The sequence below is a fragment of the Rhipicephalus microplus genome, chromosome X (genome assembly GCF_043290135.1).
Source record: "Rhipicephalus microplus isolate Deutch F79 chromosome X, USDA_Rmic, whole genome shotgun sequence".
In the NCBI taxonomy this organism is placed as follows: domain Eukaryota; kingdom Metazoa; phylum Arthropoda; class Arachnida; order Ixodida; family Ixodidae; genus Rhipicephalus; species Rhipicephalus microplus.
In genome coordinates this window covers 149,606,275-149,728,170 of record NC_134710.1, presented here as the reverse complement: position 1 = coordinate 149,728,170, position 121,896 = coordinate 149,606,275, and the positions used below count along the sequence as shown (strand labels likewise).

At 44.1% G+C, this 121,896-nt stretch overlaps 2 protein-coding genes across 2 annotated transcripts in view; one reads left to right on the top strand and one right to left on the bottom strand.

Annotated features, from left to right (window-relative positions):
* Positions 1 to 1,962: 1,962 nt before the first annotated feature.
* On the top strand, positions 1,963 to 89,950 carry LOC119177023 (large neutral amino acids transporter small subunit 2). Its single transcript, XM_037428373.2, has 10 exons — positions 1,963 to 2,512; positions 57,075 to 57,200; positions 60,656 to 60,752; positions 63,593 to 63,637; positions 64,268 to 64,391; positions 75,642 to 75,745; positions 82,166 to 82,262; positions 86,052 to 86,201; positions 88,253 to 88,430; positions 89,826 to 89,950. Exons 1-10 carry the CDS (start codon positions 2,083 to 2,085, stop codon positions 89,906 to 89,908), a joined length of 1,434 nt encoding a protein of 477 aa, XP_037284270.1. The 5' UTR covers positions 1,963 to 2,082; the 3' UTR covers positions 89,909 to 89,950.
* Positions 89,951 to 118,043: 28,093 nt separating this feature from the next.
* Positions 118,044 to 121,896, bottom strand: part of LOC119177022 (cuticle protein 10.9) — a 7,207-nt gene continuing 3,354 nt past the window's right edge. Inside the window, exon 4 of the mRNA XM_037428371.2 lies at positions 118,044 to 120,130. The gene's annotated coding sequence lies outside the window, so the exon portion shown is untranslated. The remainder of the gene's footprint in view (positions 120,131 to 121,896) is intronic.

Sequence of the window (121,896 nt, the reverse complement as noted above, 5' to 3'; positions counted from 1 at the left end):
GAACTAATGACTTTCATTGCAGACTTTAACAAAGTTCATCCATCCATTTCATTGTCACATTCGTACTCGAAGGCATCCATCTGTTTCCTGGATGTAACAGTATCCCTTTGCGGCCAAAAATTATCTACTAAAGTATACAGAAAACCCACCGACGCTCACCGATACCTTCAATTCAAAAGCAGCCATGTGAAACATTGTAAGACGAGTATACCCTACAGTCAAGCACTTCGTTTCAATAGACTGTGCTCTGAAAATTCAGACTTTGTTGAAAACTGTGATAAGCTTCGTGATGCCCTAACTGTACAACAGTACCCGCCTCAGATTATCGACAATGCGATTATGCGCGCCGATGCAATTGACCGAAGAGCGCTTCTAAAATCAAATAAAGAACCTGCGCACCGGAAACACATCAATTTAATTCTGACACATTCTCCGTCAATTCCAAATGCTAACGCGATCCTCAAAAAGCACTACAACATACTAATGCAGAGCAATCGTCTCAAAGACGTCTTCCCGGAGCCTCCACGAGCAGTTTACCGCCGATCGAGAATCCTACGAGACATTCTTACGTCATCCAAACTATCAACGCCAGCCCCAGTGGGGTGTCACCCATGCAACAAGGCACGCTGCAAGGTGTGCCCCCACATGACCACGTCGCGTATTGTTAAGAGCTCTGCGTCGAACTTCACTCTCTGGATAAAAGGCAATTTCGACTGCGACACGAGCAATGCAATCTACTTGCTCCAATGCTCGTTGTGTGACCTCCAATATATTGGTCAAACAGAGACAGCTTTCCGGTTGCGCTTTAATAATCACAGGTCACACGTCAGGTGCCTGCCTACCCTTCCCCTGTCCAAACACCTCGCTACCCCAGGCCACTCTTTCGACAACATAACTGCCACAATACTCGAATCTGGTTTCAAATCGCACTACGAAAGGGAAGTTCGTGAATCTTTTCTTATTCATAAATTTAACGCCATAGCATCTGGAATAAACAAAAACCCAGCGAGGCTTACGTTTTTACCAGCAAATCAGATAAATCAACCGCCGTAGCCCACATACACGTTTGTCCACGGCCGTGATTACGTTGCGGTGTCATTGTTGACACATTAGTTAGTTGACCAGAATGCATGCACACTCTGTTACCACATTTGTGACATCAATGGTGATATTATGCTCATGTATATTTCATTGACAACGAACGTAACTTACCATGACATTGCCTTTTTTGTTCATTCACAAATGTTGCGATATCACAAGTGTCCATCATATTATTTGTATCTATGCTTTCAAGTCACCTTGCCCTACCATATTCTGTATAGCGCGTTGCTGCTCCGCTATCAACAAAATGCTGCGCATGTCTGAATATCTTTTTGTTAACATGTATGTCAATATTGCTAAGAGTGATGATTCACAATTGGGGGCCCCCATGCTATGTCTTTAAGAAGTGCGTGTTAGTGTAATATGCACGTATGCCCTGACGAAGGCCGGTCCCCGGCCGTAACGTTGGCAATAAAGCATCGTTTTTCGTTTGCTCGTTCGCTTCTTCTGGTGACTTATAACTCGACCGGAATCCAGGAAGACTTTTAAGATATATATATTACGGCGCACGAATTCAGATAGTGTGTACACGGGTTCGAAGCTCGCCTCGTGAAGAAAACTTCTTTAAGCCAGGAATTTCTCTCACATTTTTTTCAAGTTTTGGAAACGGCAAATGTATGCGGGAATGCATCCCGTTTTATAACGCCGTATTTAGCGACGAAAAAAAAAATCAGTTCGTTAATTACTAAGGGGATTTCTCAAGAAAACATTTTGTGGCCACTGCTGCATTTGAAACACTCCCGCGTAGCTTTCCGCGCGCCCTCTTTCGGTTTTCGGAAGAGGCTGTCCACTACGGATTCCGGTTCCTATAAAGTTATATCACGCCACCAGAGGCGCCCGCGGCGACGGCGCCCGAGAAAGCGACTCGTGTCACCGAACGCGGCGTGCTGTCAGTGCGCGAGACGTTACCGCCGGGAGGGTTGCCGTGTCGACGCAGACTGAGCCGCGCACGTTGGAGCACGCTTTCTTGAACGCTCGAAAATGGCTGAGGACGAAGGACGGGTGAAGCTGAAGAAGGAGATCGGCCTCTTCAGCGGCGTCATGATCGTGGTCGGCACTATAATCGGCTCCGGTATTTTCGTCTCTCCGAAGGGAGTGTTCGAGCACGCCGGCTCCGTGGGCGCCTCGCTTGTCATATGGGTCCTGTGCGGACTCTTTTCCATGATTGGCGCCGTATGTTACGCCGAGTTGGGCACTTCCATTCCCCGATCCGGCGGCGACTACGCGTACGTGCTGGAGGCGTTCGGCCCGCTCACCGCCTTCCTGAGGCTCTGGGTGACAGTGCTGGTGGTGCAGCCGGCCACGCTCGCCGTACTCAGCCTGACATTCGCCACTTACATGGTGAAGCCCCTGTACCCGGACTGCGAACCACCGGACCTGGCTCTCAGGCTTATGGCCATCGTCTGTCTGTGTGAGTGTCGCCGTTTATCCGTTTAAAACCTGCTTCACGCGCGCGCACGCACGCCGCAGCCACGTTTGCTTGCCACGCGCTCGAGCATGCCGGTTTAGCGCGCGAAATTCGAACGGAGAAGCGTCACTCGGTTGAGGTACCAGCAGCACATGGAGTGCTGCTGGTACCGCAGGCGCGTGACATAAAGCTGCAGATAGTAGGACAGACTATCGGGCTAGTGAGTCTTGCATTATGAAAATGTTGATTTAGCTCAAATAAAAAAGGGCACGAAAAGATAAGGTAGACAAGTTTTTAATAACGCCTAACATTATCTACCGCGTATTTTTGTGTATCTCTTATTTGCGCTAAATCAACGCTGTCACTCCGTCGTGGTGTCGCATATGAGGTGAGCACGCTACGTTACAGTGGGAAGTGCTTGGCCATTGTGTCTTATTTCCATTTTTTCTCCCAATTTCGGCGGCGTTCGGGGCGCATCAATGTGCTCTGGTGTGAACAGCAGTGTAAGTATTTCTTATTTGACTGGGGCCCTTGAAACTGCTTCCGCAGTAGTTCTGCAGAATCTGCACGTATTCTTTGCGCTATGAAAGTCGACGGAGCACGACGTAACGTGGTTCCGTCGCACAAATAGCATGATCTCGTTCGAAAACAAGGCGACAAAACGACGCCGTTCATCAATCAATTCCTTGGTTGGCGTTGTGAAGTTTTTTTATGCCTTCATATTTACGTATATATGACACGTTTCTTCAATTAAACTTTCCGTTGTCAGACAGCGCTTGTGTCACGCACTTCTGTTTTTTTGTGCGCTGGTCGTGACTAGAATCGAATCCTTAGTCTGCCATCTCGTGGCGTGTAAATATTTACATCAAGGATGTGGCAGGGAGAAGGCAGGAAACTAATGCTATGGCTCCGCTCTCAAACATTTTCAAAAAAAAAAAATGAAGGCGAGCGAAATTAGTTCGCATGACCTGCTACAGCTGAAACGGGTGTACGACGCTACTGAAAGTGCGGGCTGTCGTAGACAGAGACCTTCACGTTCAACTTTTTCACTTGTACATGCGAAACGTCACCACTGTAGCGTCGCACTGTCTATCACGCGCCGCCTACCTGTATATAGAATAATTTTCTTTTATAGTTGAGGACCTAGTGATTTTCCTATAAACACACCTGAGGGAACTCTGGCGCTACTGTCTACGGAAGCTTCACTGCATGGCCAGCATGCGAATGATGGGTTGTACACGGATTCGTCTACGCTTCGTTCTTTCAGCAGTTTCAATTCACCACATTAACCTTTTTTTTTGGGCTAACCGATTCAAATCGGCTCAAGAAGTTCACAACAGTCGATTATTTTATTCGAATAGAACCAAAACCAACAATCAATGATGCTAGATGTGCGTTCTAAGCCCGGAAGCACGAAGACTATATAGGCAAATCCGCGTACTACCCATCGTTCTCATGGTGGCTGAACTATTGTAGCGCCAGAGTTACTTTCGGTTAATGTTGTAGGAAACTTTATGATTGAGGAAAGATATGTGGAGTTTATACATATCAGTACGTAAGATTGTTGACAAATAACAATAGTAAAAATTCGCTGTTGTTCATGCATTCTGTTGCTATAGCTCTAGGATGCTGCCGTGCTCAATTCGTGACCAAGTCGATTATATTTTAATGGAGGTGAAATGCAGAAATGCATTTTACCTCACTTTAGGTGCACGTTAGAAAACCCCAGACAGTGAAAACTATTCCACGCTTATACACTACGTTGTGCCTCAAGGATGTTTGGTGCTCTTAAACTTAATAATTAAATTGAAGTACGTAAATCAATGGAAGAGTGGAGTTTTTGCACGCGTTTACGGCAGTTTATGAAACCTTCCTGCTGCGTCAAAGCAGTGTTTTGATCCTCAACAAAACAGTGCTGTAACGCAAGACACGGGGCAAATATATGCAAAGTAATGGCAAAAGCGTTGCATGTAATTTTTAATCAAAAACTAAATAATTAGCCGACATCATTTCTGTGTACTTTGCTGCGAATATCTGCTCTTAAATTTCGAGTAGAATGAATGGCGTTCAAAATTACGTTGTTGTTGATGATGATGATGTTGGTGAAATTAATTCATATTTTTTTTCTACCGATTTTTGCTTTCACTGCATGTGAAGACATTATTCACAGACCAATATTATTGTCTCTTGTTTCGTTCCAACACATCTGTGTCGCGTTTAAAATCTTACCGAGTGTTGCAGCAATGATTCCAATAAATTCATGCCCATTTCGCAAACACATACGAAATAGGAATGATAGAAATGGGAGTTCGAAGAAATTGGTGCCTTACCACTTCGTATATAGGTAACAGACTGCACGTAATCGGCGGCGCACAAAAAGATTGCGAATGTCCTCCTGCTTTGTGTACGGTGCCAAAGGCTGATTTGTTGCTATAGCACGTGGTGAATAAATTGTCTCAATGTATAGTCAAGTTTGGCTATCGCAATATTGTACCAAACTGTGACGGTTATCGTCTCTTCTTTCCTCACAAGTCTCTCAAGCTTCTTGAGAATAAATCTGTCACCGCTGTGGCACACTTAAGGATTTTAGGTTTTCTTATCGCCCAGCCAAAGCGCGTTTCCATACCTTGAAAAGCGTGGTAGCAGAACTTCTGGTCGCCGTGACGTGCGAGAGCCACGGCGCGTTTACATAAACGTCACGCGTGACGTCATGGCACCGCCGAAATTTGAATGAATGGTAAAGGGTGCTGCCTGCAAGCGTCACTATTTCGCCACTGCCAGCGGTTGACGAGTGTCGCTGGAGGGGCCGAGTAACGTTCCCAGTGCCGCTTCGCGGCGCTGTTTTGCAAGCATCACTGCTGCAGTTAACAGCGAGCTGCCGCTCTACCAGTGTCCACATGCGCGACACTTCCGATGACGTCACAAGGCTTTCGCACGTGACGTCGACCGGAAGCTCATCCGTTTCTGTGCTTTTTGGGGTACGCAAGCGCGCATTGACACATCGTATATGACACGTGTTTTTTTTTTTCTTTTTCAATGGGAAATCTCGCATGTTTATGCGACTGTAGGACGATATATACGCAAATTTCGAAGAAAACACGAGGCGTATAGTTTCCGAGTCGTGGTCCCAAATCATAAGAATGCTTATAACGGCGATTTTCGATGGTGTATACACTCTTATACATGCAGGGCGCCGAGTCGCGCAGCCTCTTTTATTCTGTAAGGAGACGCCGCAGCTGGTGGGCTAATCACTCGTTCTGCCGTGCGTTAAGGCCACGGCTGGTGGCCACGTTGGCCGCGTCATTTTTGTTCACATTGTTTTGAAACGGGAGCACGCGCTTTGCAGCTGGCAGAATGCTGAAAGGGGACGCGCGACGCCGTGTCCTTTGTCGCTTCATGTGGTGAGAATAAAGGGACGATAAAGAGTGGCACCAGATGGCCGTAGCTAATTCTTGATCCCTTAAGCATTATTACTTCACGAGAGCGAAGTCTAGGGTTTGGAGAAAAATTCTCTGGCGAGGAAAGATAATGTATGTTTGAAGGAAACGTACACTTGCTTACCAAAAAGAAACACAAAAACAACAGAATCGACGTTTGGGCGCCCAATACGCGTGCCTTGTTCGCAATGAATGAGTGCATGGCGGTCCTTATTATATTATGTGTTGAACGACGCAACGCGCTTGCGTGTACCGAGATCGTTTCACGGGAGTGCTCTTCGTACTGCATGGGAAGACTGCGGACCTGAAAACGGGTCCTATGTATGTAGTCTTCAACGTATAGAAAATAATTGCCATGTGTGCATACGCGGTCAATCTTTTTTTTTTTTTCAGAACTGAATGTTAAAGAATTCGCCGAAAAAATCAACGACAAAAAAAAAAAACGTTTATTATTGATTATTGCTGGAAAAAGCATGGAGGATACACTTCACTATTTAAAATTTCTTGCCGAAATCTCAGCAACTGTATACGTTACCGTGCTGTCATGTGTTTCAGCGTATTTTCTTCAGCATACGGAGTGCTCTGGCGTATAGGTTGTCTGTGCTTTCAAAATAATGTCAAGGCGCATTTGGAATCATATGCCCCCCCCCCCCCTTTTTCTTTTCCACAAATATGCAAGTGATTATAGGTGCGTAAGAACATGCCATGCCACAACAAGCCAGCGAGAAAACCCAGGAGTTACGTAGTCAGTGCTCCCTTTTTTGTTTTGCGCATTTCTTTGTGGATTACAAGGCCGCGCCTCACTGCAAACGCCCAATCCCATCTATATGACAGCACCGGTTGCGCGACTATTTGTGACTGGTGACCAGTGAAGTGACTCAAGGCATAAAATATTCATAAAATATTCTTTGCGGATTCTGAACTAGAACGCGCATCGCTCTCGCCATTTTCTTATTTTTCATTTTTTTTCTTAAACCGAACAAGCCTATTAAGATTCAGAACTTATATATAAACCACTTATATATCAGAACTTATATATAAGACCTATATATAAACTGCATGAGCATGCATGGTGCACATACGCTTGGTCGATTATTTCGAGTAACGGACATCCCCAAAAAACTACGTTCGGCTTCAGATTGATTGATTGATTGATTGATATGTGGGGTTTAACGTCCCAAAACCACTATATGATTATGAGAGACGCCGTAGTGGTGGGCTCCGGAAATTGAGACCACCTGGGGTTCTTTAACGTGCACCCAAATCTGAGCACACGGGCCTACAACATTTCCGTCTCCATCGGAAATGCAGCCGCCGCAGCCGGGATTCGAACCCGCGCCCTGCGGGTCAGCAGCCGAGTACCTTAGCCACTAGACCACTGCGGCGGGGCGTTCGGCTTCAGAGCTCACCTGTCAACGCAAGAAATCTTACTGCAGATCAAAGAAAAAGCCATAGACAAACTGGCCGCGCACACCCAGAGAGCCATCTTCGCACTAGACGTGAAAGGGGCTTTTGCCAATGTGTCGCACGAAGCCATACTGCAGCGCCTTAATATCTATGACTGCGGAGAAAACATATAATGAATACGTTAGATTTTTTTTCTGAAACAAATGACAAAGCGGGAATGGGTGACTTGTGCCCTGAGAAGCTTGAAATACCACCGAAGAGTACGCCCCAAAGATGCGTTGTTTCTCCAACCCCTTTTAATCTGGCGATGAGCTCGTTATCAAAGGAACTCAAACAAATAGCAGGGATTCACCATGCAATATATGCTGACGACCTCACCATCAAGACTACGGGGGGATCCACAGGCCAACACCAAGACGTCCTGCAAGAAGCGGTCTGCCAAACAGAAAGATAATTGGGAGCATGTGGACTGACGTGCGTGCCAGAAAAGTCTGAACTCTTAATGCTAAGAAAGCGCCCAAGAGGACGACAACCGCCGCAGACACGAGACCCGGAAGTGAAGGTGGGAGGCATCGTAATTCCTCAGGTTTCAACGCTGTGCATTCTCGGTCTGCCGTTCATTGGCATGTCTGTGGAACAAGTCTGATCATTGGCATGAGTTCCATAGCTGATGCCTTCAATCGATCTGTCACTTTCTCGGCAGCAGTGCGCTCTATAGAAATACGGCGCGGCAGGGTTTGAGCATATCGATCGCATTTATGGAAGCCATATTTGCTAAGTCATTTTTTTTTGGTAAAACATTATGTAGAAGAGGGGGAAAAGGGGAAAGTTTCTTACAGAATGCACTACAACTTTTCGATTGGGAGCTTTCCCTCGCGATCGAGTTGTGAAGTTCAATGTTTAGAATCGAAGTAGTATACAATGAGAGCTTTGGCGCCGTCTGGACTGAGACCAAAACCCTCCCTCTGTTGTTTCCCGCGGTAGTTTTTTTTAATTTTAGTTTTGGGTGTTTATACTATATGTGTCGCTAGGTGCTTACGCATGGTTGTTATTCAGATATATGGCACATTCCACTACATAACATGTCTGAACCGTCATGTGGTGACGGTGACGATTGGAGCTGCCAAACGTCTTCTCGATGCCGGGATCGAGGATTCCATGCTCCATTCGTAACTTACGCCTTTGGTGTGTTGCGTGTTTTAATGGGCAGTGTGAACTCGTTTGAGAGCTCCGTCGTACATCGACTTTTAGGCTGCCTTAGTGACGACATGCGGCTTCCATACTTGCGCAGCAGGGAGCTGGTAACTGTGAAATGATAATGCCATTTTTGGGGCGAATATTTGGTTCGTGTCAAGGGCCTATGGCACGCAGAGTTTCAAACTGCGTTCCCGTAAACCTCCCGCACTGTCCGAGGCAGCACGATGCTGTGAAATTACTTCTCAGCATTAATCCTTCTGTGATGACCAGCCAGTCCAGCTGGACACAAATGGATTAACAGTTAGAGGTAATTCCTCGCCAAACGTCCCCGCCATTTTGGTGAGCATCTCAAATGTACTCGAAAAAGTATGAAGCTTGCACTATAGCAGCGCAATTCTGGTGGAACCATGAGCGGAGCTAGTGTTGGAGAAAGCTGAGTTTCATTAGTAATTCCAAGCTATTGCTAGAAATGTTAGGTTTTTGCTTGTGGTGGTATGAATTGCTTCCTCTACGTCTCCTCTTCCAAAAGGAGCAAGCAGCCTTTGTGCCTCTCTAGGTGGCAGTTGTCAGCCTGGTCCCTCATTTCCTTTGTATCTTTGGGTTTTCTATCTACACAAGACAAATAATAATAATAATAATAATAATAATAATAATAATAATAATAATAATAATAATAATAATAATAATAATAATAATAATAATAATAATAATAATAATAATAATAGCTGCACTATTAAAGATCGGGCTGAATTGGTAGAATATATCAGAAAGAAAAAAAATTTTGTCGGTCATGTGGGGGCATATTGAATTCCGCACAGTGTCTTCCAAGTGATGCTCGGTAGAACATTTATTCGTACCATGTCTTCTTTCAATAAGAAATCCGGTTTAAATATTGAGCAAAGGCGTCGGTTTAAGGTGTTCGAAGCTCAATAATACTATATGTATACTGCACTTTTCCGTCATACACACATCCATAAAACTTGGCGAAATGTTTCATGTTAGCATTGCTTCATATAATATAGACTACGTTCGAATATCTGAGTAATGAACACTTGCTTTTCTGAAGTTATATCAGACTACAGATGTTTTAAACTTTACAAGACAAAAATCGCAAATACGAGAAAATCATCATTTCGGTCTACATTGAGACGCAGTTAACACCATATGGTGCTCCAATTAAAATAATCAGATTTATACTTCAATCGAAAGCAAATCAATAGTTCTTATATGGTAAGATTGATCATAACACTTTGCCTTTCAAGGAAGAAAATACTTTTGAAGGTCTCCACTGACGACTATCTCCTCATTTGGTCCCGCGGCAGCTTTCGCGTGGAAGCTCCCCATTCGAACTAAGCTACGTAAACCCTGTTTACATTTCATTTCATTTATTACACCTTGAAGGCCCGACGGCATCACATGAGGCCCACGCCCCTCATACACATGTTTCGAAACAGTGCTATAAATGTAATTGGCAATGAATCAAATAAAAGAAAGACATCAAACAAATGAATCATCGGGCACACAAGGACAACTTAACAAGGTATGGTAGGCGCATATATTTATAGAATATGGCAGGTTAGTTCTTTGCGAAAATTTTCTCAAGCTGAGCAGGAAACAATGGCGTTATTGTGAGTGGGAAAAAGGAGTTATTCGTCGTCGCTGTACAACCACCTATGCGTACAATAGAACATGTGGGAGTTAATATCGAAGAGGATCGTACAGCTGGAATAAGAAGCGTATGTCTCCTGTGACTGACAAAAGAAGCAATGAAGCAGGCAAACAAGATCAATTATGCGACTTGATTTGATGGCTGGAACTGACAAAGTGCGTTTCAAAGCAGTAATACTGAAATGTGGCAAGTATTAGAATGATATAAAACGCGCTGCGTGGTTTTGTACTGCCTCCATTTCACCTGTAACATATTATATTTGTGATGGGTGCTAAATGAATGATGCGTGTACTCAACCTTCGCTCGAACATATGTTAGGTGTGTTCGCTTCTTCCGAGCCCCGCCGCGGTGATTTAGTGGCTAAGGTACTCGGCTGCTGACCCGCAGGTCGCGGGTTCAAATCCCGGCTGCGGCGGCTGCATTCCCGATGGAGGCGGAAATGTTGTAGGCCCGTGTACTCAGATTTGGGTGCACGTTAAAGAACCCCAGGTGGTCGAAATTTCCGGAGCCCTCCACTACGGCGTCTCTCATAATCATATGGTGGTTTTGGGACGTTAAACCCCACATATCAATCAATCGCTTCTTCCGATCAGTGGATGCGGATTTCAGATTGCGACGTAAGTAACCAAGTGTGCGTGATGCGTCAGAACAGATTCTTTGAATATGTGATACCCACGATAATGAAGGTGTTAAGTGCACTCCTAAGTACTTGGAAGTTCCGGCTGAGCTGATAAGGGACGAATTTGTCCGGTACGTGTGGTTTATCGTTGTCCGTTTTCACGAGAATGAGATTAGTTTACATTTGACAAGTTCAATGGCATGAACCACTATTCACACCATGTAGCAATACTGTCTAAATCATGTTGAAAAGTAATTATGTCATCCGAACTTTAAAATGAACGCAGTCTTCGGCGAAAAGGCTTAGTTTTGATTTTATGTTAGATGGAAGGTCATTGATTTAGATTAAAAATGGCAGTGGGCATAAACGTCCACCTTGAGGAACACCTGACGTTACGCTATAAGGAATCGAGAGTTGCTGTTTTTGTTAAGAAGCACAGTATCTACAAACTATTTACAAAAATAATACCCAATAAAATTAAGGTGACATGACTCTTCAATCAAGCAAATGACTAAGTGGGATTTCGTACAGGATACTTCACAATAGACCATATTCATACTATCAGTCAGGTAAGAGAAATGTGCGGAATACAACTAACCCCTCTACATAGGTTTCAAAGATTACGAGAAGGCGTCTGACCTCGTCGAGACATTAGCAGTAATGCTGGCACCGCGGAATCGGGGCCTAGACGAACCCTACATAAATATACTGGAAGGAATCTACAGTGGATCCACAGCCACCGTAGTTCTCCATAAAGAAAGCGGCAGAATCCTAATAAAGAAGGGTGTAAGACAGACAAACATGACCTCTCAAATTCTGTTCACCACGTGTTTGCAGGAAGTTTTTAGGACCCTAAATCGGGAAGAGTTAGAGATAAGAGTTAATGAAGAGTATCTTACTAACCTGCGATTCGCTGATGACGTTGACTTGATGAGTAACCGAGGACGTAAATTACAGCTCATTATTACTGAGCGGGACTTGGACAGCAGAAGAGTAGGTCTAAAAATTAATACGCACAAAACTAAAGTAATGAGCAACAGTCTCGCTAGAAAACAGCACTTTGCGATAGATGGGAAGATGCTGGAGTTCGCTAAGGAATATGTCTACTTAGGACAGGTAGTAACCGCGGAGTTGATTCATGAGAGTGAAGTAACTAGAAGGATAAGGGGGGGGGGGGGAGGGGGTAGATCACATTCGGCAAGTATTCTCAAATCATGAATGGTAATCTGCCACTATATAATGAATGGTAATCTGCCACTATATAACAGTTGCATCTTGCCGGTGCTTATCTACGGAGCAGAAACATGGAGGGTTCAGCTTAAATTGAGGACGACGCAGCAGCGATGGAAAGAAAAATGATAGGTGCAAGCTTAAGAGACAAAAATTGAGCAGAGTGGGTTAGTCAACAAAACGGGGTTAAGGATATCATAATTGAAATAAAAAAAAGAAATTGACATGGGCTGGAGACGCAGCGCTGGTCATTAAGGGTAACTGACTGGATTCCCAGAGGAGGCAAACGCACGAAGGGGAGAGAAAGTTAGGTGGGCCGATGAGAATAAAAAGTTCGCAGGTATAACGTGGCAGCAGAAAACACTAGAGTGGGTTGATTGGGCCATCATGGTTCGAAGCTTTTGCCCTGCAGTGGGCGCAGTGATGATGATGATGATGATGATGAAGCCCAGTGACCTCCAGCTTGTGCTCCTCATATTTCTTTTTTTTATGTCGGCATCCCTGCAACGTAACAATGCAAGGCGATCGACACGTTTAAAAAAAAAAAAGAAAGCACGTCGCACGTGCAGAAACCTATTGCTCTGCACCTGTGCTTCCGCTTGTCTGTTTGAAAACTGAGTGGCATTTTGTGCGACTGCATAAACAGAATTCAAAGTGAGTCGAAAAACTTTCCCATTGAATTCGCAGAAGCAGTGAAATTACCGGCATCCGTTACAGCTGTCAACCTCCCTCCATGCAGTTTAGGAGCTAAAATAAACCGGCGCAGTGTACGAAGATACGACTGGAAGCATGTTATTGGAAGCATATATGGGCAAAAAGTCATCCTGTCGTCTTTATAGAGGGTGGTATATACATTTTTAAAAGAAATCCAGAGATAATATAATATGAGATACTTCAATTTGAATTCAAGGCCTAAGTCGGGGCGATGTCAAAACCAAGCGCGGTGAGCACGTGAAAAGTTTCGCCAGGAACTTCGCGTAACTAACTTTGAAAAAAAAAAAAAAATCGTAGTCGTGTCGCAGCAGAAATTTGTGAGGAAAAGCGGCAACTCGTCTGAAGTGTACAAGCGCACCGCCAATTCTTTGGGTCCGTGTAGTGCTTATCTGTTTCTTTGTTATAATATAATGAAGCTGGAACTACTATTTCGCTTGTCTGCGAGTAGAAGTGACGCAGTGACAACCATTTTTATGCAGTAGAGTTAAAAAAAAACAAAACAAGTGGAAATGTTTTTTTTTGTGGCAGCACAGAAGAGTCAGATGAGCACGCAGTGGTACAGAAGATTTATCAGGGAGGTTAACAAGGACTGAGCCTGGTTGATCTCTATCTCATCATCATCATCATCATCATCATCATCATCATCATCATCATCATCATCATCCTGAATACACCACCTGAAGGGCAAAGGCCTCTCCCATGACCCGGGTCATGGGAGAGGCCTTACGTTTTTTGCTGCCATGTTATACCTGTAAACTTCTTAATCTCGTCGGCCCACCAAACTTTCTGTCCCCCTCTCGTGCGTTCGCCCTCTCTGAGAATCCGGTCAGTTACCCTTAATGAACAGCGTTGCGTGCACAGCCCATGCCCTTTTCTTCTTGATTTCAACATGATATACTTGACCTCTTTGTTCCCTGATATGCTCTCTTCTTGTCTCTTAAGGTTACACCTATCGTTTTCTTTTCCATCGCTCGCTGCGTCGTCCTCAATTCAAGCAGAACCCTCTTTGTAAGCCTCCAGGTTTATGCTCCGTAGGTAAGTACCGGCAAGATGCAGCTTTACCCAATACGCTACCCTATATTGAAAAAGGAACACTCATGAGCACGTTACCAATAAAAAGTAAGTGTTACAGTTACAGTTTGTACCAAAAAAGTTACTCTGTTACAGCTACCGAGTTTCAAAAAGTAATCGGTTGCTCTTTAGTTTGTGTTGGCAGCACCGTATGTGCACATATCTGTGATAGTTGAATAAGCTGTTTTGAAATCGCATGTCCTAACTGTTATGCTAAATTGTATATTGTATGTGCTTGGACTTCTTATGCTTGGAGACTTGCTCCCTACGTGCTTTGTTCGATACGTCTAAAGGATAAGCAGTAGCCAGTGCCTTATTTGTGCCTCAACATCACTTTACATCGCGTAAATAAAAAAAGAACCAAAAAGTGTAACAGGCACAGTTATGATGGCGCACTTCATAGCACGAGAACAATGAAAGAAATGGTGCAGCAGAAAAGAGCGAAGGTGGGCCTTGGGGTTCATTGCCGGGACTGGGTTTGCAGCCCTGTCTTCAATCAGTGCTCGATAGTGGCAAGGCATAGGTTTCAGCTAACCCACGAGATTATAGACGTGGAACAGAATATAAATTTGGCGATAGCCGCGTAAGCACTTCATTTCTACCACTGTCATGATTCGAGCGTGGTTACCTGACTGGGCTGTAGGACAAGCCTGTACAAGTGCTGTGAAAAAAAAAAAAAGAAACAGCGCTATTATACTTTGCCCCATTACCCCCTACGTCCTCGCTCTGTGAAATTCACCATCATGGACCCAGACCAACTATAGCCTAAGCTTCTACGTATGTTAGCTATAGTTACTGTAAAACGTAGCGCTGTCACTCTTCCGTTTCAGTATAACGTTACAGTATAAACGTTATGGTAAAGCGTTACAGTATAAAAGCAAATCGCGAACCAAGTGATAAAATTTATTAATAAAGAGACTTACCGACGATTACGATACTGCCTAATGCGAATTCTGAGCGTAGCTGTTGAGGTGTCTTTGTCTTTGCGATAAGCTGAGCACATGCGCATACATCAAGGTGACCACCACAGCCTTAGAGGTAATGAGGCTGCGGCCGCGGCTGCCGGTCACCTCACGAAGGCTTTTCCGTCTCAGAGACAGTAGCGTAGCCAGGGGGTTTCACAAAAGGCCTGTGCCTCCCCTCCCCATACTCAGAAAGATTTTTTTTTTGCTATGGCCTGCAGAGCAAATGGCTATTTTAAGAGCAGAAATATGCTCTTTTAACGTTTTCAACGAATCCTGGCAAGCTGGCGTCGTTCCGTGATATTGGAAGATTAACCGCTGGGTACCCCTTCTTAAGCCTGGCAAGTTCCTCCTAGTCATTACTTTTTACCGACCATTCGTGCTTTCAAGTTGCGTTGGAAAGGCAATGGAGCGAATGATCCTGGCCAGGCTTGAATGGTACCTTGAATACTATGGGATATATCCGAACACTAGGACTGGTCTTCGCCATCACCGATGTTCGATCGACTATGTTATCAATTTTGTCACGTATGTCCAACATCTAAAGGCGTGTAAACGATTATCTGCTGCCATGTTCCTTGATGTGAAAGGAGCATACGACAACGTTCTTCACGATGCCATCCTCGAAGCCATGGAGCCAGTGGGCCTATGGTCAACTGTATTGTTGGACACGCAGTTATTTACGAGGGTGGACATTATTTCTGAACGCTGCAAATGGTCCAAACTTCAAACACCTCACGCACATCGTAGAGTTCCGCAACGTAGCGTCTTGAGTCCTACCCTCTTCAACCTCGTTCTCATAGGTCTTGTGGAACGACTACCGACTGTGGTCAAGCTACCTATGTACGCTGACATCTGCATCTGGGCACCTGGCGTGACAAGACCTCAGGTACGCGCAAGGCTTCAGAAAGCTCCGACGTTGGTATCATCATCATCACCATCATCGTCACCATCATCATCATCATCAGCCTGACTACGTCCACTGCAGGACAAAGGCCTCTCCCATGTTCTGCCAGTTAAACCGGTCCTGTGCTTGCTGCTGCCAACTTATACCCGCAAACTTCTTAATCTCATCGGCCCACCTAACCTTCTGTCTCCCCCTAACCCGCTTCCCTTCTCTGGGAATCCAGTTAGTTACCCTTAATGACCAGCGGTTATCCTGTCTACGCGCTACATGCCCGGCCCATGTCCATTTCCTCTTCTTTATTTCAACTATGATATCCTTAACCCCCGTTTGTCCCCTAATCCACTCTGCTCTCTTCTTGTCTCTTAAGGTTACCTCTACCATTTTTCTTTCCATTGCTCGCTGCGTCGTCCTCAATTTAAGCTGAACCCTCTTTGTAAGTCTCCAGGTTTCTGCTCCGTAGCTAAGTACCGGCAAGATACAGCTGTTATATACCTTCCTCTTGAGGGATAGTGGCAATCTACCTGTCATAATTTGAGAGTGCTTGCCGAATGTGCTCCACCCCATTCTTATTCTTCTAGTTACTTCAATCTCGTGGTTAGGCTCTGCGGTTATTACCTGCCCTAAGTAGACATAGTCTTTCACAACTTCAAGTGCACTATTACCTATCTCGAAGCGCTGCTCTTTTCCGAGGTTGTTGTACATTAATTTTGTTTTCTGCAGATTCAATTTAAGACCCACCTTTCTGCTCTCCTTGTCTAACTCCGTAATCATGAGTTGCAATTCGTCCCCTGAGTTACTCAGCAATGCAATGTCATCGGCGAAGCGCAGGTTACTAAGGTACTCTCCATTAACTCTTATCCCTAACTGTTCCCATTCTAGGCTTCTGAAAACCTCCTGTAAGCACGCGGTAAATAGCATTGGGGAGATTGTGTCCCCCTGCCTTGCACCCTTCTTGATTGGTATTCTGTTGCTTTCTTTATGAAGCACTATGGTAGCAGTTGATCCCCTGTAGATTTCTTCCAGGATGTTTATATATGCTTTATCGACGCCCTGATTCCGCAGTGTCTGCATGACGGCTGATATTTCTACTGAATCAAACGCCTTCTCGTAATCTATGAAGGCTATGTATAGTGGTTGGCTATACTCTGAGCATTTCTCTATTACCTGATTGATGGTATGAATGTGGTCGATTGTTGAGTAGCCTGTTCGAAATCCTGCTTGTTCCTTTGGTTGATTGAATTCTAATGTTTTCTTTACTCTGTTAGCAATTACCTTTGTAAATAGCTTGTATACTACAGAGAGCAAGCTAATCGGCCTGTAATTCTTAAAGTCCTTGTCATCTCCTTTCTTATGTATTAAGATGATGTTAGCGTTCTTCCAAGACTCTGGTACCTTTCCCGTCAGGAGACACCTCGTAAACAGGGTGGCTAGTTGGTATCGACGTTGGTATCGGTATACCTTAATTAACAGGGTCTCAAGATCTCGCCAGCGAAGTGCGCATTGATTGCTTTTAGTCGCAAGCTAATGAGATCATACGTTATATCTACCGACGGCCAAAGGACTTACCAGCACGATGAAATAACCGTGTCTGTAAATGGTCTCGTCGCTATAAGTATACACATATCTTAATCACTCCGTAATACGCCGCGAACAGCGGACATCTACTTATTGTCCATTTCTGACTATAAAGTAACGACGACAAAAATTCTTACACAAGCCGCATGTTGCAATCGCCGGTGGTCGTTTAGCCGTACTCCTCGTAGGCGTAGCAACGCCATTGGTGCGCAGCACAACACCATCGCTGCATGAACTGTCGCGGGAAACATTCCGCAACCGAGCAGTGCTGCCCGTCATGGCAACTCCAGCGCAAGGCCGCGGTCATCATGGGCTCAACTGACGGCACTTTGACTCGCCGCCACGCCCTGGAGCAGGACCTCTGGCAGCAGCGCGACCATCGTCAAGGGACGCTCCTTCCGAGATGCGCTTGCCGGTACCGGCGGCACTACCTCGGAGACCGCCCCTCGTCCAACAACGAGTGCGCCCGTCGTCCACACGAAGACGACGACGGTTTCGCCCTCATCCACAACTCAGCCGGCCTCTGCTGTTGTCACCAAGCGTTCGACGGCGACTCAGTCACCGCGCGCTTTTTCGCAACCGCTGGTTCCTGCTGCCGTGCCCAAAAACGCGACGACGACACCGCCCGCTTCCTCGACACCGCCGGCCCCTGCCGACCTCTCGTCGGCCACCTTGATAAACACTCTAGTTGGGGCAATTCGTGCTGTAATCCCGATGCTCCCAGGGGACTCTCTGGCGTGGCCAGTTTGTGCTGCAGCCTTGGTTCTAGCGCTCTGAAATGGTGTGACCATCGGGGACAACTGAGTGAGTTTGGAGGTGACCACTCTTCTTTTTGCCCACGTTAAATCGTGCGCGTCACTGTGCCCCTGGCTTTCTCGGTGGTCTTCTCGGTCGGCTGCGTGTTGCGTGTGTGTTTTCTTGCGCGCGTACGTGGAGCGGATAGAATCAGACTTTTTTTTTCTCTCTTTTTCCCTACATATCCTCTTTTATTCCCACTACCCCATAAACGGTGCCGACCTGTTGAGGTGTCATCGAAATGATAGACAGTTACGGGCGGCACTTTTCTTTTCCTTATCGTAATCAGTGGTGGCTTCGGCGGGGCGCCTGGCTGCTTCGCTGGCTATCCCGAATAAGCGCTGCTCCTATGTTTGTGTTAGTGGACTCGTGCACCAGCACTGCGAACTCTGGTTCGGCCGACACGGTGGCCTCATAATTCATACTTTCTGACTGAAGGGATGTTGAAGATGAGGTGGATTCATAATAAAATATCGGTGCGCTTCGGTGCTACGAATTAGCCCATGTAAATTTACACGCTGTGGTGTCAATTTTTATTGTTTTTTAAGCCGAGTAAAAGTCACCCACTGGCACTACATGTGAGGTCAATATATATATATATATATATATATATATATATATATATATATATATATATATATATATATATATATATATATATATATATATATATATATATATATATATATATATATATATATATATATATATATATATATATATATATATATATATATATATGTGTGTGTGTGTGTGTGTGTGTGTTGTATGACCAAAATACTGCGTTCTTCAGTGCTGATTAAATTGGAATAAACATAAAATATACTCCATGAGTGCAGGGTCGCCATTTTTTCCCATTCGTCCAGATGGTTCAACTGTTAGTCCCACTCAAACATTCTACGAGGACCAAAATTTAAACCCAGTGGAGTAAGTGCTAGGGGGTAACGGTTGAACCCTTGCAGTTGCTTCCGCAGTTAGTCTCAAATTGGTTGAAAACTTGTGGCAGCCCATTTAGTCCCCTAAAGGACTAATGACATAACCTACTTTAGTCCGTTGCGGCTTAGATATTGGCGTGTATGCTGAGTATGCCACCTGCATTGTAGGCGAAACGTCTATACAATTTTATTAATTGGCGTGTTAAGTCGGAATAAACATTTTACCATCAGTTCGAAAGAGGTTTCAAAAAATTGTTTCGCTAAATCACGGCATTTATGGCTGTCGCGCGCTCCTGCTTTCTAAGTGCCTTGCAAACACGGTTACGCCGAAGCTTGGGACGAAAAACACTGTGATCTTGACGTCCTAATACTCAACAGGCACATCAAGAACACACATATGCCGAAAGAAAAAAACAACAATAAAAACGAGTGTAGATAGCGAGCTGTTCAGTTGCAACGTGATCGATTTACGATATAAATAAAGTACGGCCGGAAGCGGAAGACGGGAGCTTGAGATGAAAAGATTTGTAAGCAGAGGTTTTGTGCTCGAGCCGACATTTCTAGAAGTTGACTCGTTGTTGTAGGCCTGTGTGCTCAGATTTCGGTGCACGTCAAAGAACCCCAGGTGGTCGAAATTTCCGGAGCCCTCCACTACGGCGTCTCTCATAATCATATGATGGTTTCGGGACGTTAAACCCCACATATCAATCAAGAAGTTGACTCGTCTTCTTCAACGCTAGTCCTAGCCTTGAAGAAGACGAGTCCGCTTCTGGAAATGTCGGCTCGAACACACCGCCCCTGTTTTACAACGTGTATTTTACAAGCAAACTTGAAGTTGCGTTGAAGACCAACCGTCAACCTTGGCCTCGTACAAGGAAAATAATCTCAGCTTCAACTAAACTGCGCCAGCAACCTTGCTGCGGAAAGTTGAAAGGTGGAGAGGACATGATAAAAAAGAGTTTCAAAAAGTGGCGTTTTACGTCGACCTTCAAGGAGTGTTGCTGTCGGATAATTTTTTTTATAAGAATAGAAGTAACTGTACCGATATTTTCTGTCACAGTTAACGTGCGAGAAAGTAGTTGTTCTACAGTTACAAGTATCTTCAATTTAAAAGTAACTAGCTACAGTTGCGAGTTGAAAGACACTAGACAAACACCAGACTATATACTATTCCGTGATAACGACAAAATTATTGACTGGCAACTAGCAACGGCGACGAAGTTGATATAGGTAATGGAAGGAGGAAAACACTTGTGTGGTTAGAAGACAGGGCCCAAGCAACTATAGACATATATCTCGTTCTCATTGTGTGTACGTGTGTTCTCACCCTTCCATTACCTATATCAGCTACATCGCCGTGGCTTTTTATCGGTCAATGATTTTGTCGCTTGCCCTGAAGAATCGTCCAGTGGTCTTTCTGCGTAGTCTAGTGCGTGTTGGCTTGTATTATGGAAGCATTCAAACAATACCAACTGGCCTAGCTATATGCATTAGTGAATTGGCTTCTCAAAGTAGATTGAGTGTCGGCACAGTGACTTTATTGTTATAACTGTTTTTTCAAATAGACTGTAGACTATGGAGATATCCTAGAAGTCTGGGTGCGATGAAGGTCTGACTGACCTTCAGCTCACTTTGTATTCAGTGCGAGACAAAATCATATTCTCCTCTACTCTTGTGATAAACTCCTTAAACGCAGCAGCACTGTATATAGGAGGGACGCCCCGAGATATCGGACGTGGACGCAATGTCGTCACATCCTTTTACGGTGCTTGTACAGAAGCACTGACATACATACAAGGGTGGCTGGCTCCTTGGTTATCCAGGTGTATACCGCTCGGCCGGCTTAGTGAGTGCACTGATTACGGACGAGGCCTATAGCTTCTAGGTAAGGAGTTTCTTCTTAGATATCACGGCTGTCGCTGTTTTTTTTTCAAAGTTTGATAAAGGGGCTGTCCAGACCGTGGTCAAAGTCCGGCGCCCGATACCGCTTGTGGGCGAAACCCTACTTTACGACCGCTGTCCACTTCGTGATGCGTCTCCAACCTCTTTGACCCAGAGGACTGCGTGAAGTATACGCAGCAATAATAATAATAAAAAGTCGAGGAGCCTGTTGCGTTGTGTGCGTTTAACTGAATGCTCAGAGTATAATTTTTTTTTTATGTGGAGAGCCTTTCTGAGGAAGAATCGCGAGAAGGAGAATATCAACTGCTTCGCCAAACATACACTGTGACTCTTGACGGTTTATCGTGCACTACAGAGTCTTTTAGAAGTTTACGGTGATGCGCTAGTTGCACGCGCTTTGAACTTACGAGAAAAAAAAAAAGAGAAAAATTGTGAACTTTTTGTATTCTGCTAAAACGTTTTGTGAATTCATAAACTCGAAGCTATTGATCGTACAAGGAAAACCGCGTGCTTGACTTTTCTGCTCAGTATAGAAGTTTTGTGTGTTTTTTAAATACTAGTTTTTGTGAATGTGCTGTGATTGTAAGGCTCCTTTCGTCTTCGCAGGTGAACTGTACGTTTAGGCTGGAATAGCTTTCGCCGTTAAAATTACAAGCAAAAGACTAATAAACAAAAGGTTGTTAATTAAGTTTTTAAATAATGATTTCAAGGCAGTTGTGTACATGGAGAAGTTGTGGGGTGCCACTGTACACACACACACACACACACACACACACACACACAAATATATATATATATATATATATATATATATATATATATATATATATATATATATATATATATATATATATATATATATATATTATATATATATATGGTATGCTCATCTTACAAAAAAAAAAAAGAAAACGAAATTGTGGATGCCGAATTCTAAGGCCCTCAGGACTGTGTTACTTAAGTTTCACAGGAACTTCCCGTGACGAAAAAGTGACTAAACTTGAATGAAGGCGTGTCGCGGCAGTATCTTGTCGTGGAAAGTGGTAAGAGATTGCATATCCAGCTTTATACATCTGCATTTGATATTTGGTGCTTATCTGTGTATTCGCGATGTCTCAAGAAAGCCGGAAGTTAAAACCTTTTTTCTTTAACGGTAGTACATCGTACAACTCGGTGTCAACTGAATTTCACGCTCTGTATGCACTTATATGTGGCGGCACATATTGTGTCAGACACTGGGCAGACTTCTGGCTGACAACTTTTTCAAGTAACCAGCGTGAAAATAGAAAGGTCATTAAATAATTGTTTGTTAACTAATATCTTCAAGGTAACTAGCATTGGCAAAAAAGGTCCGCCTCGACGCAGAGTTCGTCTGCTAAGACAATGTCATTTTTATTAACAAATCTGTGACGCAGTGTGATACATTCTCTATAAAACTTCTTATATAATTGAGGCGTTAACAGTGAGTCGGGGCTTAGAGACAGAATGAGAAAGAAAGATTGATTGATTGATTTGTGGGGTTTAACGTCCGAAAACCACCATTTGATTATGAGAGACGCCGTAGTGGAGGGCTCCAGAAAGTTTGACCACCTGGGGTTCTTTAACGTGCACTCAAATCTGGAAAGAAAGACAGAGTTTGAAACAAAGATACATAAAGAAAAAAAAGAAGCTGATAAAGGAAGAGATAATAATAAGGAAGGGAGGAACAGAGAAAAGATGAAAAAAGGCGGAGCGAGAAAGAGATAGAAATATATAAAGAGAGATTGAAAGAAAGAAACAAGATAAAACAGAGGTCATAAAGAAAGATAAGAAATACAGCGCGAAATATAGAAAGAGAAAGAGAGCAGGGCTGCCCAGCTGTTGCTTGCAGCCTTGCGCCACTAGCGCTGGTTGCGCCAATTTTTGTGCGATAAATAATGAAACGAACTTGGGAGAGTCTTAAATTTCAGCAACTCGGGGTCACTTGACGAGAGCAGAACCGTCAGTACCTCGGCCGTACAATTTGAATATTGGCAGAAAAGGTTCTGCGAGGCGTTGCGTATAGGTAACGCTATATTTTCAGTGCAAGTAATTGGACATTGTCACTGGGAGACTAGTAATGTATGTTGTTCCGCTTTACCATAGCGTCATACGTGACGCTTCTGCCTAGGTCACGTGACCCCAAATTGTTTATATTTTAGATGCGCATACACCGTCCCGACAAATATGGGCGCTGAACACAACAGGGAGCGAAAATAAACATGAAGTGACGTCAACCTTACAGGGACGAGCAGGATCACTGCATTCGTATCTGCCTTTTATGTGCTTCCCAGCGTAGCGTCAATAGTTCAGTTAGTAAGGATTTCTTGCCCTTACTTCCTTCTAGTTTCTCACTTGAAGATTTCTGTGACGCCAAGTTCCTCATTTGTGTTTCTACGGCCTTATTTCTACAGTATTGCTTACGTTCTGAGTTAATGGATCGGATTCGCCATGTCGAATGACTGCGCCGGACTCGGCATGCAAAGACCTATGGTTTCAATAAAGTGGCACTTTGTGAATTTTCGCACGATTGGTGAAACTGTTACGCGTCGGCCCAGTCAGTGAAATTTTTTCTCCTCCTCTATAACTTTCCTTCCCTCTCTTCCTTTCCCCAGTGCAGGGTAGCCTACCGGAGATCAGCCCTAGTTAACCTCCCTGCCTTTCTCCTTACGTTCTCTCTCTCTCTCTCTCTCTCTCTCTCTCTCTCTCTCTCTCTCTCTCTCTCTCTCTCTCTCTCTCTCTCTCTCTCTCTCTCTCTCTTTCTCTCTCTCTCTCTCTCCGCACGATGAAAGGATGTTTTCCGGGTATATAACTGTTGGTAAATAAAATGAATCGACGAAAGAAATATTTCAAGCTTACAAAACCAACTGGGTCATGTCGAGGCATTTTATAGACAATGACTGCGAGCGAGACCAGCCTTCGATCTCTTCGGCCTGCCCGCGGCCTGCACTTGCTGGTATCGCCGGTCACAGCGACATTATAAAATGACTGCACTTTGTTTCTTGCATGCTGGAAGTTGGTCCTAATTCAATAAAGAGATGTTTGAAACGCACGATTTTGACAAAGCAGCGTTCAGCACCGAACCACTCTCGTGATCGAAAGCCGTGAGCGAAGGGCACTGAAACCGGTGACACCGTCTAGTGTCAGCACAGCGACTCGCTTCGCTTCTATCTGTTTGCTCATAATGTCGAGGTCGTCGAGAACTAGATGCATGTAATAGCGTGCGCAAGATAAAAGTTCAAACATTAATTGCAGCAGTAGGTGCAAACTGTATATATGCCGAGCTCGCTTTGGTTTGTAAACAGCGTTGACCGCGGCGCCCGCTTATTTAGTCTTATACCGTCCCTATCCGTGGCTCTCAGAGGAACCGTCATTGCAGCGCGCCGTTCGGACGCGCTTGTCGCTCGTGAAGGGATGCTTTTATTTCGTGCGTAACGAAAATTTGTAAGTAACGAAAAACAGCGTCGTGCAAAGTTGTTCGTTCTGCACTTGCCGGGCGCTGAACCTGGGCGTAGCCGTGCGCGCTGCTCACCCGTTTGGATGCATGCTCCGCTGCATGTGTCCTGAATCGCTGTATGCCGCGTGCCGTAACATATGGCTCCACACGTCGGATCGGTGTGAATCGTGGTGAGTCCACGATCCACGAACTGCAGTCCTGCCAGTCGATTGCGATCGTATTGACTGTCGTCTGCACCGTTTGAATGAAATTGACCTACTCGTACACGAGTGATCAATGCTGAAACATGCATGGTTATATAGAGAATTTATTGCGACTTCGAAACTTCGCTGTATTTATAGCGATGCACGCTTATATCTATCGAAAAACAATCTGACACCGCATGGTACGTTGTAACAACTGTTGCAAGAGCACTCAGTTGTTTTGAGGTCCCTCAAGGTGACGTCACAAAGCTCCTGCTGATTATAGGTGGGCACGAGGTTTGCGGTATCGCCAGTGGCACCTGCTGTGCGTTTGTGCCACCACGGATTTATTTGCTTCATATTTCATGCCGATTTTCGAACTACATTTCGAGCTCAATGCACGATAAGTGATAGAATTTAATGAATGTTTTTTTTTCTGAAACAATTCCCCTCAAAGAAAAATGGTTATTTCTGTCTGCAGTCAACGACTCAGTTATTCATATCCTCTTTCTTCCGCCACGCCGTCAAGAACGCTTTGGAAACACAGTACAAACAAGTTTTATGATTTTACAGTCACAAACGCACGCTTTATGCAATTGGCTTGCGAATTTTAAGTCTTATCTTGCAGACTTAACAAACTTCTTCATAAGCTCCACTATGAAAAAATTTGTCGGTGTTCGTTGAGGTGAAGCTCGGAGGTGAACTTCATACCGTTATGAAAATAACGGTAAGTAGTGAACTACTATTTCGGTTTGTTTTTGCGTTTCCATGAACTTCTGTTCGCGCCGTTGCTGGCGCTTCAGAGTCATTTTGAGTTACATATTAAGCCTTCGCTGTATCCTGTCGCCCACGTCGATTTGTCTTTGTCGAAGTGTAACGTACAGAGTTTTATATGTAGCACTTGAAGAGAATTATTTGATTGATTGATATGTGGGATTTAACGTCCCGAAACCACGCTATGATTATGAGAGACGCCGTAGTGGAGGGCTCCGTAAATTTAGACCACCTGGGGTTCTTTAACGTGCACTCAAATCTAAGCACACGGGCCTACAACATTTCCGCCTCCATCGGTTTGAAGAGAATGTGCGCCTCTTTTCCTAACTGCTGCACGAGCGTATATGCAAAGTCAGGCTGGTATATATGCTTGAGCAGTGTTGTCTTTATCTTTTGTGTCCGTGGGTTAGGGTGGGAGAATGTCACGAATTACTTTGGCCACCACCGCCCTGGTTCATGTATGTCTACGTCGCATCGTAACAATATTTACAATAGTCCAGAGGCCAACGTTATGGTGCCCAGGGCGTCTTCACAAGATGGTCTTTACACAAGGCCTGTTTTTTTTTCTTCCATCTATTCTGAGAGTGTAGCATTCAGTCGCCCTACGCAGTTGCTGAAATTATATTTATTCTCGCGAGGGGAGATGCCTTTTGTAGGTCAACATTCGGCTTTTACGTGTGCATAGCGTACACTTAACAGACAAGAACACCATTGTGGGTGGTTTTTACGATATCGCAGACACATTGCATAAAAGACAGCCTTGATATAGGAAAAGAAGCAGAGCGACTTGCTCTGCGCGAATAAGCAATGAGGAGAGAAGGCGTTGACAGAGAGCATCAGGAGGCACGGAGATAAAAGTCGAAGCTCCATGCAGTTGCAAGGCTGCAACATATACTATGCGAGGCTTCTCGTGGTGCGCGGCAGCGGCGGCTGGAGGAAAGCGAGGGCCCTGTTTCGACCTCTGCGTCTTGATCTCCGGAACCGGCGTTCATGGCCGCGCCCTGTAGTCGCCTTGTTGGCCGGTTCGTTTCGGCTTGGTCTCAGCCGCGACAGGCTGGGGGACACCGCGCACTTTGGCAGCCTGTGAAGGGCTTTTCGCGCCATTTGCATGACCGGGTGCCCACGCGTGCATGCAGCGCGTGAAATTTGCGTGAAGCGTCTTGCTTAGTTTACTAACAAACAACGTGGAAACGCTCGGATATCAGCTGCTTCCATTCGCTTTCAAGATTGCCCATAGCTCAAAACAGCCTGGTGACGAGGCGGTTAAAGTTCTATCTAAAATGAACCGGACTCGGTTATCGGTTTTACATCGATAGAAGTATACTTTGCCAACATTCGGGACCGCGTATGCTATTTTCGGTGCTCTTTCCCGCCGCTGCATATATAACACGCCTGTCTGAGCTTCCGCGTATTTTCTACAAGCCTTTTCCACAAGAGTTTAAAAAACAAGCAAAAGAAAATAAAACCGTAAAGATGAAGAAAAGCAAAGGGAAGCGGGAAAAAGTTTCAGAGATAAACATACTCACCAAGCATAGTGGTGCCTTTTTAAACTTGTTGACACAGTTGTCCTTATTTAGTGCGTGCTTCGCCCGTCCGTGTGCACGCGCAAGTTTTCATGGCATATCTGCGGTAACATACGCAATTAGGACATCACATTAGCAGTTGATTGACGAGCGCTTCTGAGCGCTTGTTCCGTTTGCTGTGATTGCGTCCACCAGCCCGTTCTGAGCTTTTGCTGCTTTGCTAGCTTCTTTTAATTTCCTTGTTGTGTCCTCAAAACAAGTCACATTAAAATCCATGGCACGTAGACTGGTGCACTCTGTAATTAGCAGCCTAAAGTTCCCATGTATGAAAACTTTGCTCAATTAGACACTTAATAATGTCAAAATGACCTAGAATGTATTTTGCGGGTGTTGTCTCGCAGGGACTCAGACTTGGATAATGCTTGCAGTTGCAGGTTATGAGGCGACGCCAACTTACAATCTCTGTAACTCCTGTGACACAATAATCGCCGTCTCACGTGCGCTTCTTTTGTATACACGGCAATTATTCGTCCCCTGACGTGTCGCGTGCATCTCAGGCCGCAGTATATTCTGTGCTCTTTCTAACGAGTTCTTGAAATCTTAGTATGTGGCGGAGCATGTGTGTGTTTGAGAGAAAGAGAGAGAGAGGAGGGAGGAGGATGGGAGGTCGCGTTCATTTCTGTATTTACATAAATATTTCTTTTGTGGCTCCAGATGCTTGCAGTGTTCACCGTACCTAAAGTGTACCGCATTCTCGAGCACTGTATGGTAGAGAAAATGCGCTGCCAGCTAGTCGGAACTGCGGTGCCTCTTTGTTGATGCGCTGCGGATATATATAGTTTGCTTCTGCGTCAGAAGGCCACACGAGCCGGATCGCTGATCTACTAATGCGCGGCTTCCCTATTCGTAATTAAGCGGAATGACCAAGAGGGTCATTGTGTTCCTTCGGCAGCTGTAAATATTTGAGCAACGAAGCAGTGCGTCATGCATTTTTGTTGCCCTGGCTGCTTTGGAAGTACTAGACTGCCCGATCGTATTGTCATATCTAGACGAAACAGTCGTCAACATTAATGAGGATGTAGGCGTAGTGGATGTTTGTCGCTGTTATCTGTAGTTTGGGTTATGAACCATATCGGGTCGATAGATGTAATTCCAACTAAAAAAAAAATAGCCCAGCTTGCAGTAAGTCGTGCAATGCTGGGTCACAGTAAAGCTTATGGGCACCTAGCTGGTCGGCTTCACTGTGCTTCTATCCTTTCACCCCTCTCTTTTCCATGCCTTCCTATACTATAATGTGCTCTTTTATACTATACTCGCTCTCTTCTGTCTTTTTCGTGCCTTCCTATCTTTTTTTTTCTGTTTTCTCTGTTTTTATGTCTCTATCTCTCTATGTGTAGTCGTCCTCTCGGCTTCTATCCTTCTCGCTCGTTCATCACTTTCTGTCTACTTCTCTTTCGTTCTGCATATTTCTCACTCTCTCTCTTTCTGCGTAGTCGATCTCCCCTCCTTCTTTATCTTCTCACTTTCACTTCTGTTCTCCTCACTCTCACTTCCATTTGCCACTCCCTTATTATGATATATGCTATACAAGGATGTGCTATGTTGTGCGAGCGCGTTTGAATAGCAAATGATTTCGACGCTCCCCTTCAGATCATTTGGACGCGGGTTCGAATCTAGCCGCACCAAGAATTTTAGGAGCTTGCTCGCCAATCCTCTTAAGCTCGGTGCATGCCCCTTGGTATGTACACTAGAGGCGCAGCTGTGCAATGTACCCACTACACGCCCACCGTAACTTTCATGAAGTAGGGAAGTACCCACTATGTCATGATGCCGTTCATCATGCTACTGATAAGTGAGGTGCCCACTACACATCCGTAAGGCATTATGTGCACTTTGTGTTGCGAAGAAGGCTCGTCCATAGGCGGACCCCCAAGGGAGAGCCCAGAAAGAAGAGTGGCGCGCAAGCGGCGGCAAGAGAACCTCGATCGACTCGAGACCCGTATTGACCTTGCCTTCTCCAACTTTCAGCTGCAACCGCTAATTCAAGATCCCTTCGCCACGTACTTCACCGAGCACAAGATCGTAATCTTCAAAGGAACACGCTACCCACACCTTTGTAATCAGTAATGTAAACCTTGTGTATAATAGTATCGATATGTAAACGATTACATCTTGTGTATATATAAGTGTATATAATCACCCCTGTAACAACGTGTCACGTCTTTGTATGACAGTAGAGGACTTATACAAATGATTCGCGGGTTCTCCCGATCACTTTCGAGCAAGCTCCTCCATCTTCGTTCACTTCGTGGAGAGTGCGGGATTCCACCCCCACTGCCCAAATTTCTCTCTTCATCTCTCTTTTAAATGCGGGGCATTTTTTTAGTCACACGATGTCACACTTCGTGCGCCGGCGTTGTCCACACGCCCACTGCGCATGCTCGCGCCTCTCGTATCGTGCCGCATGCTTGCGTCTCGTGCCAACTGTTTGCTCCCCCCACCGTTCTCTCTCTCGCCTCGCAAGGCCGACGCAGGAAGCGTCTGCTAGTAAAAACCGACTGCCGGAGCTGCACAACCTTTCACTGGCCACCCCGTAAATGTGGGCACTAGATCAGCGTCCCACCACTCGTTGAAGGCAATGCTTCTCCTTCATTCAATAAATAAAAATAATAAAAAAGGAAATAAAAATGAAGCATTCCCAAACCATACCCAAATTACGCAACATTCACGCGATACCCCCACCATTCTGTGGCGCATTTGGTCGAGTTCCTCTCGTGGGAAGATGCAGGTGGTATTTTTTTTCCGCTCTCTACTCATTCGCTCGCCCATCAGAGTGGTTGCATCCCCCGCCTGACAAATCGGCGCACGTGTTACGAGAGCGAAGCAGAAGAGGAAGACGATAAAGAAATGGACGAAGAGAGTGCCGGGTGATTTAATGATGATGATAAATTTATATCTACGACACGCGGTGAACATCGAGGATAACAGCTCTGCTGTAATCCTGGCATCGTGAAACGGTTAGAGCCTTATGCACTTATGTGCATAAGAGCCTTATGCACATAAGAGCCTTATGCACATAAGAGCCTTATGCACTTAAGTGCTTCTCAGGTGAAGTGCAAACGCAGAAGCTCCACTGATGCAGATGTGTTCGTCTCTGTTTGTAAATGTTACCCGATAACCCCTCCACATTTAATTATTTAGGTTATATCATGAATACCTCGCACAATCATATTTAAGGAAGTGTGCCCTTGAATTTGGAAATGTAGGATAGGATGAAAATCTTGCGTTATATCCCTGGGACTACCTTTTAAATTCCACGGACTGCAATTTTGAACATACGTGAGGTGTGCTATATTTAGGCGAATTTTTTTAGAAACATGTTTATACACTTCTCTATAATTAGACAAGGAATTACACGTTTAGATTTGCTACTTCTTATACTATGCTCGATCTTGACGTAGGACTTCAAATTAGTGGTCCAAAAAGCCGAAGAATATTTTTAATCTAGCAAGAACCTGGCGTTACCAATTTCCACGAGGTAACGAAATAAAAAAAACGGCTATTACGAAGAACGTATCGGTTTTTTGATTGATTGATTTACTGATTGATATGTGGGACTTAACGTCTCAAAACCACCATATGATTATGAGAGGCGCATATAGTGGAAGGCTCCTGAAATTGCGACCACCTTGGGTTCTTTAACGTGCACCCAAATATGGACACACGGGCTTAGAGCATTTCCCCCTCTATCAGGTTTTTGACCTCTTAAGAGTCACGGAACGAAAGTCGCCATCAAGAGTCATGGAACGCCCGAAAAGGACGTATCTGCTACCACCTCTTCGCCGTTGAGACATGGCGTGAGGGAAAGCTTCGGTCACTCCACGATCGAGATCTTAATCATGGCTTGATGCTTTTTCGATGGCGAGGCGGTAACGATGTAGTCGTAGGAGTCGTTGATAAGGAAGCATATTGGCCTAGTCGTCGTCCACCACGCTGGATCAGTGGCTGCGATGCTCGGCTGCTTACCAGAAGGTCGCGGGTTCAATTCCAGCCGCGGTGGTCGCATTTCCATGGAGACGAAATGGTAAAGGTCCCTGTATTGTGTGATGTCAGTGAACGTTAAAGAACACCAGATGGTCTAAATTTCTAGAATTTTCCACTACGGCGTCCCTCATAATCATATCATGCTCTTGAAACGTAAAAACCTGCATATTATTCATTCATCATCATCATCATCAGCCTGACTACGTCCACTGCAGGACAAAGGCCTCTCCCATGTTCCGCCAGTTAACCCGGTCCTGTGCCTGCTGCTGCCAATTTATACCCGCAAACTTCTTAATCTCATCTGCCCACCTAACCTTCTGTCTCCCCCTAACCCGCTTGCCTTCTCTGGGAATCCAGTCAGTTACCCTTAACGACCAGCGGTTATCCTGTCTACGCGCTACATGCCCGGCCCATGTCCATTTCTTCTTCTTGATTTCAGCTATGATATCCTTAACCCCCGTTTGTTCCCTAATCCACTCTGCTCTCTTCTTGTCTCTTAAGGTTACACCTACCATTTTTCTTTCCATTGCTCGCTGCGTCGTCCTCAATTTAAGCTGAACCTTCTTTGTAAGTCTCCAGGTTTCTGCTCCGTAGCTAAGTACCGGCAAGATACAGCTGTTATATACCTTCCTCTTGAGGGATAGTGGCAATCTACCTGTCATTATTTGAGTGTGCTTGCCAAATGTGCTCCACCCCATTCTTATTCTTCTAGTCACTTCAATCTCGTGGTTCGGCACCGCAGTTATTACCTGCCCTAAGTAGACATAGTCTTTTACAACTTGAAGTGCACTATTACCTATCTCGAAGCGCTGCTCTTTTCCGAGGTTGTTGTACATTAATTTTGTTTTCTGCAGATTCAATTTAAGACCCACCTTTCTGCTCTCCTTGTCTAACTCCGTAATCATGAGTTGCAATTCGTCCCCTGAGTTACTCAGCAATGCAATGTCATCGGCGAAGCGCAGGTTACTAAGGTACTCTCCATTAACTCTTATCCCTAACTGTTCCCATTCTAGGCTTCTGAAAACCTCCTGTAAGCACGCGGTAAATAGCATTGGGGAGATTGTGTCCCCCTGCCTTGCACCCTTCTTGATTGGTATTCTGTTGCTTTCTTTATGAAGCACTATGGTAGCAGTTGATCCCCTGTAGATTTCTTCCAGGATGTTTATATATGCTTTATCGACGCCCTGATTCCGCAGTGTCTGCATGACGGCTGATATTTCTACTGAATCAAACGCCTTCTCGTAATCTATGAAGGCTATGTATAGTGGTTGGCTATACTCTGAGCATTTCTCTATTACCTGATTGATGGTATGAATGTGGTCGATTGTTGAGTAGCCTGTTCGAAATCCTGCTTGTTCCTTTGGTTGATTGAATTCTAATGTTTTCTTTACTCTGTTAGCAATTACCTTTGTAAATAGCTTGTATACTACAGAGAGCAAGCTAATCGGCCTGTAATTCTTAAAGTCCTTGTCATCTCCTTTCTTATGTATTAAGATGATGTTAGCGTTCTTCCAAGACTCTGGTACTCTTCCCGTCAGGAGACACTTCGTAAACAGAGTGGCTAGTTTTTCTAACACAATCTGTCCTCCATCTTTCAGCAGATCTGATGTTACCTGATCCTCACCAGCAGCTTTGCCTCTTTGCTTGCTCTCCAAAGCTTTTCTGACTTCTTCTATCATTACTGGTGGGGTGTCATCTGGGTTACTGCTAGTTCTTATAGTATTAAGGTCGTGGTTGTCTCGGCTACTGTACAGATCTCTGTAAAACTCCTCCGCTATTTTAACTATCCTATCCATATTGGTAGTTATTTTGCCTTCTTTGTTCCTTAGTGCATACATCCGATTTTTGCCTATCCCAAGTTTCCTCTTCACTGCTTTGACACTTCCTCCGTTTTTCAGAGCTTGTTCAATTCTCTCCATGTTATACCTTCTTACATCGCATACTTTACGTCTATTAATCAACTTCGAAAGCTCTGCCAGTTCTATTTTGTCTGTTGTACTTGACACTTTCATGATTTGACGCTTCTTAATGAGATTCTTCGTTTCCTGGGAAAGCTTGCCAGTGTCCTGTCTAACTACCCTGCCTCCAACTTCCACTGCACACTCCGTAATGATACTCGTCAGATTATCATTCATTGTATCTACGCTAAGGTTGGTTTCCTCACTAAGAGCCGAGTACCTGTTCTGCAGCGACACTCTGAATTCCTGTACTTTCCCTCTCAGTGCTAGCTCATTGATTGGCTTCTTGCGTATCAGTTTCTGTCGTTCCTTTTTCAAGTCTAGGCGAATTCGAGACCGTACCATTCTATGGTCACTGCATCGTACCTTGCCAAGCACTTCCACATCCTGCACGATGCCTGGGTGTTCACTCATTATAAAGTCTATTTCGTTCTTATTTTCGCCATTAGGGCTCCTCCATGTCCACTTGCGGTTTTCTCGTTTTCGGTAGAAGGTATTTAAAATCCGTAAATTATTGCGTTCGGCGAATTCTACTAGTAGCTCTCCTCTGGCGTTTCTAGTACCGATGACATAATCTCCTACTGCCTGGTCTCCAGCCTGCTTCTTCCCTACCTTTGCATTAAAGTCTCCCATCAGTATTGTATACTGTGTTTTTACCTTACTCATTGCCGATTCCACGTCTTCATAGAAGCTTTCAACTGAAGCATCATCATGGCTGGATGTAGGCGCGTAAGCCTGTACCACCTTCATCTTGTATCTCTTATTCAGTTTAATTACGATACCTACCACCCTTTCATTAATGCTATAGTATTCTTCTATGTTGCCAGCTATGTTTCTGTGAATTAGGAAGCCCACTCCCAGTTCTCTTCTGTCAGCCAAGCCCCGATAGCAAAGGACATGCCCATTCTGTAGCACTGTATAGGCCTCATCTGTCCTCCTAACCTCACTAAGCCCTATTATATCCCATTTAACACCCTCTAGCTCCTCGAATGGTACAGGTAGACTTCCCTCACTAGATAAGGTTCTAGCGTTAAACGTTATTATTCATTATTATTGGCCTAGTCGTATACTTCAACACTCGTATCATATGCATGAGCGATCGTGTGAATATTTCGGTAAGAAACATTTTCACTTCTGAGCTTTTCTTAGCGCGCGGCTTCTTTTTTTCTTTGCTGATTTTAATAGAAGAAATAGTCAATCGCTTGATATGTTCTGTTTAAGTTAACTAGCTATCTCCTTAAGGGAATAAAAGGGAATGAGGCGTACTCGTCTCGAGCTCATTTCTTTCGGCATTCTTTCTTATGACGAAGTTTTCTTGCGACAGAGCGCACAAAGCTTTTACAGAGAAATGCAGAAAACTTTCGCGTGGTCGTGGGAATAATTCATGGCTAGCGAAGACCTCTGTGCGATGTTACCTTTGTTATGATGAATATTGCTGATAAGAGCAGATATTATAATTAAACGACCACGGAACGTCTAGTAGGCGCGTGGGTCTGTATTATACCGCTCGTTTATCACCCCGGCTTCGGCGGTGGCACCCGTCTTATCATCTGATCCCCAGAAAACAGTTTCGGAAGCACGAGACGACTCTATCGGTTCCAGGCACCTGTTGCCTTGGCAACCATTTCTCCGTCTTCTGGTCCGTTATAGAAGACGGTGGGAGCATCGTTTATATTTATTGCGCTTCCAGTCGATAAATAGGACTGTTGTTGCGGTGCTATAAAGTAAACCGGAATTTATTTTCTCGTAAAGATGCCCATATAGCAAGTGACACCATAAATTCTTAGTGATTTATTTCCTCAAACACAATGAAAGGCTCGGAACAGCTTCTGTAGGACAAAGAAAAAAAAAAGAAGCAAAAAAGGGGCATTGCATTCAATGACGCACTGAAGGACGCAATGTTTACTGGCCTATGAAATAAGCCTTCTTTTTCTTCTGGTATGCGACAAATGAGAAATATTTCGTTGTTACTCGATTGCTCATGTCGTGCCAGTTAAGCTGAGATTGCGCTCTTGAACTTTATTTATTTCCAGTTCTTGTTTGGATAAACGCGTAGTGAGTTGAATTATTGTAGCTAATTGGGCTAGTTTGAACATACTCATGTTGAACAGCGCTTGTGTCGTGTACTTCATTGTTTTTCATGCCCTCTTATTGCACTGTCTGTCATGAGATGAACTTCAAGCTGCACCTTGTATGATGCGGGGCGCTTGGGCGGAACGTTTGCTTGCAATCTTTGCAAAAAGACCGCCGATTGTGTGGTTCTTCCGCGTGATGGATGCAGTGACAATTCGTTACTGTATACCTACAACTCTTTCGAAAAGTGGCGGCGAAAAAATAGCCACCTGCCCTGCTTGAACTGATCAGGTACTATCTCATAATGTGCACACGTAACATTGCCATTCTATCGCTTCTCTCTCATTGATATTTCCCTATCAACTGAAAGCTGATTATTTACGTATATTTCAGCTTTAAATGATCCGTTTCTAACTATAATTTTACGTTTTTTTTTACCAGTATGTATCTCAAGTGACCTATCATAGACCCTCCACATCAATCACGTCATTTTAACAGCTAGTAGATCTTTAGGTTATATCCAAAGAACCCCGAAGTTTGCTCCCAGCCACTTAAAAGTATTAGCTTTCATCACAATAATACGCCCCAAACTGGAGTATGCCGCAGCAGTTTGGGACCCACTCCAGCCTTATCTCATCTAAAACCTAGAAACCATCCAAAACCGCGCTGCCAGATTCGCCTTTTCCGATTACTCATCGTTCACCAGTGTAACAGACTTAAAGAAACGTGCTGCATTCATTCCTCTTAGTCAACGCCGAAAAACAGCGCGGCTCGCATTATTCCACAAATTCTATCACGCATCTCCATTCAGCATTTACGTCACCCAACGCCCCTATTTCTCAGATCGTAGTTGCAACACTATGCAAGTACATTACCCTCCTCCCAAAACTACCACATTTGCCGAATCTTTCTTCATTCGGACAGCTAAGGAATGGAACGCTCTACCGGATGCCATTGTTAGCATTCAGGATGCAGAAGACTAAAAATTCCCTGTCAACCATCACTGAACCGTAATAATTTCCAGGTAACTTTCTAACGTGCCTATTTTTTTGTGTCATCTTTCTAGTATGGCGTGTATGTATATTTTGTGTACTTGGCAATGTTTTGTAGTGGTATCTTTTGTCACTGTGAAATGTTTTTATCAGGAGTCTACAAACAAATGTACCTGTTACCCCTTGTTTCTGCTGCTTCAGCTATGTCCTAAAATTTTTGTTTTTTTGCTCTGTTGCACATCCAACTTTGCCTTTACCCATGTCTTGTATACCCACCCCTCATGTAATGTCCCTTCCGTTAGGGACCCTTGAGAAAAATAAATAAATAAATAAATAAACTTAATGATTCCACGTCATTACTCATTTTACTGGTGTCTTGATTAAGCAGCATAATTATTCATTTCTCTACGCTCAATTTAAAGGTTACTTATATGTCACTTCATTGCCGCACGTTTAGGTCGTACGTGTTCTAAAAGCCAAAGATGCGACATAAATGTTGTGTTCAAAATTGTTTATTTTTACTATCGTGGGTGTTACTTATACGTAGTTATTTGTAGGGATGTGCCAATAGTCAGTTCTGGAACCGAATCGTATGCAATCCCTATGGTTTCGAACAGTAAGACGACCATATTTGAAACAGTACCAAAAATTCCACAACATTACACTCGACAAAAAACAATAAAATATTTGCTAGGTTTCATCAAAAAAACGTTACCGTTACTTTTAACCGATTCAAAATGCCTCAATTATGATAACTGAGGTAAGATCCTAATGGCAATGACTACAGTAGTCAGTCTTGACTACAGTAGTCAGGATCGAAAGAAGAAAAATGACGTCTATAAGTTCCAAAGTTTCGTAGTTTTGGGGTCCTCCTGTCGGTGCCGATTTTTCTAAAACAGCTATTCGACAACTATTTGAAAAATATTAGGTATTTTATATACTTACTATTCGATTCCAGCAGCGAAGCGAATAATTTTTGAGTAATTTTTGAATATTTGCACACCCCTAGTTATTTGTCTACAATTTTTTTTTCGGTTCTTTGTTCGCTCTGTGAGACAAGCCACACAAGACAAATGTGTCCCTATATGTGTACACATATGCTCTCTCCTCCCCCTCCCCCTCTGTATGTCTATACCTTTATTCCTATTCTTTTAATCCCTCCTTACCCCCATCCCCTTGTGAGCTACTGTTGAGGTGTCGCACTCTGATGCAGACAGTTACGGGGCTCACTTTTCTCTTCTTTTCTCTCTTAAGAATCACATAAGAACTAATTTTACTTACTTGAAATTGTACTCGAATATGTATGACTCGTGTGCTGTTGCATCATACTGTTTTCACACCTGTACGCCACGCTGGATCAATGGCTACGATGCTCTGATGCGGACCCGGAAGTGGCGTGTTTGATCCCGGCCGTGGCGGTCGCATTTCTCTATAGAGGCGGAGTGGTTGAGGAGGCCCGTGTGCTGTGTGATGTCAGTGCACGTTAAAGAACGCCAGATGGTCGATATTTCCGGAACCATCCACTGGGGCGTCTCTCATAATCATATCATGGTTTTCGGACGCAAAAGCTCTAGATATTAGTATTATTATTACTGTTTTCTCACCTGGTGTTTTAGTGTATGACATCGTGCCATTTTAAATGAGAAGCATTTTTTTGCGTAATGCAGTCACTTTAAGTATCTATCTATCTATCTATCTATCTATCTATCTATCTATCTATCTATCTATCTATCTATCTATCTATCTATCTATCTATCTATCTATCTATCTATCTATCTATCTATCTATCTATCTATCTATCTATCTATCTATCTATCTATCTATCTATCTATCTATCTATCTATCTATCTATCTATCTATCTATCTGTCTGTCTGTCTGTCTGTCTGTCTGTCTGTCTGTCTGTCTGTCTGTCTGTCTGTCTGTCTGTCTGTCTGTCTGTCTGTCTGTCTGTCTGTCTGTCTGTCTGTCTGTCTGTGTATATATATATATATATATATATATATATATATATATATATATATGTATATATATGTATATATATTTATTTATTTCTTGCCCACGGCAAGTTATCCTTTCACCCGTTTTTCTTTCTTCACATTTACCTTACAATTCGGTCTTATAACCTCCCCTATACTTTCATTGGCATTATTGTCTGTTACATTCCATTAGTATCGTGTCAAAACACGGAAAAACGAGCCCTTAAGTCTACACTTCTTTCCCTTATTCATTAACGAGGGTCTCGTACTGGCAGACTTGGTGCCTTAGGTTGTATACGAGAGACTATTGGTCAGCTGCCCGCTCATAATAAGTTCACGTGCTACGTGACGCCAAACAGGCTCAGAAAAAGTGTGCCACACTCGCCTGCATGGCTACACTTCTTCCCCCCCCCCCATGTATATATATATATATATATATATATATATATATATATATATATATATATATATATATATATATATATATATATAAAGTTACACTTTTTAATATTTCAATTCTGTTTTTTGTAAACGATCAAACGTGTTGTCTAAGAAGAAAAAAAAAGTTCTCCAATCTGGCGTCGTCATCAATAGAGGGAGCTGCGCAAAGCACGTAACATATATGGCGAAGCCCCTAGAGGAAGGAAACCACTACAGTGGAAGCAATCCGAACATGCGCAGAAGCAACTATGTCGTTCCTGCTTACTCCGCTATATAGGCGGCCATAAGGGACCCGGCTTTGCACCGCTCTCGCACTTCCGACGACCGTGATATTGTTCCACGGTGCGAGAAAATGTGAGGTCAGACCACCAGTCTCGAGACTATATGCTGTGCTTTGTTGTTTGAAATAAATTGCTTCACTTCAACGTTACATAGTTTCACCTATGTGCACCAGCATGCCGATAATGTGCTTGCTGTCTGGCAACATATGGATGGACAGCAATCTTTAATGATATTCCCGTATATATTAGACCGGTTGATCGTCTGACTTTTTACTCCAGCAGCCACGCTGTTTGATATATAGTGATCACATATACTTACGAATGATGCGCACAGTCACTAATACAAAGAGTCATTCATAAAGTTTTGTCAAAGCCGCGTGGCAAATGACGTTCGACCTTTAGGATATGTCACTCTGCGTCGTAACGAAAACACTCACACAGGAGGTGTTTTAAGTTTTGCCAAGTGTCATATGTGACTCCACTCACGTGGAAAGTTTGACTGATTTATTTTGTGCATATATATATATATATATATATATATATATATATATATATATATATATAATTACATGTGTCATTTTTAGGTTGAGTCGCATGATAGATGATGCTAGGGTGATACTCCTGTTTATCATTGTGTTCATGCAGAGTGAAACTGCATGCGTGACTACCGTATTGGTTTGATTTGAAAGAAACAAAAAGTTGAACCCTTTCTTGTTCTGCATCTTTCTTATTTTCAGCCCTACGTGCGCTCTCTGAAACACACAGACACACACGCATATATATATATATATATATATATATATATATATATATATATATATATATATATATATATATATATATATATATATATATATATATATATATATATATATATATATATATATATATATATATATGCGTCGGTTTGCTTTCTTCATACTTGTTGTAATTAATCATTACGCACCTTGAACAAGAACAAGTCATGGTTATGACGCTTGTTGCTTCTATCGCTTTCCTAGCGTTGACATGCAAAAATGAATGGCGTTTGATAATATTGGCGCAACGACGGATGCTATTCATTTGTGGCCACATATATAGGTAGCGTAGTAATTACTGTCGTGAAAAAGGCGAGTCTTCCTGTTGAAACGTCCGCACCAGTGGCATTTTTTGTCGAACACACCAAGCATAAAACACGCTGAGAACTTTGTTCTTGATGGAGTATCGCCCTGATGATATGATGGATTTGTCGAAAGCACGCCTTAAGGTGCCGTTCAACACAGGTTTGAAGCCCACCTATATAGCAAAATGGAGCGGCTATATCGCGAAACCGGCATCGGTGCATAGGTAAAAGCTTCACTGCACACGATATATCGCCTCTGAGGCAGTCAGGAAATTCCGTCACCGCCTCATCGTAGAGCGCTTAGGCCAGGTCATTCTGCTAAAAGAAACAGGAGGGGCGCTCAACCACATTTTGAATTACAAAACCCACCGAGTCGCGCACGCCCCGGTCCCTTGGAAACCTCAAATTTCAAAAGCGTCCACCGTATTCGAATTTACCTCAGGGGAACGTGCGAGGAATTTCATTTCAGTTTAAAATGTAACGCGCGATGTTAGGAGGCGAAAGAACCGCTTTCGGTTTCGTAAGCAGGAGAGATCGCTCGCGCTTCGATTCTTGCGGTGATGAGTGTTTCGCTGCTCGCCTAGATTCTCGTCGGTGAGCTAAGGCTTTTGGTTTAACTTTTAAACCGGGTTTGGAGCAACCACCGTACTTAAGAGCTTGCTTATGTATTGTGCCTTCGGCCACCGCCCATCCACAAGTGCACGAGCGTGTCCTTGCTTGCAAAACAGTGCAGGTTTCCTCGCGCTAACGTGATTTTATCCGTCGCTGCTCCTCTGTGAACGGTAGAACCGGTCTTCATCATTTGTGGTCCCTGAAAGTGCTCACTGCGGCAAGCTTCACTTATTCGGCTGAAGCTCTTAAAGGCACCGGGTAGGCCATATACGTCCTATGCATTTTTGATCATTGTTAGGTACCGTTTTTTCAGAAACTAAATTGGATATTCACGTAATCCATACATCATTTTCTTTCAAATTTGCTGCTCTTTTTAGTGAAACAGGTATTTTGAAATCAGGATATTAATCAAAGTTTTCTAAATTTTTTACCACAAACACTCAACTTTTGAGTTGGCCGGCATCTATGAAAATTTGTACGACAAAAACTGTAAAGGGCTTAACTTCAATTCGGCTCCAGTAGTTGTAGGTGTTTATGCAGATTACACGAAAAATAATCAACTGGTTATCTTGGAATGCATAGAAAGGAATGGTAAGAAAATAATGAAAACTTGGTGTTGAGATAATTGAGTTTAAAGTAAAAACACGGCAGAAAAGCGAGCACACTTTGTCACAAACACCGTTCAAACAACTTTATTTAGTAGCTAAAAGCTTGATAATCATTGTCAAAGTCAATTTTTCCCTTTGGAGCCTCTCGCAATGCTTATGTTGCTTCTTCTGTGAGATTTCAAGAAGCTCTATTCGCAATTAATCGTGAAGTGTGGTCAACGTTTTCGAGCATATTGGCTGTAGTTGGGCCAGGCTTTCATCCTAACTATTTCAGAATTTTGCCTTGTGGGATACTATACCATCGATAAATGCAAGTACAATATTCAATATCGAAATTCTCAAGAGTCTGAAACTGAACAAATACAGCAAAAACTATGTGATTCAATTCCAATTAACTCAACACTTACACCAAGCTGTTCTCTCGTGCTAGTCAGTCTAATTGCACCACAAAGAATACTCGTTCATTAGACACTCGCTGTCACCATGCACATGATTCGCCTCGAAGGACGCTGAAAAGGCTGAGTGGTTCAAAGGGGAAGAACTTGTTGGTTCAGCGTTCAGCGCCTCAGTACATCAGTGGCATTTATTCACACGAACAAGAAAACTGTATGGGTTGCCGTGATATTTCTTCTCCCTGAAGATCTTCTTTAACCCGAGCATCTATAGGCCTATCGACAAGAAGGACAACACAAGGTGTAATGAAGCTAGGAGCTGAAAGTGTTCAAACCGATGCGCTCCGAAGACGAACTGTGAATATAAAGGTGCACAATGTTTTCGGACTGCCTTAGAAGTTACGTGGCAATTTTCTGTACACAGCTGATTCTAGAAAAGCATGTTGACTTTCGTATATGTTTTTTTTAGAATAATAGGCCGCAAGCACAGAGCGCATAAGAGGGGCTTGCGCTATTAGGGTGCGTTTTCACTCTATATACTTGATTTTGGAAAAACTGGTTTTGAGCCACAAAAGAACGCTGTTTAAGAAAAGAACGGATGTGGAAAACATGCACAATGGGACTCTTCCCATGTCGCAAAGAAAACAAATAGTGACTTTTTTTTTTTTCAAATTCTGCCTTAGCCTGTGCCCTTAAAGGGCCCGTAAACCACCCAGGGGTGGAAATTCAGTTGTGATGGGGAAATTTCGCACGAATGTCGCAGTTCTTTTACGCCAGATAGATAAGGTGTGTATGTGTGCCTTAATCCAGCTTGTAATTTTGACGCCGACATGCACATCACTTGCGTGAGTTTTGTAAACGTCGCTAATGGACTTCGCGAAGTTAGCAATATTTCATGTGCGTTGTACATCATCTTTTCCAAGTACACTAACCCTCATGTTTGCAGCATAATTGGCAATGTGTAAGGATTCTCATATTATCGCATTACCTGGTTGCTTGGCATGCATGGCATACATGGTTGCTTGGCAATGACTTGGCATGCGTATCTCTGTTTTTCTTGTTTTGCAGAACGAAAAAATGTCATATATATATATATATATATATATATATATATATATATATATATATATATATATATATATATATATATATATATATATATATATATATATATATATATATACACACACACACACCCGGGGACACTATTTTTCACCAGATGACTTTGCGCCTTACGCACGAGGTTCTGTCTTTAGTGCATTGATAGGAAATATGTTTCGCTTAGGTGATGATGACTGCCGCAATGATGCGGAGGAGATCAGTCTTTCTACCGAAACATTATCAGGTTATTTGTGGTCGATATATAAAGAATTCAGCTCTTGTTAAAGGCATAGTTTTACTAAATGGATATATACAAAAATGCAGGCATGCTATGAAATAATTTAGGTAACCATTAGATATATGATGTATTGTCTGCTGATTTGTTCTCCCGTATAAGTACCACGTGCGTTTTTGTTTGGCTTTGTTGTTACTTTTTGCAAATAAGATTCCTTCGCGTCTCTGAATACGTTTATCTAAATTACGTAACAAAATTAATACTATACTGGATATGCCGAATCGATTAGTAGACATTCGAAGTATCTTTTTTTTTTTCGAGGAAACTGCAAAAGAAAGAAAATGAACAGATGCTGTGCGGTGACAAGCATTCGCTATAGTGACAGATATAAGTGGAGGAACCAGCAAATACTGACATTGAATTAGGCGCATTCCCGCTTCGCTTCTGTCATAGATGAGGCACAAATCTGAGTGGAAGCGCGTGGTCCAATTAGCCCGAGGGCAGAACCCGGTGCTAACACGCTCCCTTGGTAGCGGACGGAGATTTTTTTTTCTGTGCTAGACTGAGCGAGACAGACGATCCTATCCTACTGCTGTGCCCTAGCAACGTACGTGTCTTGATCTCGCTGGTTCGTTGCCGTGCGGTTGCTAGGTGATGGGATTCAGGCGGGCGGCTTCTGCGAAACTCCGTTGGACTTGTTCTAGGAAGGGAAAGTATGTGGCAAGGGGGAGAGGAAATGGTGTGCATGTGTAGACGGGAGGGGGCCCTGGCTAAGCCGACTAGTTTCTTGGGCACTTCGTTACGAAGAAGAATGAAATTTTTTTCCATACAAAACTTATCAAGTGATTTATTGATATGTGGGGTTTCACGTACCAAAACCGCCATGATTATGAGGGACGCCGTAGTGGAGGGCTTCGGAAATTTCGACTTCCTGGGGTTCTTTAACGTGCATTCAAATCTGAGCACATGGCCCTACAGCATTTTCGCCTCCGTTGAAAATGCAGCCGTTGCAGCCGGGATTGCAAAACTTGCCAAGGAAGCCTTATTCATGGTACGGGCTTGTTTATGCTGAATTTATTTTTTTTGAAAGCGTCCCCTAAAGACTCAGGGGGCGTTACACAGGGGTGGGCATAGCATAAATACATGACTCAAGTATAATAGCAACACCGTAGAATTTCAAGAATACCTAAAGAGGAATCTGGCGCTATATTGTCTACGCGGGCTCTTTCAGCGGTGCTTGTACCCCCATGGAAATATGAGAAGTACAGGCTTCGGATCTGCTTCGGATGGATCGCGTTTTTCAGATTCGCGACGCTTTTTTTCTGAGTGTAAAACAAAGTGATATGAAGTTTTTTCAATCCAGACGTGCGTCATTCTTTCGCACGTGAAACTTATTGCAAAAAAGTTTTGCCGACCATGAGATGGAAGTGACACCTGGACAAATTTAACAGCCAGGGTATGCGTCGCTCTGCCATTGAGTTCCAAATTCGGCATCAAGGTATAATGAATTATTTTTGACAACACTTCAAAACAAACAGTCTTAATTTCGTCTCGAAAGTATGCACAAACTATTTATGGAAATAACAGTACTAAGTGAAAAACTCTGCGATGCCAGGTGCGTCTGTCCAAGTGGTCTGCCGCCAACGCACCTCTCGTTTTGTTGTGAAGTCGAGCCAGAGGTGCGTGACGATGCGTCTGCTTGGCTTTTCCGTCATTTTGCAAGATACGCTTAAGAAAAGAGAAACATGAACGCGATGCTGTATCCTGCACTGGCATGGGGTGCTACATCTATGTGCAGTGGTGAGTGGACGACGCTTCGCCGAAACTGTCAAATACAACTTGTAAAGTTCCAACGTCACAGCGAATCAAGGCATTTAGTAGTCTTCAGTCTCTTTGAACAACAAAGGCGCTGCTTCAGTGCTTTGCAACGCACACCACTGCCCGATCTGCGCGAAGAACGAAACTGAAACTGTAGAAAAAGATTCGTGGACAGTTCGCTAGCCAATAGAATTCAATCCGAAGCCTGTACTTCCCATAATTCTCTTGAGGGTACACGATTTCAGCGCCAAATTCCTCTCTAAGTGTTATTGCATGAAACACAATATGAGCAACACATATGAAAAAATTCATAGTTTGCAGCTACTCTTTGCGGTGCTCTGAAAGTGCAGATTTCAATAACGCTTGGCCCTTAGCGACATCGATGAACCCAGCGTCGGATAGCTTAAAGAACTCGAGAACCTGCGACTGCAAAAAACGCCCACATACGTGTGAGACAATATTTGCGCACTTTTTTGTAGTCTTGTTGCATTGCAATGATACTGTACAATGACCTGAGGTACTCCGTGATTCCAGGCTTAAGATTGTGAATGCATCGTACGAGGACATTCCGACGTGGGTACAAAACAGATCAGTATATAGTAATATGTCTTTTGCAAAATGGAGATAACGTTACACAAGGCGAAGAAACTTCTTGCAGAGCATGATGAGCCAACTAGCCCAATGACATGCTTTTATCGAGGTCATGTGTTGACATTTCGTTATGGTCTTGAGAGGAAGTTGGCTACCTGGCGCATGAAGGCGACATGCATAAGAGAGAGAGAGAAAAAAAAATGGAGAGGAAAGGCTGGGAGGCTAACTGAGCTTGGCTTGGTTAGCTACCCTACACTTGGGGGAGTGGAAAGGAAGAATAATAGAAATGAAAGAGAGTGAAAAGAAGAAGCGTAAGTAAGAGATGGATAAACAGTCAGCTTGAGACTACACAGCACGGTCTCGCGCTGTTTGTTCACAAGTGTTCGTGAAGTCCAGTAGTGGTCCTCAAGAAGCACAAGAGAGCTTTTGTGGCTTTGCGTGCGTGCGAGACCGTCGCCCAAGGTTCCAGGATGGGAGGGGCTGCACGGCAAATCAGGGTAGGGGGTGGATGGTTACGAAAGGAAGTGAAGACGTTATCTGGCTAAGTGAAGATGGGGGACAATGCCAACCTGAAGCGCCCTTTCTATGGACCTGTCTAACCTCAATTGAGGTCAGTACTTGCATGTCGGCCTTCAGAGTGGAAGGGAGAAGGGGAGAAGGCAGGGTTATGACGTTGTGCCGGGGCCATGTAATACTGCCCCAAGGGCCGCAAGATGCCGACCCCTGGTATAGAATAATAGAGAAGGCGGGAACTATGAAAAATGTTTCGTACATCTTTCTTTTATTTGTTTGTTTGTGTTCCTCCTTGCGCTTTTTCATTCGGCCATTTGTGCAAAAATGTGTGCAAGAGCCGCATTTAAGTCTGCGGCAGCTGTTCTCTGTAGAACGTCGAGGATGGCCTCGGAGAACAGGAAAGAAAGATATGTACGTCGTGCAAGAGAGTCCGGATTACTTCAATTGAATCACGTTAACAGTAAGCCAGGAACTATTCTGTGGGATTTAATGTGTTTCCCGTGCAAGATATTTTAGAGTGCTCATGATTATATTCTCATTGTCGCAATAAAATACAGAGCATTATACAGGCATGACATGTTCGAGTAGGGCGTCGCCTGCTTCAAGAAGCAATCGGTCAAGAACTTGCGCATGGTAACTCAGTATTATGTTTAAAATTCTAAGGGTGATTTGCGCTGGGGCTCAGTAAAAAATCACTGCTCAAGTACTTTGTATTGATAATTAGCCAGAAACGCTGAAACATGGGGCCCCGGTGTTCATTACTGGTTGAATCCCGACGATTCATTAAAATCTTGCTGAGTTATTGGTTGCATCTGTCCTGAAATTTTATTTGCTATGTTCCCTGCATCCTTTTTTTTTTTGAAAAATAGTCAGTGGTGAGTAATTGCTCACTTTCTGTGAAACATGTGCGCTAGTAGTTTTTGCGCACATAGGATGGACGAATTTTGGTTTCACCTATGACCATATACACCTTCACTGTAAAAGACTGACACCTTCGCTGTAAAGACCGTAAAAGCCTTTTAGTTACGCCCCGCCACGGTGGTCTAGTGGCTAAGGTACTCGGCTGCTGACCCGCAGGTGGCGGGATCAAATCCCGGCTGTGGCGGCTGCATTTCTGATGGAGGCGGAAATGTTGTAGGCCCGTGTACTCAGATGTGGGTGCACGTTAAAGAACCCCAGGTGGTCGAAATTTCCGGAGCCCTCCACTACGGCTCTCTCATAATCATATAGTGGTTTTGGGACGTTAAACCCCACAAATCAATCAAGCCTTTTAGTTACGCACGGAAAAGCTACGAACCACGCTGTACAAGAATACGTGGATTGGGCATTTGTTTTTGAGGCTTATCGCAAGATAAGCCATGAGAAACGTCCGAGAAATATGAATAAAAATAGATGTGGTACAGATGCGTATTTAGTTACCATTTGAGAATAAAAATAGCACAACAGAGCGAAAAATCAGGATGCCGGCATCAGGCCATTATTATTTATTATTGATGGCTTGAACAACGGCAAGAAAAAACTATTAAGAAAAAAAGACGTATCTGCATCACATATCTCAAGTGTTTAGCTCAGGTTTATCAAGAAGGGACAAGATGAAGGGAGACTAGCACAGGCGCTGACATTAAGCTAAAATTCATTTGAACTCAGATCACGAATGTTTAACAAATCAGTACACAGGCATTGAGCCAAACTAGTTCATTGTTTGTCAAAGATTGTGACAGGGTACGACGCCAACTCGGCCAAGCTTATGAATAATTGCTGATTCAATGATTAATCCAGTAGTCTCGTCAAAGTGTCTACGCACAATGAAACGCTCATCACAAAGCCTAACGCAACCACACGTGCTACAGTGTGAAGCTCACCAGCAATCGCTTTCTTTCTTAACATTGTTGCAATGTTTCCTGAGCCTCTTATTGCCCCGCTTCATTAGTCTGTGGTATAAATGCTTAGGATATAAAGGGGAAGTTAGAGTGAACGCCCGGTAGGCTGAGATGGATGCAAACAAGCGATAGAACTATATGAACTACAGAATAATGAAGTCAGGTCAAGAAAAAAATTGCGATTGTTTAAAAGGAAGAGAACTGCTGTTCGAAAGAAGATTGGTATCGCTGCAAGCACGGCAATAAATATAAAGTTGGCCGGACTTTACATTTATGGTGTATGGTGCGCAAAAATAACGCAGAAATCTTCGAACAATGTATTGATAACGTGTCGCATTGCCATACACACAGCTGTTGCTTGCCCTTTCGAAACCTTCGGATTAATAGTTAATCCATATAAACTTGACGGGCCGCCTTCTGTTGTTGCACTTTGTAGAAGATCTTTGAAGTTATTAGTTGCATCAGCGGCTGCCCCATTTCAAAGGTAAACACTTGAAACAACTTTCCGCCTGTATTTCATCCCTCAACGTTCATGTAGGCATACAAAAGGCATCTCAAAGCCGGCTTTGTTCAGGCGATTAGTTTGTTTTTTGAGCGACGATATCGTGGTATAAACATCGTCATCATCATCCTGAGAATGTGTGTCTGGTCTGATAAACATGCCATCGGATCCGTGTTTATTCGCAGCGAGGCTGTGGTGCCGGGGGTTGTAAAGCTATCTGCCTGCGCGAGGCGTTGTCAGAGATAACGGTGACGTTTTGTGATTGGGGCAGGGGCGCCTTCGGTGTAGAAAGAAACGTCTTCGAGGGGATAAGCGCTGCCTAACTGTGCTATTGAGGTCATCGCACAGCTTTAAGGACCTCTTGAGCGCGGTTACATGTATGAGCACATAGACTTGTTCTGCAGCATCTCACACCGCCAAGTTTCTCTACGACCAGCTCGTTGCGGCCTCGTGTCAACTTTTTCAATAACCACATGAGTTCCCTATACTTGTTAAAAAACAGTAACCACAAGAAGTAGGTGCATTTTTCAATCCTCCGCGTACCACCTGTCATCATGTGTTGCGAGCAACCTTGTCCTGACCTTTCAATCGATTCTTAGAAACTACAGCGCAAGAAGCACAGGGATGGAACAAAAACGGCAAGATTGGTAAAAGGACGTATTGGTACTTAATTTTAGAAAGCGCATTTACAAGAAGTACACCGACGTTTCGTCTGTGTATATGTCGCGCTGCAGTTTCTTCAAAGAATATTTCCGAATACGCCCAACTTGCCTTAATAATCACTTTAGATCATTGGTGTCAGTAGTGTCGATCTGTTGAACTTGAAGGTGCGAGATCTATGCTTGCAATTAGTTGAAATTTTATCGCTGCTGCACGACGTACAACGGGTATTTATCGTGATAGCAATTTTAAGAACACTCTCGCCTGTATTTTGCCGCCGGCGTTGGTTGTCAATCACCGCATGTGTATACGTGTCTACATATATAAATAACAGTCACAGCAAAGGCGAAGCATTGAACGCGGTAGCAACAACTTGGTAGGTCACGCGCAGAATGGCAAGCACACCGAAACGTCACCCGCGTTTCTCACGCAGAAATGACGCATGGAACGTACTCGCAGGTACAGATGAACGCAAATAAGCGTCCCAGTTGTTACTTCGCTGTGTCTGAAAAGCGCGCCTTTTTCGCAAATGGAGGCTGTGCAACGATTGCAGTGACCTTTGTGCTCCCCGTAACTACAACAGAATCGTTCCAGTGCAAGCCCGACGCCAGCCGAGAAGTACGATCTTTCCCACCGGGAGATAAATACGCGCGAGAGATCGTCCACTCCCTTCCTCTCAGCGGGCCAAAGTATGCGTGAGAGATGAGAGCCGCCGCGTGCTCATTGCGCCGTCTTGCTGATATTGCTGAGAACACGATAGTTTCTCCATGGCCTCCGAGATTGCGGGCGCGCGGCGGGTTTCTCTCCGGCCGTCCTAAGCGCACGGAGAGCGCGTGTTTCCTTCCCGGCTGCGGCGGCTGCATTTCCGATGGAGACAGAAATGTTGTAGGCCCGTGTGCTCAGATTTGGGCGCACGTTAAAGAACCCCAGGTGGTCGAAATTTCCGGAGCCCTCCACTACGGCGTCTCTCATAATCATATGGTGGTTTTGGGACGTTAAACGCCACAAATCAATCAGCGCGTGTTTCCAGAGGTGGGCGTGGTCCGCTTTTTCTCGCTCTTTCTTTCGGTCGAAAAGGCTACCGCGCTGTCGGCGAAGCTTCTATGTGGCGAGAAAAAATGGTTTTGCGCTTTTATATAACTTTGTGTTAGTTTGAAAATGTCGAGTTAAGGTGTACGAGAGGTGAAGTCAATGCTTGGACGTAATGTCAAATTGACTTGTTTTGCTCTAGATTTGCGCCGCCCATATTAGAGCACTTATAATTGCGATGCCTCTGCAAGAGATCCGGATGTGCTGGAAACTTACTGTACTTCGAAGTTTGCAGGCTGTATAGTAGGGAGGGCACTGGCAAATAAAAAAAATGACAGCGCAATCAACAAGAAGTCAGAAGAGTGCCATGCTCTATTCTCACGGGTTACACTCTAGTAAAAGGGTTGCTTTTTTTTTCCATTCATGGAACAAGCGCTGCTTTTCATTATAACGCCGTTTAAAGAACCCTCCCGCCGAGCTGCAGAAGCAGGATACACGGAGGAGGGTGCAGGTGGTCGCCATGCGTCTAGATTATGTCTAGACTTAACGTCACTGGTTCTGTTACGAGTACGGGCTGGTTACAGGAACGTTTCAGTCACTTATTGTCACCCATTCGCCCTGTGAATTTTACGGTGTTCAATGGATACGTTGGGCAATCTAAAAACGAACATCAAAATGCTTTGCTTGTTGTCTACTTCGGCAAACAGTTAGTTTTTATTAGAAAAACGTCGTCATGCTACACGTTCGACACTTTAATCTGGATGCAGTCGGGAGTATTAATATTGCTATTGTGCTGCCAAAACATCATCAAACTTCAGATGACGAAAAAAGAGACGATCACAACTCAGGTACTTTCACTGTGAAAACGTGGGGAGCGAATGAAGGTCGGCTAATCGAAGCCTTCTACAATATTCCGGCAAAATTACTCTCACGTTCCATACTTCAATGACATCAACGGGACACTCAGTTACCTAGACCTTAACTGCGCTTCGTTTCACCACCTCATAGATATCCGTGCGTGATATAACAGCGAAATTGTGAGACAGGATAGGAGAGCAATACGAGTTATCGACGTTAATTAGCCCACTTTTCCCCTATACAAGTCTCCAGAAAGGAGAAACGCTAGAATGTCTCTATATTTATCAAATTGGGGTGTTTAGCATCAAGTCAAAATGGATAGTAACGAAAAAAAAAAAGTAATACTGCCACAGACGAATTGATACTTCCTTACAGTTACCTATGAGGAAAATGCCGCAGTTGCCATGCTTTTCTTCGTAAATGGGACCAAAGTAAATGCAGTAATAAAAAATACCTTCCTTCAGTTCAGCCAGAAGATTCTGCCGGGGATTCTAACTCGTACGCGAAAAAAAAAAAAAACATGCGCACGCTGGAATCCCATGCGCTCTGCTGTCGGCCGCGGTGTCCGCCGCCGCCAGAATCTGCGCCCTCTCGCGGTGGCCGGCCGCGCGAGGCGGTACTCGTTGGCTTTGGTGGGGAGCGCGGTGATTGGGACGGCCGGAGAGAAACATGCCGCGCGCCCGCTATCTCGGAGGCCATGGTTCCCCGCTGAGATGCCCGCCAACAACGGTAAGTGGTAGATATAAATGGCTTGCCGTTTGAACGTGCAAGATGGTGCCCCTCGATGGCTCAGTGGTTAACGCCTCGCATTCACGACGCGGAGGTCCCACGATCGATTCTGCGCGCCGGAGGCTTCTACTGCATTGTTTGTTTTCTTGCGTTTTCACACACACACACACACACACACACACACACACACATATATATATATATATATATATATATATATATATATATATATATATATATATATATATATATATATATATATATATATATATATATATATATATATATATATATATATATATATTGTCGCCGCTGGACGCACGGACTTGCTTCTGACAAATTTTAGTGATGAGCGCCGGCACCTTCCAAAAGGCATGGCCGTCGCTTACTTCGACGATATCACAGACGCAGAAGGCTGCTTGGCGGTAGTCGACGAGGCGCCAAAACTTGATTCGACACCAGCTCTTGACGTTAGCACTACTTTGCCTAAGAACGAGCGAAAGAGGCTTCTTAAGCTACTGGCCGAATTCAAAGACTGCTTTTCGACAATATCAAGAGTTGGCCGCACGCCTCTAACCAAGCATCGAATAATTACCGAGGACATGGCGAGACCAATTCACCAAAACCCCTATCGCGTGGCTACAAAGGAACGCGAAGTGATACAAGAGCAAGTCGACAAAATGCTAGAAGATGACGTCATTCAGCCCTCAAAAAGCCCCTGGGCGTCACCTGTAGTCCTCGTTAAAAAAAAAGATGGCAGCCTGCGCTTCTGTGTACATTACCGAAAGCTCAATCAGGTGAAAAAGAGAGATGTGTATCCACTTCCTCGTATAGATGACTCTCTCGACAGACTTCGGCATGCTCGTTACTTTTCATCGATGGACTTAAGGAGTGGGTATTGGCAAATCGAGGTAGACCCAAGAGACCGCGAGAAGACTGCTTTTGTGACACCAGATGGCTTATATGAATTTAAAGTCTTGCCCTTTGGTTTATGTTCAGCGCCTGCTACCTTTCAAATACTTATGGATACCGTACTTTCTGGGTTGAAGTGGAAAACGTGCTTGGTCTACCTTGATGATGTCATAGTTTTCGCCGCAACATTTGACCAGCACCTTAAAAGACTTGAGGCAGTTTTACAAGCCATACGGTCTGCGGGCTTGACGTTGAAGCCAGAAAAGTGCCACTTTTGCTATGAAGAGCTGCAATTTCTTGGCCACGTTGTCAGTCATGCAGGCGTTCGTCCTGATCCTGAAAAGATCGCAGCTGTTGCACAGTTCCCGGTGCCGACTGATAAGAAGGCTGTTCGACGATTCCTCGGACTATGTGCGTATTATAGGCGATTCATCGCGGACTTCGCACGCATCGCATCACCGTTGACCCGCCTCACGAGAGAAGACGTTGCTTTCCAATGGAGCAACGAAGAGGAAGCTGCTTTTAAGAACCTCCGCCAGCGACTACAGACGCCTCCAGTGCTTGCCCACTTCGATGAGAAAGCCCCAACGATGCTACACACTGATGCCAGCAATATTGGTTTGGGAGCTGTGCTTGTGCAGCTGCAAGAGGGCACAGAAAGAGTAATCGCCTATGCAAGCCGAACACTAACACGCGCCGAGAGTAATTACTCCACGACTGAGAAGGAATGCCTCGCCGTGGTATGGGCGGTCACAAAATTTCGCCCGTATTTATACGGCCGCCCTTTCAAAGTCATCAGCGACCACCACTCACTGTGTTGGTTGACAAATCTTAAAGATCCTACCGGGAGATTAGCGCGTTGGAGTCTCAGGCTGCAGGAGTACGACATGACTGTCGTACACAAGTCAGGAAAGCGCCACATGGATGCCGACTATCTATCCCGCTCACCCATTGAATCGGCAACTCTATCCGATAAGGAGGAAACAGCATTTCTCGGTGTGCTTGACTCAACCGCTATTGCACAGCAACAACGAGGCGACCCTGAGTTACTTGCCCTAATTAATTACCTGGAGGGAGATCTCAGAAGGCACCAACTGTTTTCGTAAGAGCGCTGTCATCATTTTGCTTACGGAGCGGAGTACTATACAAAAGAAACTTCTCTTCGACAGGATCTGCATATTTGCTCGTCATCCCAGCAGCCCTTCGCTTTGAAGTACTCGAAGCATGTCACAACGAGGTGACTTTAGGCCACTTAGGTTACACAAGAACGTTGGCCAGAGTACGGCAACGCTACTTCTGGCCAAGAATGACCATAGCCGTAAAACACCATGTTCGTACTTGCCTCGACTGCCAGCGACGGAAGTCACCGCCGACTAAACTAGCTGGCCTCCTGCAGCCCGTGCAGGTCCCAAGAACACCATTCGACCAGATTGGCATGGATATTTTGGGCCCACTTCCTACTTGTACTGCTGGGAACCGCTGGGTTATTGTCGCGACTGATTACCTTACCCGTTATGCTAAAACAAAGGCTATCCAAAGAGGTACAGCAGCGGAGGTGGCACAATTTTTCATCGAGAACGTTGTCCTGCGGCATGGTGCGCCAAGCGTCGTAATCACAGACAGAGGAACCGCATTTACGGCAGCTCTTTTGGAACAAGTCCTCATGCTGAGTGGAACAACCCATCGTAAGACCACCGCCTACCACCCGCAAACGAACGGGCTTACAGAGAGTCTGAACAAAACAATTGAAGACATGCTTTCAATGTACGTAGACGTCGAACACAAAAATTGGGACGAAATCTTGCCATATATCACGTTTGCATACAACACTGCCAAGCAAGAAACAACCCATATGACCCCGTTCAGCCTAATTCACGGAAGGGAAGTACGAACCATGTTAGATGCGATACTAGCGCACGAATGCGACGACATCGAACCGGACGCCGAGATGTTGACAGAACGAGCGGAAGAAGCGAGGCAACTAGCACGCCTGTGAATCCAGCAACAACAAGAGTACGACGCGAGCCGCTACAATGCTCGCCGCAGAGCAGTCGTTTACCAGACCGGCGACAGAGTATGGGTTTGGACGCCCATACGGAAACGAGGACTCTCTGAAAAGCTCCTAAGGAGATACTTTGGGTCATATCTAGTACTACGACGACTGAGTGATGTTACTTACGAGGTCGTCCCCGACAGTTCGTGTAGTACGAGGCTTCGCCAGCACCGTCCTGAACTAGTTCACGTTGTGCGCATGAAGCCTTATGAAAGGTAGTGACTGCGCGAGACACTTCTTAAAAGATCAGACAAAAAAACTGCACTACTGGTTTAGCATCGGGGTGATGCTCATTAAGAGGGGGGGGCAAATGACGCGTTTGTGGGCTGGTGGACCAAAACGATGATTTGGCGGACCCTATGTAGTGGAGCTCTGGCTGATTGAAGATAAAGAAGGTGATCTTGCTGTTTGGCTGCTGAGAGTCGCTGTGTCAACGTTTATCTGCCTTTGGTTCGCGCTGCACCGTGACAATATATATATATATATATATATATATATATATATATATATATATATATATATATATATATATACATATATACACGGTGCATGACGCCGGCGGCGAAACTCCGCTCTGAGAGGTTCCACATAATTGCTATCGCAATAAAATGCAAGAAAGAAAAGTAACCCAGAAGAACACTCCGGCGCGCGGAGTCGTCCGGCCGTGTGCTTGTGAGTGCGTGGCGTTAGCCACTGAGCCACGAAAGAGCACCTCCTTCAACGTTGAAATGGCAAGCTAATCATATCTACCACGTACTTACCGCTGGAGATGGCGATCTTGGAGGAAGTATCGTTTTTTTCAGCCCCGCCAGCGAGACGGCTTAATGAGCGTGCGTCACCAGATTGTCACGACGCGGCGACGCGCGCCGATGCGTTCGTCTCCCACGCTTACTTTACCCCGCGGAGGGGGAGGGGTAGACGCTCACGCGTGCGTGCGCTAATCTCGCGGTAGGGAGAAGCGTACGCCTTGGGCTTTCACTGGAGAGAGAGAGAGAAACGAGAAAAAAGGAAGGCAGGGAGGTTAACCAGATGCTAGTATCCGGTATGCTACCCTACACTGGGGTTGGGCAATAGGGGGTTGAAAGAGAAAGGGAGAGTTAAAAAATAAATAAGAGAAAAACACCGACACGCACGCACACACAAATTCAGTCCACTCAGAGGCGTTCCGACAGGCCAGTAGTTCGCAAGAAGCCCAGTAGCGCTTGCACGGCTTTCTTCTGTGACGATGAGTCATGACGATGGCGCAGTATACTTTCTTCTGACAGCGGCTGGTCATCTAACCTGTTTCGTTTATTAGAAAGGTGTTGTCTTTCCAGGTTGTATTTGGGGCAGTCACACAGGATATGTCGAATGGTTTCTTCATCTCCGCAGTGTAGCCATTATGTTGTAGTTACGGGGTGCACAAAGGTCACTGCGCTCGCTGCACAATCTCCGTTTGCGAGAAGGGTGCGCTCTTCGGACACAGTGAAGTAATAGCCGAGATGCTTATTCGCGTTCATCTGTACCACTCAGTACGTTTCGTGCGTCATTTGAGCGTGAACAACGCGGTGCACGCTTGGATCTGCTTGCCATTCTTCGCGTGTCATCCCAACTTGTTGCTATAACATTCATTGTTTCGCCTTTGCGGCAAAGCTTTCACTTTTTTTTTTAAGAAATGGTTTAGTCTTGTGTGGGGCTTTCGTATTTCTACAGCCCCACGCAAAACTAAACTGTTGCCACCAAGAAAACCGCTTTGTACGGTGTGCAACAGTTATGAAATACATATCTTAGAAATTTTTGGGTCTCGTTAAACTAACCACGACTGAGCGTACCTGTCAAACCATATTTGATTTAATGGCAGGATCTAATTACATGCTCTAGCGCGAGTGGTTAATGGCGGGACATATGGCGTTAATCTGCTGATATAGATGTAGCGGGTTTGATCGTGACTGTTAGACCTGTATTTTATGGAGGCGGTGTGCGAAATTGCTGGCATGCTTGTGTTAAAGTGCAGCTAAAAAGCGAAGATGAATAAATGTAATCTGGGTTTCCCGATTTCGGCATCCTTCAGGACACATGGGGCAGTTTGTGGAACTTGAGACCTTATGATTTAAATTTTCTAAAATAAACAGGCGCGAAAATATAATAATAAAGGTAAAGACTAATTTTGCTTAGTTCAACATATTCTAAAGCACACTTATGATTACTTGGACGCTCTGGTGGTAGACAGAGCAGTGACAAGCAGTCGTGGAATCGACGGTGGTAGCAGTGCTCTTTTTGGCTGAGCATAGCGAAGAGTGCGTTTGCAAGGTGATCCGTAAAACGTGCACGACCTATTTTCCTGTTCACGTAGCAACGAGTGCATGATGGTATTCGAATAAAAAACAGTGAGGTCCACCTATGTGCCTGCTCCGACTACATTGCACTGAAGAAGCGGGAGCGGAGAAGAAGTGCATGTACATGTAAAGGGTGCGCGCTGGCATACGTGAAAGTATTACATTTTCGACGCTTACGTAAAGTGCGGCAAGCTTTTTTCACGTTGGCTCGCCAAGTGCGTATGTGTCAAGGTATCGAGAAAGCACTGCCTTTCAAATATGTCTGTAGGGCTTCAAAGAGTTCATCGTGTGGCATCACTTTATACTGCAGCGCTTTGTGTGGCTTAGTTGTTTTTCTTCTGAGAATTCACACTTTCATAGTACGCTGTTCTTCTGCTGGAGTTACTCAGAAGACATGAAGGTTTTGTTTGAAAAGAGTTACGTGAATTGCGTAATGTTACTGGCTTTACTGTCTTGCTCTCTGTTTTTTTTTTTCATACTGTGTGCTGACTTTTGCACTTCTCGATTACACTCAGGTTTACTAACGTACGTGAACTGCAAGAGTGTCAAGCTGGCGATGAAAGTCCAGGATGTCTTTACCACAGCCAAACTGGCAGCGCTGGCGCTTATCATCATCACAGGCATCGTTCGGATTGCGCAAGGTTCGTTTTTGAAGCAGCTGCATGTTTCGTTTTTTTTTGAAGCGATTTTCGTAACAGTGCAGTAACTGGGGCACTGCAACGCTGAGCGTGCTGCAGTGACCCAGCTGGTTCACCTTTTCTTTTAGTGTTCGCAGTGAAGTTTTTATTCAGTGGTGAAATATCTTGCACAACACAACGTGGACTACGAGAAAAAACTTGTATACGCTGTTAAAATTAGGGTTGTCGTAGCTACTAAATGTCCATGACAAACTGCTTGTTCTGCTTGTTCCATATGCTGAATTACTTGTTAGTAACTGCAGTGAGTATATGAGCGTTAGCAACAGTTACTAATTATAAATGCCAGGAAACGTTACCAACGGTTCTCCTGTACTGGCTCCAAAACTTTTTAAGTGTTATTGTTTACTACTGAGTTATCATGTTAAAAAAGAAAGAGCTTTTCTCAGCCTTATAGGTCACGTGGTGAAGCAGTCTTAAAAGCATGCCTATAGAAGAGAAAATTACGGCTTATATTGTACGTTCTGTTTCGATTTGTTCAATATATATTCGCTCATAACAGTTGGGCAAAAAACATCAGCGGGCGAGAAGATAATTATACATAATATCAGAAGCATACGTGACAAATAACTACTTATCACCAAAAGCTATGAAAAGGCTACTGCGCGACATAATCATTACATGTCTCAAGCGTACAGGGTGTCCCAAATATCACGCAGTACGATTTAAATAGGGAGTAACGTCGGTACGTGAAGCACGCTTAGTGCATATTGTTCTAAACATACTGTAGTAGCCGATACTAATATTCTTGTTAATGAAGTTTAGGGAATTAGTCCTAATTATGCTTCTAACTTGACAAGTACTCACTCGATTACTAAAATGCCAATGGGGCATATGTAGGTATGCTCAAAGGACATATAACTGTGCTATTTATAGCGATGTACTAATTACGTGCTCTTTTTTTTTTGCAGATGGCAAATTTAGCACGCTAAGTAGTATACAAAAATAATACGTTACTACGCTCTCACCCGCGAATGGTTTGAGTGTAATCTTGACTTGCTACATCACAGTGATCCTGTTTGAGGGCGTTGCTTCCTTATGCGTGCTGCAGTCTAGTCATGTGCCATTTTTCAAACTTCGCCAGCTTTATTTATTAGCCTAAATATGTGAGCACTTAATTAGGACATTGCTGGAAATAGCGCATGTAAATATAATTGAAACATACCTACATACGCGTAATTGACGTTTTAATAATTAGGGTAGTATTTGGAAACATAACTAAGTACGTAAACCTCATTAACGAGAAAATTTGTAGTGGCTACTACACTACATCGGGACCAATATGTACTAAGTATTCTTCGTTTAACGGCTTTCCCTTTTTTTTTCTGATTGTTCTGCGTGATATATGGGACACCTTGTCTACACAGGCTAAGTTTCGGGAACCGCAGCTTGTGCCGGTGGGGAGAAATATATCGCAAGAAATGTGTGAATCAGTTGCCTTAACTTTCTGTGATATATTATATGTGATGAAATGACATGTAGTACGTAAAAAGTAATGTTGAAAAGCTGCAGTTCAATCGAGGATGCACACAAAATTATCATCCAATATAATGTGTCTGTCACAGGAACGTGAACGATGGATAATAAGAAATGAATTGATGGCAGTGATAGCACTCTTTGTTTCATACTTTGACTACGTTATCTGCCCCCCCCCCCCCTGCGTTCTAACACGATGGCGTTAAAGTGCTCGTTTCGAAAAGAAAAAAAAATCCGGCCTTGGCGTAGTCTGTTGTGAGCGAAAAATTGAGAATTATGCGATGAAAATAAAAATCTGTTCCGATGAGAATCTAGCCCAGGTCGTATGCGGGGCAATTAAGCAGCTGTTCTGCCACGCAACCACATATTGCTTAAAACTACCCTAAAAACACCATGCGATCGTTGTGTAGCGGGAGGAGTCTCTTTAACGCGTATTGCATGGTGGAAGTGTACAATCACGCCAGGTGTCAAAACATGTGAATGGCACAATGAGGGCATGCCTTAAAGTCTGACCTATTACCATGTGTTCATACATGTTTATTAATATTTATCAGCAAAAGCATCAACAGAGTGGGCTCTTTGCTGATTTGCAAAAGGAAGAATCATGGCGTATAGTGCCCCGCCGCGGTGGTCTAGTGGCCAAGGTACTCGGCTGCTGACCCGCAGGTCGCGGGATCGAATCCAGACTGCGGCGTCTGCATTTCCGATGGAGGCGGAAATGTCGTAGACCCGTGTAGATTTGGGCGCACGTTAAACAACCCCAGGTGGTCAAAATTTCCGGAGCCCTCCATTACGGCGTCTCTCATAATCATATGGTGGTTTTGGGATGTTAAAACCCACAAATTTTATCTAATCATGGCGTAGTGGGCAGTTAGAAACTTTCTAGGATAATTTAAAATTGACAGTGTTACGCGCACAGAGGTTCGTTCACCAAGAAGCGAAATCAGGCAAGCGACTGAGAAGGCGATACAAATGGGGCCCGATTATGCTATCACATTCTACTCTTAAAGGGGAATTTTAAGCGTCCTTCAAATTTTATGTGTCATTATGATGTTCATGCTTTTTCTATGAAAGGGATAGCGAGCGAAACATTTGCCGTCGAGATTTTGTAATTCAATTAAAAGTTTGGATGCTGAAGTTGGTACACACGACCTTGTTTTAATCCGGAAACTAGCCGAAAACAATACTGCGTTTTTCACAAACTGCCGCATCTGGCGGGCGTGCCATGAACTAGCAGAAGTCGCGTTTTCTTCGACTGAAAGTGGCGTTCTGACCGTGCTCTCTGCGCGATTGCTTATCGGCAGCCATCGCCCGCGTCTCTCAACCGGCTGTGTGGGCCGTCGTTGCTGCAATCAACAAGCAGCTGCCCGCACGCTAACTACTGTCGTATGCAAGGCACATGGTTGCCCCAGAGCGCTTCACTGCCACGCTTTATAACGTTGTTAGCCAACGGTTCTCGCTGTTGCGCTGAATTTTATCGACGCGCCTGTATCCAACTCTGTTGGTTTATTCATGTGCGTGCTCTATTATAATTGCTTTGGGCGATCAAATACCCTCACGGGGCACGCGTGCATGGGGACTTATTGATTAGCGTAATCGTTTTCTCCTTTTCTCTGAACCGCCTGCTGACTGATTGATTTGTGGGGTTTAACGTCACAAAACCACGATATGATTATGAGAGACGTCCTTGTAGAGGGCTCCGGACACTTCGACCACCTGGGGTTTTTTAACGTGCATTCAAATCTGAGCACACGGGCCTGCAACATTTCCGCCTCCTTCGGAAATGCAGCCGCCGCAGCCGGGATTCGATCCCGCGAGCTGAAACCGCTTGCTGTGGCAGGACGTAGGCATCCATACCAAACCATCCGTACCCATATCTGTACGATTTCTTTAATATTTTATTGTCTGTTTCCGTTTCATTTCAGGTGAAGTCGGGTATCTGCGAAACAGCTTCGAAGGAGAGTACTCTGTTGGCGGCATATCGCTTTCTTTTTACGCCGGACTGTTTGCTTTCGGAGGATGGTGAGTGTAATCGTAAAGCGAGAAAAATTTTCACACGCAACGGCGTTTTTCGTTCCTTTCTTTTGTAGGTGCCATGTTCTCGCACTGTCGTCGTAGTTTTTATGAGAATACGGAATGGAGGTATCAAGGAGGTATCAAGAGATCTGGATTGCGTTTAGACGAGCCTTTTGTAGCTGATCGAAGCGCGAATGCACCGTCTCAATCGAAGGGTAACTGCGCGTTTTCGCAGCAATAATATGAAATGATACGGTTTGCTGAGAACGTCCGATCCACAACGTACGGCCTCCCTTCCCTTCCAGTTCGTACAGACAATGCACTGAATGAGCCATTAGAGCGGTCGCAATTAAATTTGAAGGCCGCGTAGGTATGTCAAAGTTTATATGTGAGAAAAGTTGGAAAAGGGGGTGATCAGTGCCGTGTATGAAATTAGCGTTCGCAAAGTTCCGTTCACTGCGCTTTTGAGCTAGAGTGTTTCAATAAGATGCCGTCTCAGTGAACTTTTGGACGTGTCAACATAAAGCTTGATAATTTCCCAAGCTATTTTAAGTGACAAATGCTGCAGGATATTGAAATTTGTTGAAGTGTATAAATTATATTTTGACTTATTAACTTTTCTCTATACTTTACGTGACAATAAAACAAGAATAACTTGATGCATTGTTATTATATTGCTAAAAAATGAACTATGTCAGAAAGAACATGGTGGAAATATTTCATTGAATTTTGCTACGGTATCAAAGACGCACTCTCAGAAGAACAGTTTCTTTTGTACCCCTTTTATACACTGTGTAATGTACCTTTCGATACTACTTCACCACATATTTTCGCAAGAATTGACTGCTTTACTTGTTCGAACAAGGTTTTGAAGACTTACATAGCGTAAAGAATGAAATTGTGGTACTTTTCTTCAATTATTTGCACTATTGGGCAACATTCGGCAGTCTAATAACAATGCGTACTCAAGTTGTTGGTGGAGTTTTATTAATATGAAAATTAATCACTTTAAATCTTAGATGGCACCAACAGGCTAGTTAATTATACATGATTCTGAAAATCGAAGCGTTCAATTTAACAAAAACGGGAAAAAACAATGATTCACACAGTACAGACGCCTGTGTAGTGTTTATTGCCCAGTAAAGTATCGAGAACACTTCACATTGTCGAAATTCAAGCCATCCATTGTCAACGGATAGTGAAAATTTATTCTTTATTTAGTGTTTCTTTCGATCTGTTCGCGTTAGGCGTAGGATGTGAAGGGAGAGAGAAGACTCAAGAGTTAAATGTACATCATAGTAGCATGCTAAATTGAGCTATATTGACAGGTTAGGCTTTTGTAATAATGAATTTGATATTCACAGCGATAACAGTACTTTCGTAAGTGAAAAGATGAGAAAAAAAGAGGAAGAAAGGGCAAAATACGTAAATCGTTTAGAAATATCGCAGCTCTCTTATTACCAAAGCGGTGACTGATTCACCGGAATTGGCGAAGGGGGAGGTGACGTGGGGATTTCGTGTCCTGTGTTCATGTCTCGATCTCGACCGTTTTAGGGTGACTCAAATTCACGAACAACGCCTTTTGTTATAACTTAATACACACTCAATTTCATGTGTTTGCCCACTGAGATAAAAAAGACAAATTCTTAAACGAATTATTCATTGATGTTTCTTTGAAGATGTAACGTGCGCCTTTCTTAAAAGTACCTTCTAATATTGCTTAGAAGGATTTGTATAGCCTGCTGCCTATGTGCTTCGGGCCACGAGGCGAGTGTGGCTTATGAGTGCTTCGGAAAAGGTCATTGAATGATAGCGGCCTCCTTGCTCCTCCGTTGTGGCTATCTTAAGGAGTTCGAGCCTTTTGCCTCCGGGCATTTTGTTGTTTGTTTGTTTGAGGCGTTACAGCGTCAATATATGTGTGATTGTTTGTGCCCTTGTCAAATACTACTACTACTACTACTACTACTACTACTACTACTACTACTACTACTACTACTACTACTACTACTACTACTACTACTACTACTACTACTACTACTAATAATAATAATAATAATAATAATAATAATAATAATAATATTAATAATCGCTCAAAAATTTGGTAGACTTCATTGTTCTGTGAGTCTGCTGCCGCAACCTTTTAGTTCCTGCTACTTATTGTATAGCGTAATAGATATAGTATGATACGTAGAAAAGGTAATACGTTCAGAGCAGTTTAAAAGCGAATGTTGCCCCGCCGCGGTGGTCTAGTGGCTAAGGTACTCGGCTGCTGACCCGCAGAGCGCGGGTTTGAATCCCGGCTGCGGCGGCTGCATTTCCGATGGAGGCGGAAATATTGTAGGCCCGTGTGCTCAGATTTGGGTGCACGTTAAAGAACCCCAGGTGGTCTAAATTTCCGGAGCCCTCCACTACGGCGTCTCTCATAATCATATAGTGGTTTTGGGACGTTAAACCCCACATATGAATCAATCAAACGAATATTGTGTGTTTGTATCCACTTGGCTATGCAGGAGTAATGACGTTTCTGTAAGAAATATATAGACACTTGTAATGATTAGATGAACGCCATCTATGAACGTGATCTCAGTGTAACATTTTTCTCCTGGTAAAGGAAATGAAATGGCATGGTAGAAGAGGTAAATGTAGATGAACTACTTTGCTGACGATGTTTGCATATGATGTATTATTGATCAGTGCTTCATAAGAAGTCGGTCCAGGTTTATCTACGACATCGCAGAGATATGGGATACTATGATTGCGATGACTTTTGATGTTTCGAAAGATTCCTTTGGTGATGTACATTTAGTATTGACGTTGACTGACAGTTTATTTTTAAAATTTCATAGGAATTATTTGAATTATGTGTCCGAGGAGCTGAAGGATCCGAACAGGTAAGTCTTTTCCGTTTCTTCCATTTGCTATTGCTTACCAGCTATTTTCACAATGAATTGTTGAGCTGACATGTGCAAAAAGTAACTCAGCACAGTTATTGTCGGGATAAATATGTAGGACGAGAAGTCTGATACCCAATATGAATGTTATCTTGCTACTATATCGTCGCGAAAGATTGACTCGGTCTGGCAGGTGGGACAGAAAGGATGACGAGGAATGTCCAACTTCGAACGTCAATCAAATCGTGGGGCTTCATCTGTCAGAACTACGATGCAACCACGAGACACGCCATGGTGGTTTCCTTCAACTTAACCTCGAACGCCCAGAGTTGTTTAACGTGTACTTCAACTTAAACACAGCGCGTTGGAATGCGTATTTTAATTACTGGAGCTTTTTTCCACAGTGTTGTTGACAAAAAGATTCCGAAATATCTTTGCTGGATGCCTTGTTGCCGCGAAATAAAATTTCGTCCAGAAATACGCGTATCGTGCTTACTGGTGTAGGACGATTTTGCAACAGTTGTGGGAAAAGTCCTTATCACTTGATGATCAAGCAGCGGCTGTTCACATTTTTTGTTGAAGTCTTAGAATAACTTGCCGCCTCACATCTGCTTTATATTTATCTTCCAGAAACCTGCCCAGGGCTATATACATCGGCATCACGCTTGTGACGGTCGTCTACGTCATGGCGAACGTTGCCTACTTCACCGCAGTATCTCCCCAAGAGATGCTTGCATCGCCAGCTGTTGCTGTGGTATGTTCTCAGCGCGTTACAATGCGTAACGCCTTTGCTGATCGCCGTAAGGGGCCTCGAGGCAGAGTTTCCCTATATTACGCTAGAGTGGAATTCGGAGCTATAGTGGCTCTGGGAGCTGCAACGCGCGACGCTTCAGTCAGCATGGGAACGATGGGTGCTGCATGGATTCGCCTGTGAGCGGCGCTCGAGTTCACACAGCCGAGTTCACCGTCAGCATCTCGGCGTCCGCACGAGAAACACGAGCCCTGAGCGCGTCCGCTCGGCGCTGTTGCCATGCGGCGTTGGTTCGATGAACAATAAAAAAAAGAGAACAAAGGTGAGCCGGGAACGCATAGCAACGCATCGCCAGGGCAACCCGAGGCACGAGTGGCGTCGGATGCACCCGAACGAACTCCAGCAGCGAACCCTGCTTCCTTCTACATTTAACCACTGCCGATTCGCTTCTAACTTCAGTACAACACAGTTTTCTTCTTTAAAATTTAACCTTGCCTTCACTTCACGATTTGGATATTGCTGACATGCCTAAGCTTTTTTTTTTTTCGCCTTGTGACTCGGTGTGGCCTGAAACGGCGTTGTAGTAAGAAGAAATTCACGAAGTTTGGCAAACCTTCAGCAGTCCTGCTTCATCACCTTCACCCTTTCAGGCTCACCAATTCCACTCAGCTCACGAGGTTCAGAACGAGCTATTCTTTGATCCGGAACAAAAACGACAACACAACAACAAACAAAGCCACCCAAGCATTAGAAGCCGCGTGCACGAAGACTAGGTAAACCCATGTACTATCCATCATTCCAATTTTGCCCGAACGATTGCAGCCCCACAGACAGTTTCCCCTGGTAAATATTTTAGAAATGTGTATGCCTCATGTGATTCTTTTTTAAACAGCCATTGTTAGATCCGCTAGCCGCTCTGCCACAGTATCAACACCAAAACGGTGCACACGAAAGGTTCCTACTGTATTCTGGCTTTCGCTACGACAGGCTATTTGAAATGCTATAAGGCACGTTTACTGCATTCGTGAGTGAATAACGCTATATATCAATGTGTCCATTTACGGAAAACTTTCCGCAGTCGAAGCTCGGAACGAACGACGGCTTATACCGTACAGTGGCGATCAAACTTTTGAAGACTACGGGAGTTCGTGGCCAACAACACCGTGGTGCCTTCTCACGGCTACCAGAGAAGTTCGAGAGCGCGCACTGCGCAAGTGCAGCCTTTCCTACCTGCCAACCTGAACGACAGAAAAATCGCAAGGTTTTGCATACGCTGCGGAAGCACCTAGCGATAATATCGCGACAAAAATATCCATTTGTAGGGCAGTCCACGTTGTGCGCAGCTTTTGCGCCTTGGTTCTCGCGGTGGTGATAAGTCCGATAACACGCACATTGCGGTATTTTTTTTTTTATAATTACGCATGCGGTAAGATTACCGAGCAGTCCTGCTTCTTGGCGAAGCACGTGTGTTTTCGCCGCCGTGACACGTCTGGAACGAAGGCGAAAAAGCGGCGTCCAGCGAGCGCTGCCCCTACAAGTTGAATATTTTTGTCGCGGTATTATCGCTAGGTGCTTCCGCAGGGCATGCAAAAGTGACACCGTGTCATCAGCCGTGTCAGCAACCGTGTCAGCAGCCGAGTACCTTAGCCACTAGACCACCACGGCGTGGCGCCGCCACTCATGAAAGCAACAAAAACGTGTGTGCGTGCCATAAACGACCACTAATGTATTTGTTTGATTAATAAACAAAATTTGATTGAGCCCGTCGTAAATTATACCGTACATGACTTTCGCGTCATGTTTGGACACGAAAGTCATGGACCTTCGTCGTCCGTTCACGTCGCGTAATGTCAAATTTGGTACATGTTTAAGCTAGCGAAACGGCTGCGAGCGCATCATGAGCGTGGTATGTTATCATGTTCTTACATGACACGCATGTCGTCATTATCATGTTTGCACCAGTCATATACCTTCGCAATCCAATTACGTCACGTAACACGAAGTTTGATATACGCGAAGCTAGGGAAACGACTGCTAGTGCGTCATGAGCGTGGCATGTAGTCATTTATTTACATGACATGCATCTCATGATTTCCACGTTAGGGTCTGTCATTTGTGTTCGTCATGCAGTCGTCATACCATACAAGATTTGCAACATGTCATGTGAACGGAACCACCGCAACAGCAGCATGACCATGAAATGTAAATCATAACATTCATAACATACATGTAACCATTTTCATGTTATGACTAGTCACTTATGCTCATCATGCAGTCTTGTTATGCCATACCAATTTTGGTATCGATACCGTTATCGAAACGGCCAGGGGAGCGAAAAGTCGTAGGCGGCTAGACAGAGAGACAGGCAGACGGACGGACGGACGGACGGACGGACGGACGGACGGACGGACGGACGGACGGACGGACGATATATATATAGATAGATAGATAGATAGATAGATAGATGATAGATAGATGATAGATGATAGATAGATGATAGACAGATAGATGATAGATAAATGATAGATAGATAGATGACAGATAGATAGATAAATGACAGATAGATAGATAAATGATAGATAGATAGATAGATAGATAGATAGATAGATAGATAGATAGATAGACAGATAGATAGATAGATAGATAGATACGCTCAAAGTCGCCAAAGTTTGCTAAGAAATGCTTCGCATTTAAAAAAATCCTGTCCTGAAAATTTCTACACAATTTTCAGAGAACTTCGCTGCAATGTCAGACACTACTTCAGGAGGCACCTTTTTATTGCGACAGAAAACAGAAAAGCAGTGAAGGATGGTCCCTTTAATGAATATCTGAGATATGGCGCATCCATGACGTAACAGAGAAGAAGACGTATAACACATACACTAACTAGAAGTTGCACGGGCTTTTGGTTATCAATATCACGGCCTTTATTGAAGGCAGTGATATGGTGTGTTGTTTTGTCTATATATGGTGTGTTGTTTTGACAGTATATGGGGTCTCGAGGCTGTTTTTTTTTTTTTTGGATGCGACGAACACGTGCTGTAGGTCCTCCTGAAACTAGATAGCTAGGCAGGCTAGTTGGTATCTCACATTTGAGCTCGAATAAGCGACGCGGGACCAAGAAAGAAAAAAACACCACAAGTGCTCACTCACAACTGATTTGTCTTAGATGACAGAACACACAGGTGGGATTTTTCTGAAAGAGAGCTCGCGAGGGCGTGGCCGATAGCCTCGTGCCACACATTGGCGTGGTGCAGTGGTGAAATCTGAAAATAAAAAAAAAGTGGTGGCATTTGCTCTGCATGCTGCCTGCACTCCCGTCCCGTATGTGTCTTTATTTTGCGCTTTCTTCGTGAAATATCTCTTCTGTTGGGACATTTAAACAAAACATGATTCGTTTTTATAAGAAATCTTGCGGTCACAGCTTCTACCCACTACCAACTAAATATATACTTCTATACAAACTATATAAGGTCATAAAGAAAGAAGGAAAGCTGCCAGAAGGGGTGCAGGTGATGGCACTGCTCTCTCTTTTTATATGCCTCGTGCTCTCGTGTTCTACTCTTTCATAAAAATTACGGCTGTACATACATACAAACATCGCATCGCGCATGTCACAAGGAGTTGCAAGCCTACCCCAAAGAACGTATTCAATGTCTGTTAATAAAACTGAATTACTTGTCATGCTATGATATATGACGTATGAAGATGTGCCAATGCCTCTAAGATTTCTCGCGTGGTGTGATGCGGGCGATGAAAGAAAACGATAGTGCTTTCAAAAGAAGGTCTGCAAAAGGTGTAACGTTCAATGAATTTTTGTGTTTTAATGGCGGGTGTAGAAACATTGACGGGTCTGGCTGATCTACACGTGACCACATGAAAAAGGGATTCGGTACGCCACACATTAAGACCAAACCACGTACACCCGTTGACAAAACAAGTCGGGACGTGCGAGCGACGACCGCACTCCGATAAAAACTGCATCACCGCACCTTCTGACGTGGAGAGGGCGCATGTGCGTCCTTTCAATTTAGCAGCCACATCTTTTTATACTCCTGCAGCGTACTAGTGATTACATAGAGCGTTTCGTGCGAGGCGTCGCTTTCTTCATTCCGTGACGCGCTCAGTTTAATGGGGGCATGGTGGCGGTGAAGTGTATAGACAAATTCCCCCGGACTTACGTTACGAAAATGCGGTGGCGCTGTCTTGGTAAGCAAAAGACGCCCTGCCTACCGCACTTTCTGCTGGGTTTTCAATGGTGCATGTGGCGTTCTCAGTCAAGCAACGAGGAAAAAAAAAAAAAACGGTATGCCGACGAGCGGTGTCATGGTTGGATGTGAGTCGCGTCTCACAACTTAGTTTTGTTTGTTGGCGCACATTGCAGCCCTCAGCGCTTATGGCGGAAGTTACGTGCAGACGTCGCTATAATTTTACCCATAATGTGGACATCCGCCTACCTGTGTTTGCAAACATGGAATGGGTCTGTACGTGGGTCGCTTCACAGACAACGCAGAGCAGCCGAACTTTTCGTTTAACGCGCTCGTGTTGAACGCCCCTTTCGCAGAAATTGCGGTGTCGGTGTCCACGTAAGCGTCGTTGGTAGTGGGCGAAAAATTAGCGCGTCCTGCGTGGCAAAAATGTGTTCAATATTACGCGCACAGGCTTTCTTTTCCTCACGGCACGTTGAGGCTAATTATGGAGAAGGCGATTCCACGTAATCTCGATCAGGTTCTCGTGTTCTACTCTTGGGCCTGAATCTCAAGCGTCCTTCTCGTTTTGTCGTGGTTCGAAGAGCTCACAATTGGAGTACAAAGAAACAGGGAACGGCGACTCATTCATGAAGACGCTTTGTTTTGTTTTTTTTTCAGCTGTCACTCAGCTTTTTGAATTCATCACTGCTCTCACGTGTTTTCGCAAGTTTCTGGAGCCACGCGGAACGTGTTGTGATTTACATGCTCTCTATAGAGAATATCGCAAGCTTTGGAGAAGCGTGATTACAGCTAATAGTTCCGAAGACTTGCGTCGTTTGGTATCATGTCGGAAAACACCCCTGCATCTTGTTATATTATGTTAATAAACTGAAGCATGCTTTAGGCTCAACGCCTTTTCGTTTCGATGCCCTCGTTCGTGTTTCACTATCACATGATGCGTTTCAACTAAAACGAACGTGCAGAGAATTAATGACGTGTGTGGCACCGGTTTACTTCGGAGACAAGATGTGCTATCTCTTTAATCAGGGCGCAGCGAGTCGCATACACTTAACCGCCACCGTGCCCCCGCAGAATCGAGCGCGTCACGGATTGAAGAAAGAAAGTGACGCCTAGTGCACAACGCTATATGTAATCACTGGTCAATGCCACCTTCTACGTGGCATTGGTCTAGCCGCGCTGGTCGCACTTGGAGCCTTGCAGATACAAAACGACACCGTGGCTGTACTCAGACATCGACATAGCCGCCGTGTAGGAACCAATTCAGATTACATTTTATTTCCTTTTCGTGCATATTTTACATCCCTACATACAGGACAAGTACGCCCACTGCCATATGTATTCATTTACGAGCTCTATTCGTACATGTTTCGCCACAATATCTGACTGCATGAGACCACTGAGGTCTTCTTCGCACGACGCGTCGTGCACATCATAGCGATGCACACCATGCACTCTAGTGTGTACTCGTGATTGTCTGGCTATGCTCTGTAGTGCTGAATAGTTTTAACCAGCAGCACTCGTTGGGATCGATCACGTCGCGGTGGATTTGGCGTAGCTGCCGGCGGTGCACTATCGTCGTGCGCGTAGCTGCGATGTGCAGTGCACTCGCGTACGCACTCATGCTTGCCTGGCAGTGCTAAGTGGTGCGGCATGGCTCTGTACGGCACCACCTTGACTTACAGAGAGTGGTCAAGTTCATATAAATCCCTTCTAATCTCACAAAGAGCTCACTACGCGGCGCCACCCACCTATTCCCGTCTGCTTGGGGGTAAGCACGCGCTAGCACACGCCTGCGCGCGTAGTGTTTTAAAGTGGAAATCGCCATTCCTCGCAAGTCGCGCCCGGGGTACGCGCGCTGACGTGATCCTGCTCACGCTCAAGTAGCGTACGTGTGGTTCGGGATTAAACAGCATTTTACAAACGCATTCGCGTGTTTTTGACCGCCATTTCGGCTATTCTGTACAAAAAACCCTGCGCCCTTCTGTACACTTTTGTACATGTTGGAGCAGATGCGCCCAAGCTTCTGAAATGCAGAAAAATATTATTCTCACCCCTTACCTCTTCCCAACATTTTTTTTTGTCCATACGACGTCTTATTTATATGCGGAATAACCCCATACTGCAGTTTTTTTTCTCTCTCCATTAGCTTTAGAAGGAGAAGAACCGTGTCTTCGTTTAGCAGTGCATATGAGCTTTTTCGCACACCGAAGCGACGAGGTTTGTCGGCTTCGCTACCGCCTTGAGGCAATCATATTTGATTGATTGATATGCGGGGTTTAACGTCCCAAAACCACCATATGATTATGAGATACGCCGTAGTGGAAGGCTCCGGAAATTTCGACCATCTGGGGTTCTTGAACGTGCACCCAAATCCGAGTACACGGGCCTACAACATTTCCGCCTCCATGGGAATTGCAGCTGCCGCAGCCGGGATTCGATCCCGCGACCTGCGGGTCAGCAGCCGAGTACCTTAGCCACCTGACCCCCGCGGCGGGGCGAGGCGATCATATCGCACGCGGAAGAGATCGTGCATGACGAGTACGCAACTTTTGTCTAATACCGTGCGTGAGCAGGACAATACAATTCCACGTTTATCAATTTTAGAATGCGGTGATGCGAAATTCAAGATGGGTTTTGTGGAGCGAGTACAATACTGCCAACACGCGTCATCCGCGTTGTTGAAAAGTGACATGGTATCCCTCCTGTGAAAGTGAATAAAAAAGAAAACAATATCGCGGGATATGGTGGTTATTACGTGTATACATAAGGCGTCGCATGGACTATAGAGAAAGAGAAGAGGAAGGCCGGGATGATAACCAGATATTGGCATCCGATTGGCTGCGCCGCATGAATTAAAAAAAAAAGTGAGGATGCAGTATGAGGGCGCGTGATCTTTTCTCCACGTCAAAAACTTGGGCACATGTGCTTCATCGCGCACCGAAGGACGCAAGGTTCTCTGGCGATTTGTGGAAATAGTAGTGGAAAAAGCGCTAATGCTTTTGTAAGGTGCTGTTATGTAAAAATGTTTTGTAAATGCATATACATCGGCCATACCTGTCGATGCATTAACACCCGCCATCGAGAACATATTAATTGAAAAGCACGTCTTTATCTCATCTTGCCTCCCATTGTCATATATCTAAGTGTAAACGACTGTTAAAAAGCGCTAAAGTTTTGTTTCGTCACCAGCATCAGCTAGACCACGCGGGAAATCTCGGAGGCAAATCACATCACAAAGAACGCCGCCATATGTAGGTGTAAGTCAGCCATCTGTATGATTCCATGACAAAGAATTCAATTTTATTGGCAGACACTCAACACGTGCCTTGGGTGTAGGCCTGTAACTTTTTGTGACATACGCGAAGTGGTGTTTGTATCTTGTACTTACGTTCGGTCGCCTAATCAAAATGAGTTGTGAGTGAGCTCTTGTGGTGTATGTTCTTCTTTCGTGATGCCACATTGGTTTATTTTCGCTCAATGTTTCACTTAATTTTGAAACAAGTTTAGCAGCTTTCCTATGAAGACAGCTACCATTTGGATAATTTTTTACAGATGTATCGACTACAAGAACGAATGATGGATATCGCAGATACGAATGAAATATGAGGTTGATATGTTGTGCAGATGACGCGTGTGCGTTGCACTCTGGCATAGAAGTTTTTTTCTTCTTTAGTGCTACTTCATTCACAGCGAGGTAAAATAGGCAGAATATTGAGCACGCGAATAGTTCCATGTGAGATGGTTTGCGATATAACCATGGCTGGACATTTGAATAGGGCCGCGCGCGTGTTGAGCAAAAGATAGCGCTGCCGGGTGGGGGGTGGGGGGGGGGCTTATTTTGAGAGGCGCCGAGAGGGGATGTGATAATGACGGAGGCAATAAAGTGAGGTCATCTCGTATGTGATAGTGGCGTTTGTATAACGTTTTGCAAATGGCTTTTCTCGGATACTATACTATGCATATTGTAAAACCTGCCGCAGCCGCGGGTAGCGCCTCTACTGTTACAACAGGTTTAAGCCAGGCATATGAGTGAACTGGGACACGGATTCTTCCTGCTTTATCTTTGCGTATGAGATAACCCGAGTTACAATTTATATAGGCACTTCAGAACAAGCCATATACGGTTCGTGCCCCTGGTTTTTTGCATGCTACTAGTAACCAGAATATGTACCCTATATGAACAAAATTTGGCTGAAAATTTTGACGTCTAATTCCAACGTCGTTGATGTCGGACTTACAGAATGCCATGGAAATGGGAAATTGACGGAAGTCGACTGATCTTCAAAACGTGACGAGTAAACGAATCTACACAGTCCTTTTTATTCCCTTCTCATTTCATGGTAACTGTGAGCGATTGTGCGCAAGGCGATGTAATACATAGGTGCCTTGACTGTGGATTCTTTCTTGCATTTTGCGTTGTCTCATTCTCCTACACAGGGAAAGCGGCGATGAGTTGCACAACAGCTTTGCTTTGTGAACCTTGCTTGGCTCCATTATTCTTGCGATGTTTGTAGTTTCTGGTAGCCTATCAGTGATCCTTGTTCATGAATGGAAACGGCCACCACAGCATCATCATGAAGTACGAATGTGAATGTTTACGTTTTTTGCTGGTTGTCATCACGTTACTGCTAGAAAGTCAGCGGTTTTTTGCATTAATAAAGTAATGTACCAATACTTTTACTCTACCATATGGAAATATTGAGTGCGTACAATGGACGTCTGGCAGTTTTATTAGATTAATATAGTAGCCAGACGCGCTTATAAGACGCTTTTGCCAAGCACAAGTTGGAATTCACAAAAAGACACATATATAACAGGGTGCAATCCATGGTGATGATGACTATTAGGGAACTTTATTTTGGTCAAGCGGAGGGGTTAGTTTGAACATTAATCTGTTGGTGAGTTTTAGCATTTATAAGTGGGCACAACTCAGACGTGGGAAGCTACAAAAGCTGCAGCTCCAAATTATCGCTTGGAAGAACGAGCTCTTGTGTCCGTGTTCGGACGCCCTGTCTCCTTAATATGAGTACTTGCCAACTAGCTCAGCTGTCTGTTGTTATAATCCTCTGGATTCTCCTTGCACTCTTCACTTTCCTTTTGCCTTTTTGTCCCTGAAAGAAATGCATTCGGGCGTGTCATTTACTGCAAATATTTCTTGAGGACTGTTGCCAAAGAGGGCAACAGTGCATTATTTCAATTGACATTTTGAAGTCTGCTCATTGGCCCGCTTTCTTCCTTTCGGGCTGTAGTGAATGGCAGCCACCTTACATTGCATTTCTTAAGAGTATACTTGTTTTTTGGCTGTTGTTGGTTAAACGTTGCGTTAAAACGAGGGGCGTGAGTAAGGGAAACATAAACAGAAAAAAAGTGATCGTTCAGGTTTTTTAGTTTTTAAATGCAAAGCATTTCTTATCGAACTTCGGCGAATGTGAGCGTATCTATGGATGGATAGATGGATAGATGCATGCATTGTTGGTCCATCCATCCATCCATCCATCCATCCATCCATCCATCCATCCATCCATCCATCCATCCATCCATCCATCCATCCATCCATCCATCCATCCATCCATCCATCCATCCATAAATACATACATACATACATACATACATACATACATACATACATACATACATACATACATACATACATACATACATACATACATACATACATACATACATCCGCCCGTCCATCCATTCATTTATCCGTCCGTCCGTCCGTCCGTCCATCCATCCATCCATCCATCCATCCATCCATCCATCCATCCATCCATCCATCCATCCATCCATCCATCCATCCATCCATCCGCCTACGACTTTTAGCTCTCCTGGCCGTTTTGATAATCGTATCGATACCAAAATTGGCATGTCATAAGGTGACTGTATGACAAGCATCGGTGACTATTCATAACAAAAAAAAACTATGACATGGATGTCATGAATTTCATGACTTACATTTCGTAGTCCTGCTGATCTTGCTGGTTTCGTTCAAATGACATAGTGCAAAACTGGTGTATGGTATGACATGATTGCATGGCGAACATAAGTGACAGACCCTAACGTTGAAATCATCTCATGCATGTCAAGTAAGACATAAGTACACGCCACGCTCATTGTGCGCACTGCGCACGGTCGTTTCGTTAGTTTCACATATACAAAACTTGGTATTACGAGACGTGAATGGATGACGAAAGTGTATCACTGGTGCAAACATGATAATCATGAAATGCGTGTCATGAAATAACATCACTACCTGCTACGCTTAAGATGCGCTCGCGGCCGTTTCGCTAGCTTCACATATACCAAATTTCGTATTACGTGACTCCAACGATTGACGAAGGTAAATGACACGTCCAAACATGATAATCATGTCATTCGTGTCCTGTAAATTATTACTACATGCTACGCTCATAGTGCGCTCGCGGTCGTTTTGCTAGCTTTTAATATACCAAATTTAGTGTTACGTGACGTCAATGGATGGCGAGGTATTTGACTGATTCAAACATGATAATGATGACATGCGTGTCATGTAAGAACATGAATATGTGTGTGCTCGTGTTCGTTTCGCTAGCTTCCCATATACAATATTTGGTATTACGTGACGTGAGTGGACGACGAAGGTAAATGACACGTCCAAACGTATTATTCATGACATGCGTGTTACGTAAACATGACTTCATGCTACGCTCATAGCCCGCTCGCAGCAGTTTCGCTAGCTCCACATTTAACAAATTTGGTATCACCTGACGTTCATAGACGACGAAGGTAAATGACACGTCCAAACATGATAATCATGACATAGAATTGATGTACGGCATAATTTAGGTCCGCCTCGTGACGTTGTGCTGATGTTGAAGTGACATATCAACCTTCCTCATACGTTCTTCGTGTATCATCGATATCCATTGTACGTGGGATATGCTAATTTGTGTTTGTCTTCTTTGGCCTTCTAATTATTCTGTCCACGCATAGATGGGATATTTGCCAGAAAACAGTTACTATTTAATCACAACGATGCTCCTGTTTTTTTTTTTTTCAGACGTTTGCGCAGCGTACAATTGGTGTCGTAGCATGGATCATGCCGGTGTTTGTCAGCTTGTCAACCTTCGGAGGCCTGAACGGAATCATGTTTACTATTGCAAGGTGAGTACCGGTATCAATAGCGTGAAAGGCTAAGAAACGACGAGTAGCACGGTGAAACGAGGCGCGCTAAAAACCAAACAATAATTAAGAGAAGGTAAAAAGACAATGTGTGGCTTTCGGTTTGCATATTTTCTTTTTTTTTTCATATCGAATCCAATTTTGTTATGTCACATAAAGTGTACATTACTTCTGTAACTCGTATTGGAGTAATTGTTTCCCCTGCGAGGACTTGTATTTTTCAAATGCTTATTTTCGGACTTAGTTGGAAGTGACAAAGAGCAAAAATGCCATAGCTCTCGGAAATGCTCTGTGGCGCATGTTCCAGATGGTAGCATTTGTCGCGTCACCGCCGCTTTCGCCACATTTGCCTACTGCTTGTAAGAGAAGAATTGAACGAAAGCACCGTATCTTCTATCTAAACCTTGTATTTAGTACCGAATTCTAGTTTCTACAGAAAACATGAAAAAAAAAAACTCCCAAGCATTTCCACCAGGGTGAACATGGTTAAGTGAGAATGGACGGGGTGATGCTATGCTAGTTAAAATACGTTGGAATTCGCCAGTGAGTTAACGTAAACTCCTCCGTGGGCCAATGAGGGTGGCGACTTGGGCTTGTTGGTATGGTTGCATGATGATGGATGGTAGCGCAGACAACGAACTATGTGCCTTCTCTTGTCCGTGTTCGTTGTCTGCGCTACCATCCATCATCATGCATCCTCCGTGGGATCACATTGCGATTCCCAGGAACCATTAGACCCTCTCGGGAAATCTTGGTCGGGAAATCTTGGTGAGTTTACGCGTATATGTGAGAGTGAATTCGCACTATAATAATGTTTATGTCCGCGGCCCGCTTGCGCACGGCATCACGGGCCCTTCGCCGCGCTGCCTTGTCTTCAACCGGCGTGACATCTTCAACGACGCGTGCAGTGCTCGCATTCGATTGCGTTGTATTCGTTGTTGGAGGCATCGCAGTCGAGGTTGATGCCTGCGATGGATCCATACCTATGACGACTTGCCGATCTCGAGCAAGTCGTGGCTGCGCGGGCGCGCGCAGTTACGGAGCGGAGGGCGGAGCGCGCGCAATCACGTGGTGTGTGACGTCGCTGTGCCGTTGCTACAGACGCTCCTCTCCGCTCCTCGCGCCGTTGCTAGGGGAGAGGAGGAGGTGCACCGTGGATGGCGGATTCAGGGTCGCTTATAAAGTGCATTCGCACTAAAAAGATAGTTAGGCCGTTTCAAGCCGTGGCTTTCAGGATATATTTTGGCAGAACCCGAATAAGTGCACACCCCGCGGTAGTGGTATAGCCATGGATTCGCCTAGCTCGGCAAGACTGAGATATGCTACACGCCTATGCGCCGCTGCTGCACCATCTGCTAATTCTCGTCTCCTCGAAAAGATTAACTCGTAGCAAGCTCTTGAGGATTGCATCCTGTGTAGAAGCTGTGAGTCGGTTGTAAAACAGAGTACTATTTGTTGATTGCCTCGATGAGAAACACCACAGGCTCGCCCCACCGCGGTGGTCTTGTGGCTAAGGTACTCGGCTGCAGACCTGCGGGTCGCGGGACCGAATCTCAGCTGTGGAGCCTGCGTTTTCGACGGAGGCGAAAATGCTGTAGGCCCGTGTGCTCAGAATTGGGTGCTTATTAAAAACCCCAAGTGGTTGAAATTTCCGGAGCCCGCCATTACGGCGTCTCTCATAATCATATGGTAGTTTTGAGACGTTAAACCGCCCGTATCATTATCACAAACACCACCGGCTCCTTGGCCACCATTTTAAATTTTCGGCTTGACCTTTAAATCGCTAAGCGCAAGTAAGTGGGCTAGTTATTTCTGAACAACATTATGATACTTCTTCCCGTGCACAAAGAACGACTGAATTGCATTGCACAGGAACAGATTTTTTTACGGGAAGGGGGGGGGCGAGGCGAAGCCGCTAGTGCTCGTATAATCTATAAAAGAACATGTACCAGGCTGCGCTTATCAAATGGGACAAAACCACACGTAGCTAAAGATTTAGAGCTCACGCACACACTTGCTCTTGCCTCCCACTCTAGTTGATTCGACAAGGAAATTATCTCTGAGGTAATCTTTGTTATGTTTCCCGAGCACTACATGTGGAGCACTGACGCAAATGGCTTTTTCATTGTCGACATCAAGCGCAAAATAATGTCCCGTGCTTTCTGAGAGCGGTATTTGCACAATGCGTGTTGTTCACAGGCTTTGGGTGTTGGCTTGTGCGAGCAATGACGAATAAGTTTAGCCAAATGGCCACCACCACCTATAGACTGATTGATATGTGCGGTTCAACGTCCCAAAACCTCCATATGAATATGAAAGATGCTGAGTGGAGGGCTCCGGAAATTTCGACCGCCTGGAGTTCTTTAACGTGCACCCAAATGTGAGCACATTGGCCTACAACATTTCCGCCTACATCGAAAATGCAGCCGCCGCAGCCGGGATTCGAACCCGCGACTTGCGGGTCAGCAGCCGAGTACCTTAGCCACTAGACCACCGGGGTGGGGCCGTAGAGAAGTTGTATTCCTGCAAATCTTTATTATTATAAAAAGCGTTCATTAATGCAACGGCGTGTTTGGCCCAATAAATATTTATCACAGTAGATGGGGAATGCTGTAAACCGCACCCACTTCAATTTCAATGGGGGCTTTGGCGTGCTTTGTATTGAATGCTTTATATCTGGCGTTTGTAGGATCTACTTCTATTCCTCGAGTGCTTTTTGTGCCATGAAAGATGTATCGTAATGCGGTTTACATCACGTGGTTTATACTGTAGTGCAGCCAGAGTATGACTGTCAGCGAAGCGAAGAAGCGTACCGCTTTCACCATAGGCGTGCGAAGGGTTCACCATCACAGAGAGGGGAGGCGAATTTTAATGTTAGCCCCCCCCCCCCACCCCATTGTCGGTCAAGCCGAAGTAACATTACTGATGTATTATTTATGGAATACTGTGGGCCTTTTCAGTACTATGCAGGGGAGGGGGTACAAAACGAGGAGACTTCACATATACTTCAGCATTAGGAAAGAAAAAGGAAAATCATCAATACAAAGCAACCATGATGGTTACAAAAAAAAAAACAATAAATGAACCAGGCACATAAGTATTTCGCCGGATGTTGTGGGGTCTCGACATGAAGAGAGCGCCACGCTCTTGGAGTGAACGGATGCAATTGACGCGGCCGGAACGAACTAAAGCAACACACATTTATTGAACTACTTTAAAACGATGATATCGCCAGCAGAATTATTATACATATTGTGATCAACACGCTCAACAACCTTACAAAATATTTCACTACACTCAACAACATAACAAAAAAAAGTGGCCCCGTATCTGCATGTAATCTGCAAATGTCGTCGAAAGACGATATAGTCTTGCGTGTGGAGAGTGTGAACAAAACATTTATATGATGTTGTGCTCAAGAAAATTGGTGAATGTCATATTGGAGGCACTGCATTAAAGTGCCTCGAGCGGGCAGCGGAGGCGAACGAGCGCATCAAGTCACGTGAGACATGAGCGCCATCTGGCAATTTTTTTGGAAAACAAGCCCGTGGCCCTGAGACGGGCGTGCGCGTCCGTCTCAGAGGTGATAAGGTGTAGAACGCATGGCGACGCGTAGGGGCCACTAGCGTGCCTTCTTAGCAAAGCGTTGGAAACACTCGCCTTTCCGTGCAAGCGTTGGATAGTCAGCGCCGCGTGATAAGCGCTACGGTCGTTAGAATTACCTATGTATGCCTTTTCTAGTAAATGATCAACATGCAGAATACATATGTGTTGTTATGGTGCCTCAGATATGCGCAATAATTGCTTTTTGATTGACAATCGCACACGTATGAACGCTGATTCTTGAGCAACATTGGTGGGCGCTGCGGATGGGGTCGGCCGTTCGGGGTATCGGCTGGTGATGTTTAAAGTACCCGGTCCGCGGCAACGGTGGACAAACAGACAAATGTACAGACAGACAGACCAAAGTTTTTGCGTCGAAGGTCCCCAAGAAATACTATCGTCTTTAATACAAGAGCACACATAAGGAGGATTTGCCAATGCTTGGCTACACGGAGTCAGGAGACGGTGGAGGGCGAGCCGGTCGGCCAGAGCTGCGCTGTCGTCGGAGATCGCGGTGGCACAACCGTTCGGCACGGAATTCATCGAGCGAGTCTTCGCCGAGTGGTTACTCCGTCCTCTGACTCCTTTGACCGTGTCCCCATCTTTCTCTATTTTATCTTTACTTGTTTTATCCTTTTTAATCCCTATTTATTCCCTTCCCTCGTGAGCCACTGTTGAGGTGTCGCACTCTGATACAGACAGTTACGGGGCTCACTTTCATCTTCTTTTCTCTCATTTGAGGATCTACCCCCCCCCCCCCCCCCCCACGCTTGGCTCACCACGCGGGCCTACGGTAGACGACCCGCGGTGCCGTCCACCGCAGACTCACCGCTAGAGAGAACCGTTCGCCCCAACCGCCACCCTCCAAAGAGGACCGCTTCTCTCTCATCTTCCGCCCTTAGGCTTACCGCCAGGTGTCACTGCCGGCGCAACCGTTCTCAACATGATGATGATAGCGGTGGTGAACGCTCGCGAGCACAACGCCACATACGGCTTGGTAGTTGTGAACCAGAAATGCGGCCAGTGCGCAAAACACATGCGCCACGACGAGCAAATGACTTTACAGGGGTGTTAGCACCCCCCCCCCCTCACACTGTAAAAAAATAAAAACTAAAGTAACGTACATGATAACACTGGGCGATAACATAAAAATACGCACAGAAGAAAAACTGTTGAACACGTGTAAAAAGTTGTAAGTACATGAGACAATTTGTTTTTTTGCCTTTGTTTGCGCTCCGATACGAGAGAATCTACATTGCAATACCTCTAAATGAGATTCCGCCAGCGGTGAAAGTGCATCATTCCACACGCTCTAAAGTGGATGAAAAAAAAATGAAAATCAAGTTATGACGTATTTCTCACAATCACGTGCCTTGGCTCTATGTATGGCCTTCCAGGAGTAACGATGTGGAGTAAACGGCTTTTTGAACGCAATATCAGGTACCTTCTTTTACAAAATAAGATTAAGAATTCGGCCGCGATTATCGCCGGAGACCTGCGTGGCCATAATCTCGCTCCTTAAAGAATGACGGTAATACATATATAAGGAGAATGACTTTGCGCCCTGCACGTGTGATTAGTTCAGTTCTTTGCGACTCCAGTTTCGCGACCTAAAAATCCAGCTGCAAACGGCTGATGCAAAGTAGTCGCATTGCGATGAACTTGGTCGTGTGATCGGTGCTTGTCGTAAGTGTGAACGAGCCTTTAGGCGGCGCACAGAGTGGATTTCATTGAAATTTTGACGTTTTTGCCGTCTTCGAGCTCTATATTGTGAACGAAGCCTCACAGACTGATTTTTGGTGCATTACTTTTGTAGCGGAGTTAACTGAAACAGTACTTATTTTATGATCTCTTCTAGTATTAACGTTTTCCCAGCAGAACCGCCCCGCTGCGGTGATATTGGCTCAGGTACTCGGCTGCTAACCCGCAGGTCGCGGGATCGAATTTCGGCGGTGGTGGCTGCATTTTCGATGGAGTCGAAAATGCTGTAGGTCCGTGTGCTCAGATTTGGGTGCACGTTAAACAACCCCAAATGTTTGAAATTTCCGGAGCCCTCCACTACGGTGTTTCTCATAATCATATCGTGGTTTTGGGACTTTCAACCCCACATATCAATCATCAGCAGAACTGGTGGAAATGAATGCAGTGGAATATGATATTAAGATTGGCCTGTGTTTTTCACTGTGTATGCCTTTCAGGAGGCAGATATAACCAGTTCAACATCACTGTGCATATCGTTTTGTTTCAGAAAAAAAGGAAAGAAAAAAGAGAAAAAATATTTTTGCGGGTGTGCTCTGTTTTTTATTTTATACTGTGAATCAGGGCGGTAACTAGGGGCGAGTTCAGGGGGTGACACCCCCCGAAATATTTTAATGCTTTAGCTTGTCGGGTGATCCCATAGTATTTACACACCTCCACACCGACTTGATTGATTGATTGATACGTGGGGTTTAACGTCCCAAAACCACTTCATGATTATGAGAGACGCCGTAGTGGAGGGCTCTGGAAATTTCGACCACCTGGGGTTCTTTAACGTGCACCCAAATCTGAGCACACGGGCCTACAACATTTCTGCCTCCATGCCTCCATCGGAAATGCAGCCGCCGCAGCCGGGATTCGAACCCGCGCCATGCGGGTCAGCAGCCGAGTACCTTAGCCACTAGACCACCATGGCGGGGCACCACACCGACTTCCAGTTGCCAAGGATAGACGTTCTACACATACCCCCCCCCCCCCTAAAAATATTTTGTGTACAGCCTTTTGTGTACCGATTTTACACACGCGTTTATACTTTTTCAGATTATTCTTTATTGGTGCATTGGAGGGGCACCTTCCCATGATATTTGGGATGATACACACAACCAAGCTAACCCCGACTCCGCCTCTTCTGTTATCTGTAAGTTGCTCATTTTCCTCCTTGCTTGCAGAAGCATGAACGCGATTTGATGTCATTGAAATTGTTTAAACTTTTTCAAATCTGCGATTTCCATAGGCAGGAGTACTCGCACCACAGCCTGTGGGAACGGGAAAAAAAAAAAAATGCATATATGTGCAGGTATTATAGGAGAGGGTGTGGGGAAAATGGACAGACAAGAAACGTTGTCAGGTATTGCACTCACTAAATAACTCACTCACTCACTCACTCACTAAATCAATCAATCAATCAATCAATCAATCAATCAATCAGTGAATCAATCGCCCATACTATACAGTAAAGGTGATCAACTGGGGAACACTGATTGGTGGGACAACCTCTAGAAACAGGAGAGATGTGCGAAAGACCTAGATAATATATATATTCCGGGTGCCTCCGCTTTTATTGTTTCGCTACTGCAGCCGTTGAAGGCCGTCTATAAACAACAGTGACGCAACCATCTGCAGATCGTTTGCCGAACATGAGAAGATGGTTGTTTTGTTGATGTCAAGAGAAATTCTCCGCCGCAAAGAGGAGGGGTTCTTCGCTTTACCTCCCTCTTCCTGCTCGGTGCTTCTACCTTACCGAGTCCCTCCGCTTCCGGCGTCGCATATTGTTTTTGCGCAGGTGTATAAGGTGATGATCGAGTTCTGTGCGTAGGTCTGAAGACAAAGCCCCTCCCGACGGTGGCTGTCCGCTGATTTCACTGGCCGAGTCAGACAGTGAAACGACTTTGCACCGAATTACGCCGATATAGGAAAAAATGATAAAAGCGTGTTAAACATAGGTTATTATTGCTGAAAATAAACGCTCAAAATAGAAAACGTCATTTTAATGTACAATGCCACAATCGTATACATGTGACATACCAAGTTAGTTGGCTGTTTGCCATTTAAAGTGCAAATGATTAGTATTCGTAGTGCTTGAGGAAAGTTGTATTACACTAAGTGAAATGCTGTCCTATGATCTTGAGGACCAATGATTTTATTGCCTTATAGGCTATAATGGTCTTCCTTGCAAACTGGCGATTGCTGAAGTACTGTAGTCTTTTTGTGGAGCAGACTACTACACTCTAAAAAGAAGATCAAGTAAAAAGGGTGTAGTTTTGCCCCACGACAATTATTTTTTATTATCAGGCTTGCTGGCGCTTCTTTTCTGTAGAATCAGAAAAATCGAATGACATGAAAGTGTCGGGCGCAGGACGATGGTTCAAGGAAAGGAAGGCAAGATAGATGATGATTATATTGTTGTGGGACGAAAAGATGGCCTCTTTACTCGATATTTTTATTGAGTGTAGCTTTTTTGATATCGCGCTCTAAATGCTTTGGATATAAACGGGTCGCAATCCCCTGAATCTTATTTATTTTATTTATTCATTTGAAGATATATACTTCTGACTCTTATTGGAGTGTTCGCAGAGTGAGTTACAAGAACTTGTAACTCACTCAAGTGTGTGCAGGTGAACTTGTTAAGCTAAACATGATATAGCATAAAAGGTATGAAAACAAGATGAAGCATGCAGAGAAGATAAACACAACTCGCTGAAGGGGAACATAAAGAAAAAGGCATCAAATATGAAGCAAGGGACTTTGAATGATCAACTGGCAAGCAGAGATTCAATCATTTCTATACTGTCGGTTTCAATGGTGGTTTCGTCTAGGGCATTCCACTCAACGATCGTTCGTGGAAGGAAATAATGGTTTTAAACAGTCACAGTTTCACTGCAAGGGCGAAGCAATGAATGGGATAGCAACAACCTAGAATGTAACTCTGAGAACGGCTAGCAGGTCGATATGGGCAGCGCGCTGGTCATGCACAAATGATGCACGAAGACAACACGCACAATAGGAGAGATAACTTACAACGTTTAAAGCGCATCGCTTAACAGGCTGTTTAAAAAAAAAAGACACACGAAACGTACTCGCAGGTACAGATATGAGTGCGGACTGTCGAGTGTCCCAGTTGTTACTTCGCTGTGTTGGAAAAGCGCGCTCTTTTCGCAAACTGAGCCTGCCCAGCGAGCGAAGTGATCTTTGTGCGCCTAGAAACTAAACGCAATACTTCCCCTGAAAACCCTACACATGATTCTCCCCACCGAAGGACAAGCGCGCGCACACAAGCACCTAATTCCGCCGCCCCCATCGGTGGGGCAAAGTACGTGTGGGAGATAAGCGCGCGTTGGCGCATAGTGACGAGCAGAGGGCCAAGTGCGGGCGGCAGTTTTTCTTTCTTCAGTTTTCATATATTAGAAACGTATACATATATGGTTCATGATGGCGACGTTGGTGGCGACGGCAAAAACCAGCTGGGATAGTTCGTATAACTGCTATCGCAATAAAACATTATTAGCCGACTGATAAGAAGCAATTTAAAAAGTATGTCGCCCTTTATAGTATTATAAGCTGTTGAAAAAGGCTTATGATTCGATATACTCCTGTTGAACGGTCCTTAAAATATTTCGAACATGAGAGTAATCGTGCGGTTTATTTCTCTCCGCGGGGTGGGCCTTAGATTAGCTTCCGCCACAAAACTTGAGAGCGAGATCCTGTCGTTGGGATTAAAATACTTTACTGCTTTCTTCTGGACGCTTTCTAAATTATTAATATTAATTTTAAAGGGTCTTATTATGTGTAAATGTAGCAAAATGTAGTAGTAGTTGTAATATACCTTTATTCAGCCGCAATAAACAGGCAAAACTGTGGCTGAATAAAAGTCTATTACTACTACTACTTCATTTTACTAAGTATTGTCATGAATTGTAAGGCTGAATATCGAGTTGTTAAGAATAAGCTTTGCTTTACATATAAAATGGATATTTGTAGTGGAATCGAAGGTACCTTAGTTGAATTCACATATTACAAGTATATGTGAGATGACTGGAAGTTTGATAATATAAAATGACGTGGTGTTTTAAGAAATGCACTTGCTGTCGAGGGATACACTACATTTTTGAACAAGATAAGGAAGCGTCATGTAAAACAAAATGGTGTGCCGAACGAAGCCTATCCGCAACCCAGAAAATGCTACCTTTAGAATTCGAAAACATGTTTAGCAGCTCAGAATGTAGACGCGCAACCCGCATAAAACCTAGCGCAGGTGGTCTTATCGCGGTGGTGCTCTACAATTAATATATAAACCACGACTGTAAACGATGCATTCTTATATCATTGCAAGTTTCCGGGATCAATCTCCCTCTTGACAGCATGTATTACTATTCCTAGAGAATAACTATTTGCTCTTTAGCACAAATCAGAAGCACAATTAGGTTGTCCTACTTAAGTTGTCTCTCAATTGAAAGATCAAGCAGGCGTTCAACCCACTCACAATGATTTGCCCAATAGAATCCTTTAATTAACGGGAATAAAGTATCCGAAAATGTGGAGGCCTAGTTCCCAAACTTAATTACTTCGAACAAAAAGAGGCGTTCCATTTGATCATTTATACATCCATAAATAACATCTTAAATTAGCACTGAGCAGGTATATAGGCATTTCTGCAGTATATTTTCGATATAGTAGTCGAAAAATACTGTCGGCATTTGTTTGTTCATGGTGCACTATCACCAGATTTGACCTCCTTTCTACTATAGAATACTTTTCTGTAAAGTCCTAAAATAGTAGTCAGCTTGCATATATAGTCTGTAAATGTGTGGACTATCATAATTTTAGTGCAATGGAGCGTCGCAAATACTGACTTTACCATGCAGTTGTTTCTCGACACACTGCATGCTTGTCATGCATATCAAATGTGTAATGAGAAACTTTGATACAGTGTGCTGTGGCTCTGCTGATGTTTACGACGAGCGACATCTTCGTCCTCATCAACTATTTGAGCTTCAACCAGTGGCTTTGGGTGGGTGTCTCCATCCTGGGAATGCTCTGGCTGCGTTACAAAAGGCCAAACATGCACCGACCGATCAAGGTTTGTGTGCACTCTGCTATTAGGCTTAGTTTTGTACAACTCTCTCTTCATTGCATGTGTTAGGAGTGTGTCGTTTGTCAATTCTCTCTATCTGTGTTGTTCTTAACCTCGGACTGCATTGCGTCTTCATGATTACGCATTCGGGACGCAATGTATATGCTTGGTGCCGAGACTCGGCCTATATATAGTGCGTATTACAACCTTTCCTCAGATTCTGCGTATGCCTCCGGCCGGCGGCCACTGCCAATGCTATCATTGCAATGCTGGCATTGAAATCAGTAAATGTAAATGAACCAATCTTTGTTGATTAGTGAACGAGCACCGATGTCTGCTCAATCATCGAGTGTCCGCTGTGCTGCAAAATGAATTGCGGCAAATCACTGTCACGTGCGCTAAATGCACTCCCCTTTATCTGTGAAAAATTTGTTTCAATTATAATTGATCATTCGATGTATGCTCACGGTTTTCATAAATCAACGAACAAGATGAAAAAGCAGTGTAGAAATGTATAATTACTCATCTGTCTCGTTATCATGGGTTGAAGCTTTAACGTCCGACCTTAACGCCAAACCACTAACCATAAGCATTTTAAATCATATGACATGTTATATGTAAATGGATTGGGTTCTTTTGTACTCCCAGCGATTAGCGTACGCCAAGTTTTGCGATTTTTTGCGCATCAAGTCTAAAACTCTAATCCAAAATTAGTCAGGAGTGCAACAGTTTCGTTGTATCCTGTCTGCGATGTTTGGGTGTACTTCTCTACGATGGCTCAGCGATCGATATCTGTGTAGGTTAAGAAAAAAAGGCTCCGTACAAATAAATGCCGATGCGCCAAGACGGCCAGGCAAGTCAAAGTATAAATTGCAAACCATATGTCGAAACGTGCCATGGGGTGATGATTAGCGGCGTTACATGGCAATCGGGGCAAGGGCGAACGAATATCTGAACGCACATACGTTTTATATACCTCGCCAGCAGTACGGCCGTTGAAGGACCTGGTATATTTAGGATATTCCCTATAGCTTTCTAGGCCACCGAACTCACTCAGTCGATTCACTCGGACTCACACTCAGACTCACACTCAGACTCACGTCACGCCGCAAGCCTCAGTCTAAGTAAGTCCGTGTGAGTAACACTCTGGCGGATATGAGTTCGAGTGAGTCTGGCTGAGAAAGTTTTAGTGATTGGGCGTCATAGTGAGCGCTAAGCGCAAATGAGCTTCGCATTTTACGACGACTTAGTGTTCTCGTTGTGGGTCAGAGCCGAAAAATGCGCCTATTGCGAACGTAGGCCTGCTATGTGCGGTGACAGTTGTGATCAGTAGTCGTGTAGCCATCGTAGCGGCTTGTTGAAAAGGTGGCCCTATACCGGCACTCAGAGTAAGCCAGGATTTCCGGTCGCTCCTTGTTGTGTGTATTCTCGCGCCTATTGTTAGCTTACGTTGAATAATAATGATAATAATTGTTGGGATATTACAGACCAAAACGACGACACTATGATACAGACCGCGGTGAAGGGCTCCGGTAATACCGAACACGTGGCGACCTTCAACGTGTACCTATGCAAATATAAGCACACGTTTCTCTAACATTTCTCCTCAATTGCAATGCGACCGCCGCGGCTGTAATCGAACCCGCGTTTCGGTCAAGTAGCCGAGCTCCGCAACTAATGTACGCGTTGAAGCGATAGGCAACGCTACCCTTCCGTTCAGCCTTTAGAAACTTGTTGGATGCACGATTTCGAATACCGTCCTGAAAATAACGTTTAGTTATTGACATCTTCAGTTTTATTTGTACTTGTTACCGCGTCAATGTGATTGTCAGTTCGTTTGATATTCATATCAGTATGGCTAAGAATTACACATTAGCTGGCTTAAATATATATTGGCTATAAGGACTGAAACTGTGCCTTCCTGCTCATCTATCCGCTGTACACAGCTTTTATAAGTGAATCATGTAATAAACGAAACTTTGAACCACGTATGCCTTTTGCAATAGAGTAATTGTATGCTGGGCATTAATTATTCTTTTCTCTATATCGTCTTTTAGGTTCCCCTTATCTTCCCTATTGTGTTCCTGGCCATGTGCACATTCCTTACGTTCATGCCATTGTATGCAAGCCCCACGGAGACTGGGATGGGCCTTGTGATTCTAATTACTGGTATTCCTGCCTATTATATCTTCGTCATTTGGAGCCCGAAGAACAAAGTGATCCGAAAGTTCTCTGGTAAGAACAGCTTGGGTCATTGTCAGCTAACATTTTGTACTTAGAAACAATACAAATGTTAACCACAAATAGAAGTGTGTAGGCTCAGTGATCACTGAAAATACTTCAAAGTGTAAGCTGTTCACCGAGTTAACTTGTGACTACGTAGATATCGCAACTAGGTGGCTACAGACGGCAATACATAAAACAGGGTCTTTGAAACCAAAAGCGCTGTGGCCAATCAAGCCCTACACCTGTCCAAGAAATCGGTGGTGACATACTAGAGGTTGTTTGTCTCTCTGCTAGGCTTGTGCGTGCCTGTGAGCTCGAACGTCATAATCATGGAGAAACAATTCTCATCAATTAAACTTATTTAACTGAACTCGCTTCATCGGCACATAGCGTACAACTGCGTAGAAGTATTTTATCATTTGTCATTTTTAAAGCGTGCAGCACTGAAAAAGGGGCCAACCACTGAGAGCTCCGACTTCCAGCTAAATTATTTGACGCCGGATTATTTGTTTTAACCATTCAGTCTTTTATGTAAGCCACCACGCAGACGCATTCCGGGTATATGTTTCTCGTACTTCCTATTTAGCAGCAGGAAGGTGATGGAGCTAGCGACCGCTGAACGCTCGCTATTTGGACGCATAAGCAGTAGTGTTGTCTCTAGGGTTGTGACGACGTGCACTTATGCTTGACGGCTTATGTTTCGGGCACTCTGAGAAGCCGAATTTGTTGTGCTTCAGTTGCTTAAGCAGTTTATTTTCATTTCAGAGCGACTATTTTAAATATTGCACAAAGACGGATATAAAAGTTATACTGGAAGGGAACGAAGTTAACCAGAAAATAAATATCGATTTTGCTGCGCTGCACTGAGAAAAAAAGTAATGAGAGGCAGAAAGCTAAGAAAAAAAAATCAAATAGAGAGGTAAAAAAAAAAGCACGAAGTCTTCATTGCAACACGTGGTATACTGATGATGCAAAGATTATTTTTACCACGCGTGGTTAGTTGTTGCCTTTTACATTTTGAACCATCTGTTTTTAAGCTTCACTCATTGCTCATAATTTTCCTCCTGTTATGAATTAGGGTAGTCCAGCTTATTAGGCTCACGTTTGGATGAGTTTGTGAGTTACTGCCCTTGATAAATATCATGTTCATAGGAACAGTAAAAAAAAAAGGTTAGCAGGGATGATCTGAATCATTACGGGGTTGTGCAGTGAGCTGGAATCGTGTCTGTTGATTAAAAAAAAAAGAATCGCCTGGTGTCAACAAACTGGGAGTCGGCGCTATGTGTTTTCCACGTGCCTGTCCCCCGTTTAGCGCTTGTCCTTTCAATGATGTCTTAAAAAGCAAGCTTAGAATTGCACTTAAGAACACTAACATGTGTGTTACCTTTTTTTTTTGTCTTTCAGAATGTCTCACAATAGAGATGCAGAAGTATCTGGAAGTCATACTTCCAGAACAAGAAGAAAAACTCCTGGAAGTTGAATCCTGAAGGTTGCAATCTCGATTTCAAGAGCTTAGTTTTAAAGCACCATCCAACTGCCTTGCCACAGTGTGTCCTCATACCGAACCTTAATTGGTTCTTTATAAGGACGACGACGTTCAAAACCAGAGAAATATTGGTACATGTTCATATTTAGCATAGCGCTAAAATTCTTGTCGTAGCCAGCATTAGTTAAGGCCGTTATACCGAAAAAAGAATGGCCTACCGCTTGTATAGTGCGTAGAAAGCTTATGCGTGAACATCGGTGACATGGTGAACTGGAGAAAGATGAGCTGAGTTGCTGTTGCAACAAAACAAATTTTCTTTCACTTTTAAAGGGATATATGAAAAAGAGTTATCACGTGTTGAACTCTATTCTATGGCCTCTGCGCTGGCTTGGTAGGTATATAACGGCCAGGTTAAGCATTTTTATTCGGCTTTATTCAATAAGAAATAGCTTGAACTTTTATGAAATTGTTGATTTAGCTTTAAAACTACGGCCGAGTATTTCAAAAAAGGGGTCACTGTATTTTTGAATTTCAGGCTGGAGAACTTCTATGGACAGTGAACAGCTGTTAGGCCTCTATATGTTTTCGTATATATCGATATCGATCGCTTCTAAAGGACTAATGGAGCAGATGGTCGTGACTCTTAGTCAGCGCCATTCATTTTCATTTCGCTTAGATAACACCACAATTTGTTGCTATGAATGCATCGTTTCATACAGTTGGTGTTGTTGCATGTTTGACACTTGCATCGACAAGCTTGCACTGTGTATTCGGCCAAATGCCTAGTATGGCTTGCGTGCGAACCATGTCAGTTCTGGTGGTGTGCGAATATCTGTCTGACCATGGGAGCGCGTGTAAAAAAGCAACGCTGCGCCTTCTGACGGCTGCCTGCGAAGCTCAAAAGCGCTCTCAGCGCACGCGCGCCCCCCTTTTTTTTACCTGCCAGCCTGCTCACTCGGTCCCTTCAACAGCATGCGCATCGGAACGCTAGAAGTAGCGCAAGGTGTCACTTCGACTGTCAGCGCGTGAATCTTATAACAAAGATCGATTTTCAAGAAACTGATGCCATATTGACGTTTTCGACAGAGTGCAGTGTCAGGGACTAAGGTGAAGAATTCGGCGGGCACCGAGCACTGCCACTACAAATTACGTGTTTTCGTCACGATATCATCGCGTGGTGTTTCCGCCGCGAGAGCAGGAGTGACACCTTGCGCTTCTTCTGGCGTTCCGGTGCACGCGCTGTTGAAGAGTGCGAACGAACGGGCTGGAAGGAAAAAAAAAAAGAAAAAACTTCGCCCCGTATCTGCATGTTTCACTGCAAATGTCGAAAGACGATAGTCATGCGTGTGGAGAGAGTGAACAAAACGTTTATTTGATGTTCTGCGCGGGAAAATCGGTGAATTGTATTCTGGAAGCACTGTGTTAGAGAGTCTCGATACGTGCAGCGAAGGCGAACGAGCGCATCGAGGCACGTTAGACACAAGTGCTATTTGGCAGTTATCTTCTAAAACGAGGGAAGGCGTGCGCACCCGCAGAGAAAGATGCGCGCATGCCTCGGAGGCAATAAGATGTACAACAGAAAGCGCTGGGCAGGTGTCACCACTGTGTAGTCTTAGCAAAACGTTGGAAACACTTGCCTTTTTGGCATCGCCTCGCACTGTCAGCGCAGCGTGATCAACGCTGCGGTCCTTGAAGAAAAATGATGCTGAAAAACATTCCCGCGCGGAATCGAACGTGCGACCCCTGACGTGAGCGCGAGGCGTTAACCACAGAGCCACTGAGGAGCTCGTCCTTCAACGTTCAGACGGCAAGATATTTGTATCCATTACTTACCGCAGGTGAGTGGCATCTTGGGGGGGGGAGTATTGTGTTTATGGCATTACCACCAAGATGGCGCAATGAGCGCGCGTCGCTACATCGTGACGACGCGGTGGCGCGCGCTCTCATCTCCCACGCGTACTTTGCCCCGTGGAGAGGAGGTAGGTTTACGCTCACTCGTGCGCCCTTATCGGGGAGGGGGGGGAGATCGTACGTCTTGGCTGGCTTTGGATTTCCACTGGAATGATTCTGTTGTAGTTACCGAACGCAAAAAGGTCACTGCAATCGTTGCACAGTCTCCGTTTGCGAAAAGAGCACGCTCTTCAGACACAGGGAAGTAACAACTGAGACGCTTATACGCGTCAATCTGTACAGGTGAGTGCGTTTCGTTCGTCCGTCATTTGTGCGTGAGAAACACGGGCCATGTTTCCATCTGCTTGCCATTCTGAGCGTGATCTTCCAATTTGTGGATATCGCGTTCATTTCTTTGCCTTTGCCGTAAAGCTGTGACTTTTTTTTTTATGACAGACGGGCGTTTGCGGGATACCCTTGTAGCTTCTGACGTGTTATTGGTTGGTGATGCAGCTCTGTCACGGTTTCCGTTGCATTTAGCCGTTTTTACGAATGGTGAGTGGCGTCTTGTCGTCACGCTGTCGTCATTTCTTTGTCATACGGTCATCATTGTGATGTGATCGTCTCGCTGTTCTGATTTCGCCGTCGCGTATGCCTTTTGGATCACGTTTCAATCGTCGTTATACGACTGTCGTCATCCTCGTCGCGCTATCACACCGTCTACCCAAACATGAGTCGACCGCAGTGTGTGACAGCATCATAAAACACTGTTATCAACATAAGCAGCATGCTTTTGAGGTGTTGCACGTGTCCGCTTAATTTCCCAGCTTTATCTTAGACTGCCTCTGCAACTAATTGGTCGGCGGATTCTTATGACGTCTTTCGGGGTAGACTTGTTCCCCAGCATTTTGTTACACAATTCTAGACGCGATTTGTTACGGCTCGATCCAGCCTTTGTATGCTCTTGAACGTGACGTAGATTAAAAGAAAAGCTCTGATATAGAGCATTGGAAGGTTGCCTGGGAAAAAAAACGTGCGTGCATGCGCTGCACTGGAAACTCCACCGATATTCCAACGTCTACGGGCGGCTGTCCGTAGGCGAAAACGAAGCAGTTCCTCTGTCAACTTCCGGTGAGAGATCGTGTATGCTGCCGTCTTTGTTTGTTGTCGCCCGTGGTTCCCACGCGTGCATCGCGTTACCCGAACCAGACGGAATGCTTGCTGGCATTGTCTAAGAGCCGCACTGGCTATGGCGTTAGACAATAAGTCTGTCACGTACACACATAGGCGAGTGTTATATTAACATGCACATGAATATATACATGCATGGGTGTTTAGTCTCTTTACCAAATGCACTGCAAATATGATACTGTAACTGCAACCGACTATTCTACATCTTGCACAATGTGTGGGGCAAGCAGATGTATTTTTAATTTTGGCACGCAAAGCCTAATACTGACAGAAGTCTGAGTTTCGACTAACTTTTAGTGTGGCTTGCTTACGGATAGCCATTGCCCGAAGACTTTGCACATATTCGTGCTGTCTTGTTTCTATGACATTGTGATTGAGAACTGAGTGCTCCGTTAGTAATTTATCATTGTATAGTTTTTTTACGTTATACACCGATGCTGGAGTCTTTCCAAACCGAAGGTGCAATACAAAACATTGCAGTGCTGCCGTTTTCGCACTTTTTATTCTGCTTGTTAATACTGCCTCACTTGTCATATCTTTCCTCCGAAAGCCTCCCTGCTTGTGTGTGCTGCTATTTTGGGATGTGCTAGCACTCATGACGTATTACAATTGCCACTATTTGATCTGATGCACGTGATTTGTGTTGAAACATTGTTATGGCAGTTCTGGACCAGGGAGCTAAACGGGCATAATAACTGAAAGGGTCCCCTGGGCACACACCTATGATGCCTCGAAGGTGCAAGCAACCCAGTGTGGTTAAATCATCATCATCATCACCGGGCTGCACGTACTGCTGCTGCTTTTGGTGACGACGGTGATGAGTATAATACAGGCCTTTGTAGTTGGCAGGCAGCTTTAAATCACGCACTCGTTACGCAGTTCACATGACATGACGCCTGGTGCGCTTCAATGCTTCTTACACGCAATATTACACCTGCTAACGCGACTCCAATGCTCGGCGCGACGACTGTATAGGGTCTTTTACATCCAAAGCTGTTACGAGACCACAACTCGGGTCTCGTGCAGCGCCGTAGTTGTCTGCCACCGCCGCTGGTGTTCGTAACACATCGCGCGAAATTAGAAAAAGAAATCAGTACCAATGACCCAGTGGGGCTTGAACCCAGGTCCGCTGGGTGCAAGCCCAGTAATCTACCACTCAGCCACGCCGGTGCTTGGAACTTCTTCGCGAATTCGCCTTAGGCAGGCTTGATGTCGGGAAAGGAATCGCGTCACTAAGAGTAATAAAGCGTTTTAAAACAGTGAAAGAACAAGCAGGCATCGCACAATGCGAATAGCGTAACGGGTGGGCCGTCCGATGCTCCAACCTATTACGAGATGCTTAATAAGCTTGTTTTTAATCACTTATTAACCGTGGTGCGTACCCACTTCACGCGTAATTCCTCATCGTCGTCAGCCACTGCATGAACAATCGACATGAAATTCCTCGCAATACCACGCTTCTCAGAAGAATAATGAAAAATAGCATAGCGAATGCTGGCTACTACCCTAAATTTTTCCTATAATAATGTCGTAGTGGGCATCAAGCAAGTGTGCTTGCAGCAGTTATCCAATGAATGTTTAGAAAAGGCTCTGAAAGGCCGCTCCTATAGCTTTCGTTGTGGCTGTGCTGCGCCTTCTGCGCAGGCCTGGCGTCTTTTTTCAAAGCGATTTCACGCATTGGCATGGCTCTGCAGTACAATTCCTGACTGCCATGCAGATTACGCAAATTATATTCCTGTTCGAAGCCGAATTTTCGTCCGATATATGTCAAACTAGTTCAGGTGACGAATTTTTTTGTACCTCGTGGCGTGTTTTTCCAGGTCCGATGAGACATTAGGGCTTTAGTCCTAATAACCTTTCGTGGTGCATTGCTCGAAAGCGTATATTTGCATAACTTCGTGTATTTTATGTCGACGTTTTGGAGGGATTCTATACAATAAACAGCTACACCGTGTTCATGGTAATTTGCGTTAGATATAAACCTTGTGTTCACGACAGTTTATTGTCCTCCAGTTCATCATGTTTGTTCCCGGTGTTTTTATGGTGGTTAGTAGCCGGTGTGCCTAGGGTACTTTTTACTCTTCGCTACAGGAGCATAAACGGGCGTTTATAAATGCATAACAGACACCGTTGCTTGTAATAGAGCAGCACCTAATTTGTCATTCAGAGAGAATACAATGCGATTATTATCGTCGATTTCTGGAAAAAAGTATTGCGAGCTTAGCACTAACTAGAATTTACTAATTTTTAATATCGCGGCGTGCCTTTCGACAGGCTTGCTGCAAAATGTGGACAGCTCAGATAGCAGTGCATACATATCAGAGGGGAATATATTTTTAACGCTGCGTCCGCTCTCAAGGCTAATGAAGCTTTTAATAGTCTTGCATATGAAATATTTTATGAAATAATGGACGCTCAGGGATAGTGTGCTGATAGTTAGGAGATAGCCACTTATGGCACTTTTTTTTACTAATGATTGCGCGATGCTTCGAGAAGACATGGCAAAGAAAGACCACACAATTATATATTAGGAAAACAGAAAGGGCGGTCTAAATACAGTCGTTCAGTAAGGCTGGTGTACCCCAAGAAGCACAGTAGCAAGCAGCGCAAGTGCCAAATATCGCGTTCATCATGATTTTTGTTTCATTCGTCTTGCACCTAATCGACTTTTCCCGGTGGTAGTGTGATTAGGCCATTAGATTACGCAGACCTGCTTTCACGTTTTCACGTACTTTATATTTTTCTGAAAGATGCAGGTCATAGAGCTAAGAGCTTTGGGAGGGGGTATCGCATTGTGCTATATTGGCGTTTTATATTTTAAGTACTGTATGCTGTAGACGGTTCTTATTTTCAATATTGTTTAAAAAAAGAGGACAAAACAACAACAAATATAACACATTTTATAGTTGGGCGGCGTATTTCATAGGGCTAGTACAGTAGTGACGATTCCAGGGAAAGCATTTACTCGAATTACGCTAGTGCCGATGGCTGTGTGTGGTTTTGCACGACAGCTGTTTTACAGCAGTTTCATATTTTGTACCTCCGAGGCCAATAGGAATATATTGCGCCTGCAGTGAATGAACGGCAAGCGCTGAAGCTTGTTTAATTGAAGGTAGAGATGTTAGGTCGCGGCACTTCTTTATTGCCTGTTGTTAAGACAAATGACTGGGACATACTGAAACATCAGTTGAGTGTACGCTAATACCCGCCAGGGGAACTTTTCCCCCCATATTTGGACTACTATAGTCACCGGAGTCGGCGTCATGCAATTAACGAGCGAGCTTATCGATTTGAAATCTAGGATTATGACGTAGACATAATAAAATGCGTATTACTGTCTGGTTTGACGTTCCATAGTTGAGGTGAGCAAAAAAAAAAAAACAATGGCCAGTTATGAAAGAAGATGTCGATGCTATAACAACTACATACACATTAAAATACATACTACAGTTAAATAATTTCGTATGCTGCTGCAGCGAATGTTTTCAAGAGTGAGTGGTATTCCTTTATTGCCTGGAGTCATAAGGGCAAACCTTGTCACGAGCGGGTCAGTGTGTTTGCTTGATTGTACATGTGCACAGCGTGCCTTGCTTCACGTTTGTTCGCGCCGTCTGTGCTGCGGTCCTATACTGTGCTTGAATAACATTTTATATCATCAGTGTTGTGCAGCTACATCGCATATTTGTTACTTTTCCAGATGAACTTGATGGTTGTCGCTCAACATATTGTAGCTCACATTCTATTCCAACAACATCAGCCCGTCATGGCTGCTGGTATACCAATTATGTTCGTGTCTTACGTGTCTGTTCATGAATGTGACGAACATACATGTAAGGTCATTTATTTTTATGCATTTATTTTGAACCATCGGCACTACATATTGCGTGTTATAGAGCATTTTGTTGCATCTCATCTTTCTTCGTTTTGTCGTGTCAGAGTGTGGTTCAATATGCATTTAGCAAGCAGTGATTGGTCAGGCGTTGCGATTTCGGACACAGTGACTTTTAGTTTGAAAACAGGCAGGCAGAAGTGGCTAACAAAATGACAGACGTTGAAGGCTTTCCGCATGTGACTTTGATTTGTGTTCTCTGTACAGACCACTTCAAGGCTTCAAACAAGGCAAAATGTCAATGTGACAACATTCCCGTTCGCATTTTCACCCGTTTCAGTGATTCATAATCATTCGCGTGCTCTACGTGAGAAGGTGCGCCTACACCGATTTGATAAGAGATGAAGCAGAGAAAGAATTAACCTTGGTGAGTAACGTTGTGCATAACGTTTGAAACAACTATCACAGTACAGTCAACATTCCACGCCTTGCGTACGGCAAACTCATGTCCAGATGACCTTTGTAATCATCTCGTTTGCTTTAGTATGGTTTGTTACGTATATTTTTTAAAAACATTTGCTAAGGAACTGTGCTTGACTGCCTTTTTTTTCGAGTTGTCTGGTTCAAAAAAGCAAACTTGTTTGAGGTTTTACACAATACCAATTGTACAGCATTTTCTTTTTTGTCAATAAAGTGTTCTTCGTACAAATGTTTTGTGTGTGCTTATTTGATAGCTGACGTTATCGAGTGCAACGTCATGCCCAATAGGCTTTGTACCACAGGCATTCTATTTATTTGCTTCTTTCTTGTTTTGAACATATTTTTGCATCACTAAAACGCTAGATGCATCAAAACACTCCATACGAATAAGATATACTTTTTGGCTGAACAAAGTTAACAGTTTCTTGGTCCGAATGGGGGCAAATTCGAGACGTGTCTTTAGCAGCGCGTGTATCCAAATGTAGCATGTTCAGGCTGACGAAAAGTGAAATGGAGAGCCACGCAGAAATTGTGCTCCTGGGTGGTTCAGTGGTTAACGCCTCGCATGCACGAGTCATGCAGAAATTAGCTGTTATCTTGCTAAGATTTGTTATGGCACCGTCAAATCTGGCATACTTTTCTTTAAGCACCAAAACGCTGGAGGCCACCAAAGGATAGTTATAGCTGAAAGTGCTTATTACAGAGAAGCCCACGGCAAGCATGCGTGCGCATCTCTAGATTCTTGTTGACGTCATCGTCGACATGAATCTATTCAAGCGTAGCATCGTTGTCATTTCTCCCTGTCATTTATTTGTTTCTCCCTCTATTTGGATAATGCCTACCTGATTTCAATGCACAACGCCTCAACCGTAGTTAAACAATTAAATCACCCCTCCTTGGCAGGACACGGCCGCGGTGAATCAAGATGTCACGTGGCATACGACCCCCGAGTGTTCTGATTCATATGTGGAGTTTAACGTCCCAAAACAATCGTACGATTATGAGAGACGCCGTAGTGGAGGGCTCCGGAAATTTCGACCCCCAGTGTTCTATCGCCACTCGTGTGAAGATGCTGACAATGAGCATGGTGGCATAATATAGACTCTTTTAAATAGCCTACAATGATAAAAAAATCCATCAGTTGGCGCTCTGACCAGTCCTCTGATGCTATAATTTCGACGTGTGTGGCGGCGTTACTGAGCATAGACGATGAACGTCAGCCATGTTCAGGAATGTCGGACATTTCCAGGGCTGGACAGAGACCCGATGAAGTACTTCAGAATACAGATATCGAAATACACGGTTTTAAAGCCTAAAATACAGATACTGAGATATATTTGTAATTGACGTAAGGGGATATTTCAGAGATACTTTTTCAAAAAGACGAAAAAAAGTATTCCAGAATACAGATACATGAATACAGATACTGATATACTTTTCTCTATGTCGGAAATATTCGTACTCTGTACAGACACTTGTTATGTGCAGCTTAATATTTAAAATGCGCAGCGCATTGAAACTTGCAATTAATTTATTCATTATTTTATAAACGTACTCTGAGTGCCATTAAGACATTACAAAGGAGTTTTACACTGCACATAATTTCTAATAACGACATATTTACATATATAGGTTGCAATAAAAAAATATGCTCTATGGGAGCAAGAGTCACACGCAGTGTGCACCAATATCGGGATACTTGGCGGCAACAGTATTAGCTATGCTAGAAACAGCAGAGTTCAAGCGAAGTGCTGGAACCATAAACAAACGAATTGAGAAAAGACATGCTTTTATTCACTGCAGTAAGCATGTGTCTCTGACTAAAAAAAAAGTAAGGCTCCTGAATTTTTTTGCTGCCGTTGCAATAGCGGTGCTTACTTCAATGACCTTCTACTTATAGTCGACTAGTGGTTCAGCCTAGTTGGTTTCCAGTTTTGCTTAAGTGGCCTAGCACGAAGCAGGAGGGTAACGCATAACAATGAAGACGAGCACTTACTTCCAGTTGAAGGTGCAGTGTTTCCTAGAAACATTGAAAAAGCAGAAACAAGAACCAACAGTACAACGAATGTGAAAGGAAACGCAAAAAGGCCTCCTTCCAGTCGCCGTGTGGCCGTGGTAAGAATGTTACATGCACCATTTAATCCAACCCCAACCTTACCTGTCCTTAGTACTTCACACTTCATTGCAGGTCAAGCCACTCCGACTAAAATAAGATTGACGTAGTAGTTAATATATCATCGCACCTCTCTTGGAGGATGTTCAACCATGAGCTCCTGGAGTGTGGCTTAACCGCATGCTCCTTACGAGACATCACACTAATGCAAAAACTAACGAGCAAGTTTTGTTTCTGCGAATGTTATTCATGGACAACCCTCTAAATTTGATGTCTCTTGATACTTCTGGAAATTTGGCTGACATATTTAGATATAGTGTATTTAAAACGCCTCCCATTCACTTAAGCTGAAGTACTGCAGTGAAGCTCCGAAAATGCTGAAGGGGAAACGTCCAAGACTTGGCTGAGTAGCTGGAAGTAAGTGGGCTCAACGTCATGCACAAAATTACGTGCCACAATCGCATTTCTCGCGGCCGAACTCGTAAAAACGTAGTAGCCGAGGTGGTATAAAGCTGAACCTCTTCACAGCAAGCCGGCTAGAACAGAACAGATATCTTGAAATAAAACTGCTTAAGGCTCTATACAACGTGTGCAGCCAAAACTGTTACATGCTATTTATGCACTGCTACGCCGACATCGTTGCTTCTTTCACATGCGCAGCAAGGTGTGGCATCACAAAAGAAACCAGAAGTAGAGTGTACTAGAACAAGGGAGTGCTCGGAACGAGCTTCGAAAAGTGAAGCCAGAATAATTTCAAGCCACTTGTAGCGCTGTGACCTTCTAGCGCGGGGAGCTATTCTCGTGGTTTCCAACTCGTCGACATGTCCGATTCGCCGGAGTGCCTTGAGTTACGCAAAAAAAAAAAAAAAACGGTGAGTCGTGACGTCGTGACACTTTTGATCACGCCTAGCGCACCGAACCCGCCGGAATATTTACAGCGTAAAAAGAAACTAAGTGTATGAAATGTAGAGTAACAGGACCCTTAAACTGAAAATTCTTAACATGCATATGAACGTGTCGAGATGTTTGAAGAGCAATGCAGGAAATGCGTAATGAACTTTCAGGGGCGTTGGGTGGGCGGCGGGGGTAAACCTAATTGAACTGCTAACGTGATTAGAGTCCATGCACACCCCCATAGAGGTGCGTTAAAAGCGGATCCCTGCGGGCAGCATTCGTTGTGTCGAAACGCATTCCGTCTTTTTCAATGGTGTTGAGAGTTGTGAAAGCTGCGTGTCGTCAAAGTGTCGTTGCGGAAGAAAGACCGGAAACAGGCGGTGCGCTTCAGCCAATCAGCGGAGACCGGATTGGACATGTCCAGGTATTGGACACTGCGAGAATAGCTCCCCTGCAATCAGTCGTAGTTTAAGATTCACGCGTAGTACTGTCAAAATAGTGCAGAGCTAAAATGTCTTCACACATAAAAGGTCTGTGTTAGATTTGCAGCTGTACAAGATTTATAATTTTTAGTACACTTGTTTTATTTTTCTTTGTTTTTCAAACGATTGATTGATTGGAGGGGGGGAGTTTAACGTCCCAAAACCATCATATGATTCTGAGAGACGCTGTAGTGGAAGGCTCCGGAAATTTTGACATATGGTTACGAAGCCGTGGAAGTGATTGGATATGATCCGGTGGACGATTCGAAGTGCCTTTGCGTTGATACTGTTCGCAACTCTTGACATAGCGCTTGACAATGACTCGCGTTCTGGACATACCCAATCCAATATATGTTTTTTTTCTAGTTATCTCTCCCCCCCCCCCCTCTGTATTTCTCTATTTCCTACTTTTCTATCCATATCTTTCGCTTTTGTCTATATCGCTCTCGCTCTCTTTCTTTAGTTCTCACTCGCTCGCCCCCGTAGTCTAGTGGACTGCTGACCCGCAGTTTGAGGGATCGAATACCGGCCATGGTGGCCGCATTTTCAGCGGAGGCGTAAACGCTCGAGGCCCGTGTGCTTAGATTTAGGCGCACGTTGAGAAAGCCCAGGTCGAAAAATTTTCCAAAGATCTCAACTACGGCGTCTCTTAAATCGTGCCATAGTTTTTGGGACGTTAAACCCCATCAATTATTATGGCCTTGGTTCTGTCTTTTTTTCTATTTTTCCATTCTTTCTAATTCTCTCTTTCTCTACGATATGCTTTGGTTTCTCCTTTTCTTCATTCCCTCCTCCTCGCTTTCTTTTTCCACCCCTTTCCTATCCTATATTACACAAGCCTATGTATTTTGCTCTGTTGGTATGCTTGCATAGACGACGGGTTACGATGCGCTTCTTCAGATAGTGGTTAGGCGGTTCAAATCCCGGCTACTCAAGAAAGAGTTCCGCCAAGAATGTTCTTTTTCTTTCATTTATTTTCTTTCTATATACCTGTGCTCGTTCCTTCGCCAATCCAACTCATTCCACACTACGCCGGAAAAATAGGCGCTGTGGGAGAGCGCGCGCCAGGCGCACATGTTTGGGGAGCGAAGCTGAATAAACAGAGTACGAACACAAAGCGCACAGGCTGAGTTATTGTATGACACTCGCCGGGAAAGTAGAGGACAAAATGTAGAGTGGCATAATTAAAAACGTAACTGCTATGAAAAAAATCACTTGTTCGCGCTAGCCGGCGCCCAGCAAACTACCATTAGACCAGTTATCGCATCTCTGTGAAAAGGACATGTTTAGATTGCAGTGATTTTTATGGTTGTAGACGAAACGGCTATATAACTGGCCAGACCACAGCAAGTCAAGAAAATACATGCGGAATGCGGGTACTTAAACATGCCTGAACGTGTGTGCGCGTCGAGTCAACCGTGTAGGCTTGCAAGACAACGACCGATCTTGCATGTGAAGTGATTGTCTTGTGCTCCGGAATTCAGGGCCCTGTCGCGTTTTCAGTACACGGATTTCTTCAAGCTCTTTAGCTTGAAAAAATCCCAGAACTCAAAGCAGTGTAACTTCAGGGGGTCGTACAAAACTCCATAACAACTTTGTGTGGCCCAAGAGTTTAATAAGGGTATGAAACTACCCTATAATGTATCGCGTTACAACCAACTATATATACGTTTACACATATGACCTCATTATCTCAGACTGAAAAATGCAATTCCATGCTTTCTGCCTTATGGGGTGAGATAATTTGTGCAGAAAGTTTCATGTGGCTATGCCCGCAGTTTTGCGCAAAAAAGAAGGCTGCCCGCAAAAAGAAAAAAGAAAAATAGCTTTTTTTGCGCATGGGTCTTGAAGACGCCATATTCTCTGAAACGCATATGGTAATCAGGAAGAAATGCTCGATAGACAAGTGTTGATTACCTTTTTCCACGACACATAATTTTTCATCGCCTGCAGACAACACTCGAGTAGCTCAGGTGGAAAAATTGCCAGCTATGTATGCCAGGCTACATATCCGACTTTGTAGAGCACACCACCACCCAGCACCACCACAAGTCTATCTATCTATCTATCTATCTATCTATCTATCTATCTATCTATCTATCTATCTATCTATCTATCTATCTATCTATCTATCTATCTATCTATCTATCTATCTATCTATCTATCTATCTATCTATCTATCTATCTATCTATCTATCTATCTATCTATCTATCTATCTATCTATCTATCTATCTATCTATCTATCTATCTATCTATCTATCTATCTATCTATCTATCTATCTATCTATCTATCTATCTATCTATCTATCTATCTATCTATCTATCTATCTATCTATCTATCTATCTATCTATCTATCTATCTATCTATCTATCTATCTATCTATCTATCTATCTATCTATCTATCTATCTATCTATCTATCTATCTATCTATCTATCTATCTATCCGCTTACATCTGGGTGCTCTCGCGATCACCGTATTAACTTGGCGAGAACCAAAATTAGTATGGGAGGGTAAAATGGTTTCACGAATATGACGCGCTTATCAAGACATGAATAATGCCACAATCCCGTCGTCTATATACGTCGTCAAACACTTAGCGCAAGACATTGGCACATACTCATGGGGGGGGGGGGGGGGTATGTGCCCTGTTAATTGTGGTTGCAGTGCTGACTATCCCATTTTACAAAGATGACATATGTACTCCTGTGATACAGCCGTCATGTCGTGTTAACGTCAATTGTAGTTAGGTGCCATGCGCTGATGTTTATTTAGGTAGCAGCGTCCAGGGCTACCATCCTCGCAAGCACCAGCGCTTGATATCAGCTTATCACTGCTGGTGTTGCTAATACACATGTATCTGTTGGCACTAATGCGAAAGTTCAAACAACTGGTGATATAAACTCCTGCAACTGTGTAACATATTTCTATGCGTGCCACATTTGTACATATATTTCGCGCGATTTCATAACGTTCTGCTCATTAAAAAATTACAACAGGGTCACTTTCCCTCCGCATGCTTTGCACAACGTTGATTCCCAAGGTACGTGGAATCTGCCGAATTTTTTTATATATAAATCTTCTTTACTCTTCTAATGCCGTGTTTTTTAGCTATAGCTATAGCACAGCGGACTACTGTTGATTCGACTATGGCAGGACATCCGTAACTGTTACGAATATTTCTGAGTTGTACATGAAGGCTGTGTGAGAAATTAATGGCACATTCAACTTCGCAAAGTGCATGGGCACAGTGCGTCTTGCAGTACTAATAATCACCGGTAAGAACCCCTTGCAATGGTGACTTTCACCGAAGAACTTAATCAGCAACATGTGCTGTATGAACACAAGTCGCCGTCAGCGCTGCTGCGGCTCTTGAACACACCAGTCTTTACCGATGACTAGAGCATCCGGAAGTAGCAACTATTGCGTGGTGCAAGCGAAGTTGCATTACGGTTGTCATGTATCTAATTTGTTGGCGTGAATATACACGTTGGACGTGATCCTGGTGAGCAAGGTGAACCGCGCCTTCCACGTATGCACTTTCAGTTCGTTTTGCGTAGCCATTTCTCGCAGAACAAGCTACGATAACTAGTATAATCGCAAGGATTTTTTCCCACTTTTCTACTTTGTCATTGCTTTTTGTGCGAATGGAGCATTTTTTTTTGTAATGTAACTGCCAGCCGACGCGGAGCTGCTCCAATTCAATTTATCCAGTCTCATTTATTAGGTTATTAAAATACGTTCGTTTTAAAATGTTGGGTATGACCTGGGGCAGTTAGCACTGTCAAACGAAATGAAAAGTTGCAACGATAAATATGAAGCTATGAGAAGTATTGCAAGAGTGTATAAATATTGAACTTCTGCATTGAAAAATGGAAGCCAAGTTAGCAAAAGAAACGACATTCATGTCGATATTTTCATGAGACTGTGGGAACAAAGGACCTGTTCTTGGTATTCAGTGCATTTCCTTGTTCATAGCAACATGGAAAAGCTTATCACCATCATCCAACTTTTTATTACTTGATGGACGCTCCTGCTCGCCCTGCGGTATTCTTCAACTGATAATGATGTACGTGAAGGTAGAGATAAAGCTTGAAGACACACGTGCGCCTAGTGAAAGAGAATCAGGTCCCGTGTACAGTAAACGCTCGAGGCAGAATCGATCAGAAAAATTCACCCAATCGTGATCCTGTGCGCATTTTAACACGACAGTGTTTTATGCCGGGGTCCACCATGGCTCCACTGACGCATTTACGTGACGGGTATGGCGTTGTAGAATATATACTAACAGAGTACAAAGAAAAAGAAGAGCGAAAAGCGTGGCGTGGAAATATCGACCTCGCGCTGTTCAGCGCGCGACGCTAACCACTCGCCACAAAGCGAACCTTCTCTACCTAAGTAATGGCAAGCCATTTATATACACCATGTACCGCTCGTGGCCCTCGGAGCTCAGTAACTTCAGCGCGTTTTCGTCATCAGCAGCGAGATGGCACGACCGGCACGCGTTGGGCGCGCGCGCTCTAAAGGTCGTAGCGTGGTGGCTCACTTGCACGCGCGCGCTTATCTCGAAATTCGGGCGCTTTGTGCTTCTTGTGCTCTCACCGCAAGTTTACCTTAAAGTGACAGCGTTGCAGTAGTTAAAGAGAGCATGAACGTCACTTCACTCGCTGTCATAGCCCCGTTTACGAAAGCAGCGGACTGCTCACACACGAATCAATAAGAATGGTGACAGTTCTTTGCGCTCTTCCTGTGTTTATGTAAGCGTTGATTTCGTGCTGCTTTATTTCTGTTGAAATAGCGTTCTTTAAGTGTCGAGCTGTGAAATTGTTTGCCTGCGCTCGTCTAATGTATGCTCATTACGTGGGTTCTTTCTGCTTTAGGTGTGCGCTGCAAATTTTCATCTGCTTGCCGTTCTTCGCATGATATTGCAATTTGTTGCTGTAGCATTAATTTCTTTGACCTTGTGGCAAAACAATGCACAATGAATGCTCAACTACCTCTGCGAGATCACGTTTCATTTTTGTGTTATACCGATTCCTGAATGGAGGTATCGGCCGCCACATTTTTTTAACGCAATTGGTCCGTCAACGACGAAGAAACTTACGAATGTGGTGTTTTACTAATTCGGTCCAACATGGTCACGTGCACAATGGATTGCGAACTTTGGGTGTATATATTACCACATATGTTCGTGAAGTTGTGTGAGTTGTCTAATCACTTGCGCATGACAAGAAAAAAGAGGGGCTTGATTACTTTCGAAATTTTCCTACTGATCTTTCTTCTGAGTTTTGTAGATATAGGACAGTGTCTGATTTTTGGTCGGTGTCATTATGAGAACTAAAGGAGCCCCGCAGCGATGGTCTAGCGGCTAAGGTACTCGGCTGCTGACCCGCATGTCGCGCGATCGAATCCCGGCTGCGGCGGCTGCATTTCCGATGGAGGCGGAAATGCTGTAGGCTCATGTGCTCAGATTTGGGTACACTCTAAAGAACCCCAGGTGGTCAAAATTTCTGGAGCTCTCCACTACGGCGTCTCTCATATTCCCATGATGGTTTTAGGGCGTGAAACCCCACTAATCTATCTAATCTAAGAAATAAATGTGTCTTGTCCGCTATATACCAATCGTCATCACACCTATAGTCTGCTTGCTAATGACACTCTTACAATAAAAAAAAAGGTAGTATCGTTGGTTCGGATCACCTTGGAGGTGAACTCACGACCCAGGGGCATAGGTAGAGATTATTTTTGAAGGAGGGGGCATCCCTTTAAATGGTGATTTTCCAATCTGTATGCCATGGCAAAAAAAGAATTCGGAGGGGGGGGGGGGCACGAGCCTGGTGTGCCACTCCCTTGCTACGCCATTGCCATGACCTCTCGGTTCTCGACGATAAGTTTCGGCCACTCTACCCACTGTGCTATTGGTGCTCGGGCATGAGATTTTACGAGCACGCCTTATATCTCTAATGCATTCTCCTTTCCACAGTGACCTTTGTTGACGTAGTTGGTGGAGGGTGGTTTTGTCATCTGGTGTCAATGAAGTGAAATACTGAATTGTGACTGTGGCCTCCGAGATCAGCTCTGGCAACGATTCGTTGCGGTTGCCGGAGGTAATATCGGAGGCCACGTAAAGACACTATCTAGCGCCGACAGTGAGCACTTCCTTAGTTTCACCTTTCGATGCATCGCCAAGGGGAACTTCTTGCTTCGTTCACGGCTCAAGATACGAACTCAGCCTGTCACGTTTCTAAAGCGCTGTTGCCGTATATACGTGAGCACCGGCATAAGTGTCTACACATACTCAGCAGCAGAGGCGTCGTGCTGGTATGGCCTGGTGTTGAATGTTTTCTTCGAATTTGTGGGATTACCTGCATCGCTACTGACGTGCGACACACCATATCAAGAGACCAGAATCACACTACTGGAAACTAGCGAGAAGAAAAAACCGTACAACGTGACCCCCATGTCACCAGGGATCACCTACAAAAGGAGCCTGGCATCAGTGGAACCGACGACACATACTCAGCAGCAGTGGCGACGTGCTGGCATGGCCCAGTGCTGAATGTTTTCTTCGTATTCACATGTTAGTGTATTCCTAGTATACTCAGTTGTCATTAGTCCCGTGGTTGCCGCTGATTAACTCGCCTTTTGGGTGTCTCTTGCGTTCTGATCTTGTATCGCCAGACACAATGCCAGACACTTTTCTTGCCTGTCGCACTGTCATTTCATGACAAGGAGCCATGTGTGTTGTGTAGTGACCGGAAGTTTAGGCACGAAAAAATGAATATTTTAGGCGCCTATAATAGGCCCTAAAACTGTCATTTAGACATAAATAGGTGTTAAAAACTATCGTTAGACATATATAAGCACAATTCATATTTACTTCAGTATCATGCTCAGAACAATCATTCAACTTTTAACAAACGCAGCAGGTGAATTCTGTGCGTTGGGAAACCGAAATTAATTTTTTATGAAAAGAAATAACAAGAAGCATCATCATATGAACTGATTTAGGTGAAAGCTGAGGTAATTTGACATTATCAGAAAAGCTATGAAAACAATGACAAACCAGCATCATCTCAAAGTTTTCGGGCTTTAATTGTGCTTGCTTTCAATCATCATTTGCTTTTACGCGAAGAAGTACGCTCGACGTCCATAGTTAGTATAGCGCATTTGTAGCCTAGCACTTTCAATGCCCTAATTGCATCTAGAATATTTGAATCAGCACCGCTCGGAACTTCAGGCACTTTTTTAGCACATACAATCCAGGATCCTTTCCAAGGCTGATTTAAGCTTTGAGGCAAGCCTCTCAGCGGCCGGTCTATTAGGTACGAGGCGAATCTTTCTCGGAAAAGAGCAGCGCTTCGAGGTAAGTAATAGTGAACTTGAAATTGTAAAAGATTATGTCTACTTAGGACAGGTAAGAACCGTGGAGCCGAACCACGAGATTTAAGTTACTAGAAGAATAAGAATGGGGTGGAGCACATTTGGCAAGCACTCTCAAATCATGACAGGTAGATTGCCACTATCCCTCAAGGGGAAGGTGTACAACAGGTGCATCCTGCCAGTACTTAACTACGGAGCAGAGACCTGGAAGCTTACGGAGAGGGTTCCGCTTAAATTGAAAATGACGCCGCCAGCAATGGAAAGAAAAATGGTAGGTGTAACCTTAAAAAACAAGAAAAGAGCAGAGTGTATCAGGAAACAAAACGGGGTGAAGAATACCATAGTTGAAGTCAAGAAAAGGAAATGGAAATGGGCTGGGCATGTAGCGCGTAGACAGGATAACCACTTGTCATGAAGGGTAACTAACATGATTTCGAGAGTAGGCAAGCTGGTTAGGGGGAGACAGAAGGTTAGGTGGGCAGATGAGATTAAGAAGCCTGTGGGTATAAATTTCCAGCAGCAAGCACAGGACCGAGTTGACTGGTGGAACATGGGAAAGGCCTTTGTCCTGCAGTGGGCGTAGTGAGGCTGATGATGATGATGATGATGATGATGATGATGATGATGATGATGATGATGACTAGCGCTATAGATGCTAGCCTCGCTTTGCCTCGCTGGGGTACAAGCCCCGCTCACCTAAAGGCGCGTTTATAGTGCGACGTTATTGGAGCATTGGCAAACGCCACATGCGTTGGAGAGTATTGGCCGAGTCTGATTGTATTCATTTATTTTATTTATTTATTACACCTCAAATGCCCTCAAAGAAGGGGTTTTACATGAGGACGTTGGTTGTGGCAGTGCATTGACTAATATGTTTTCACCGACATGACACATTGTATGCGCGCGTCGACCCTACGCCAAACCATAATCACACCTTACCAGGAGCTAAAAACATGAAAAAAAGAACTACTAGCACTCTATGCACGTTTTTTCGTTAATATGGCGTGCCACACCAACTAATTCTTGTTTTGCTTCATACGAACAGCTCATTTAAGCAAAACGTTTACTCAACGAACGCGAAAACACATTTTCAGGCGCTGAAAAGTTGATATAGGCACGAACTCAAAATAGGCACCTAGAGGCACAATAAATGTAAGATTAAAATGTTTCCCACCCCTTAGTTCATGTTTGTATGTTAAATAGGCTCGGAACACACTCCAGGAAAAAAAATAGGTGTTTAGCCTAAAGCTCCGGTCTTTAGTGATGTGTTGCGAATGCAACTTTCATTACCATGTTGGAATTTGTTCTGGGATATCCCTGGCTGCATGCCAAAAAAATGACAGACGCCACTTTAAAATCTTGGAAGTGCGCTACGTGCAGATCCACAAAGGCTCGGGGAAGTACGAGCACTACGAATATTGCCACGCGCTTTATCGGCCAGCGTGAAAGAAGCAGAAGAAGACGCAGTAGGTCTCGTGCACGTGTATTTTTTTTTGAAGGCAAGAGTGTTTATTGAACGAAAAGAAGAGTTTAAAAAAAGGAAGACTCGAGAAAGCAAGCATATTCTAGGTGCCACTTTATGGCCTTCGTTTCAGTGCGAAAAAAAAGAGAACCCTGTGCACGCACACACAAAAAAAGGCCAAGCCCGAAAGCACCCTTACTTTACGCTGTGCACTTGATGGTTAATGACCGGTGGTGGAGTGCCTCCTCTCCAGAGTAGAAAAATGAGAGAAGATTTATGCAAAATTTTTCCTGTCCTGTCTGATCCCTCATTGCACAGTCTTTGCTACCGGTACAAGTCTCTGCTTCACAGTTTCTAGAATGATAAGAGTCTATCCCGAAGAGCAGCATATCGCCACAGACGCGTAAATAAACACTGATTGAATTAAGGCCGCTGCGTTCTGTCGATGCGCAATAAGGCGGTATTAGTCACACACACACAGAAAAAAAAACACTGTACCCCTTTCCCGTAATCATCGCCATGACGGAGGTCCCTGCTGCACACCAGGACGCGGCTGCAGCCTCTGCAGCAGACGTGAAGCCGCCACCGGTGCCCTGAACCGCGCCCTGGTACCACAGCTCCAGTTGGACATCTTTCGAAGATGTAGTCGACGCTCTGGACCGCGAAGAAGACAGCGGAACTGTCCCCTCGAACTGCGAGCGACGTTCCACGAACATCAAACTGTTATCTTCGCAGACTACCAGGAAACGGAGCCTTGATGGGGTCCGTGTGGGCGTCGCTCCTCCTCAGGTGGTCGGTACTCGGGTTATCACCCCCGAGCGGGTCTGTGGAGTTGGTCCTGGACGCGATGTAACTGCGTAGTTCTTCGGCATTCTGTTTCAGCGTGGTGAAGTTGCTGAACGAGTACACCAGGACACAGGCACAGCCCAGGATGGCTACACCGAGCACCGCCACGATCACGTGGAGGTCACGGCGCTTGACGAAGACGACGGGAATGCTTACCCGCGTCTCCAGCTCAGACTCCGTAGTGTCCACTCCTGGCCACGCCCAGCGAGCCTAGGCGCGCTGCGAAGCGATGGCCCCAGGTCGTATGGTGGATGTGCCAGGAGCTGCGGTAGCCGTCCTCGCCGCCGGCCCGGAGTCGAATGCCTCGTCAGCGTTCCAGCTGCTCGAGGCACGGGCACGAGAGCTACTGCGGCGTCTTGTTATGCTTCTTTCACGCTGGCCGATAAAGCGCGTAGCGACGAAACTGCAATGGACCTTCCCCGTGAAATAAAAAAAAATGCACCGCAAACTTGCCGCGCTTCTTGAAGAGAAAGTGAAAGTAGATGCGCAGGATGAAATAAAAGAAACGGTTAACAGGGTTGAACAAGCAGTGCGAGAGATGGCAAAGAAGTACGACGAAGTCATTGCACAGAGGAAACAGCATAAGACCGTTTTTTTGGGTAAAAAAAAACGCGTGGAAAAACTCGAGGTCAAAGTCAATGATTTCAAATTCGGGAAGCTGAAACAAGAGCTGAATGACCCGGATCAGTCCAGCCGACAACTGAACTTAGAAATTTACGGTATACCCCACAATACAGGAGAAAATTTGCTCGACAAGCTTAATAAGCTAGCTGATGACCTCAACGCTCCGCATCTTTCCAACCACGATGTAAAAGCTGTTCATCGACTTCCATCCAAAAAGAAATCTTGCTATGCAAGCAAAACTGAAGCAGTTCCGCCCGTTTTGGTTTGATTCTTTTGAAAAAAGTGGGGACAGCTGGCTGGCGAAAAAAAGTGAACTGCGGAAAGCTAAAACAAAAATATTTCTGCATGAAAACCTAACAGTGAAAAACAAACAGCTTTTCTGGAAGATGAAAACAAGAGCAGTTGAAAGTTTGGGTGCATGGTAAAGGACCCCAGGTGGTCAAATATTTCGGAGCCTTACACTACGGCGTCTCTCATAATCATATGGTGGTTTTGGGATGTTAAACTCCACATATAAATCAATCATCAATCAAGAGCAGTTGAAAGAAAATATCAGTTTGCATGGCATAAGAGCGGTAAACTATTTGTTCGCTGAAGCCCATGCGATCGCGTAATCCGGATTATCACGATGGGTGACCTCGAAAAGATAAAATAGGGCTTTCACTCATACTGCCTCTCGTGGCACGTGGTGTATAAAAAACGCCAGACCTGCGCAAAAGGCACAGCACAGTCACAGCGAAAGCTAGAAGAGCGACCTTTCGGAGCCTTTTTTAAACGCTCATTGGGCAACTGCTGCAAGCACGCTCACTACGACATTAATAAGAAAAATGTTTGAGTAGTAGGCCGGCATTTGCTATGCTATGTTTCGTCATTCTTCTAAGAAGCGTGGTATCAGCTAAACTATTGCGAGGAATTTTGTGCCAATTGTGCATGCAGTGGCTGACGACGATGATGGATTAGGCCTGAATAGGGTATGCGCCACAGTTATTAACTGAACAAAAACAAGCGTTTTTGTAATGGGTTCAAGCATTGGACAATCGGCTCGTTACGCTGTTCGCATTGTGTGACGACTGCATCTGCGTTCGCTGTTTTAAAACGCTTTATAAGCCGTATTAACGCGATTGCTTTCCCGACATCAAGCCTGCCTAAGGCAAGTTTGGCAACAAGTCCCAAGCACCGGTGTGGCTCAGTGGTAGAGTACTGGGCTGGCACCTACCAGATCCGGGTTCAAGGCCCGCTGTGTAAATGTTACTAAATTGGGTTTTTTTTTTTCTAATTTCGCGCGATGCGGTTACGGACACAGGCGGCGGCGGCGGACAACTATACGGCGCTGCGCGAGACCCGAGTTGCGATCTCGTCACAGCTTTGTCTCTAAATCGTAAGTTTCAAAACATATTATGATAAGGACGCCTTTAAGGCATTCACCGCATCGTGCGTTAGAAAGAACTTGTCTATTCTTCATTTAAACGCGCAAAGCTTAAAAAACAAAGATGAACGGGTTAGCATGCTTCTTGATGATTGACTTGATTGATAAGTGGGGTTTAACGTCACAAAAGCACCATATGATTAACCACCTGGGGTTCTTTAACGTGCACCCAAAGCTGAGCACACGGGCCTACAACATTTCCGCCTCCATCGGAACTTCTTGATGATTTGGGATGCAACTTTGATGTTCTAGCCTTATTTGAAACGCCCCGCCGCGGTGGTCTAGTGGCTAAGCTACTCGGCTGCTGACCCGCAGGTCGCGGTTTCGAATGCCGGCTGTGGCGGCTTCATTTCCGATGAAGGCGGAAATGTTGTAGGCCCGTGTGCTCAGATTTGGGTGCACGTTAAAGAACCCCAGGTGCTCGAAATTTCCGGAGCCCTCCACTACGGCGTCTATCATAATCATATGGGGGTTTTGGGACGTTGAACCATACATATCAGTCTATCAATGTTTTTTGAAACATGGTTCATAGATGAATATGAAGAACAATTCCCATGTGACAGATTTACAGCCGTATCCAGAAAAGAAAAAACGAAGGGATGGGGTAGCTTTTTACGTCAAAAGCAATTTGCATTTTGAAATATTTTCAGAGTTTTCAGTCGTTAACCGACACTACGAATCCTTCATTTTGAAGAGCCACGAAACTGTAATTGTAGTAATTTACAGGCCGCCTTCTGGAGCCATAGATGCTTCTTTAACTTTTTACAACCTATATGCTGGATTTTTGTACCATATTCGGTCTGCCTATTGTTACTACGGGGGACCTCAACATTATTATGCTGTCACTAGAATGCAACAAACAAGTTCTTTTTGATGTGTTTCTCTCTTACAGCCAAGGAAATACAATTAATGTACCGACAATATTAACAGATGTCTCCGAAACTCTCATTGACTTATGCTTTATCACTTAAGCGAATAACATAGAAGCTGGTGTTTTGATATCTGATATAAGTGATCACATACCCATTTTTGTTGTCTTCAGCCCACTTTCAAAAACATATCGAACGCATGCCAATCGAACTTTCAAATTTAGAAGGATTAGCAAAACCAGTGATGCTGCTTTTGAAATGTCTGTTAGGAAAATTGCATGGTCTGCATTTGATTAGTTAACAGATCCTGTTGCTGCGTACAATTATTTTATTATTCGTCTTAAAAATTTATAATGAAGCTTTTCTTAAAACAAATAACAAACAAAGCAAGAAATGTAAAAACACTTGGATTAGTACGGCTCTCCTAAAGCGATTGAAGGAACGGGATAGACTTTTTAGTGTGTTCATTGAAACTAGACAGCGTGATGTCCTAGCTGAATATAAAAAAAGATTAGGAACAAACTAGGCCGTACTGTCAAGGAAGCTAGAAATTGTTACGAAAATAAGTTCGAAAACATTCTCACTGACCCGAAACCTGTGGGGAAAACACTAAAATGCCTACTACCGCAAAAAGAACGAATCAGTGTTACCGAAATTGTAGATGGCGATATAACATATTCAGGGGTATCTTTATCTATTAGGTTTAGTGAACACTTTTTAAGATGTAGAGCTTAAGTAAGTGAAAACTTTGACGATCATAATTACAGGTCATACATGATGCGTAGCTCTTCGAAGTATCTTTTCACGGAGCCAACAACAGAAAATGAGATTAAATCTCAAATACTGAAACTAAAGAATGCGCGCGCATGTGGCGAGGAGATGATAGAAGCCGAGCCGATAAAAGCTGTTGTCGACCACATCAGCAATCCTATATCGCACATATGTAACCTAATTTGTGACTTTAGGTGTGTTCCCTGATAAACTAAAAATCGCAAGAGTAGCAGTTATATTTAAAAGGAGGTGATCAGAATGATATGGACAAATACAGACCGATCTGAATATTACCACTATTTTCAAAAGTTTTACAGAGAAAGCTGTTATCAGATTGAAACTAGGGTCACGCGCCACCGTAGTTGTCCGCCGCCGCCGGTGTCCGTAACCACATCGCACGAAATTAGAAAAAAAAATACCTTGCGCCAATGACACCACGGTGCTCGAACCCGGGTCTACTGGGTGCCAGCCCACTACTCTAGCACTGAGCAACGCCGGTGCTTGGGACTTGTTGGCAAGCTTGCCTTAGGCAGGCTTGATGTCGGCAAAGCAATCGCGTTAATACGACTTATAAAGTGTTTTAGAACAGCGAAAGAACAACCAGTCATCGCACAATGGGACTAGCGTAACGAGTGGGTCGTCCAATGTTCCAACTTCTTACAAAAGCTTGTTCTTGTTCACTTATTTACTGTGGCGCATACTTACTTCAGGCGTGATTCGTCATCAGCCACTGCATGAACTATTGGAACGAAATTGCTTGCATGTGTTTAGCGGGTACCACATTTCTCAGAAGAATGACGAAAAATAGCATAGCGAATGCCAGCCTACTACCACAATTTTTTATTAATAATGCCGTAGTGGGTATTAAGCAAGTGTGCTTGCAGTAGTCACCCAATGAGTGTTTAGAAATGGCTCTGACAGGCCGCTCGTCTATAGCTTTCGCTGTGACTGTGCTACGCCTTATGCGCAGGCCGGGCGTTTTTTGAACATATGATTAATATAAGAGTTACAACATTGAGCTATAAAAAGGGTATACTTACAGATAACCAATCCGGCTTACAGAAAATAAAGTCTAGTGAAATGTAACTTACAACTATAGAGAACTGTCATTCAGAATTTTGAAGACAAAATGTATACTCTATGGATATTTCTTGATTTTAAATAGGCTTTAGACTCTAATAAGCATCACATATTATTTATAAAGTAAGCGACTATGGTATTAGGAGACTCGCTCTTGACCTGATACGTAGTTATTTTACAAACACAGACACCCATAATTCAAAATCAGCGTTGCGGTAAACATAGATATGGCATTTTTCAGGGTTCTATTCTTGGACCACTTCTTTTTTATAGTGTATAAATGATATAGGAAATGTTCCATTTATGCCCGATATAATACTTTACGCTTATGACACGAATATATTGTTTTCGGGAGTAAAATTATATATTCTTCAGTCCCAGGCTAGTAAATGGCTCAATAATTTGTCCGAATGGCTTACTGTAAATCCGCTGGACCTTAATACGAAAAAAGACTAAATATATAATTTCTCACTCAAACAAAACTAATAATTTTTAAATAAAAAGTAAAATGTTTTTTTTTTCAAATAAAGCTATCAGGAATGGTGTATACTGGAAATTCTGAGGTGAAATTATTGAGCATGTAAGAACATATACATGCCTTGGTGTTATTTTTGAAGCAATTCTCAGCTGTCTCTCAATGCAATAGTGTGACAAGACGCATATCACGATCAATTGGTATTATAAGTACAGTAAAAAAAAACCTTTCCCATGGTGCTTAAAAATTCAACGATATTACGCACTAATTCATGGCCGTTTTACAACACTGCCTCCTTGTATGAGGAATAACAACAAAAACAAATATAATCCTACAAAAACGTAGTTTGAGAGTCATTGAAAATGTACCTCATATAACTCCCTCCGCGCCACTCTTCAAGGCAAATAATAAATTAACAATGCAACACATAGTAAAATAAGATTGATTGATTGATATGTGGGTTTAACGTCCCAAAACCACCATATGATTATGAGAGACGCCGTGGTGGAAGGCTCCGAAAATTTCGACCACCTGTGGTTCTTTAACGTGCACCCAAATCAGAGCACACGGGTCTACAGCGTTTCCTTCTCCATCGGAAATGCAGCCGCCGCAGCCGCGATTTGATCCCGCGACCTGCGAGTCAGCAGCCGAGTACCTTAGCCACTAGACCACCGTGGCGGGGTGGTGAAAAAGGAGATATGCATTACACTATTTCAGACAACAAAGTTATGCCAGGATTCATCGACAATTTTTGTCGAAGCGACACAATCACGAAACTAGAACAAGCATGTATGACAAAGGTTCTACACTGACCAACTAAGGCACACAGAAACAATCTTACGTAATAGCAGACTTTGTAAGTCATCATCATACTCTTATGAATATGGTACAAGAAACGATGCACATGAAATGCTTCAAAAGAAAGGTAGCTTCATACTTTCTATAATTACAAAAATATTTCTTTGCTTTATTTCTGTTTTTTGTGCTGCCGTCCGTATTTGCATTTATATTACCCTGTTATATGTCTCAAGTGGACGTATATAATTGTATTCATCTTGCATATGTATTCGTAAATATCTGTGGTATATATAATCTTATGTATGTACTAATCTATGCTCCAGTAACGGCCTCTGTGGTTTGAGTTATGTGTCTAGTATATAGGAGTGTGACACTTAGTCAGGCATTCGTGCCTTTTTGCCACCCTCCTAGACACGACAAATGTACAATTGTTATTTGTCGTTACCTGAAATGAAATATCTTATCTTATTTGAAGTTTCACCATTACTTCGTGGGGCCTGGGGGAGGCACACCACGGCGTTTCTCTAATCAAATGATGGCACCTTGAATCAGTGCGTAATGAGTGCCAGTATTATGTGCTTGCTGACACTATCTTTGAGCATGTATAACTATTGGGCATGTTAACTATTTCAGCTACTACTAGGGCTGAATCGTGATCTTTAATGTTGGGAATCGGGATGGAGATACACGTGTATCGAAGTGAAGTAGTGTTGTAGCTGCCAAGCATAAATGGGCTTTGGGCTAGCTCTCATAAATCTATGTACAATAAATGATGAATTATACTACTGTGAAGACACTGTACACTGTCGTGTTATACTGATTCTTATGGTTCAATCACGTTTTTTTTTAATGTGCGCTTATGCGCACTTTACCCATACTATGAAAAAGTGTACTTTCTCTCTTTCTTGCTACACATGGGACTCTCACATTTATTGCGCCCTTTAAAGATACGCGTGGACACTCTTTATGAGAAACGTGGCACCCACAACTCTCTTTAAAGAGACAAGCTAAATCCCGTTTGAAAACAAGCACACAATCGGAAATAAAATACACGCAGTTCTTACAGAAAATCATGTGTTCCACGACTCTCCTGAAGAGAGTCAATGCGTCTGTCTAAATAGTAATACAGATTTGAAAGTAGTATATGTAGCTAAAAAAAGGGAAAGAACACTTTTTTACAGGGTAAAATTCTGCACGCACATTCCTACATGGCACCGTTGTCGTGATAAACCATTGATTGATTGATATGTGAGGTTTAACGTCCCAAAACCACCATATGATTATGAGAGACGCCGTAGTGGAGGTCTCCGGAAATTTCGACTACCTGGGGTTCTTTAACGTGCACCCAAATATGAGCACACGGGCATACAACATTTCCGCCTCCATAGGAAATGAAGCCGCCGCAGCCGGGATTCGAACCCGCGGCCTGCGGGTCAGCAGCCGAGTACCTTAGCCACTAGACCACCGCGGCGGGGCCGTGATAAACGAGCACGACTGCCTTGGAGTGTAGTAAACTTCGAACATAAGTCAAACAGGTAGCACATCTTTTATTTGCACTGAATGAAACTCACGCTTTGTACAAAGGACAGTGGGAATATTAAATACCAAATAGAAGTTGAGATGATGCCGATAACAAAAAACTTTCGCGTGCTGGTATAGTTAGTGCAGCGCTGAGCGCTTGCTTTATTCGCCACAAAACACACACAGACGCACACACAGCACAAGGATGACCGCAACAATCGGTTTAATACCAAGCAACGCGGCTTTCACCATGCGTCATGACGGCGCGTTGGCACTGCGAGCAAAGCCCGCTCGCAGACAAAAAAAAAAAGGAGCATGAAATAGAAGCAGCACACAAGCGGAAAATAAAGCACAAGGAAAGTATATAAAAGTGCGAGTTTGAAATGAATGTATGTACATGAAACCCGCATATAAATGAGCATGGCGAAGCGATGCAGAATACTAAATTTTTGGGCGCGCACAATTTATGTCCCGTTTTTTTTTTCACGATCTCGAGGACAGTGAGGCCGAAAATAACGCACATTTTCAATTTCCAGCGAGATAATCTGAAATGAAAGCGCGAGCTTTCTGGGCCGTGGATGCGAGGCGCTACTAGAGCGGAACAATATTTATACGGGGTGGGCGTCGGGCTGCGTGCGGGCAGCAGGAAACAGCAGTCGTTTGAGCACGGTTATAACAATGCCGTTACGACTGAAATGAGGGCAGTGGTTTCTTCGTGGGTTGTTGACCAATAGAGCTCTGGCTAAGAGCAGCAGTTTAGTTCGCCGAGGTGTGAAGGCCGCGAAAACACGTGTGAAGATTGTGCAAGCCGAGAAAGCAGTAGGAAGCAAGAATTAAGGGCATAAACCTTCGGTGCACTAAAGCGTTACGACTCTAGAAAGAGTTGGGCATTTGGTTACATCCAGCCAGGCGTACAAGCAAGTTGATTAAGAAATAGAAATAGAAGCAAGCACTGTAAGAGGTTTCTGTACACTTGTGTATATTGCACGGGGTGAGTATAGGCGATCAGTAGTAAATACAACTTGTCTAGGAAAATCTGTACATTTAGGCACAATGAACATGAAAAGGTTACAAAGAACACAACACAATGCGAGGAGATTTCTGTACACTTATACACAATGAATATCGACGTTCCTCAAGCCAATGATTACATCGTTTGGGGATAGACACACCACGACCCACTAATTGGAGTTTGCTTTTAATTTCAGAGGAACTGCCACAATTTTGCAATTCAATTGACCGGCTAAGCCGCATCGCTTATTCGTCATTGACCACAGCTCCTTTCCTCTGTAAAAGCGAGCAGTTTAAAACAGTGAAGCCTGGCGCGAAACACTTCGTATTTTTGTTTTTTTAATGAACAATAACGGTGTTTTAAAACGCTAAGTTTTGTCTTTTTTTTGTTTTGGGCTCGCTGCTAACACTTTCATTCCGGGCCAGCTCTCTGCAGGACGACTGATGGTGTCTTCCCATCATCGTATTTTTTCCTCGAATATTAGTTTCTTCGAATATCGAGTTTCAAAAATGATTCAAAGTTTCAGGAACGCGTTCATAGGAATTTCTCGGTTACACAGACACGAAATATAGAAGATCTTCTCAACGCATACAGGAATTTCGATTCGGTTTGGCTTGTCTGAACTATTGTGCTAGTTTATAATTATTAAAGTGTTAGTTCCTAATTATGAAGTATTTTTTTGTACGTATTTCGAGATTAAGCCTGAACTAAGCAGTTTAAAGATGAAAAAAAAACTGCCATGTACCCGATTATCCCTGTTATTATGGCAAAAGAAAGCTAAAAAAAGACTTTACGGCTCGTTTACGACTCTTGGTAATGTTGAGCGTTTGCACTCGCCTGATTCGCTCAGACAGAAGAAAAAAGAAGCTGACAAACAGACGCGCCCAACATGCTTGCTGGAGGCACTGATTCACAGCTTCTTCAGCTGAGCCGATCTTCGTCAAGGGCTCTCACAGCTTGCTTGCATGAGTGTACTGGACCATGAATTGCTTGCGTGCGCTGCTTCCAGAGGCTGCAAGTTCTTCCCACCGGGCACTTGGGTTTTTGTCGATATTCTGAATGTTTTCTGGAAGAAGACTGAGACAACATTAACGGCGTCAGATTTCGCAACGCTGTTTGTCTCAAGGTGCAATCAACCGGGAAGACAACCCCACCCACCTCCTCCTACCTCCCATTTTCATTTTCCTATCTTATTCACACACACAAAAAACCTTCTCAGTTAACTTCTTCATAAGAAAAATAACACAAACTACTACCAATATTGGACACTGCTAAATACGAAGGCTAAGCGTGGGGAAGATAATCGAAAAAAATACGTCTTGCTGTGGCGCGTGTTCGACGTGATGTCGTTTTCCTGTAAGCAGGACAGAATAGAGAATGCTGCCAGTGCGTGCGCCTTCCTGTAGTGAATGGTATCGCAGAATATACGCTCGCACTGTCGTACTGCTGGGTGCCGCTATTTGGAACTGTCAAGCTCTGTGATCTAGAGGTTTGTCTCAGTTGATATCGGCGAATAACTTGCTGGTTATTGTCGTAATTGATTTCAAAAAGATCGTGCCTGCATGATGGTTTTTTTTTTGTCTTTGGGCCCCGCGCCTTTTTATTCCTGTAACTTGCTATTTCCCAGTACTTATGCGTACAAGAGTTTTCGCTCATTGTACGAGGTCCTAACAATTGTGATGCTAAAAGCAGCTGTGGGCAGCGTTTTTGTGGCGCATATATTCAGTATAACCTAACACGGAGTTGTCGGTAGTAAAGTAGTAAAATTTTGATACTAACCGAAGGGAGCAAAGATGGCTGTTATGTTGCTAAAGTTATTCTTCAAGGTATATTTAGCTGCGTGCTGGTACACTGACAAATTATTATTATTATTATTATTATTTAATTTCGTTGCACTCAAGTATTGTATAACGCTGTTGCACCTTGATTTCTGTAATCTTTTACATATATATATATATATATATATATATATATATATATATATATATATATATATTGTCTGCTTTTCTCCTTTATTGTTATTTCGTTTGTTTACTGATGCCCCCCTTACCCAATGCCCTTCAGTGGGGCTGTGAGGTATTTTGAATAAATAAATAAATAAACGATATGAGGACAGACATATAAAAAGCACGAAGGGGAAAGTTAGGGGTTATGCACTGGCAAATCAGGTCTAGAAGACAACCACACACAACTGCATGGTGTGTGTGACGTGTTCTTCGGGAAGAGATTGAAGATGTGATGAAAATGCAAAAATAGAGGGTATATTTACGAAGCTCCTGAAAATGTTGGACTTTTAAACAAACGTTCGTGAAAGCTCTCAAAGTTGTAATAAATTGGGCCAAAATTAGGCATGCTAAAGACGTACTATGGTTCACAGTGCACTGTAAGCGCAATTTCGACTGGCGAACTTGACACAGGCAGTTTACAAAGTCTCTAATGCCTTCCAGGCGCTCTAAAGCATTCATCACCTTTTCTTTCTGAACCTCAGCTTGAGGTCAATCTCGAAAGCATACTGCTGCATAGTCATAAAAAGTTTTATTGATGAGTGATCTTTACCTTTTCATTACCACTTTTGCTAATAGTATGTTCAACATATTGAATGGTTGGTATCTGCGTTTACAAGCAGTACTACTATAGGGAAAGAAAGTTCTTGCTAATACGTGTTCGCATCACACCAGTACTGTATAATAAATTATCTGATGAGTGTGCGCTCTATGAGCATTACATGTATGTGCTAACCTGAAGAACTTTATGAATGGACTGTGTCTTGGGCCCTTTAACCTCCTTTGCGCAACAGGGAAATGCAATGAAACTTTTATTCGCATATTTGGACAAAATCGGTG

Excerpts from the sequence above, each read along its gene's own strand:
- LOC119177023 (XM_037428373.2), top strand. The coding sequence starts at position 2,083 with ATGGCTGAGGACGAAGGACGGGTGAAGCTGAAGAAGGAGATCGGCCTC. Across the intron at positions 60,753-63,592 it reads CTGTTTGCTTTCGGAGGATG|GAATTATTTGAATTATGTGT; the intron begins GTGAGTGTAATC and ends AAAATTTCATAG. Across the intron at positions 86,202-88,252 it reads ACATGCACCGACCGATCAAG|GTTCCCCTTATCTTCCCTAT; the intron begins GTTTGTGTGCAC and ends ATCGTCTTTTAG.